Genomic DNA, 144,179 nt, shown 5'->3' with positions numbered 1-144,179 from the left:
GAAGCATATCAACATGACAGGTAGGCTATGTGTGCCTTCCCCACAGTGAAGCATATCAACATGACAGGTAGGCTATCTGTGCCTTCCCCACAGTGAAGCATATCAACATGACAGGTAGGCTATGTGTGGCCCTTCCCCACAGTGAAGCATATCAACATGACAGGTAGGCTATGTGTGGCCCTTCCCCACAGTGAAGCATATCAACATGACAGGTAGGCTATGTGTGGCCCTTGCCCACAGTGAAGCATATCAACATGACAGGTAGGCTATGTGTGGCCCTTCCCCACAGTGAAGCATATCAACATGACAGGTAGGCTATGTGTGGCCCTTCCCCACAGTGAAGCATATCAACATGACAGGTATTCTATCTGTGCCTTCCCCACAGTGAAGCATATCAACATGATAGGTAGGCTATCTGTGCCTTCCCCACAGTGAGGTATATTTACATGACAGGTAGACTATGTGTGGCCCTTCCCCACAGTGAAGCATATCAACATGACAGGTAGGCTATCTGTGCCTTCCCCACAGTGAAGCATACCAACATGACAGGTAGGCTATCTGTGCCTTCCCCACAGTGAAGTATATCAACATGACAGGTAGGCTATCTCTGCCTTCCCCACAGTGAAGTATATCAACATGACAGGTGGGCTATGTGTGGCCCTTCCCCACAGTGAAGCATATCAACATGACAGGTAGGCTATATGTGCCTTCCCCACAGTGAAGCATATCAACATGACAGGTAGGCTATCTGTGCCTTCCCCACAGTGAAGTATATCAACATGACAGGTGGGCTATGTGTGGCCCTTCCCCACAGTGAAGCATATCAACATGACAGGTAGGCTATCTGTGCCTTCCCCACAGTGAAGCATATCAACATGACAGGTAAACTATGTTCCTTCCCCACAGTGAAGCATATCAACATGACACGTAGGCTATGTGTGGCCCTTCCCCACAGTGAAGCATATCAACATGACAGGTAGGCTATGTGTGGCCCTTCCCCACAGTGAAGCATATCAACATGACAGGTAGGCTATGTGTGGCCCTTCCCCACAGTGAAGCATATCAACATGACAGGTAGGCTATGTGTGGCCCTTCCCCACAGTGAAGCATATCAACATGACAGGTAGGCTATGTGTGGCCCTTCCCCACAGTGAAGCATATCAACATGACAGGTAGGCTATGTGTGCCTTCCCCACAGTGAAGCATATCAACATGACAGGTAGACTATCTGTGCCTTCCCCACAGTGAAGCATATCAACATGACAGGTAGGCTATGTGTGGCCCTTCCCCACAGTGAAGTATATCAACATGACAGGTAGGCTATCTGTGCCTTCCCCACAGTGAAGCATATCAACATGACAGGTAGGCTATCTGTGCCTTCCCCACAGTGAAGTATATCAACATGACAGGTAGGCTATCTGTGCCTTCCCCACAGTGAAGTATATCAACATGACAGGTGGGCTATGTGTGGCCCTTCCCCACAGTGAAGCATATCAACATGACAGGTAGGCTATATGTGCCTTCCCCACAGTGAAGCATATCAACATGACAGGTAGACTATCTGTGCCTTGCCCACAGTGAAGCATATCAACATGACAGGTAGGCTATCTGTGCCTTCCCCACAGTGAAGCATATCAACATGACAGGTAGACTATGTGCCTTCCCCACAGTGAAGCATATCAACATGACAGGTAGGCTATGTGTGGCCCTTCCCCACAGTGAAGTATATCAACATGACAGGTAGGCTATCTGTGCCTTCCCCACAGTGAAGTATATCAACATGACAGGTAGGCTATCTGTGCCTTCCCCACAGTGAAGTATATCAACATGACAGGTAGGCTATGTGTGGCCCTTCCCCACAGTGAAGGATATCAACATGACAGGTAGGCTATATGTGCTTTCCCCACAGTGAAGCATATCAACATGACAGGTAGACTATCTGTGCCTTGCCCACAGTGAAGCATATATACATGACAGGTAGGCTATCTGTGCCTTCCCCACAGTGAAGCATATCAACATGACAGGTAGTCTATCTGTGCCTTCCCCACAGTGAAGCATATCAACATGACAGGTAGGCTATGTGTGGCGCTTCCCCACAGTGAAGTATATCAACATGACAGGTAGGCTATCTGTGCCTTCCCCACAGTGAAGCATATCAACATGACAGGTAGGCTATCTGTGCCTTCCCCACAGTGAAGTATATCAACATGACAGGTAGGCTATCTGTGCCTTCCCCACAGTGAAGTATATCAACATGACAGGTAGGCTATGTGTGGCCCTTCCCCACAGTGAAGCATATCAACATGACAGATAGGCTATCTGTGCCTTCCCCACAGTGAAGCATATCAACATGACAGGTAGGCTATCTGTGCCTTCCCCACAGTGAAGCATATCAACATGACAGGTAGGCTATCTGTGCCTTCCCCACAGTGAAGCATATCAACATGACAGGTAGGCTATCTGTGCCTTCCCCACAGTGAAGCATATCAACATGACAGGTAGGCTATGTGCCTTCCCCACAGTGAAGCATATCAACATGACAGGTAGGCTATGTGTGGCCCTTCCCCCACAGTGAAGCATATCAACATGACAGGTAGGCTATGTGTGCCTTCCCCACAGTGAAGCATATCAACATGACAGGTAGGCTATCTGTGCCTTCCCCACAGTGAAGCATATCAACATGACAGGTAGGCTATGTGTGGCCCTTCCCCACAGTGAAGCATATCAACATGACAGGTAGGCTATGTGTGGCCCTTCCCCACAGTGAAGCATATCAACATGACAGGTAGGCTATGTGTGGCCCTTCCCCACAGTGAAGCATATCAACATGACAGGTAGGCTATGCGTGGCCCTTCCCCACAGTGAAGCATATCAACATGACAGGTAGGCTATGTGTGGCCCTTCCCCACAGTGAAGCATATCAACATGACAGGTAGGCTATGTGTGGCCCTTCCCCACAGTGAAGCATATCAACATGACAGGTAGCCTATCTGTGCCTTCCCCACAGTGAAGCATATCAACATGATAGGTAGGCTATCTGTGCCTTCCCCACAGTGAGGTATATTTACATGACAGGTAGACTATGTGTGGCCCTTCCCCACAGTGAAGCATATCAACATGACAGGTAGGCTATCTGTGCCTTCCCCACAGTGAAGCATACCAACATGACAGGTAGGCTATCTGTGCCTTCCCCACAGTGAAGTATATCAACATGACAGGTAGGCTATCTGTGCCTTCCCCACAGTGAAGTATATCAACATGACAGGTGGGCTATGTGTGGCCCTTCCCCACAGTGAAGCATATCAACATGACAGGTAGGCTATATGTGCCTTCCCCACAGTGAAGCATATCAACATGACAGGTAGACTATCTGTGCCTTGCCCACAGTGAAGCATATCAACATGACAGGTAGGCTATCTGTGCCTTCCCCACAGTGAAGCATATCAACATGACAGGTAGACTATGTTCCTTCCCCACAGTGAAGCATATCAACATGACACGTATGCTATGTGTGGCCCTTCCCCACAGTGAAGCATATCAACATGACAGGTAGGCTATGTGTGGCCCTTCCCCACAGTGAAGCATATCAACATGACAGGTAGGCTATGTGTGGCCCTTCCCCACAGTGAAGCATATCAACATGACAGGTAGGCTATGTGTGGCCCTTCCCCACAGTGAAGCATATCAACATGACAGGTAGGCTATGTGTGGCCCTTCCCCACAGTGAAGCATATCAACATGACAGGTAGGCTATGTGTGGCCCTTCCCCACAGTGAAGCATATCAACATGACAGGTAGGCTATGTGTGCCTTCCCCACAGTGAAGCATATCAACATGACAGGTAGACTATCTGTGCCTTCCCCACAGTGAAGCATATCAACATGACAGGTAGGCTATGTGTGGCCCTTCCCCACAGTGAAGCATATCAACATGACAGGTGGGCTATGTGTGGCCCTTCCCCACAGTGAAGCATATCAACATGACAGGTAGGCTATGTGTGGCCCTTCCCCACAGTGAAGCAAATCAACATGACAGGTAGGCTATGTGTGGCCCTTCCCCACAGTGAAGCATATCAACATGACAGGTAGGCTATGTGTGGCCCTTCCCCACAGTGAAGCATATCAACATGACAGGTAGGCTATGTGTGGCCCTTCCCCACAGTGAAGCATATCAACATGACAGGTAGGCTATGTGTGGCCCTTCCCCACAGTGAAGCATATCAACATGACAGGTAGGCTATGTGTGGCCCTTCCCCACAGTGAAGCATATCAACATGACAGGTAGCCTATCTGTGCCTTCCCCACAGTGAAGCATATCAACATGATAGGTAGGCTATCTGTGCCTTCCACACAGTGAGGTATATTTACATGACAGGTAGACTATGTGTGGCCCTTCCCCACAGTGAAGCATATCAACATGACAGGTAGGCTATCTGTGCCTTCCCCACAGTGAAGCATATCAACATGACAGGTAGGCTATCTGTGCCTTCCCCACAGTGAAGTATATCAACATGACAGGTAGGCTATCTGTGCCTTCCCCACAGTGAAGTATATCAACATGACAGGTGGGCTATGTGTGGCCCTTCCCCACAGTGAAGCATATCAACATGACAGGTAGGCTATATGTGCCTTCCCCACAGTGAAGCATATCAACATGACAGGTAGACTATCTGTGCCTTGCCCACAGTGAAGCATATCAACAAGACAGGTAGGCTATCTGTGCCTTCCCCACAGTGAAGCATATCAACATGACAGGTAGACTATGTGCCTTCCCCACAGTGAAGCATATCAACATGACAGGTAGGCTATGTGTGGCCCTTCCCCACAGTGAAGTATATCAACATGACAGGTAGGCTATCTGTGCCTTCCCCACAGTGAAGTATATCAACATGACAGGTAGGCTATCTGTGCCTTCCCCACAGTGAAGTATATCAACATGACACGTAGGCTATGTGTGGCCCTTCCCCACAGTGAAACATATCAACATGACAGATAGGCTATGTGTGGCCCTTCCCCACAGTGAAGCATATCAACATGACAGGTAGGCTATGTGTGGCCCTTCCCCACAGTGAAGCATATCAACATGACAGGTAGGCTATGTGTGGCCCTTCCCCACAGTGAAGCATATCAACATGACAGGTAGGCTATGTGTGGCCCTTCCCCACAGTGAAGCATATCAACATGACAGGTAGGCTATGTGTGGCCCTTCCCCACAGTGAAGCATATCAACATGACAGGTAGGCTATGTGTGCCTTCCCCACAGTGAAGCATATCAACATGACAGGTAGACTATCTGTGCCTTCCCAACAGTGAAGCATATCAACATGACAGGTAGGCTATGTGTGGCCCTTCCCCACAGTGAAGCATATCAACATGACAGGTGGGCTATGTGTGGCCCTTCCCCACAGTGAAGCATATCAACATGACAGGTAGGCTATGTGTGGCCCTTCCCCACAGTGAAGCATATCAACATGACAGGTAGGCTATGTGTTGCCCTTCCCCACAGTGAAGCATATCAACATGACAGGTAGGCTATGTGTGGCCCTTCCCCACAGTGAAGCATATCAACATGACAGGTAGGCTATGTGTGGCCCTTCCCCACAGTGAAGCATATCAACATGACAGGTAGGCTATGTGTGGCCCTTCCCCACAGTGAAGCATATCAACATGACAGGTAGGCTATGTGTGGCCCTTCCCCACAGTGAAGCATATCAACATGACAGGTAGCCTATCTGTGCCTTCCCCACAGTGAAGCATATCAACATGATAGGTAGGCTATCTGTGCCTTCCCCACAGTGAGGTATATTTACATGACAGGTAGACTATGTGTGGCCCTTCCCCACAGTGAAGCATATCAACATGACAGGTAGGCTATCTGTGCCTTCCCCACAGTGAAGCATATCAACATGACAGGTAGGCTATCTGTGCCTTCCCCACAGTGAAGTATATCAACATGACAGGTAGGCTATCTGTGCCTTCCCCACAGTGAAGTATATCAACATGACAGGTGGGCTATGTGTGGCCCTTCCCCACAGTGAAGCATATCAACATGACAGGTAGGCTATATGTGCCTTCCCCACAGTGAAGCATATCAACATGACAGGTAGACTATCTGTGCCTTGCCCACAGTGAAGCATATCAACATGACAGGTAGGCTATCTGTGCCTTCCCCACAGTGAAGCATATCAACATGACAGGTAGACTATGTGCCTTCCCCACAGTGAAGCATATCAACATGACAGGTAGGCTATGTGTGGCCCTTCCCCACAGTGAAGTATATCAACATGACAGGTAGGCTATCTGTGCCTTCCCCACAGTGAAGTATATCAACATGACAGGTAGGCTATCTGTGCCTTCCCCACAGTGAAGTATATCAACATGACAGGTAGGCTATGTGTGGCCCTTCCCCACAGTGAAGGATATCAACATGACAGGTAGGCTAAATGTGCTTTCCCCACAGTGAAGCATATCAACATGACAGGTAGACTATCTGTGCCTTGCCCACAGTGAAGCATATCAACATGACAGGTAGGCTATCTGTGCCTTCCCCACAGTGAAGCATATCAACATGACAGGTAGACTATCTGTGCCTTCCCCACAGTGAAGCATATCAACATGACAGGTAGGCTATGTGTGGCGCTTCCCCACAGTGAAGTATATCAACATGACAGGTAGGCTATGTGTGGCCCTTCCCCACAGTGAAGCATATCAACATGACAGGTAGGCTATCTGTGCCTTCCCCACAGTGAAGCATATCAACATGACAGGTAGGCTATCTGTGCCTTCCCCACAGTGAAGCATATCAACATGACAGGTAGGCTATCTGTGCCTTCCCCACAGTGAAGCATATCAACATGACAGGTAGGCTATGTGCCTTCCCCACAGTGAAGCATATCAACATGACAGGTAGGCTATGTGTGGCACTTCCCCACAGTGAAGCATATCAACATGACAGGTAGGCTATGTGTGCCTTCCCCACAGTGAAGCATATCAACATGACAGGTAGGCTATCTGTGCCTTCCCCACAGTGAAGCATATCAACATGACAGGTAGGCTATGTGTGGCCCTTCCCCACAGTGAAGCATATCAACATGACAGGTAGGCTATGTGTGGCCCTTCCCCACAGTGAAGCATATCAACATGACAGGTAGGCTATGTGTGGCCCTTGCCCACAGTGAAGCATATCAACATGACAGGTAGGCTATGTGTGGCCCTTCCCCACAGTGAAGCATATCAACATGACAGGTAGGCTATGTGTGGCCCTTCCCCACAGTGAAGCATATCAACATGACAGGTATTCTATCTGTGCCTTCCCCACAGTGAAGCATATCAACATGATAGGTAGGCTATGTGTGGCCTTTCCCCACAGTGAAGCATATCAACATGACAGGTAGGCTATATGTGCCTTCCCCACAGTGAAGCATATCAACATGACAGGTAGACTATCTGTGCCTTGCCCACAGTGAAGCATATCAACATGACAGGTAGGCTATCTGTGCCTTCCCCACAGTGAAGCATATCAACATGACAGGTAAACTATGTTCCTTCCCCACAGTGAAGCATATCAACATGACACGTAGGCTATGTGTGGCCCTTCCCCACAGTGAAGCATATCAACATGACAGGTAGGCTATGTGTGGCCCTTCCCCACAGTGAAGCATATCAACATGACAGGTAGGCTATGTGTGGCCCTTCCCCACAGTGAAGCATATCAACATGACAGGTAGGCTATGTGTGGCCCTTCCCCACAGTGAAGCATATCAACATGACAGGTAGGCTATGTGTGGCCCTTCCCCACAGTGAAGCATATCAACATGACAGGTAGGCTATGTGTGGCCCTTCCCCACAGTGAAGCATATCAACATGACAGGTAGGCTATGTGTGGCCCTTCCCCACAGTGAAGTATATCAACATGACAGGTAGGCTATCTGTGCCTTCCCCACAGTGAAGCATATCAACATGACAGGTAGGCTATCTGTGCCTTCCCCACAGTGAGGTATATCAACATGACAGGTAGGCTATCTGTGCCTTCCCCACAGTGAAGTATATCAACATGACAGGTAGGCTATGTGTGGCCCTTCCCCACAGTGAAGCATATCAACATGACAGGTAGACTATCTGTGCCTTCCCCACAGTGAAGCATATCAACATGACAGGTAGGCTATGTGCCTTCCCCACAGTGAAGCATATCAACATGACAGGTAGGCTATGTGTGGCCCTTCCCCACAGTGAAGCATATCAACATGACAGGTAGGCTATGTGTGCCTTCCCCACAGTGAAGCATATCAACATGACAGGTAGGCTATCTGTGCCTTCCCCACAGTGAAGAATATCAACATGACAGGTAGGCTATGTGTGGCCCTTCCCCACAGTGAAGCATATCAACATGACAGGTAGGCTATGTGTGGCCCTTCCCCACAGTGAAGTATATCAACATGACAGGTAGGCTATCTGTGCCTTCCCCACAGTGAAGCATATCAACATGACAGGTAGACTATCTGTGCCTTGCCCACAGTGAAGCATATCAACATGACAGGTAGGCTATCTGTGCCTTCCCCACAGTGAAGCATATCAACATGACAGGTAGACTATGTGCCTTCCCCACAGTGAAGCATATCAACATGACAGGTAGGCTATGTGTGGCCCTTCCCCACAGTGAAGTATATCAACATGACAGGTAGGCTATCTGTGCCTTCCCCACAGTGAAGTATATCAACATGACAGGTAGGCTATCTGTGCCTTCCCCACAGTGAAGTATATCAACATGACACGTAGGCTATGTGTGGCCCTTCCCCACAGTGAAGCATATCAACATGACAGGTAGGCTATGTGTGGCCCTTCCCCACAGTGAAGCATATCAACATGACAGGTAGGCTATGTGTGGCCCTTCCCCACAGTGAAGCATATCAACATGACAGGTAGGCTATGTGTGGCCCTTCCCCACAGTGAAGCATATCAACATGACAGGTAGGCTATGTGTGGCCCTTCCCCACAGTGAAGCATATCAACATGACAGGTAGGCTATGTGTGGCCCTTCCCCACAGTGAAGCATATCAACATGACAGGTAGGCTATGTGTGCCTTCCCCACAGTGAAGCATATCAACATGACAGGTAGACTATCTGTGCCTTCCCAACAGTGAAGCATATCAACATGACAGGTAGGCTATGTCTGGCCCTTCCCCACAGTGAAGCATATCAACATGACAGGTGGGCTATGTGTGGCCCTTCCCCACAGTGAAGCATATCAACATGACAGGTAGGCTATGTGTGGCCCTTCCCCACAGTGAAGCATATCAACATGACAGGTAGGCTATGTGTGGCCCTTCCCCACAGTGAAGCATATCAACATGACAGGTAGGCTATGTGTGGCCCTTCCCCACAGTGAAGCATATCAACATGACAGGTAGGCTATGTGTGGCCCTTCCCCACAGTGAAGCATATCAACATGACAGGTAGGCTATGTGTGGCCCTTCCCCACAGTGAAGCATATCAACATGACAGGTAGGCTATGTGTGGCCCTTCCCCACAGTGAAGCATATCAACATGACAGGTAGCCTATCTGTGCCTTCCCCACAGTGAAGCATATCAACATGATAGGTAGGCTATCTGTGCCTTCCCCACAGTGAGGTATATTTACATGACAGGTAGACTATGTGTGGCCCTTCCCCACAGTGAAGCATATCAACATGACAGGTAGGCTATCTGTGCCTTCCCCACAGTGAAGCATATCAACATGACAGGTAGGCTATCTGTGCCTTCCCCACAGTGAAGTATATCAACATGACAGGTAGGCTATCTGTGCCTTCCCCACAGTGAAGTATATCAACATGACAGGTGGGCTATGTGTGGCCCTTCCCCACAGTGAAGCATATCAACATGACAGGTAGGCTATATGTGCCTTCCCCACAGTGAAGCATATCAACATGACAGGTAGGCTATCTGTGCCTTCCCCACAGTGAAGCATATCAACATGACAGGTAGGCTATCTGTGCCTTCCCCACAGTGAAGCATATCAACATGACAGGTAGGCTATGTGCCTTCCCCACAGTGAAGCATATCAACATGACAGGTAGGCTATGTGTGGCCCTTCCCCCACAGTGAAGCATATCAACATGACAGGTAGGCTATGTGTGCCTTCCCCACAGTGAAGCATATCAACATGACAGGTAGGCTATCTGTGCCTTCCCCACAGTGAAGCATATCAACATGACAGGTAGGCTATGTGTGGCCCTTCCCCACAGTGAAGCATATCAACATGACAGGTAGGCTATGTGTGGCCCTTCCCCACAGTGAAGCATATCAACATGACAGGTAGGCTATGTGTGGCCCTTCCCCACAGTGAAGCATATCAACATGACAGGTAGGCTATGCGTGGCCCTTCCCCACAGTGAAGCATATCAACATGACAGGTAGGCTATGTGTGGCCCTTCCCCACAGTGAAGCATATCAACATGACAGGTAGGCTATGTGTGGCCCTTCCCCACAGTGAAGCATATCAACATGACAGGTAGCCTATCTGTGCCTTCCCCACAGTGAAGCATATCAACATGATAGGTAGGCTATCTGTGCCTTCCCCACAGTGAGGTATATTTACATGACAGGTAGACTATGTGTGGCCCTTCCCCACAGTGAAGCATATCAACATGACAGGTAGGCTATCTGTGCCTTCCCCACAGTGAAGCATACCAACATGACAGGTAGGCTATCTGTGCCTTCCCCACAGTGAAGTATATCAACATGACAGGTAGGCTATCTGTGCCTTCCCCACAGTGAAGTATATCAACATGACAGGTGGGCTATGTGTGGCCCTTCCCCACAGTGAAGCATATCAACATGACAGGTAGGCTATATGTGCCTTCCCCACAGTGAAGCATATCAACATGACAGGTAGACTATCTGTGCCTTGCCCACAGTGAAGCATATCAACATGACAGGTAGGCTATCTGTGCCTTCCCCACAGTGAAGCATATCAACATGACAGGTAGACTATGTTCCTTCCCCACAGTGAAGCATATCAACATGACACGTAGGCTATGTGTGGCCCTTCCCCACAGTGAAGCATATCAACATGACAGGTAGGCTATGTGTGGCCCTTCCCCACAGTGAAGCATATCAACATGACAGGTAGGCTATGTGTGGCCCTTCCCCACAGTGAAGCATATCAACATGACAGGTAGGCTATGTGTGGCCCTTCCCCACAGTGAAGCATATCAACATGACAGGTAGGCTATGTGTGGCCCTTCCCCACAGTGAAGCATATCAACATGACAGGTATGCTATGTGTGGCCCTTCCCCACAGTGAAGCATATCAACATGACAGGTAGGCTATGTGTGCCTTCCCCACAGTGAAGCATATCAACATGACAGGTAGACTATCTGTGCCTTCCCCACAGTGAAGCATATCAACATGACAGGTAGGCTATGTGTGGCCCTTCCCCACAGTGAAGCATATCAACATGACAGGTGGGCTATGTGTGGCCCTTCCCCACAGTGAAGCATATCAACATGACAGGTAGGCTATGTGTGGCCCTTCCCCACAGTGAAGCATATCAACATGACAGGTAGGCTATGTGTGGCCCTTCCCCACAGTGAAGCATATCAACATGACAGGTAGGCTATGTGTGGCCCTTCCCCACAGTGAAGCATATCAACATGACAGGTAGGCTATGTGTGGCCCTTCCCCACAGTGAAGCATATCAACATGACAGGTAGGCTATGTGTGGCCCTTCCCCACAGTGAAGCATATCAACATGACAGGTAGGCTATGTGTGGCCCTTCCCCACAGTGAAGCATATCAACATGACAGGTAGCCTATCTGTGCCTTCCCCACAGTGAAGCATATCAACATGATAGGTAGGCTATCTGTGCCTTCCACACAGTGAGGTATATTTACATGACAGGTAGACTATGTGTGGCCCTTCCCCACAGTGAAGCATATCAACATGACAGGTAGGCTATCTGTGCCTTCCCCACAGTGAAGCATATCAACATGACAGGTAGGCTATCTGTGCCTTCCCCACAGTGAAGTATATCAACATGACAGGTAGGCTATCTGTGCCTTCCCCACAGTGAAGTATATCAACATGACAGGTGGGCTATGTGTGGCCCTTCCCCACAGTGAAGCATATCAACATGACAGGTAGGCTATATGTGCCTTCCCCACAGTGAAGCATATCAACATGACAGGTAGACTATCTGTGCCTTGCCCACAGTGAAGCATATCAACATGACAGGTAGGCTATCTGTGCCTTCCCCACAGTGAAGCATATCAACATGACAGGTAGACTATGTGCCTTCCCCACAGTGAAGCATATCAACATGACAGGTAGGCTATGTGTGGCCCTTCCCCACAGTGAAGTATATCAACATGACAGGTAGGCTATCTGTGCCTTCCCCACAGTGAAGTATATCAACATGACAGGTAGGCTATCTGTGCCTTCCCCACAGTGAAGTATATCAACATGACACATAGGCTATGTGTGGCCCTTCCCCACAGTGAAGCATATCAACATGACAGGTAGGCTATGTGTGGCCCTTCCCCACAGTGAAGCATATCAACATGACAGGTAGGCTATGTGTGGCCCTTCCCCACAGTGAAGCATATCAACATGACAGGTAGGCTATGTGTGGCCCTTCCCCACAGTGAAGCATATCAACATGACAGGTAGGCTATGTGTGGCCCTTCCCCACAGTGAAGCATATCAACATGACAGGTAGGCTATGTGTGCCTTCCCCACAGTGAAGCATATCAACATGACAGGTAGACTATCTGTGCCTTCCCAACAGTGAAGCATATCAACATGACAGGTAGGCTATGTGTGGCCCTTCCCCACAGTGAAGCATATCAACATGACAGGTGGGCTATGTGTGGCCCTTCCCCACAGTGAAGCATATCAACATGACAGGTAGGCTATGTGTGGCCCTTCCCCACAGTGAAGCATATCAACATGACAGGTAGGCTATGTGTGGCCCTTCCCCACAGTGAAGCATATCAACATGACAGGTAGGCTATGTGTGGCCCTTCCCCACAGTGAAGCATATCAACATGACAGGTAGGCTATGTGTGGCCCTTCCCCACAGTGAAGCATATCAACATGACAGGTAGGCTATGTGTGGCCCTTCCCCACAGTGAAGCATATCAACATGACAGGTAGGCTATGTGTGGCCCTTCCCCACAGTGAAGCATATCAACATGACAGGTAGCCTATCTGTGCCTTCCCCACAGTGAAGCATATCAACATGATAGGTAGGCTATCTGTGCCTTCCCCACAGTGAGGTATATTTACATGACAGGTAGACTATGTGTGGCCCTTCCCCACAGTGAAGCATATCAACATGACAGGTAGGCTATCTGTGCCTTCCCCACAGTGAAGCATATCAACATGACAGGTAGGCTATCTGTGCCTTCCCCACAGTGAAGTATATCAACATGACAGGTAGGCTATCTGTGCCTTCCCCACAGTGAAGTATATCAACATGACAGGTGGGCTATGTGTGGCCCTTCCCCACAGTGAAGCATATCAACATGACAGGTAGGCTATATGTGCCTTCCCCACAGTGAAGCATATCAACATGACAGGTAGACTATCTGTGCCTTGCCCACAGTGAAGCATATCAACATGACAGGTAGGCTATCTGTGCCTTCCCCACAGTGAAGCATATCAACATGACAGGTAGACTATGTGCCTTCCCCACAGTGAAGCATATCAACATGACAGGTAGGCTATGTGTGGCCCTTCCCCACAGTGAAGTATATCAACATGACAGGTAGGCTATCTGTGCCTTCCCCACAGTGAAGTATATCAACATGACAGGTAGGCTATCTGTGCCTTCCCCACAGTGAAGTATATCAACATGACAGGTAGGCTATGTGTGGCCCTTCCCCACAGTGAAGGATATCAACATGACAGGTAGGCTAAATGTGCTTTCCCCACAGTGAAGCATATCAACATGACAGGTAGACTATCTGTGCCTTGCCCACAGTGAAGCATATCAACATGACAGGTAGGCTATCTGTGCCTTCCCCACAGTGAAGCATATCAACATGACAGGTAGACTATCTGTGCCTTCCCCACAGTGAAGCATATCAACATGACAGGTAGGCTATGTGTGGCGCTTCCCCACAGTGAAGTATATCAACATGACAGGTAGGCTATGTGTGGCCCTTCCCCACAGTGAAGCATATCAACATGACAGGTAGGCTATCTGTGCCTTCCCCACAGTGAAGCATATCAACATGACAGGTAGGCTATCTGTGCCTTCCCCACAGTGAAGCATATCAACATGACAGGTAGGCTATCTGTGCCTTCCCCACAGTGAAGCATATCAACATGACAGGTAGGCTATGTGCCTTCCCCACAGTGAAGCATATCAACATGACAGGTAGGCTATGTGTGGCCCTTCCCCACAGTGAAGCATATCAACATGACAGGTAGGCTATGTGTGCCTTCCCCACAGTGAAGCATATCAACATGACAGGTAGGCTATCTGTGCCTTCCCCACAGTGAAGCATATCAACATGACAGGTAGGCTATGTGTGGCCCTTCCCCACAGTGAAGCATATCAACATGACAGGTAGGCTATGTGTGGCCCTTCCCCACAGTGAAGCATATCAACATGACAGGTAGGCTATGTGTGGCCCTTGCCCACAGTGAAGCATATCAACATGACAGGTAGGCTATGTGTGGCCCTTCCCCACAGTGAAGCATATCAACATGACAGGTAGGCTATGTGTGGCCCTTCCCCACAGTGAAGCATATCAACATGACAGGTATTCTATCTGTGCCTTCCCCACAGTGAAGCATATCAACATGATAGGTAGGCTATGTGTGGCCTTTCCCCACAGTGAAGCATATCAACATGACAGGTAGGCTATATGTGCCTTCCCCACAGTGAAGCATATCAACATGACAGGTAGACTATCTGTGCCTTGCCCACAGTGAAGCATATCAACATGACAGGTAGGCTATCTGTGCCTTCCCCACAGTGAAGCATATCAACATGACAGGTAAACTATGTTCCTTCCCCACAGTGAAGCATATCAACATGACACGTAGGCTATGTGTGGCCCTTCCCCACAGTGAAGCATATCAACATGACAGGTAGGCTATGTGTGGCCCTTCCCCACAGTGAAGCATATCAACATGACAGGTAGGCTATGTGTGGCCCTTCCCCACAGTGAAGCATATCAACATGACAGGTAGGCTATGTGTGGCCCTTCCCCACAGTGAAGCATATCAACATGACAGGTAGGCTATGTGTGGCCCTTCCCCACAGTGAAGCATATCAACATGACAGGTAGGCTATGTGTGGCCCTTCCCCACAGTGAAGCATATCAACATGACAGGTAGGCTATGTGTGGCCCTTCCCCACAGTGAAGTATATCAACATGACAGGTAGGCTATCTGTGCCTTCCCCACAGTGAAGCATATCAACATGACAGGTAGGCTATCTGTGCCTTCCCCACTGTGAAGTATATCAACATGACAGGTAGGCTATCTGTGCCTTCCCCACAGTGAAGTATATCAACATGACAGGTAGGCTATGTGTGGCCCTTCCCCACAGTGAAGCATATCAACATGACAGGTAGACTATCTGTGCCTTCCCCACAGTGAAGCATATCAACATGACAGGTAGGCTATGTGCCTTCCCCACAGTGAAGCATATCAACATGACAGGTAGGCTATGTGTGGCCCTTCCCCACAGTGAAGCATATCAACATGACAGGTAGGCTATGTGTGCCTTCCCCACAGTGAAGCATATCAACATGACAGGTAGGCTATCTGTGCCTTCCCCACAGTGAAGAATATCAACATGACAGGTAGGCTATGTGTGGCCCTTCCCCACAGTGAAGCATATCAACATGACAGGTAGGCTATGTGTGGCCCTTCCCCACAGTGAAGTATATCAACATGACAGGTAGGCTATCTGTGCCTTCCCCACAGTGAAGCATATCAACATGACAGGTAGACTATCTGTGCCTTGCCCACAGTGAAGCATATCAACATGACAGGTAGGCTATCTGTGCCTTCCCCACAGTGAAGCATATCAACATGACAGGTAGACTATGTGCCTTCCCCACAGTGAAGCATATCAACATGACAGGTAGGCTATGTGTGGCCCTTCCCCACAGTGAAGTATATCAACATGACAGGTAGGCTATCTGTGCCTTCCCCACAGTGAAGTATATCAACATGACAGGTAGGCTATCTGTGCCTTCCCCACAGTGAAGTATATCAACATGACACGTAGGCTATGTGTGGCCCTTCCTCACAGTGAAGCATATCAACATGACAGGTAGGCTATGTGTGGCCCTTCCCCACAGTGAAGCATATCAACATGACAGGTAGGCTATGTGTGGCCCTTCCCCACAGTGAAGCATATCAACATGACAGGTAGGCTATGTGTGGCCCTTCCCCACAGTGAAGCATATCAACATGACAGGTAGGCTATGTGTGGCCCTTCCCCACAGTGAAGCATATCAACATGACAGGTAGGCTATGTGTGGCCCTTCCCCACAGTGAAGCATATCAACATGACAGGTAGGCTATGTGTGCCTTCCCAACAGTGAAGCATATCAACATGACAGGTAGACTATCTGTGCCTTCCCAACAGTGAAGCATATCAACATGACAGGTAGGCTATGTCTGGCCCTTCCCCACAGTGAAGCATATCAACATGACAGGTGGGCTATGTGTGGCCCTTCCCCACAGTGAAGCATATCAACATGACAGGTAGGCTATGTGTGGCCCTTCCCCACAGTGAAGCATATCAACATGACAGGTAGGCTATGTGTGGCCCTTCCCCACAGTGAAGCATATCAACATGACAGGTAGGCTATGTGTGGCCCTTCCCCACAGTGAAGCATATCAACATGACAGGTAGGCTATGTGTGGCCCTTCCCCACAGTGAAGCATATCAACATGACAGGTAGGCTATGTGTGGCCCTTCCCCACAGTGAAGCATATCAACATGACAGGTAGGCTATGTGTGGCCCTTCCCCACAGTGAAGCATATCAACATGACAGGTAGCCTATCTGTGCCTTCCCCACAGTGAAGCATATCAACATGATAGGTAGGCTATCTGTGCCTTCCCCACAGTGAGGTATATTTACATGACAGGTAGACTATGTGTGGCCCTTCCCCACAGTGAAGCATATCAACATGACAGGTAGGCTATCTGTGCCTTCCCCACAGTGAAGCATATCAACATGACAGGTAGGCTATCTGTGCCTTCCCCACAGTGAAGTATATCAACATGACAGGTAGGCTATCTGTGCCTTCCCCACAGTGAAGTATATCAACATGACAGGTGGGCTATGTGTGGCCCTTCCCCACAGTGAAGCATATCAACATGACAGGTAGGCTATATGTGCCTTCCCCACAGTGAAGCATATCAACATGACAGGTAGACTATCTGTGCCTTGCCCACAGTGAAGCATATCAACATGACAGGTAGGCTATCTGTGCCTTCCCCACAGTGAAGCATATCAACATGACAGGTAGACTATGTGCCTTCCCCACAGTGAAGCATATCAACATGACAGGTAGGCTATGTGTGGCCCTTCCCCACAGTGAAGTATATCAACATGACAGGTAGGCTATCTGTGCCTTCCCCACAGTGAAGTATATCAACATGACAGGTAGGCTATCTGTGCCTTCCCCACAGTGAAGTATATCAACATGACAGGTAGGCTATGTGTGGCCCTTCCCCACAGTGAAGGATATCAACATGACAGGTAGGCTAAATGTGCTTTCCCCACAGTGAAGCATATCAACATGAATCAAATCAAATCAAATTTTATTAGTCACATACACATGGTTAGCAGATGTTAATGCGAGTGTAGCGAAATGCTTGTGCTTCTAGTTCCGACAATGCAGTAATAACCAACAGTAATCTAACCTAACAATTCCACACTACTACCTTACACACACACACAAGTGTAAAGGGATAAAGAATATGTACATAAAGATATATGAATGAGTGGTGGTACAGAACGGCATGGCAGATGCAGTAGATGGTATAGAGTACGGTATATACATATGAGATGAGTACTGTAGGGTATGTAAACATAAAGTGGCATAGTTTAAAGTGGCTAGTGGTACATGTATTGCATAAAGATGGCAAGATGCAGTAGATGATATAGAGTACAGTATATATACATATGAGATGGGTAATGTAGGGTATGTAAACATTGTATTAAGTGGCATTGCTTAAAGTGGCTAGTGGTACATTTTTACATAATTTCCATCAATTCCCATTTTTAAAGTGGCTGGAGTTGAGTCAGTATGTTGGCAGCGGCCGCTAAATGTTAGTGGTGGCTGTTTAACAGTCTGATGGCCTTGAGATAGAAGCTGTTTTTCAGTCTCTCGGTCCCTGCTTTGATGCACCTGTACTGACCTCGCCTTCTGGATGATAGCGGGGTGAACAGGCAGTGGCTTGGGTGGTTGTTGTCCTTGATGATCTTTATGGCCTTCCTGTGACATCGGGTGGTGTAGGTGTCCTGGAGGGCAGGTAGTTTGCCCCTGGTGATGCGTTCTGCAGACCTCACTACCCTCTGGAGAGCCTTACGGTTGTGGGCGGAGCAGTTGCCGTACCAGGCGGTGATACAGCCCGACAGGATGCTCTCGATTGTGCATCTGTAGAAGTTTGTGAGTGCTTTTGGTGACAAGCCGAATTTCTTCAGCCTCCTGAGGTTGAAGAGGCGCTGCTGCGCCTTCTTCACAACGCTGTCTGTGTGGGTGGACCAGCTCAGTTTGTCCGTGATGTGTACACCGAGGAACTTAAAACTTTCCACCTTCTCCACTACTGACCCGTCGATGTGGATAGGGGGGTGCTCCCTCTGCTGTTTCCTGAAGTCCACAATCATCTCCTTTGTTTTGTTGACGTTGAGTATGAGGTTATTTTCCTGACACCACACTCCGAGGGCCCTCACCTCCTCCCTGTAGGCCGTCTCGTCGTTGTTGGTGATCAAGCCTACCACTGTAGTGTCATCCGCAAACTTGATGATTGAGTTGGAGGCGTGCATGGCCACGCAGTCGTGGGTGAACAGGGAGTACAGGAGAGGGCTCAGAACGCACCCTTGTGGGGCCCCAGTGTTGAGGATCAGCGGGGTGGAGATGTTGTTACCTACCCTCACCACCTGGGGGCGGCCCGTCAGGAAGTCCAGGACCCAGTTGCACAGGGCGGGGTCGAGACCCAGGGTCTCGAGCTTGATGACGAGTTTGGAGGGTACTATGGTGTTAAATGCTGAGCTGTAATCGATGAACAGCATTCTCACATGGGTATTCCTCTTGTCCAGATGGGTTAGGGCAGTGTGCAGTGTGGTTGCGATTGCGTCGTCTGTGGACCTATTGGGTCGGTAAGCAAATTGGAGTGGGTCTAGGGTGTCCGGTAGGGTGGAGGTGATATGGTCCTTGACTAGTCTCTCAAAGCACTTCATGATGACGGAAGTGAGTGCTACGGGGCGGTAGTCGTTTAGCTCAGTTACCTTAGCTTTCTTGGGAACAGGAACAATGGTGGCCCTCTTGAAGCATGTGGGAACAGCAGACTGGGATAAGGATTGATTGAATATGTCCGTAAACACACCAGCCAGCTGGTCTGCGCATGCTCTGAGGACGCGGCTGGGAATGCCGTCTGGGCCTGCAGCCTTGCGAGGGTTAACACGTTTAAATGTTTTACTCACCTCGGCTGCAGTGAAGGAGAGCCCGCAGGTTTTGGTAGGGGGCCGTGTCAGTGGCACTGTATTGTCCTCAAAGCGGGCAAAAAAGTTGTTTAGCCTGTCTGGGAGCAAGACATCCTGGTCCTCGACGGGGCTGGTTTTCTTTTTGTAATCCGTGATTGACTGTAGACCCTGCCACATACCTCTTGTGTCTGAGCTGTTGAATTTCGACTCGATTTTGTCTCTGTACTGAGACTTAGCCTGTTTGATTGCCTTGCGGAGAGAATAGCTACACTGTTTGTATTCGGTCATGCTTCCGGTCACCTTGCCCTGGTTAAAAGCAGTGGTTCGCGCTTTCAGTTTCACGCGAATGCTGCCGTCAATCCACGGTTTCTGGTTTGGGAATGTTTTTATCGTTGCTGTGGGTACGACATCGTCAATGCACTTCCTAATGAACTCGCTCACCGAATCAGCATATTCGTCAATATTGTTGTTGGACGCGATGCGGAACATATTCCAATCCGCGTGATCGAAGCAGTCTTGAAGCGTGGATTCAGATTGGTCGGACCAGCGTTGAACAGACCTGAGCGCGGGAGCTTGTTGTTTGAGTTTTTGTTTGTAGGCTGGAATCAACAAAATGGAGTCGTGGTCAGCTTTTCCGAAAGGGGGGCGGGGGAGGGCCTTATAAGCGTCGCGGAAATTAGTATAACAATGGTCTAGTGTTTTTCCAGCCCTGGTAGCACAATCGATATGCTGATAGAATTTAGGGAGTTTTGTTTTTAGATTAGCCTTGTTAAAATCCCCAGCTACGATGAATGCAGCCTCAGGGTGTGTGGTTTCCAGTTTACAAAGAGTCAGATAAAGTTCGTTCAGGGCCATCGATGTGTCTGCTTGGGGGGGAATGTATACGGCTGTGATTATGATTGACGAGAATTCCCTTGGTAGATAATGCGGTCGACATTTGATTGTGAGGAGTTCTAGATCAGGTGAACAGAACGACTTGAGTTCTTGTGTGTTGTTATGATGATCACACCACTTCTCGTTAATCATAAGGCATACCCCCCCGCCCCTCTTCTTACCGGAAAGATGTTTGTTTCTGTCGGCGCGATGCATGAAGAAACCAGCTGGCTGCACCGACTCCGTTAGCGTCCCTTGAGTTAGCCATGTTTCCGTGAAGCAGAGCACGTTGCAATCCCTGATGTCTCTCTGGAATGCTACCCGTGCTCGGATTTCATCAACCTTATTGTCAAGAGACTGGACATTGGCGAGTAGTATGCTAGGGAGTGGAGCGCGATGTGCCCGTCTCCGAAGCCTGACCACGAGACCGCCACGTTTTCCCCTTTTTCGGCGTCGCACAGGGTCGCCGGCTGGGATCAGATCCATTGTATTGTGTGGAAGGCAAAACACTGGATCCGTTTCGGGAAAGTCATATTCCTGGTAGGAACGATGATGAGTTGACGTTAATCGTATATTCAGTAGTTCCTCCCGACTGTATGTAATGAAACCTAAGATTACCCGGGGTACCGATGTAAGAAATAACACGTAAAAAAACAAAATACTGCATATTTTCCAAGGAACACGAAGCGAGGCAGCCATCTCTTTTCGGCGCCGGAAGAACAATAGGTAGACTATCTGTGCCTTGCCCACAGTGAAGCATATCAACATGACAGGTAGGCTATCTGTGCCTTCCCCACAGTGAAGCATATCAACATGACAGGTAGACTATCTGTGCCTTCCCCACAGTGAAGCATATCAACATGACAGGTAGGCTATGTGTGGCGCTTCCCCACAGTGAAGTATATCAACATGACAGGTAGGCTATGTGTGGCCCTTCCCCACAGTGAAGCATATCAACATGACAGGTAGGCTATCTGTGCCTTCCCCACAGTGAAGCATATCAACATGACAGGTAGGCTATCTGTGCCTTCCCCACAGTGAAGCATATCAACATGACAGGTAGGCTATCTGTGCCTTCCCCACAGTGAAGCATATCAACATGACAGGTAGGCTATGTGCCTTCCCCACAGTGAAGCATATCAACATGACAGGTAGGCTATGTGTGGCCCTTCCCCACAGTGAAGCATATCAACATGACAGGTAGGCTATGTGTGCCTTCCCCACAGTGAAGCATATCAACATGACAGGTAGGCTATCTGTGCCTTCCCCACAGTGAAGCATATCAACATGACAGGTAGGCTATGTGTGGCCCTTCCCCACAGTGAAGCATATCAACATGACAGGTAGGCTATGTGTGGCCCTTCCCCACAGTGAAGCATATCAACATGACAGGTAGGCTATGTGTGGCCCTTGCCCACAGTGAAGCATATCAACATGACAGGTAGGCTATGTGTGGCCCTTCCCCACAGTGAAGCATATCAACATGACAGGTAGGCTATGTGTGGCCCTTCCCCACAGTGAAGCATATCACCATGACAGGTATTCTATCTGTGCCTTCCCCACAGTGAAGCATATCAACATGATAGGTAGGCTATGTGTGGCCTTTCCCCACAGTGAAGCATATCAACATGACAGGTAGGCTATATGTGCCTTCCCCACAGTGAAGCATATCAACATGACAGGTAGACTATCTGTGCCTTGCCCACAGTGAAGCATATCAACATGACAGGTAGGCTATCTGTGCCTTCCCCACAGTGAAGCATATCAACATGACAGGTAAACTATGTTCCTTCCCCACAGTGAAGCATATCAACATGACACGTAGGCTATGTGTGGCCCTTCCCCACAGTGAAGCATATCAACATGACAGGTAGGCTATGTGTGGCCCTTGCCCACAGTGAAGCATATCAACATGACAGGTAGGCTATGTGTGGCCCTTCCCCACAGTGAAGCATATCAACATGACAGGTAGGCTATGTGTGGCCCTTCCCCACAGTGAAGCATATCAACATGACAGGTAGGCTATGTGTGGCCCTTCCCCACAGTGAAGCATATCAACATGACAGGTAGGCTATGTGTGGCCCTTCCCCACAGTGAAGCATATCAACATGACAGGTAGGCTATGTGTGGCCCTTCCCCACAGTGAAGTATATCAACATGACAGGTAGGCTATCTGTGCCTTCCCCACAGTGAAGCATATCAACATGACAGGTAGGCTATCTGTGCCTTCCCCACAGTGAAGTATATCAACATGACAGGTAGGCTATCTGTGCCTTCCCCACAGTGAAGTATATCAACATGACAGGTAGGCTATGTGTGGCCCTTCCCCACAGTGAAGCATATCAACATGACAGGTAGACTATCTGTGCCTTCCCCACAGTGAAGTATAGAAACATGACAGGTAGGCTATGTGCCTTCCCCACAGTGAAGCATATCAACATGACAGGTAGGCTATGTGTGGCCCTTCCCCACAGTGAAGCATATCAACATGACAGGTAGGCTATGTGTGCCTTCCCCACAGTGAAGCATATCAACATGACAGGTAGGCTATCTGTGCCTTCCCCACAGTGAAGAATATCAACATGACAGGTAGGCTATGTGTGGCCCTTCCCCACAGTGAAGCATATCAACATGACAGGTAGGCTATGTGTGGCCCTTCCCCACAGTGAAGTATATCAACATGACAGGTAGGCTATCTGTGCCTTCCCCACAGTGAAGCATATCAACATGACAGGTAGGCTATGTGTGGCCCTTCCCCACAGTGAAGCATATCAACATGACAGGTAGGCTATGTGTGGCCCTTCCCCACAGTGAAGCATATCAACATGACAGGTAGGCTATGTGTGGCCCTTCCCCACAGTGAAGCATATCAACATGACAGGTAGGCTGTGTGTGGCCCTTCCCCACAGTGAAGCATATCAACATGACAGGTAGGCTATGTGTGGCCCTTCCCCACAGTGAAGCATATCAACATGACAGGTAGGATATGTGTGGCCCTTCCCCACAGTGAAGCATATCAACATGACAGGTAGGCTATGTGTGGCCCTTCCCCACAGTGAAGCATATCAACATGACAGGTAGGCTATGTGTGGCCCTTCCCCACAGTGAAGCATATCAACATGACAGGTAGGCTATGTGTGGCCCTTCCCCACAGTGAAGTATATCAACATGACAGGTAGGCTATATGTGGCCCTTCCCCACAGTGAAGCATATCAACATGACAGGTGGGCTATGTGTGGCCCTTCCCCACAGTGAAGCATATCAACATGACAGGTAGGCTATCTGTGCCTTCCCCACAGTGAAGCATATCAACATGACAGGTAGGCTATGTGTGGCCCTTCCCCACAGTGAAGCATATCAACATGACAGGTAGGCTTTGTGTGGCCCTTCCCCACAGTGAAGCATATCAACATGACAGGTAGGCTATGTGTGGCCCTTCCCCACAGTGAAGCATATCAACATGACAGGTAGGCTATGTGTGGCCCTTCCCCACAGTGAAGTATTTCAACATGACAGGTAGGCTATATGTGGCCCTTCCCCACAGTGAAGTATATCAACATGACAGGTAGGCTATGTGTGGCCCTTCCCCACAGTGAAGCATATCAACATGACAGGTAGGCTATGTGTGGCCCTTCCCCAGAGTGAAGTATATCAACATGACAGGTAGGCTATGTGTGGCCCTTCCCCACAGTGAAGCATATCAACATGACAGGTAGGCTATGTGTGGCCCTTCCCCACAGTGAAGCATATCAACATGACAGGTAGGCTATGTGTGGCCCTTCCCCACAGTGAAGCATATCAACATGACAGGTAGGCTATGTGTGGCCCTTCCCCACAGTGAAGTATATCAACATGACAGGTAGGCTATGTGTGGCCCTTCCCCACAGTGAAGTATATCAACATGACAGGTAGGCTATGTGTGGCCCTTCCCCACAGTGAAGTATATCAACATGACAGGTAGACTATGTGTGGCCCTTCCCCACAGTGAAGCATATCAACATGACAGGTAGACTATGTGTGGCCCTTCCCCACAGTGAAGCATATCAACATGACAGGTAGGCTATGTGTGGCCCTTCCCCACAGTGAAGTATATCAACATGACAGGTAGGCTATGTGTGGCCCTTCCCCACAGTGAAGTATATGAAATGCTGTGCCGTTGTACAGAATTTAAATTCTAACTTGCAGGGATGAATGTTGGAGACGCAAGCCAAATGAGATGACAAGCCAAATCTGTGCAGAGTGACAGTCGGCCAAATATAACCTTTGTGTGCTCTAGAATGTTTTAATTTCAGGCCAGACTTTTCTCAGTTTAAAAAAATAATGTGTATCATGTTAAATATTAGCCACCACTGTCAGTAATACCCACCCACACACTTTTTTAACTGTCACTTGTCTCCAAGGGCAAGTGCTGAGGCACATTCTATTAGAAATTAGAATGTCCCTATTCATGTGGCCGGTGTAGAGGTCTTTTTTCTCCATGTATATTAAACCCCACCCTCCACTGTGGCCTTTATTTATTATAATAGTGCTACTGCAAGTGACTACAATTCCCATCCCACTGGGCAAAAACTGGTTGTATCAACGTTGTTTACACATAATTTCAGCCAAAACAATCTATATGATGATGTTGAATCAATGTGGAAAACTGATTGGACTGAAAAAGTCATCAACGTAAGGGTATTTCATATTTTTTTCACACGACTTTGAACCTAAATCCAATGAAATGGTGACATTTGTTGTTGATTTCACATTGAATTCATGTTAGTTGACAACTCTCCAATTGTAATTCAAAACTAGATGTTGAACTGACGTCTGTGACCAGTGGGATGATGTGCTCTCATATATTAGAAGCATTTGTCTGCAACTCATTCCCACAGCATTGTGTTAGATCTGGGTTTATGTGCCACGGACTGCCACCAACCATTGCCCTCGTTGGCATTCTTTTGTCTAGATTGATATTGAAGGTAAACAGAGGGAGGTGCCTAGGTTGCATATCAATGAGGAGTAAGGGGGTTGGTGCCCATAGAGGACCCAGTTATATAAACACTCATCTCCATGCCAATCCACCCATCCTGCTAACATTTGATTGAGCCACCAACTCCTGGTTTGGAGTCCAGGTTCACTGGATTTTACTGAATGTGAAGTCAAGTAAAACCTCAACAGTGTTTTATGTTCTCTCTGGATCTGTTTATTTTGAACCAGCATGATCAAATAGTGACAACAATGGCTTGAGGAGGTCTCTACCAATGTCATCCCCATATTCCCCCTCTGGATTGGATCAACAACAGTGCTAACTAAAGCACACATAATCTTAGTAGACACAGTAGTAATTGCCATATCATATACAATATTTAGGGGTTGACATTAGCAATGCATACAATTTTTATTGTAATCAACCAGATCACTCAGAAATAAACTGCGTTGATGCAACAGGCACAAGGACACCTAATGTTTCGTAGCTGTAAATGCGTGTGTATAATTTTGCTTGTTGGGGGGTCATTTTGTTACTTGGGGGAAAAAACACCCCCGACCCCATTGGCCTTTCATATTTTGCCAAAATTGCCTGCGCATGTCCTCAGACAAGCTAAGCATTAAGTATAGCAGAGTTGTGATTTACTGGAGACAGTCACAGCCATAGATCCTCCCCTAGAAAAACTGAAGAAAGAAACCTCACAGATTCCATGCGGTGGCTTACCCACTAAATCATCAGGGTTCTGGTGGCAAACTGATCCAAACCAGTCTTATTTCCCAACACATTTGAGGGACTTCTGTACATTAGACTCAAGTATATTTTGACGCAACACACAGAGTCAACCAAGAGGACAAGGAAAGACAATAAAAAATAACAAGGAGGTCATAATGGTGCTTAGTCCAGTACCAAGCCTGTCATTATGAAGTTCCTTCATCTCCCTCTGGACGTTTCGCTCCCAGTTCCAACACAGCGACATTTAAATAGCTTTACTCCTAACAGGAAGGCTTTGGCAAAGTCTCGTTCAGATCTGCTATATTTAGATGTCAGTGTTTATAAATTGCATCCCTTCACAAATGTGTTGACTCAAGCTCGGCTTTACCGGAGGCAGGCAGGCAGAAGGTCTAGCAGCCCTTTCTCTCTGGTCTCATTCAGGCAGTCAGAGGTTGCTGTGGCAGTAGTCAGCCAGCCATGGGGGGACAGCAGTCAGCCAGCCAGGGGTGGACTGCAGTCAGCCAGCCACAGGGTGGACAGCAGACAGCCAGCCGGGGGTGGACAGCAGGCTTGCAGCAGGCTGCATTCTCCCGGTCACAGAGGGCCAGCGTGCCCTAAATTCTTGCACTTAACCGTCCCTTCTCTTTAGAGTTACTGTATTCTGGAGAATTTGGCCACAAGAAAGATGGTGAGGACGATAGTAGGCTATGTAGTCAATAGAACACTGGAGCCATTGTCTCCCCTTTAGAAAGATTTGGACTGTGTCCTCTTTCCCATTGTGATTCCCCAATTACTCCTAATGATACTGGCAGAATGGTAAAAGTTGCGGTTCTTACATCTATCGAAGATTTATGCTATTGGAATCTTTCCCTTGGCCATCATTACCCCTAAATATGTTTTCTGGGTAGCTTGAGGAACACTGCCATGTTGCTGTGTACTTTGTGCTCGTAGATGACATCTGAAACAGGCTGAGGGGCGTTGCGGGTCCAATGAGCCCAGGGATCATTTAGCACGTCTTTAGCAGGGCCGGTGACTGAAGAGCTGCGAGACTGACTCCCAGTAGCATATGGCTTTGTAGTTAGGCAAGGAATCACCCCCTCCTGGGCCGAACAGCTGTCACGCCACAAACAGCCAATTACATGTACATTTAAAAGCCAGTGAACTGAACAGATCCAACAATCACTGCTAGGTTTCCCACCCTCAACCTCAGGATGCCCCTATGTCTATCTCCTCCTGGGTTATTTCCATGGAAACTTCTGCCCTGGCCAGCCGGCCCCACACTCAGGAACATCGGGTTGTGAATGGACTAGCTAATTCCACCCAGATGGCACCTGGAATGGAGATGCCATGCACTTCCTCTGATCTGGTGTCAATCACATGCTTGAAGCTCGTTGTTAAGAGGGAGCTGCAGGGGTCACCACGGGCCAGGGTCCTCTCTTCCATGACCTGAGCTGTGGAAGATCAGCATAAGGTGAGTCACTCAGGTGTTTTCTCCCTCCCATGGATTCCTTATGATAAATCATGGGGAAGTGGCGGCCGCTATTCCATAGAGCAGACCCTTTGATCCTGTCTCCATGGTAATAAAGAGCTTTGAAGCTGCTTTAGCACTGTCCATGTTTCACAATAGACTCCAAGCTGAGATTGCTTTCCTGAATGGAGGTGTTGTTGCCTTGATCTTAAATCTTAAAGGGACGTGGCCTCCTTGGCTACTGCTAGGTGAGAGTCAGGCCGTGGCCTCCTTGGCTACTGCTAGGTGAGAGTCAGGACGTGGCCTCCTTGGCTACTGCTAGGTGAGAGTCAGGCCGTGGCCTCCTTGGCTACTGTTAGGTGAGAGTCAGGATGTGGCCTCCTTGGCTACTGTTAGGTGAGAGTCAGGCCGTGGCCTCCTTGGCTACTGTTAGGTGAGAGTCAGGACATCACCTCCTTGGCTACTGCTAGGTGAGAGTCAGGACATCACCTCCTTGGCTACTGTTAGGTGAGAGTCAGGATGTGGCCTCCTTGGCTACTGTTAGGTGAGAGTCAGGACGTGGCCTCCTTGGTTACTGTTAGGTGAGAGTCAGGACGTGGCCTCCTTGGCTACTGTTAGGTGAGAGTCAGGATGTGGCCTCCTTGGCTACTGTTAGGTGAGAGTCAGGACATCACCTCCCTGGCTACTGTTAGGTGAGAGTCAGGATGTGGCCTCCTTGGCTACTGCTAGGTGTGAGTCAGGACATCACCTCCTTGGCTACTGCTAGGTGAGAGTCAGGACGTGGCCTCCTTGGCTACGGTTAGGTGAGAGTCAGGATGTGGCCTCCCTGGCTACTGTTAGGTGAGAGTCAGGACATCACCTCCCTGGCTACTGTTAGGTGAGAGTCAGGACATCACCTCCCTGGCTACTGTTAGGTGAGAGTCAGGACATTACCTCCCTGGCTACTGTTAGGTGAGAGTCAGGATGTGGCCTCCTTGGCTACTGTTAGGTGAGAGTCAGGATGTGGCCTCCTTGGCTACTGCTAGGTGAGAGTCAGGACATCACCTCCTTGGCTACTGTTAGGTGAGAGTCAGGATGTGGCCTCCTTGGCTACTGCTAGGTGAGAGTCAGGATGTGGCCTCCTTGGCTACTGCTAGGTGAGAGTCAGGACATCACCTCCTTGGCTACTGTTAGGTGAGAGTCAGGATGTGGCCTCCTTGGCTACTGCTAGGTGAGAGTCAGGATGTGGCCTCCTTGGTTACTTTTAGGTGAGAGTCAGTGGAAGTGCTTGGAGTCGGCCGTGGTGTCCTCCTGTCCTCCTATAGTCATGCTAATGAGAACTTCCAATTCTGATCCAGATGTATCTTTCCACAGGAAACCAAGCAACATAGGTCTACCTATATAGTACGCAACACATACCATGGTATGCTGCTAATACTACCACGTCAAAAGCAGGCCTACTCATTTAGTCAGTTTCTCATTTAGTCAGTTTCTCATTTAGTCAGTTTCTCATTTAGTCAGTTTCTCATTTTAGTCAGTTTCTCATTCCATCCTAAACTACCAGAGCATCCTGAGGACAGAGGACATCCTGTAGATGAGCTGGGTAATTGAGCAGTAAACAGGAATCGTTCCTAATAGTCAGGTACATGCCATCAGCCTGTCTCTTTGATAAGAAGACGTGCTTCCCCTTGGCAGGGTCTTGTCAAACAGCATCCTGCCAAGGAATTCAACAAGCTCTCACAGTCTCACTTCAGAATTAGACGTTTCTCAAACGTCAAATTTCTAAGTTGTTCCAAACGTCAAATTTCTAAGTGTTTACGGTTACGTGTAGGCATTAACTCCAAATTCTTGGTTAAGCATTAACTCCGAATGGTTAAAGTAAGGGTCAAGGTTTGTGATAGGCTTAATACAAAAATATCAAAAACCTTTTGAACCAGAGGCAGGTAGCCTAGTGGTAAGAACAAGTTCTTATTTACAATGACTGCCTACCCCGGCCAAACCCTAACCCAGACGATGCTGGGCCAATTGTGCGTCGTCCTATAGGAGACTTACGCCCATCCACCATCCCTGTCCACAACACCCTAGCAAAACCAAAACCTACTTGAAAGTAACAGCGCTCACTGTTGCCCCTAGCGGCCGGTTTCCATGTAATCTCCCGACATGGATGGACGTCGAATACTGACTTGTATGAAGGAACTTGCTAATATACTGTACCCTCTAGAGGGAAAGGGAGGGAGCCCAATACCTACTTCTAGAGGGAGGAGCCTACTTAAAAAACAAATGTTTAGTCATTTGGGTAGACACTCTTATCCAGAGAGACTTACAGGAGCAATTACGGTAAAGAGCCTTGTTGAAGGGAATGGGATTCAAACAAGCGACCTTTCAGTTACTGAACCAATGTTCTTAACCACTAGGCTACCTGCCACCCTTTTAGAGGGAACCGCTGGTTCTTTAGGGGACAGTAAACATGCTCTAATGCAGCAGACTGGAAGATACGCGAGGCAGTGTGTGTGTGTGTGTGGGGGGGGGGGGGGGGGGGTTCTCTCTGCCTGTCTGTGTGTGTGTGTGGGAGGGGGGGTATGTCTGTCTTTCTGTGTGTGTGTGTGCATGCGTGCGTGTGTGCATGTGTGTGTGTGTGTGTGTGTGGTGGGGGGGGGGGTTCTCTCTGTCTGTCTGTGTGTGTGTGTGCGATATGGGTGGGGTTCTGTCTGTCTGTCTGTGTGTGTGTGTGTGTGCGTGCATGTGTGTGTGTGTGTGTGTGTGTGTGTGTGTGTGTGTGTGTGTGTGTGTGTGTGTGTGTGTGTGTGTGTGTGTGTGTGTGTGTGTGTGTGTGTGTGTGTGTGTGTGTGTGTGTGTGTGTGTGTGTGTGTGTGTGGGTGTGTGTCTGTGTGTGTGTGTATGTGTGTGTGTGCGTGCGTGCGTGTGAGTGAGTGAGTGAGTGAGTTGGGGGTCAATGGGGAGGAACTCCTGAGCTAGCTGCTGCATCGTTAACCCCGGTGGAGGAGCATCCCCTGCTGCCAGGCAGGTGTGAATAACCCCCATTTTCACCTTGGACCATTCCCAAGTTCCAAAGGCCTGCTGGGCTACCACTTCACAGATTCCTGCTGGGCTGCCACTTCACATAGGCCTGCTGGGAAAGATCCAGGCAGAAACAACACAGACAGAGAGACCCCAACCAGAGGGACACCTGGAAGAAGCGACACCAGAGGAACACCAGGAGGTAGCGACACCAGAGGGACACCAGGGACACAAGGTTATGCATACAATGACTTAGACCTCCATAGTTTTTTAAGGCATTGGTTTTTATCTTATAACCTGTGCTTTGCTAAGTAGGGAAGACCATGATTTTGACCCAGATTATTGATGAAGTGGTTTAGTAGAGGGCTCTCCAAGAACAGGGCTGTCGGAAGCACATCTGTCGGTTTATAAGGAATCCTTTATTTATCTAGATGACTACTGCATAGTGTATATCACAGCATATGTGACTCACCACCTGAATTTGGTCTTTTGTAGCAATATTTGAAATTGTGTTTTTTACATAGGATAAAAGTAGAGAGGAACAATATGAAAGTATTTCTGCTTTGAAAGTTGTTAAACTTGTAAACTCACTTTTGAGAAAATGGCCTTTGAAGGTTTTGATATCTAGTGAAGAGCTCTTCTTTGTCTACACCCATTCAGCATCGTACACACCCTCTTAACCTTTAGCCCCACCCATCTCGTTTCGCTCTTGGAACATTCAGAGAGCACACTTGATGCTATGGCCAATGATTTGTTTACCTCTGGATAACATGAAAACAGCCTAACCAGCTCGGCTGGCAAGAATTTCATTAGGCTTTTTTGGCAACGTTTACTGACACCGACCATATTCAACGGGTGTTGTACACTTTAACTTAAGACATGTAGCTAGCTAGGTAAACAATGAACCTAGCTAGGTAAAACAACGATGAACATAGTGCCAAATCATGTCATTACTACCCTGCATGACTCTGCTGGGAGCTAACCAACCAGGTTCAATGTTAGCTAGCTAACATTAGGGTCTAACTAGCAATGCAAACAGCTCTGGGATACAAATAATAACATCAGCTAGGGAGCCAGCCAGCAAACGTTAGCTAGCTAGCTAACAGTACACTTTAGCTTAACATGTATTTATTTTTATATTTTTATTTCACCTTTATTTAACCAGGTAGGCTAGTTGAGAACAAGTTCTCATTTACAACTGCGACCTGGCCAAGATAAAGCAAAGCAGTGCGACAAAAACAAGAGTTACACATAAACAAACGTACAGTCAATAACACAACAGAAAAATATATGTACAGTGTGTGCAAATGTAGAAGATTAGGGAGGCAAGGCAATAAATAGGCCATGGAGGCGAAATAATTACAATTTAGCATAAACACTGGAGTGATAGATGTGCAGATGATGATGTGCAAGTAGAGCAAGAAGATAAAAAAACAATATGGGGATGAGGTAGTTGGGTGGGCTATTTACAAATTGGCTGTGTACAGGTACAGAGATCGGTAAGCTGCTCTGACAGCTGATGCTTAAAGTTAGAGAGGGAGATATAAGTCTCCAGCTTCAGTAATATTTACAATTTGTTCCAGTCATTGGCAGCAGATAACTGGAAGGAAGGGTGGCCAAAGGAAGTGTTGGCTTTGGGGATGACCAGTGGAATATACCTGCTGGAGCAAGTGCTATGGGTGGGTGTTGCTATGGTGGCAAGAATTTCATTAGGCTTTTTTGGCAACGTTTCCTGACACCGGCCATATTCAACGGGTGTTGTACACTTTAGCTTAAGACATGTAGCTAGCTAGGTAAACAATGAACCTAGCTAGGTAAACAACAATGAACATAGTGCCAAATCATGTTGTTACTACCCTGCATGAATCTGCTGGGAGCTAACCAACCAGGTTCAATATTAACTAGCTAACATTAGACTCTAACTAGCAAAGCAAACGGCTCTGGGATACGAATAATAACGTCAACTATGGAGCCAGCCAGCTAACTTTAGCTAGATAGCTAACAGTACACTTTAGCTTGAAATGAAACCACTTTCTGTCAAAATGTACAGATGGCATACAAGTTTGTTATTAAAGCACATGAAAGTGTACATGTTCCAGAAGGCATTTCTGCCAGAAAGAAAAGCATTTTGATGTAAATAAAAAAAAATGTTTAAATGGCTCTCCTGTGAAGTCGTGACTTAGATGCCCTCAATCTCACACAAATCATTAAGGAACCCACCAGGTACAACCCTAAATCTGTAAACATGGGCACCTTCATAGACATTATCCTGACCAACTTGCCCTCCAAATACACCTCCGCTGTTTTCAATCAGGATCTCAGCGATCACTGCCTCATTGCCTGCATCCGCTATGGGTCCGCCGTCAAACGACCACCCCTCATCACTGTCAAACGCTCCTTAAAACACTTCTGCAAGCAGGCCTTTCTAATCAACCTGGCCCGGGTATCCTGGAAGGATATTGACCTCATCCCGTCAGTCGAGGATGCCTGGTCATTCTTTAAAAATAATTTCCTCACCATCTTAGATAAGCATGCCCCGTTCAAAAAATGCAGAACTAAGAACAGATATAGCCCTTGGTTCACTCCAGACCTGACTGCCCTTGACCAGCACAAAAACATCCTGTGGCAGACTGCAATAGCATCGAATAGTCCACGCGATATGCAACTGTTCAGGGAAGTCAGGAACCAATACACACAGTCAGGATAGTAAAGGCTAGCTTTTTCAAGCAGAAATTTGCATCCTTAAGCTCTAACTCCAAAAGGTTTTGGGACACTGTAAAGTCCATGGAGAACAAGAGCACCTCCTCCGAGCTGCCCACTGCACTGAGGCTAGGTAATACGGTCACCACCGATAAATCCATGGTAATCGAAAATTTCAATAAGCATTTCTCAATGGCTGGCCATGCCTTCCTCCTGGCTACTCCAACCCCGGCCAACAGCTCCGCCCCCCTCCCCCGCAGCTACTCGCCCAAGCCTCCCCAGCTTCTCCTTCACCCAAATCCAGATAGCAGATGTTCTGAAAGAGTTGCAAAACCTGGACCTGTACAAATCAGCTGGGCTAGACAATCTGGACCCTCTCTTTCTAAAACTATCCGCCGCCATTGTTGCAACCCCTATTACCAGCCTGTTCAACCTCTCTTTCGTATCGTCCGAGATCCCTAAAGATTGGAAAGCTGCCGCGGTCATCCCCCTCTTCAAAGGGGGTGACACCCTAGACCCAAACTGTTACAGACCTACAGTGTATCCATCCTGCCCTGCCTATCTAAAGTCTTTGAAAGCCAAGTTAATAAACAGATCACTGACCATTTTGAATCCCACCGTACCTTCTCCGCTGTGCAATCCGGTTTCCGAGCCGGTCACGGGTGCACCTCAGCCACGCTCAAGGTACTAAACGATATCATAACCGCCATCGATAAAAGACAGTACTGTGCAGCTGTCTTCATCGACCTGGCCAAGGCTTTCGACTCTGTCAATCACCGTATTCTTATCGGCAGACTCAATAGCCTTGGTTTTTCTGATGACTGCCTCTCTTGGTTCACCAACTACTTTGCAGACAGAGTTTAGTGTGTCAAATCGGAGGGCATGTTGTCCGGACCTCTGGCATTCTCTATGGGGGTACCACAGGGTTCAATTCTCGGGCCGACTCTTTTCTCTTTATATATCAATGATGTCGCTCTTGCTGCGGGCGATTCCCTGATCCACCTCTACGCAGATGACACCATTCTGTATACTTCTGGCCCTTCCTTGGACACTGTGCTAACTAACCTCCAAACGAGCTTCAATGCCATACAACACTCCTTCCGAGGCCTCCAACTGCTCTTAAACGCTAGTAAAACCAAATGCATGCTTTTCAACCGGTCGCTGCCCGCACCTGCCCGCCCGACTAGCATCACCACCCTGGACGGTTCCGACCTAGAATATGTGGACAACTATAAATACCTAGGTGTCTGGTTAGACTGTAACTCTCCTTCCAGACTCATGTTAAACCTCTCCAATCCAAAATCAAATCTAGAATTGGCTTTCTATTTCGCAACAAAGCCTCCTTCACGCCACCAAACTTACCCTAGTAAAACTGACTATCCTACTGATCCTCGACTTCGGCGATGTCATCTACAAAATAGCTTACAATACTCTACTCAGCAAACTGGATGCAGTCTATCACAGTGCCATCCGTTTTGTTACCAAATCACCTTATACCACCCACCACTGCGACCTGTATGCTCTAGTCGGCTGGCCCTCACTACATTCTCGTCGCCAGACCCACTGGCTCCAGGTCATCTATAAGTCTATGGTAGGTAAAGCTCCGCCTTATCTCAGTTCACTGGTCACAATAACAACACCCACCCGTAGCACACGTTCCAGCAGGTATATCTCACTGATCATCCCCAAAGCCAACACCTCATTTGGCCGCCTTTCCTTCCAATTCTCTGCTGCCAGTGACTGGAACGAATTGCAAAAAACTTTTATTTCCCTCACCAACTTTAAACATCAGCTATCTGAGCAGCTAACCGATCACTGCAGCTGTACATAGTCCATCTGTAAATAGCCCACCCAATCTACCTACCTCATCCCCATACTGTTTTAATTTATTTTTCTGCTCTTTTGCACACCAGTATCTCTGCTTGCACATCATCATCTGCTCATTTATCACTCCAGTGTTAATCTGCTAAATTGTAATTATTCGCTCCTATGGCCTATTTATTGCCTTCCTCCTCATGCCTTTTGCACACACTGTATATAGACTAACTTTTTTTCTACTGTGTCATTGACTTGTTTATTGTGTTATTGGCTTGTTTATTGTTTATTCCATGTGTAACTCTGTGTTGTTGTCTGTGTCACACTGCTTTGCTTAATCTTGGCCAGGTCGCAGTTGTAAATGAGAACTTGTTCTCAACTAGCCTACCTGGTTAAATAAAGGTGAAATAAATAAAAATTTAAACACTGGGGCCCCTCAGGGGTGTGTACTTATTCCCATCCTGTATTCCCTGTTCACCCACGACTGCGTGGGCAAACACGACTCCAACACCATCATTAAGTTTGCTGATGATACAACATTGGTAGGCCTTATCACCGACAACATTGAGACAGCCTATAGGGAGGAGGTCAGAGACCTGGCAGTGTGGTGCCAGGACAACAACCTCTCCCTCAATGTGAGCAAGACAAAGGAGCTGATCGTGGACTACAGGAAAAGGAGGACCGAACAGAACCCCATTAACATCGATGGGGCTGTAGTGGAGCGGGTCGAGAGTTTCAAGTTCCTTGGTGTCCACATCACCAACAAACTATCATGGTCCAAACACACCAAGACAGTCGTGAAGGCACGACAACACCTTTTCCCCCTCAGGAGACTGAAAATATTTGGCATGGGTCCTCAGATCCTCAAAACGTTCTTCAGCTCACCATCAAGAGCATCCTGACCGGTTGCATCACCGCCTGGTACGGCAGCTGCTCGGCATCTGACCGTAAAGCGCTACAGAGGGTAGTGCGTACGGCCCAGTACATCACTGGGGCCAACCTTCCTGCCATCCAGGACCTAAACACTAGGCGGGGTCAGAGGAAAGCCCCAAAAATTGTCAAAGACTCAAGTCACCGAAGTCAACAGCTGTTCTCTCTGCTACCGCATGGCAGTTGATACCGGAGCGCCAAGTCTAGTACCAAAAGGCTCCTTAACAGCTTCTACCCCCAAGCCATAAGACTGCTGAACAATTAATCAAAGGCCACCTGGACTATTTACATTCCCCCCCCCCCCCATTTATTTTTACACTGCTGCTACTCACTGTTTATTATCTATGCATAGTCACTTTACCCCTACCTACATGTACATATTACCTTGACTAACCTGTTTTCCCGCACATTGACTCGGTACCGGTACCCCCTGTATATAGCCTCGTTATTGTTATTTTATTGTGTTATTTTTTATAATTTTTTACTTTAGTTTATTTGGTAAATATTTTCTTAACTCTTTTTTGAACTGCATTGTTGGTTAAGGGCTTGTAAGTAAGCATTTCATGGTAACCTGTTATATTCGGCGCATGTGACAAATACTGTTTGATTTGATTTGATTTGTTGAGCTACAAGGTCTTGGTGTAGTGCGTTCCTCAAAATACCGAAAAGAAAATGTATTGTGTCTCATCTGAAATATGTGATGATAATTCTCATTAGTCAAGTGACATACATGCTGGGATATTTAATGTGCTGCCATTATCTACTAAATGTATCAAGTCATACTTATCTGCCATTATCTACTAAATGTATCAAGTCAAAATGATCTGCCATTATCTACTAAATGTATCAAGTCATACTTATCTGCCATTATCTACTAAATGTATCAAGTCAAAATGATCTGCCATTATCTACTAAATGTATCAAGTCATACTTATCTGCCATTATCTACTAAATGTATCAAGTCATTTTGCTGCCATTATCTACTGAATGTATCAATTAATTTTTCTGCCATTATCTACTAAATGTATTCAGTCATTTTTTGCCATTATCTACTAAATGTATCAAGTCAATTTGCTGCCATTATCTACTAAATGTATCAAGTCATTTTGCTGCCATTATCTACTGAATGTATCAAGTAATTTTGCTGCCAATATCTACCAAATGTATCAAGTCATTTTTGCTGCCATTATCTACTAAATGTATCTGGTCAAACTTATCTGCCATTATTGACTAAGTGTATCAAGTCAAATATATCTACCATTATCTGCTAAACATATCAAGTCATTTTTTCTGCCATTATCTACTAAATGTACCAAGTAATTTTGCTACCATTATCTACTAAATGTATCAAGTCATTTTTGTTGCCATTATCTACTAAATGTATTAAGTCATTTTGCTGCAATCAGCAGATTTTGCCTGTCCTCTCTGAGCATTGTCTTTATTTCTTGAGTGCATAATTTGGTTGTTAGTGACCCAGCATTCTGCCACAAAATACAACATTCTAACTTAATAAAGTGTACATCTGTTTCTTTAGTTTTTCTGTAATGCATTAACTATTTACAATTCTTTAGATTTGTTCCATGAAAATAAATTCTGATTTAAATATATCTCTTTCCCACAAGCTGTTGTCTCCGTCTATGTTTTGAACCCCTCCCCTTCCCTTTGGAGCTGTCTGTGGGAAAAGCCATCCAGATAGCAGGGTAGAGAAACCATTGAAATGGGTAATTCAATTTCAGTGTATTGCAATGAGGAGAGAGAGAGGGAGACAGGGAGGAAGAGGGAGACAGAGAGAGGGAGGGTGACTGGGAAGAGGGTGAGAGAAAGACAGAGAGAATATCTTGTCTGGCTACTGCATTTTGAATGAATAAAATAACTGGTGGATCACTTAAATCATGGAGTTGAACCAATGCGCCACCTATTGGGGATGTTGTGTAACACATTTATTTTTTCACGTTTGTATGATACATTTGCCACTGCTTGGTATAGAGAGGTTTTTACATAATTGTTATTGGATGAAGTGACACTACCACAATGTAAAGCACTTTGACATTGTAGAAATAACATCCCTACATGAATGCAGTCATTTAGTGTTATCACTGTATGATAGTAGGCCCCTCAGTGAACATCCAAACCAGGTAACAACAAGCAGTAAGATTCAGTTGGAGCACCCCTGATACATCTCAATATGGATATGCAAAACTGGTATATTATGACCCCTTTTGACTGCAGTAGTCTGAAGAATGATGGAATCTAAAAAACTCACAAAGATGTTTGATTTTAGCGAACAGGAATGAATAAGTCAGCAGGAAAGAGAATGGCTGTTGCATTCGGGTTCTACTACTGCAGTAGCTGAGAGAAGGTAGCTGGACCATGTTGCAGCAGGGCTCTACTACTGCAGTAGCTGAGAGAAGGTAGCTGGACCATGTTGCAGCAGGGCTCTACTACTGCAGTAGCTGAGAGAAGGTAGCTGGACCTTGTTGCATTCGGGCTCTACTACTGCAGTAGCTGAGAGAAGGTAGCTGGACCATGTTGCAGCAGGGCTCTACTACTGCAGTAGTTGAGAGAAGGTAGCTGGACCATGTTGCATCCGGGCTCTACTACTGCAGTAGCTGAGAGAAGGTAGCTGGACCATGTTGCATCCGGGCTCTACTACTGCAGTAGCTGAGAGAAGGTAGCTGGACCATGTAGCAGCAGGGCTCTACTACTGCAGTAGCTGAGAGAAGGTACCTGGACCATGTTGCAGCAGGGCTCTACTACTGCAGTAGCTGAGAGAAGGTAGCTGGACCATGTTGCAGCAGGGCTCTACTACTGCAGTAGCTGAGAGAAGGTAGCTGGACCATGTTGCAGCAGGGCTCTTCTACTGCAGTAGCTGAGAGAAGGTAGCTGGGCCATGTTGCAGCAGGGTTCTACTACTGCAGTAGCTGAGAGAAGGTAGCTGGACCATGTTGCAGCAGGGCTCTACTACTGCAGTAGCTGAGAGAATGTAGCTGGACCATGTTGCAGCAGGGCTCTACTACTGCAGTAGCTGAGAGAAGGTAGATGGACCATGTTGCAGCAGGGCTCTACTACTGCAGTAGCTGAGAGAAGGTAGCTGGACCTTGTTGCAGCAGGGCTCTACTACTGCAGTAGCTGAGAGAAGGTAGCTGGACCATGTTGCAGCAGGGCTCTACTAATGCAGTAGCTGAGAGAAGGTAGCTGGACCTTGTTGCAGCAGGGCTCTACTACTGCAGTAGCTGAGAGAAGGTAGCTGGACCTTGTTGCAGCAGGGCTCTACTACTGCAGTAGCTGAGAGAAGGTAGATGGACCATGTTGCAGCAGGGTTCTACTACTGCAGTAGCTGAGAGAAGGTAGCTGGAACATGTTGCATTTGGGCTCTACTACTGCGGTAGCTGAGAGAAGGTAGATGGACCATGTTGCAGCAGGGTTCTACTACTGCAGTAGCTGAGAGAAGGTAGCTGGACCATGTTGCAGCAGGGCTCTACTACTGCAGTAGCTGAGAGAAAGTAGCTGGACCATGTTGCAGCAGGGCTCTACTACTGCAGTAGCTGAGAGAAGGTAGCTGGACCATGTTGCAGCAGGGCTCTACTACTGCAGTAGCTGAGAGAAGGTAGCTGGACCATGTTGCAGCAGGGCTCTACTACTGCAGTAGCTGAGAGAAGGTAGCTGGACCATGTTGCAGCATGGCTCTACTACTGCAGTAGCTGAGAGAAGGTAGATGGACCATGTTGCATTCGGGCTCTACTACTGCAGTAGCTGAGAGAAGGTAGATGGACCATGTTGCAGCAGGGCTCTACTACTGCAGTAGCTGAGAGAAGGTAGCTGGACCTTGTTGCAGCAGGGCTCTACTACTGCAGTAGCTGAGAGAAGGTAGCTGGACCTTGTTGCAGCAGGGCTCTACTACTGCAGTAGCTGAGAGAAGGTAGATGGACCATGTTGCAGCAGGGCTCTACTACTACAGTAGCTGAGAGAAGGTAGCTGAGCCATGTTGCAGCAGGGCTTTACTACTGCAGTAGCTGAGAGAAGGTAGCTGGACCATGTTGCAGCAGGGCTCTACTACTGCAGTAGCTGAGAGAAGGTAGCTGGAACATGTTGCATTTGGGCTCTACTACTGCGGTAGCTGAGAGAAGGTAGATGGACCATGTTGCAGCAGGGTTCTACTACTGCAGTAGCTGAGAGAAGGTAGCTGGACCATGTTGCAGCAGGGCTCTACTACTGCAGTAGCTGAGAGAAAGTAGCTGGACCATGTTGCAGCAGGGCTCTACTACTGCAGTAGCTGAGAGAAGGTAGCTGGACCATGTTGCAGCAGGGCTCTACTACTGCAGTAGCTGAGAGAAGGTAGCTGGACCATGTTGCAGCAGGGCTCTACTACTGCAGTAGCTGAGAGAAGGTAGCTGGACCATGTTGCAGCATGGCTCTACTACTGCAGTAGCTGAGAGAAGGTAGATGGACCATGTTGCATTCGGGCTCTACTACTGCAGTAGCTGAGAGAAGGTAGATGGACCATGTTGCAGCAGGGCTCTACTACTGCAGTAGCTGAGAGAAGGTAGCTGGACCTTGTTGCAGCAGGGCTCTACTACTGCAGTAGCTGAGAGAAGGTAGCTGGACCTTGTTGCAGCAGGGCTCTACTACTGCAGTAGCTGAGAGAAGGTAGATGGACCATGTTGCAGCAGGGCTCTACTACTGCAGTAGCTGAGAGAAGGTAGCTGAGCCATGTTGCAGCAGGGCTTTACTACTGCAGTAGCTGAGAGAAGGTAGCTGGACCATGTTGCAGCAGGGCTCTACTACTGCAGTAGCTGAGAGAAGGTGGCTGGACCATGTTGCATTCGGGCTCTACTACTGCAGTAGCTGAGAGAAGGTAGCTGGACCATGTGGCAGCAGGGCTCTACTACTGCAGTAGCTGAGAGAAGGTAGCTGGACCATGTTGCAGCAGGGCTCTACTACTGCAGTAGCTGAGAGAAGGTAGCTGGACCATGTTGCAGCAGGGCTCTACTACTGCAGTAGCTGAAAGAAGGTAGCTGGACCATGTTGCAGCAGGGCTCTACTACTGCAGTAGCTGAGAGAAGGTAGCTGGACCATGTTGCATTCGGGCTCTACTACTGCAGTAGCTGAGAGAAGGTAGCTGGACCATGTGGCATCCGGGCTCTACTACTGCAGTAGCTGAGAGAAGGTAGCTGGACCATGTTGCATCCGGGCTCTACTACTGCAATAGCTGAGAGAAGGTAGCTGGACCATGTTGCAGCAGGGCTCTGCTACTGCAATAGCTGAGAGAAGGTAGCTGGACCTTGTTGCAGCAGGGTTCTACTACTGCAGTAGCTGAGAGAAGGTAGCTGGACCATGTTGCATCCGAGCTCTACTACTGCAGTAGCTGAGAGAAGGTAGCTGGACCATGTTGCATTTGGGTTCTACTACTGCAGTAGCTGAGAGAAGGTAGCTGGACCATGTTGCAGCAGGGCTCTACTACTGCAGTAGCTGAGAGAAGGTAGCTGGACCATGTTGCAGCAGGGCTCTACTACTGCAGTAGCTGAGAGAAGGTAGATGGACCATGTTGCATTTGGGTTCTACTACTGCAGTAGCTGAGAGAAGGTAGCTGGACCATGTTGCAGCAGGGCTCTACTACTGCAGTAGCTGAGAGAAGGTAGCTGGACCATGTTGCAGCAGGGCTCTACTACTGCAGTAGCTGAGAGAAGGTAGATGAACCATGTTGCAGCAGGGCTCTACTACTGCAGTAGCTGAGAGAAGGTAGATGGACCATGTTGCAGCAGGGCTCTACTACTGCAGTAGCTGAGAGAAGGTAGCTGGACCATGTTGCAGCAGGGCTCTACTACTGCAGTAGCTGAGAGAAGGTAGATGGACCATGTTGCAGCAGGGCTCTACTACTGCAGTAGCTGAGAGAAGGTAGCTGGACCATGTTGCATCCGAGCTCTACTACTGCAGTAGCTGAGAGAAGGTAGCTGGACCTTGTTGCAGCAGGGCTCTACTACTGCAGTAGCTGAGAGAAGGTAGCTGGACCTTGTTGCAGCAGGGCTCTACTACTGCAGTAGCTGAGAGAAGGTAGCTGGGCCATGTTGCAGCAGGGCTCTACTACTGCAGTAGCTGAGAGAAGGTAGCTGGACCATGTTGCAGCAGGGCTCTACTACTGCATTAGCTGAGAGAAGGTAGCTGGACCATGTTGCAGCAGGGCTCTACTATTGCAGTAGCTGAGAGAAGGTAGCTGGACCATGTTGCAGCAGGGCTCTACTACTGCAGTAGCTGAGAGAAGGTAGCTGGACCATGTTGCAGCAGGGCTCTACTAATGCAGTAGCTGAGAGAAGGTAGCTGGACCTTGTTGCAGCAGGGCTCTACTACTGCAGTAGCTGAGAGAAGGTAGCTGGACCATGTTGCAGCAGGGCTCTACTACTGCAGTAGCTGAGAGAAGGTAGCTGGACCATGTTGCAGCAGGGCTCTACTACTGCAGTAGCTGAGAGAAGGTAGCTGGACCATGTTGCATCCGAGCTCTACTACTGCAATAGCTGAGAGAAGGTAGCTGGACCTTGTTGCAGCAGGGTTCTACTACTGCAGTAGCTGAGAGAAGGTAGCTGGACCATGTTGCAGCAGGGCTCTACTACTGCAGTAGCTGAGAGAAGGTAGCTGGACCTTGTCAAAGGTTACTCTCTTTTGTCACTGAGTGTAGAAGAGCCCTGATAACAGCCAGCAGGTTGGTGAGAGGTGCCGTTAGAGCAGACAGGGCTGAGCTCCAGCCTCACGCCACCAGGGTGTTAGCCCCCCCCATCCTCTCCCCCTCTGCCTCCACTGCCATCTCCTGTGCCTCTTTAATGAGTGTCAAAAACAGGGATGATCAATATAAAGTGGCCTTGTACAGATACAGTGTGAGAAGTGGGGGGAGCAATGGTGTGTGTGTGTGCAAGTGCATGTAAGTGTGTGTTTGTGTGTGTGGAGTACTGAGACGGTATGCAGATCAAAAGAGGTCCTGCTGTGAACCTGTAGTATGGACCACAATGTCCTTTACCATCATCCCACAACAACCATGGGCTTCCTGAAGCTGTGGAGGAATACCACAAATAACTGTCTCCAATCAGTCTGCCTCGGCGTGGAGTGTATGTGAGCCTACAGGTCAACCTGAACCATTGTAACCAAAGTCTATACTTCTAAACAATCATGTTGAGGGAGTGGTGCCTAGAATGGTGTCTGGGAAGTAACAGATATGTGAGGTTTGTTAAAAAAGCTGAGTAAAATATTTCAAATCAAATCAAATGTTATTGGTCACGTAAACATATATAGCAGATGATATTGCAGGTGTAGTGAAATGCGTGTGTTCCTAGCTCCAACAGTGCAGTAATACCTAACAATTCACAACAATACACACAAATCTAAAAGTAAAAGAATGCAATTAAGAAACATATAAATATTAGGACGAGCAATGTCGGAGTGGCATTAACCAAAATACAGTAGAATATAGTATATACATACAGTGCATTTGGAAAGTATTCAGACCCCTTGACTTTTTCCGCCTTTTGTTACCTTACAGCCTTACTCTAAAATTGATTAAATCGTTTTTTCCCTCATCAATCTACACACAATACCCCATAACAACAAAGCAAAAACAGGTTTTTAGAAATGTTTGCAAATGTATTAAAAATAAAAAACTGAAACATGACATTTAAATCAGTATTCAGACCCTTTACTCAGTACTTTATTGAAGCACCTTTGGCAGCGATTACAGCCTCGAGTCTTCTTGGGTATGACACTACAAGCTTGGCACACCTGTATTTGGACAGTTTCTCCCATTCTTCTCTGCAGATCCTCTCAAGCTCTGTCAGGTTTGATGAGGAGCGTTGCTGCACAGCTATTTTCAGGTCTCTCCAGAGATGTTCAATCGGGTTCAAGTCTGGGCTCTGGCTGGGCCACTAAAGGACATTCAGAGACTTGTCCCGAAGCCACTCCTGCATTGTCTTGGCTGTGTGCTTAGGGTCGTTGTCCTGTTGGAAGGTGAACTTTCGCCCCAGTCTGAGCTACTGAGTGCTCTGGAGCAGGTTTTCATTAAGGATCTCTCTGTACTTTTCTCCATTCATCTTTGCCTCGATGCTGACTAGTCTCCCAGTCCCTGCCCCTGAAAAACATCCCCACAGCATGATTCTGCCACCACCATGCTTCTCCAGATGTGACACTTGGCATTCAAGCCAAAGTTTGCTCCGTTCATCTTTGACCAATTCCACTCAATTGTCATGCTTGAGTAAAAGTAAAGATACCTTAATAGAAAATGATTCAAGTATAAGTAAAAGTCACCCAGTAAAATACTACTTGAGTAAAAGTCTAAAAGTATTTGGTTTTAAATATACTTAAGTATCAAAGTAAATGGAATTGCTAAAATGTACTTAAGTATCAAAAGTAAAAGTAAAAGTATAAACCGTTTCAAATTCCTTATATTTTTATTGACAGATAGCCAGGGTCATGCTCCAACACTCAGACATAATTTACAAACAAAGCATTTGTGTTTAATGAGTCCACCAGATTAGAGAGATTAGGGATGACCAGGGATGTTCTCTTGATAATTGTGTGAAGTGGACCATTTTCCTCTCAAAATGTAACGAGTACTTTTGGTTGTCAGGGAAAATGTACATTATTTTCTTTTGGAATGTAGTGAAGTAAAAGTAAAAGTTGGCAAAAATATAAATAGTAAAGTACAGATACCCCAAAAACTACTTAAGTAGTACTTAAAAGTATTTTTACTTAAGTACTTTACACCACTAGTCTGATGGCCTTGAGATAGAAGCTGTTTTTCATTCTCTCGGGGCAAGTGGGATAAGTTGAGCAAAAGGGGCAAGTTGAGCCACCCTTGTTTCTAGGAAACCATACACTAAATTAATAATTTGACCAAATATTTAGGAAGAGGTCATCATTTCATGGAGTCTGATATTAAGGAAGAACCCACATGGAAAAAGTGGTAAGCAAGTTAGGTTCATCAAGTCAAATGAATGTGTTGTGTTTGAGGTTTTATGTAGATCATTTTAAGATTGTTTCTAAACATCATTTGAGGTCTCTATAGGCTTCAATATGAGGTCCTAAACCTCGCATGAACGTGGACCCTTGTAGCTGTGGAGGCTAATATAGTCAAAATGTTTGTGTTGGGGTAAGTTGAGCATCAATAGCCATGGGTTTGAGCCAATGGTTGAGCCAATGGCAAGTTGAGCAAATTGAGGTGTTTAATGTATTTATTTCTATTGACTGATTTCCTTATATGAACTGTAACTGAGTAAAATCTTTGAAATTGTTTATATTTTTGTTCAGTAGATATCTTTGTTAGAACGAATACTATATTTCCCTTGATGGAGTGATGCTGAATGCATAAACTTACCCCACTCCCCCCTACACCAAATGTCATGAAAAGAGAAAATGAATCAGATTGTCCCCACTTTTTCATGTGAATTTAACATTCCCAGGGACTCAGTCCTTAAAGGAAAATTCCACTCAAAAACTATATTTAGGTATTTGTTTCAGTAGTCCACTGTTGATAAAGTCCAAAAATCATTTCAACATCAGCAATCAAGTTTTCAAGATACAGAAAGTGTCAGTCTTTAAAGCATATCTTGAAAACTTGATTGATGACATTCAAAACATTTTAAACAGTTCTTAACTTGATATGACAGTTCTAATCTAGATATGTGTTGGTGTAGACTAGAGAGGTATTTAGGGAACACTGGAGAGCCTCTACATATGACAAGTAAGGTAAAGGATATCCTGGAGAGAGGGTTTGGCCCGTGTCCTGCGCCTGTCACAAATAACAATAAAAAGTATGAATAACTCATAAGAAGGAGACCCCTGATGTGCTAGTTGTTAGATTAAAGGCTAAACAACATTAGTAGCTCAGCATGTGTGTGTGTGTGTGTGTGTGTGTGTGTGTGTGTGTGTGTGTGTGTGTGTGTGTGTGTGTGTGTGTGTGTGTGTGTGTGTGTGTGTGTGTGTGTGTGTGTGTGTGTGTGTGTGTGTGTGTGTGTGTGTGTGTGTGTGTGAGAGAGAGAGAGAGAGAGAGAGAGAGAGAGAGAGAGAGAGAGAGAGAGAGAGAGAGAGAGAGAGAGAGAGAGAGAGAGAGAGAGAGAGAGAGAGAGAGAAGAGAGAAGAGAGAGACAACAAGAGAGAGACAACAAGAGAGAGGGGGAAAAGAGAGCAAATAGTCCCTTGTCCATTCAAAGACAAAAACTTGGGCGGGCGTTTCAAGTACTGATTGAATAAATGAGCCTAGTGACAGTGTGAAAAGAGACTATGAATGGAGCAGGGAAAGGTGGATGGCAGTTATTATATTTCCCTCTGGAGACTGGTGTTCCCAGGGGATGTAATTGATTTAGATGGATCAACAGTGGGGTTCCCACAGCCTGCGTCTGTTTGTTCTCCAACAGCAGACCCCATTGAGCAGACTGACCCTCTCCACGAACAAGAGGGGAGAGAAAAACAAAAACAACTACAAAACCCGGGTGGAAGAGAGCAAAAGGACTGTTCACACTGGCCCATAAATCGGTCCCTTTCCTCTCCAACATTTGATTGTTTTCCTGCCCCTCCCAATACGCCCTTATTTTTAGGACTTTGATAGACTTTATTCTCAGGCTTCTATTTGATGCTGTTTTTATTGAGTTTTTACGTGAAATCGCAGTAATGGCCTGTTACATTCTGAATTTGTCGCTGAAGCTTTGATTAAGAAAGAAATAAGAGAATCTCAGACCACTTCATTTCAATGCAACATCAAGCCGGGCCAACTCCCCTTTGATATAACAGCACCACTATAGATGTTCTAAGTTAACTGAAATATGCTAAAGATGTACTGTAAAAGCTATCTACCTATGGTTCAGCTACAGTAGTAGCTTATGTTAACATTCAGCTAACTAGTAGCTAATGATCTATGACGATGCAGAAATAATTTTGTTAAGTTCGCTTCTTAGCTCTTTATAAATGGCACGGTATGGTAACATTACTGTACTTTTATATATGAGGGGTAGTAATCGTTCCTTTTTAATCAGCTAACGTTATTTGATTGTTAGCCAGCTAGCAGTGCTATATGTGCTATTGTCTTGTAATTTAGCTAATGAGTTTTACAGATGAGAAAATAAACCCTTTTTTTGTCTGCACATGCTTGTGAATGGTTGCAATATGGTTAAGATGGGAAGTTGCTCACATAGTTGATTAATAGTTAGTTAAAGCATGCTTACTGGCTACTGTCACAGTAACTGTGATGTTTACGGTAAATATTGCTGCTTAGCAACGTGGCGTTACCAATCCACATCCAAATGTAAGGCAATAATGTCATGTAAATTGTAGAAATCTCTTCGCGACACCTCTCCTCCAACTCTCTTCCAACTCTCATCAGTCTGAATAGGCCCTTGACTATCAGCAGAGGAACAGAAGGGGGAAAACATCTGACCTGCTACTTTTCACAGCAATCTTCTCCAAAACAATGCCGACTCTGCCGGTTAAACAAGAGGTGAAAAAAGCAAACTTATTAAATAAAGTTTCTCCATACTCTGCCAAGAAAGAGTCCACATTAGCTTAGTACACTCTTAGAAAAAAAGGGGTTATCTAGAACCTTTTTTTATTTATTTTTTATTTCACCTTTATCTAACCAGGTAGGCCAGTTGAGAACAAGTTCACATTTACAACTGCGACCAGGCCAAGATAAAGCAAAGCAGTGTGACACAAACAACAACACAGAGTTACACATGGGATAAACAAACGTACAGTCAATAACACAATAGAAAAATCTGTATACAGTGTGTGCAAATGAAGTAAGGAGGTAAGGCAATAAATAGGCCATAGTGGCGAAGTAATTACAATTTAACAATTAACACAATTAACACTGATAGCTGATAACTGATAACACTGATAGATGTGCAGATGAGGATGTGCAAGTAGAAATACTGGTGTGCAAAAGAGCAGAAAAAAGGGTTCTTCGGCTGTTCTCGTAGGATAACCTTTTGAAGAACCCTTATTGGTTCCAGGAAGAACCCTTTCCATGTAGAATTTTACCTTTATTTAACTAGGCAAGTCAGTTAAGAACAAACTATTATTTTCAATGACAGCCTAGGAACAGTGGGTTCCTAGCTGCCTTGTTCAGGGGTAGAATGACAGATTTGTACCTTGTCAGCTCAGGGAATTGAACTTGCAACCTTTTGGTTACTAGCCCAACGCTCTAACCACTAGGCTACCCTGCCGCCCCAAAGCTTTAGAAAGAGGGTTCTACATGGAATCTAAAAGGGTTATACCTGGAACCGAAAAGGAGTATCCTGAGGACAGCCGAAGAACCCTTTTGGAACACTTTTTTCTAGGACTGTATTAACCCATACACGACACGTGGTCCACAAAGGGTGTACACACCAATTGAGCATCTTATGCAAGGTGGCTGTCATTTGGTGCATGTGATGCCAAACGAATAGATCAGTGGAGATGCTATCTGAGCCCCAAGCCACCATCTGCAGTGGAATTCCTTGCATGAGCTCAGTCTGATAGTAGGACACTCAGGTCTGTCACTTTTTAATCCCCTCCATCATCATCCTCGTATGCCACGTTGTCCCAAAAAAGAAACCATTGCCATGAATGTGGACAGGACAAATGGTTCCTGGTTCTGGTCCCCCAAAACAAGGTGGGTTCTTCTAACATGTGTGTGTGTGTGTGTGTGTGCGTGTGTGTGTGTGTGTGTGTGTGTGTGTGTGTGTGTGTGTGTGTGTGTGTGTGTGTGTGTGTGTGTGTGTGTGTGTGTGTGTGTGTGTGTGTGTGTGTGTGTGTGTGTGTGTGTGTGTGTCACGCCCTGACCTTAGAGATCCTTTTAATTCTCTATTTGGTTAGGTCAGTGTGTGACTAGGGTGGGCAATCTATGTTTTCTATTTCTTTGTTGGCCGGGTATGGTTCCCAATCAGAGGCAGCTGTCTATCGTTGTCTCTGATTGGGGATCATACTTAGGCAGCCTTTTTTCCACCTTAGTTTGTGGGATCTTGTTTTTGTACTGCTTTCCAGCCCTACAGAACTGTGCGTTTCGTTTTGTATTTGTTTTTTTCGGTGTCATCAATAAAAGAAAGATGTACACGTACCACGCTGCACCTTGGTCCAATCCTTCCATCGACGAGCGTAACTGTGTGTGTTTGTGCGCGCGCGCACGTGTGTGTGTGTGTGTGTGTGTGTGTGTGTGTGTGTGTGTGTGTGTGTGTGTGTGTGTGTGTGTGTGTGTGTGTGTGTGTGTGTGTGTGTGCTGGCTCGCGACAATGTATTGAATGTTGATCAAATCTTTTTTTTTTTTTTTACAGATAAGGAAAATGTTATGACTTTAATATCTTGAAAACAATCATGTTTAAAGCAAATTCATAAAGGTTTGATTGTCCTAAACTGAAAAAGCCTGTAATAAAAGCACTTCTCCATTGCCATGCCCTTTGACAACCCGCTGGGCCACCCAACCATAACAATATGTATGGATTTACTCCCACACTTCAAACCAGACAAGAATACCTTGTGGCATGGTCAAGGACATGGACAGCTTTTTATGGTTCATTTATTTTCCCCAAGTACGGCTTTATGGTGTCTAAGAGCTTATGCATCCAAATTAGTCTATCTGCCCTCTTTCTCACACTGGCCACAGGCAGCTGGCTAGTGGACAAACTGAGGGTGAATCGAGGGTGCTCTAGCTTTTAATCTTTGTTTTATAGCTATTTCAGCCCAGGCAACGCTTATTTAGGCTTCAATAAGGAGATGATGGGACACTAGGACTCTTGTATCAGTTTGAGGGAGCATTCAAAAGCACATGACCAACATCAATCACTGATGAATTGTAGGCCTGCTACAACAATGAACGATTGTCACTGGTGCTGTGAAATTCTGTATGTATCATTATCTTATACAATCCATGTTATTTCCCTCATCAACAGGATCTTTGAGTCTACAACAAGAACGCCATATTGCCAGAGGGACATCCATCATTGTGTGGAAAGGTGCCTTTTATTTTAGTATGGCACTTAAAATTCTGCCTGATTCTTCTGGTTCAGTGCTTCACGTGCAGACAGTCGCTTTTTCTAGGCGACTGCTGAGGTCATACTGTCCTGGGAAATTTAAGTTATCCATTTAAATCAACAAATGATCGCGACCTCTTCTGAGTATATGAATGTGCCCAGTGGCAGATGGCAGTGTTCCATAACCCATAGACTTAGAGCACTAACCCCCAAGGGGGATCATGCATCCCTGGGTCATCAGTTGGTCACACCAAGGAAGAGGGAGAGAGTGAGAGATAAAGGAAGGGGAGGGTGGAAGAATGAGATAGAGGTGACTCTTGTTCGCTCTTAATCCCCCAAATTGAGCAAATACATTTTAGAGTTCTGCATATGCAAACAGAGGGGTTTAAGACTCTCTCCAACCCTGATTAGGCCTCTATCTTATCAGGGATAAGGATGCCCATGAATAATTACGGACAGCCATGTAGACTTATTTTACCCGCTTGTCTTTTTGACAGCTGCCAGCAGTATTTTCTATTTCAATTTGACCAGGCAAGTCAAACCCAAATTAACAAGACAGCTAAGTCTATTCTATCCCAAATAAACTAGACAGCTAAGTCTATCCTATCCCAAATAAACTAGACAGCTAAGTCTATCCTATCCCAAATAAACTAGACAGCTAAGTCTATCCTATCCCAAATAAACTAGACAGCTAAGTCTATCCTATCCCAAATAAATAAGACAGCTTAATCAAGGCAACCGATAGTGGTGCATCAATATCATAATTTGAAACAGACTGCAACACTCCAGTTATGGCTTCTTTTCCCATGGAGGAGGCACACTGTTGTCTGACACTCATAACATGTAGGAGCCAGTTGTCACGACTTCCGCCAAAGTCGGTCCCTCTCCTTGTTCGGGCGGCGTTCGGCGGTCAACGTCACCGGCCTTCTAGCCATCGCAGATCCACTTTTCATTTTCCATTTGTTTTGTCTTTGTCTTACACACCTGGTTTCAATTCCCCAATTACTTGTTCATTATTTTACCCTCTGTTCCCCCATGTTTGTTTGTGAGTAAATGTTTGTATGTAATACGGTCCGTTATGTGGGCTCGCTTTATTGTATTGTATTTGTCTATTTTGAGTAAATGACATTTATTTACTCATATCTGCTGTCCTGCGCCTGACTCCTCTACACAAGCTACACACAGACCACATTACACCAGTGGTGTAGTGGAGGGTAAATGCAAGTAAACACATTTTACCCAAACTTTTTTTTGCAAGACAGTTTACCCACCTTTTGAGGGAAAATGCTTTGAATGTACAGGGAGCATTACTTAATTCACTGCGACCGGCGATCAGAGTTTACTCAGCTATTCCTTGACCACTACATCCCTGGTATGAGCCGTGTGTGTGTGTGTGTGTTGAGACACAGCAGCTGCTTTCTCAATTAAAACTAGAGATCTCTGTGAGTCAGCAGTTGAAGGAGGAATTTGTCCATCCCCCATCTCTGAGAGAGAGAAAGTAACGAATCAACAAAAGAACAGTGCTAACTAGAATGCTATTTGGCCCTAAACAGAGAGTACACAGTGGCAGAATACCTGACCACTGTGACTGACCCGAACTTAAAGAAAGCTTTGACTATCTACAGACTCAGTGAGCATAGCCTTGCTATTGAGGAAGTCCGCCGTAGGTAGACCTGGCTCTCAAGAGAAGACTGAGGTGAATGAGGTGGAATCTGAGCTGCACTTCCTAACCTCTTGCCAAATGTATGATCATATTAGAGACATATTTCCCTCAGATTACAAAGACCCACAAAGAATTAGAAAACAAACCCAATTGAAATAAACTCCCATATCAATTGGGTGAAATTTTTATTTATTTATTTTTATTTCACCTTTATTTAACCAGGTAGGCAAATTGAGAACACGTTCTCATTTACAATTGCGACCTGGCCAAGATAAAGCAAAGCAGTTCGACACATACAACAACACATAGTTACACATGGAGTAAAACAAACATACAGTCAATAATACAGTGAAAAAAAAATAAGTCTATATACAATGTGAGCAAGTGAGGTGAGATAAGGGAGGTGAAGGCAAACAAAATATATATATAAATAAATAAAAATATAAAAAAGGCCAAGGTGGCGAAGTAAATACAATATAGCAAGTTAAAAAAAACACTGGAATGGTTGGTTTGCAGTGGAAGAAAGTGTAAAGTAGAGATAGAAATAATGGGGTGCAAAGGAGCAAAATAAATAAATAAATACAGTAGGTAAAGAGGTAGTTGTTTGGGCTAAATTATAGATGGGCTATGTACAGGTGCAGTAATCTATGAGCTGCTCTGACAGCTGGTGCTTAAAGCTAGTGAGGGAGATAAGTGTCTCCAGTTTCAGAGATTTTTGTAGTTCGTTCCAGTCATTGGCAGCAGAGAACTGGAAGGAGAGGCGGCCAAAGGAAGAATTGGTTTTGGGGGTGACCAGAGAGATATACCTGCTGGAGCGCGTGCTACAGGTAGGTGCTGCTATGGTGACCAGCGAGCTGAGATAAGGGGGGACTTTACCTAGCAGGGTCTTGTAGATGACCTGGAGCCAGTGGGTTTGGCGACGAGTATGAAGCGAGGGCCAGCCAACAAGAGTGTACAGGTCGCAGTGGTGGGTAGTATATGGGGCTTTGGTGACAAAACGGATGGCACTGTGATAGACTGCATCCAATTTATCGAGTAGGGTTTTGGAGGCTATTTTGTAAATGACACCACCGAAGTCGAGGATTGGTAGGATGGTCAGTTTTACAAGGGTATGTTTGGCAGCATGAGTGAAGGATGCTTTGTTGCGGAATAGGAAGCCAATTCTAGATTTAACTTTGGATTGGAGATGTTTGATGTGAGTTTGGAAGGAGAGTTTACAGTCTAACCAGACACCTAGGTATTTGTAGTTGTCCACATATTCTAAGTCAGAGCCGTCCAGAGTAGTGATGTTGGACAGGCGGGCAGGTGCAGGCAGCGATCGGTTGAAGAGCATGCATTTAGTTTTACTTGTATTTAAGAGCAATTGGAGGCCACGGAAGGAGAGTTGTATGGCATTGAAGCTCGCCTGGAGGGTTGTTAACACAGTGTCAAAAGAAGGGCCAGAGGTATACAGAATAGTGTCATCTGCGTAGAGGTGGATCAGAGAATCACCAGCAGCAAGAGCGACATCATTGATGTATACAGAGAAGAGAGTCCAAGAATTGAACCCTGTGGCACCCCCATAGAGACTGCCAGAGGCCCGGACAACAGACCCTCCGATTTGACACACTGAACTCGATCAGAGAAGTAGTTGGTGAACCAGGCGAGGCAATCATTAGAGAAACCAAGGCTGTCGAGTCTGCCGATGAGGATGTGGTGATTGACAGAGTCAAAAGCCTTGGCCAGGTCAATGAATACGGCTGCACAGTATTGTTTCCTATCGATGGCGGTTAAGATATCGTTTATGACCTTGAGCGTGGCTGAGGTGCACCCATGACCAGCTCTGAAACCAGATTGCATAGCGGAGAAGGTATGGTGGGATTCGAAATGGTCGGTAATCTGTTTGTTGACTTGGCTTTCGAAGACCTTAGAAAGGCAGGGTAGGATAGATATAGGTCTGTAGCTGTTAGGGTCAAGAGTGTCCCCCCCTTTGAAGAGGGGGATAACCGCAGCTGCTTTCCAATCTTTGGGAATCTCAGACGACACGAAAGAGAGGTTGAAAAGGCTAGTAATAGGGGTGGCAACAATTTCAGCAGATAGTTTTAGAAAGAAAGGGTCCAGATTATCTAGCCCGGCTGATTTGTAAGGGTCCAGATTTTGCAGCTCTTTCAGAACATCAGCTGACTGTATTTGGGAGAAAGAAAAATGGGGAAGGCTTGGGCGAGTAGCAGAGGGGAGGGCAGTGCTGTTGACCGGGGTAGGGGTAGCCAGGTGGAAAGCATGGCCAGCCGTAGAAAAATGCTTATTGAAATTCTCAATTATAGTGGATTTGTCGGTGGTGACAGTGTTTCCTATCTTCAGTGCAGTTGGAAGCTGGGAGGAGGTGTTCTTATTCTCCATGGACTTTACAGTGTCCCAGAACTTTTTTGAATTTGTGTTGCAGGAAGCAAATTTCTGCTTGAAAAAGCTAGCCTTGGCTTTTCTAACTGCCTGTGTATATTGGTTTCTAGCTTCCCTGAAAAGTTGCATATCCCGGGGGCTGTTCGATGCTAATGCAGAACGCCATAGGATGTTTTTCTGTTGGTTAAGGGCAGTCAGGTCAGGAGAGAACCAAGGGCTATATCTGTTCCTGGTTCTAAATTTCTTGAATGGGGCATGCTTATTCAAGATGGTGAGGAAGGCATTTAAAAAAAATATCCAGGCATCCTCTACTGACGGGATGAGATCAATATCCTTCCAGGATACCTCGGCCAGGTCGATTAGAAAGGCCTGCTCGCTGAAGTGTTTCAGGGAGCGTTTGACAGTGATGAGTGGAGGTCGTTTGACCGCTGACCCATTACGGATGCAGGCAATGAGGCAGTGATCGCCGAGATCTTGGTTGAAAACAGCAGAGGTGTATTTGGAGGGCAAGTTGGTTAGGTATCACAGTGTGCCATCACAGCAACAAGATTTGTGACCTTTTGCCTCAAGAAAAGGGCAACCAGTGGAGAACAAACACCATTGTAAATACAACCCATATTTATGTTTATTTATTTTCCCTTTTGTATTTTAACTATTTGCACATAATATTATATTTAATTATAATGTCTTTATTCTTTTGGAACTTGTGTGAGTGTAATGTTTAACGTTCATTTTTATTGTTTAATTCACTTTTGGTTATTATCTACTTCACTTGCTTTGGCAATGTCAACATATATTTCCCATGCCAATAAAACCCTTAAATTAAAATTGAGAGAGAGAGAAAGAGAGAGACCACAGATTCCAATTGTCTATACTTAAACTCTTTAATATCATTCTGTTCTGGCATCTTCCCCAATATTTGGAACAAAGGTCTGATCATCCCAATCCACAAAAGTGGAGACAAATTTGACCCCAGTACCTACCTGGGGATATGCATCAACAGCAACCTTGGGAAATCCTCTGCATTATCATTAACAGCAGACTCGTACATTTCTTCAGTGAAAACAATGTACTGAGCAAATCTCAAATTGGCTTTTTACCAAATTACTGTACGACAGAACACGTATTCACCTTGCACAACCTAATTGACAAACAAACAAACCAAAAAAAGGCAAAGACTTCTCATGCTTTGTTGATTTCAAAAAAGCTTTCGACTCAATTTGACATGAGGGTCTGCTATACACATTGATGGAAAGTGGTGTTGGGGGAAAAACATATGACATAATAAAATCCATGTTCACAAACAAGTGTGCAGTAAAAATTGGCAAAAAACACACACATTTCTTTACACAGGGCCGGGGGTGAGACAGTGATGCAGCTTAAGCCCCACCCTCTTCAACATATATATCAACGAATTGGCGAGGGCACTAGAAGTCTCCAGCACCCGGCATCAACCTACTAGAATCTGAAGTCAAATGTTTACTGTTTGCTGATGATCTGGTGCTTCTGTCCCCAACCAAGGAGGGCCTACAGCAGTACCTAGATCTTCTGCACAGATTCTGTCAGTCCTGGGACTTGATAGTAAATCTCAGTAAGACAAAAATAATGGTGTTCCAAAAAAGTCAATTTGCCAGTACCATAAATAGAAATTCCATCTAGACACCATTGCCATAGAGCACACAAAAAACGATACATACCTCGGCCTAAACATCAGCGCCATAGTTTACTTCCACAAAGCTGTGAACGATCTGAGATTCAAGGCAAGATGAGCCTTCTATGCCATCAAAAGGAACATAAAATTCAACATACCAATTAGGATCTGGCTAAAAAATACTTGAATCAGTTATAGAACCCACTGCCCTTTGTGGTTGTGAGTTCTGGAGTCCGCTCACCAACCAATAATTCACAAAATGGGACAAACACCAAATTAAGACTCTGCATGCAGAATTCTGCAAAAATATCCTCCGTGTACAACGTAAAACACCAAATAACGCATGCAGAGCAGAATTAGGCCGATACCTGCTAATGATCAAAATCCAGAAAAGAGCCGTTCAATTCTACAACCACCAAAAAGGAAGCGATTCCCAAACCTTCCATAACAAAGCCATCACCTACAGAGAAATTAACCTGGAGAAGAGTCCCCTAAGCAAGCTGGTTCTGGGGCCCTGTTCACAAACACAAACAGACCCCACAGAGCCCCAGGAGAGCAACACAATTAGACCCAACCAAATCATTAGAAAACACAAAGATAATTACTTGAGACAATGGAAAGAATTTACAACAAAAAAACTGAGCAAACTAGAATGCTATTTGGCCCTAAACAGAGAGAACACAGTGGCAGAATACCTGACCACTATGACTGACCCAAACTTAAGGAAATATTTGACTATGTACAGACTCAGTGAGCATAGCCTTGCTATTGAAAAAGGTCACCTAAGGCAGACCTGGCTCTCAAGAGAAGACAGGCTATGTGCACACTGCCCACAAAATGAGGTGGAAACTGAGCTGCACTTCCTAACCTCCTGCCAAATGTATGACCATATTAGAGACACATATTTCTATCAGATTACACAGACCCACAAAGATATAGAAAACAAATCAAATTTAATAAACTCCCATATCTATTGGGTGAAATATCAGTGTGCAATCACAGCAGCAAGATTTGTGAGATGTTGCCCCAAGAAAAGGCAACCAGTGAAGAACAAACACCATTGTAAATACAACCTATATTTATGTTTATTTACTTTCCCTTTTGTACTTTAACTGTTTATCATTACAACACTGTATATAGACATAATATTACATTTGAAATGGCTATTCTTTTGGAACTTTTGTGAGTGAAATGTTTTATTGTTTATTTCCCTTTTGTTTAACTATTTCACTTGCTTTGGCAATTTAAACATATGTTTCCCATGCCAATAAAGCCTGTTAAGTTGAAATTGAGAGAGAAAGAGAGGTTCTCACAGAATCACACCCCTCCATCTGGACAGGCCCCTTTCCAAATGTTAATCACAGCAGGGACCCTCATTTTTTAACCTACATCAGGAACAACTCTCTTTAGAACACTTTGGGGGTAAACAACTGCTGTTTTTTTGCGGGGGGGGGGGGGGGGGGGGAAGAAAGATTCACTTTCTAGGATGTCAATCATCAACTGTTGTCAATCGTCAACAACAATGTCCACATCAAGTTACACTGTGTCAAAACTTTAGACAATTAGTATACGTTACATGACCATTTATAAGACTATATACGTACTTTTATAAAACTAACCACACATGCATTCCACGTTTAAAACTTTGTGTTGTTCTTGCCTAGAGATAAAACAATGGTCTTTAAACACCTATGCTAAACTTTGACCCATGATAAAGCACACTGGGACCAGATCAACTCAGCCTTTTCTGTGTAAATCTGTGAGTTATATGTGCCACCTGCTACAGTATATCGATCAATGATAAGGTACAGGCATAAGCCTACAGAGACCCATCAGCTTTATTTTACCATAAGATTCAACCTGTTCAGTATAGTCAGATTGGATTGACTCTGACAAACGTATATTATTTGAAGAGCCTGTAGCCTGTCAGAATCAGAATATTAGTATGTGTTATTCAGACATATCTCACTCCAACATGATGAAAGGCTTTGAGGTGTTATTGGCCACCAGCAGGCGTTTGGCATTCTGGCAAAAACAACCTGAGCACTGGTGTGTGTCTCCCCCCTTGTGTTTAATGATGAACTAGGCAACCCTTTCAGGCTCCACTAATTCTGTTCCCGTTCCCAGGACAGAACAATCTACACCAAGAGAAGGGGAATCTCAAATGTTGCAATGGTATTACAGAATTACAAGAAAACGGGAGTTAGAATAGTTAGACTAAACAATAGGAGCAATACCAACAGCACAGGACAAGATATTGGCACTAAAAATCTAATTTGTTTTTTCCCATCTACTGTTATGTATGCTTGGGTACAGTGAAGAAGTGGGTATACTCTAATTTTGTAAAACATTTCCCAAATGGCCCGCCCAGGGAAGGAAAGGCACCCTGTGGGAAAAATAATTTGAGAACAGTGACAAACACTCTGAATGACCTAAAATGATAAATCCCATATTGGTCTTTCACAGTCAGGCCAACCCAAACTGTACTGTGGAAGTAGGCTAACAGTAGGCCTACTATTGAAACAGATAAATGAGGGTTTCAACTGAGTAAAAAAATGGCCACTGGATTGAGGCAAATAATCATAATATCATTATGCTAGATAGGAATAGGCTACTTTGTAGCTAGTTAACATTTAATTGAGAGGTTTATTGGGAAAGCCTTTCTATCTACCATTAGATGGTTAGGCCTATCATTAGCATTGCTATAGTTTTCCTGTTCCTCAATTGTTTGAAACCTAAACATTTGACTTGAGGCATGTCTTACCTTGCTTCAAAGTAGCCTATAGCCAAAATTCCACCATAGAAACTTGGAGGCAATTATATTATAATGACTTCCTTATATGCATTCTGTTCTATTGGTTTTCTTTCAACTTTCTTTCATTGTCTAGCAGCCAAAGCCATTATCCTACTCATATTAGCAACCCATGATAGTTATTGCATCTTTAGATCTCCCCTCTTTCTACATTTCTAATGGATATTTCCAAACCTGTCCATGAAACCTCTCGCATGTATGGTGCACATTTTAGAACATGTTTCCCTCAAGTTGCATTACCGCCACGAGCACATTGCTGCCCCTTAAATGTGAATAAATAATAGTTCATCAACATTTTAAGCTAAACATTCAAAGGCATCTTAAGGCTAGGTTCATCATTAAAACCTTTATAGGAGCATTGTTAATCTCCGAGCTGTTTCCCAAAACCATCCTTATTAAAGTTGCGCTTGAAAAGGATCAAATCTAACACCCGCTTCAGACCACTGATAGAACAGCAAAGTGCTTTGTTAGATTTGACCACTGATAACTTCAGAACAAAGTTGACTACAGATACAACATTCCCAATGTCTTTACAATTGATACAAACAAGCCACATATAAAAAAAAGCTTCAAATGAAAATCGAGAAGACTGCATTAAAATATAAACAGTACCCTAGGCTATATAGCCTATTTCAATCATATTGAAATACATGTCATGATCAATCAATTGACTTACACTTTGCTACTTGTAGGCTCTATCTGAAACTTGTCTCAATATATTTCATGATGTGTAGCCTAACGTGCACAATGATGTGCCAAATTAGTGATTTTGTGCATTTTCATTGGATAAGCTTCATAATAGGCAGCCTCAGTATTTGCAGTCATAGGTGGTAATATCTCTCTAGGTCTTGTCAGTATTGTGAAATAATTATAATGTTAAGGTAAGATTTGAATGGAGAACGTTGATCAGAGAGCCTTTATTTTGATCCTATCAGTAGCCCTATCGACACATGCTCCAACTAGCACTTAGCGAACATTCTTTTTGTGTGGTGTTTTGGGAAATGCATGTTAGGCCTACATATTCAGCGGTTGTAGGAAAGATACATCGTTAACACTCATAAGTGTTCCATGCCATCGAGAAACCGGGCCCTGATCTGTTCCATCAGCCTTATTAAGTCATATGGCGTATAGCCTACTTCCGCTACACTACTTTGATATGCATCGTGGAGATAAAGAAGTTAGCAGGCCTATACACAATGGCCATTGAAAAATACGTGGGTATACAACGTATACTTGCGTAAACCCTCCACTACACCACTGATTGCGTATTTAGCCTCTCTTTCATGTCTACTGATTAAATAACTTGTTAAAATGTTAAAAGGAAAAGAAACGAGGAAAGGAAATAGCAGTGGTGGAAAAAGTACCCAATTGTCACACTTGAGTAAAAGTAAAGATACCTTCATAGAAAATGACTCATGTAAAAGTGGAAGTCTAAAAGTATTTGGTTTTAAATATACTTAAGTATCAAAAGTACATGTAATTGCTAAAATATACTTAAGTATCAAAAGTAAAAGTACAAGTATAAATATTTTCAAATTCTTTATATTAAGCAAAGCAGATGGCCACATTTTCTAGTTTTTATTTATTTACTGATAGCCAGGGACACACTCCAAAACTCATACATCATTTACAGATGAAGCATGTGTTTAGTGAGTCCACCAGATCAGAGGCAGTAGGAATGACCAGGGATGTTCTCTTGATAAGTGTGAATTAGTCATAAAATGTAACGAGTACTTTTGGGTGTCAGGGAAAATGTATAGAGTAAAATGACAATCATTTTGTTTAGAAATTTATTGAAGTAAAAGTAAAAGTAGTCAAAAATATAAATGACAAAGTAAAGTGCAGATACCCCAAAAACCTACTTTAAAGTATTTTTACGTAAGTACATTACACCACTGGGAAATAGGGATCTACTCCCACGTTTGTTGGCCAAACTAGAATCGGTAGCTTTGGCGACACCACATGGACATCTTTGTTCATTGCAGCTAAAGTTTTGGCGCACTTTCCGAACGGACCCTTTCTGAACGCCCCTGCTCACAAATAGGCATGCGTATTTCTCATTCATCACAGCGTTTCCGCTTCCTTTAAGTCTCCCGTTCTTTTTGAGAGGTATGTTTATAGCTAGCTAGCTATGTTGTTAACGTTTGCAGTTACACGTGCTGGTATTTTTCCGTACAATGTTCTAATTGTGACTCACTTTTAGGCCAGAACTGTTTTGATAGCAACTATAATCTTCCGGTTGATGGTGTTTGAAGTTTCCCATTTGGCTTCTCTTTAAAGGAAATGACTCGTTTGCGAGTAAGAACTGTAGCTAGCTATGCTCGTTTGTTAGCCTAGCTAACGTTAGCTATCAATAATAGTAAGGAAGCCCTTTGCGACAATTGCAATGTTTATACTCCACTGCATGATATAAGGAATTGTAAGATGAAGTTGGAGCATCTGTGTAATTTAATTGATCACCTTGTTTTTATCCTGCTAACGTTAAATCGGATTTTCCAACACCAACCAGATTGAAACCCACTGTTTGTTGGTAGCTACATCATGGGAGCTTACTTATCGCAACCCAACACAGTGAAGTCCTCGTCCAATGGTGGAAACCAAAAGATGAGCTTCGGCTTTGCAGCCATGCAGGGCTGGCGTGTCTCTATGGAGGTAAGATTATCTAAAAACATTGCTTATTGGATTCAGCAGTAATTCTTTGCCAATGTTGTCTAGTTACCACCTAGCAAGAATGCGAATGACATGGTTTGGTTTAGACGACAATAAAAAGCTTTATCTAACTGGCCTTAAGGATAGGTAGTCCTTGTATAACTTTATAAAGTGTGGCATCATAGGTAACTAACTATATGATTCCAACCATTAATGTGTCATACTGTTAACTTAGTTGAGGCTTACATATGAAAGTCAACGTTGTTGTGCAGGAAGACTTTGTTTGTAGCTAACGTTAGCTGGGTAGCTAAATTGTTAGCCAGCTACAAAGCTAACTAGCTAGCTATGTAGCTAACTTTCTTGTATGTACTGATTTGGAGATTCCACGCTTTAAAGCCACGTCGTTTAGATGTGCATACAATTAAGACTGTGCCAGCAAATGCATCCCATTACATTTTCACATTCAAATGGCACTTGTCTGATTAGTGATTTATAAAATCTGGTGGAAGGCTCATTTGTCTATTTATTTTACCAGGTAAGTTGACTGACACATTCTCATTTACAGCAACTACTTGGGGAATAGTTACTGGAGAAAGGTAGGGGGATGATTGAGTCAATTGGAAGCTGCTGATGATTAGGTACAGTGGTGGAAAAAAGTATCCAACTGTCAAACTTCAGTAAAAGTAAAGATACATTAATAGAAAATAACAAAAGTAAGTCACCCAGTAAAATGCTACTTAAGTAAAAGTGTTTGGTTTAAAATATACTTAAGTATCAAAAGTAAGTGTAAATAATTTCAAATTGCTTATGTTAAGCAAACCAGATGGCACCATTTTCTTTTTTATTTACAGAAAGGGGCTGAAAGCCAGGGGCACACTCCGTCATCATTTACAACCAAAGAACTTGTGTTTAGTGAGTCTGCCAGATCAGAGGCAGTAGGGATAACCAGGGATGTTAGGTTCATAAGTGTGTACATTTGACTGTTAAGCATTCAAAATGTAACAAGTACTTTTGGGTGTCAGAGAATTTATGGAGTAGAAAGTTCATTTTCTTTAGGAATGTAGTAAAGTAACGCCAAACTAATTCAGTACTTTAAAGTATTTTTACTTAAGTACTTTACACCACTGATTCGGTATGATGAGGATCAGATAAGGAATTTGGCATTCCATGAGAGTAAAATGTTTTTGTTTCTTGTAACAGGATGCTCACAACTGCATTTTAGAACTGGATGATGAAACGGCCATGTTTTCTGTGTATGATGGACATGGAGGTACTGTGTATTCTTACTATCCCTGAGAAACGTTTTTGAGCATACCATGAACTTGTTTTTGTTAATACCGGAGACTATTAAGCTAGTTACTTTAATTTAAGTAATCAAGACTTAAAATGCTTTTGCCTTCACAGGTGAGGAAGTTGCATTGTACTGTTCTAAGTACCTACCTGATATCATTAAAGAACAAAAGGCTTACAAAGATGGCAAACTGCAAAAGGTGAGTGGAATAATGCATTTGGGCTAGGGAAAGGAATCCTTTTGACATGGGCAGTTTAAAAATTACAATTTAACTAGGCAAATCAGTTAAGAACATATTCTTATTTACAATGACGGCCTACTGGGGAACAGTGGGTTAACTGCCTTGTTCAGGGGCAGGAGGACAGATTTTTACCTTGTCAGCTTGGGGATTCGAACCAGTAACCTTTCAGTTACTGGCCCAAAGGTCTAACCACTAGGCTACCTTCTGTTGGATATGTAAGAATTAAGCGGGCCTACCAATAAATAATGCATTTTGTGCACCCTTAAAGCTACAATGTAACTTTTTGGGCGACATGACCAAAATATTTTTGCTTTAGTTTGTTTAGTAAATATTTTCTTAACTCTTCTTGACCTGCATTGTTCGTTAAAGGCTTGTAAGTAAGCATTTCACGGTTCGGCGCGTGTAACAAATAAAATTATATTTGAAATATGCGTAGAAATGTGTTTTATAGATATGTCAGTCATTGAAAGCAAGTCGAAGAGGTGTATGTTCTATGTGCTCTATTTCTATGCTTCCCGTAAAGTTTTGTTATTGTGTCTTTTGTCCATCAGCTGTAAATATACTAGATTTTTGGTTATGGAAAATATATTTCACAGCGGTTTAGATGGTACTATGATTTTGTTTTATACAATGATAGATGGTACAATGAGTCGCAACTAGGAAATGGTGGAGCGATTTCTGCAATATTGCATCTTTAAACGATATTAGAAGTGAGTACCTACCAACTTTGGTTGTAGATCTTGTGCTCTTTGTCAAACTCCTCCATAGGAGCATACGTTGTCTTACTGGGTGGATGCATGTCGATGTGTTTCAGGCTTTGGAGGATGCATTTCTGGCAATTGATAGCAGGGTGACCACAGAGGAAGTGATCAAAGAGCTTGTTCAGATAGCTGGCCGCCCACAAGAGGAAGCACCAAATGAAAAAGTTGCTGAAGAAGATGATTGTGAGTAGACTCCAGCAACTTCCCAAGATCTAGTAAAATGATTGGTCACATACGTGTTTAACGGGTGTAGCAAAATGCTTCATATGTAGTTAAAGACATTCCTGTGGCTGGAATCGTAAACCATAATTAAAAACAAATAATTTGTAATTCAAACCCTTGTGTTCCTTTCCCTCTGTTAGTGGACAATGAGGAGGCAGAACTTTTGCATGAGGAGGCCACCTTGACCATTGAAGAGCTGCTCGTTCGCTACGGACAGAACCGCAATGCACTCAAACACAAGAAGCTCTGTCCGGAGGGCAACAAAGAGTCTGGGGAAGGTGAACCACATTCCTATGGGGAGAAGGGCATCAATGGAGAAGTGGAGGGTGAGATGGACAGCAATGGGAAGGCCAAGGCTGGTGGTGGTGCAGGATTCTCAAAGCTGCGGGCCTGCAGGAGAGCAGGAGGGGACAGCTCTTCAGGAGCAGCAGGGTCCTGTGAAGGAGAGAAGGACACCGGGCCTTCCTGCTCTTCCTCAGCGGCTCCAGCTCCGGGAGACACCAGCTCCAAGTTCTTTGAGGACAGTGACGAGTCTGGGGAAGAGGAAGATGAGGGAAGTGAAGAGGAGGTGAGGTGGAAGAACAAGCCTTCAGGAATTACTGTAACTCTGGCCAACCCTCTACCTGAAGAGCTACTGGGTTTGTAGGCTTTTGCCAACAGTTCTTACTCACCTGGTTAAGATAATCATGGTCCTGGTGAGCAGCTATTGTCTGAGATTCTGGTTGGAGAAAATGTCTGCAGAAGGACTGCTCTCCAGGAGGAGGGTTGGCCACCTCTGCTGGATCAGATTTCCCCCACTGGATTTGAACAATTAAACAGTCTAAGCTTTTTATAATTTTTTGAAAGAATCGTATGTGGGTTAATGATGTAATTATGCTTCTACAGGATGGCAGTGAAGAAGGTGAAAGCAGTGATGAGGAAGACACTGAAGAGGGAGAGGATGAGGAGGAAGAGATGTGCTACCCCGGAATGGATGGAAAAGAAGAGGTAGAATACACAGCTTAATTTAGATCCTGCCATAACCCTAAAGGAAACCTAAACCTGAATGGAAAGCCTGAGTAGCCCTGGTTGTTGTAATGGTGCTATTCATGTCTATCTGGAGTAGTGGTCACTTTTTGTCTCAGTAAATGCAACATTTTATCCTACCTTTGTGTTTTGACCTGGATTAAACTGAAGGCGGCTATTCTCCGATAAGAGCTCTGTGTCTCTACCCCTCCTAGCCTGGCTCAGACAGTGGCACTACAGCGGTGGTGGCTCTGATCAGAGGGAAACAGCTGATTGTGGCAAACGCCGGGGACTCCCGCTGTGTGGTGTCTGAGAAGGGCAAGGCCATAGACATGTCCTACGACCACAAGCCAGAGGATGAGCTGGAGCTGGCCAGGATAAAGAATGCCGGGGGAAAGGTCACCATGGACGGCCGCGTCAACGGAGGACTCAACCTCTCCAGGGCCATCGGTAAATGGATCCTCCTCCTGTATATCCTAGCCCTGGCATTGGTGTTTCGATTTGAAGTATCAGGCATAGTTTCCAGTAAAGAATGGCCTTGCTGTTGAAGAACGGGCATCAGACTGAAAGGACATAACTGAATGGCCTTTGTTGTGTTTTCAGGCGATCACTTTTACAAACGAAACAAGGCCCTTGGCCCAGAGGAGCAGATGATCTCCTCAATGCCTGACGTCAAAGTGCTCACCCTCAACCCGGAGCATGACTTCATGGTCATTGCATGCGACGGAATCTGGTAGAGCTTGTTTGATTCTAGCATTTTATAGTACTGTTTTCTCTTAAATTAGGCCGTACTTCAATAATCAATTAGTGAAATGGAACCACCTCTGAATTCCTCCCTTAATGAGTGTCATCCACAGGAACGTCATGAGCAGTCAGGATGTTGTGGACTTTGTCAGTCAGAAAATAAAGCCTGATGTCAGTGGCGTTGCCAGGCCTTTGTCCTCCATAGTTGAAGAGGTAAGAGATATGGCTTTTTTATTTATTTTTTTACTCGATCCATCAGTCCCCTGTACGCATAACACTTTTCTTTCTTTAACAATGAACTATGAACTTTTTATTTGGTCTCCGTAGCTACTTGACCATTGCCTTGCACCTGATACGTCTGGAGATGGTACAGGCTGTGACAACATGACCTGCATCATCATCACGTTCGGCGCTCACCCTGGCAACAGCATGGCCGACATCACCAATAAGAGAAAGCCTGAAGAGATTATCCCAGAGAAGAACGGGAATGACAGCAAGAAGTCAAAAAGCGAATAGAACTGCCAACAAGTAGAATAGCTCCAGTCCTTTTCACAAACCAGGACTTTTTCTCTGGAAACTTTTAAAGACAGTGGTCTCTGGAATAGGATGAGTTTTAGTTAATGTCCCAAGATACAAGAATAAATGGAAAACAGAAACATTTTCTTGGTGTGTAATTGATTTTGCTTATCTGCCCCATTGGAAACGTGACTCCTAGTGTACTGTTTGTCACCACACCCTTTATGTATATACTTGTTAATTGAATAAATGCATTTTCTTTAATTATGGATCAATGTGACATTTGGTGCATACTTCTGACACCATTGTAATTACAAATACATTTTAAATGTGATGAGGGACATCTTGTCTACTTACTTTACCAGGACAATCCCTGTTTGAATTGGGCACATGTCCCCTGACAGAACACTGAGAAACTACTCAACAGTTAAATAGATTTAAACATAAAATTTATGTAACATTTTATACTAGCTGTATTTTAATGAATACATTTTACATTCCTTGCACTCACTGATTCCCAGAACATAGCCAACCTGCTGAGTTAAGGCCACTTGCTATTTAAATGTCTCTCATACCTTGGTTTGCACATCCTACCTTGGTTTCTCTAACTATGCCTTGAATTTTGCATTACTCGATTATGGTCCAGGTTTAGCAAATGCTTTTGTTAGTGAATAAACTATTCAAGGGACAGAGGCTCATCACTTAATCTGTTTGTATGCTGGACTAAAAGGTCCACTCAGTTAAAGGGATACTAAAATATATTTTAGTACATTTATTACTTTCAGAGAACATTGTGAGTTGCACATGAAAAATCACATGAATATTTTTTTCCCCTCCCTAAATCAATAAAGTTGACAAACCTGTAATTTTGTTTCTAATTAATCAGTGATGGATATGGCAAGGTTGCACAATCATGTAGCAAAGCACTAAAGCATCATGCCAATAGTTTCATACCTAACAAATGAATGGTTTGGAACTAGCCTGTTTGTGCGATCATTCTACGCCATCAAGGAGTGGAATGAAAGCACAAACGGACTGGTACACAGGCCAGTTGGCACTACTGTTCCCAAAATACTAGTGAGATTGTTCAAGTAAAATAAACTAAAATTTTGATGTTGGTATCCAAAAGTAAATGGAATTTCCATACCATTCAATCTTCATCTTAGATTTTCAAGATATGCAACAGATAAAATCCGATACAAAGATGTCATACATTAACCAGATACCCTTTACCATTATCTACTCCTAAATCTTCTCATCTGGCTATGGTGAAGTTAATGGTATAAACAAATGGAATGTTCCTTAAACACGTTGGGCCTAGGTGTTTTCTTCTACCACATCGGTGTTCTGATGAACATCCCCAACCAGCTGTTGTGAGAATCAGCCATCTGAAACAATATCCTATATAAAACACAATCTGAATGTAACATAGCCAGTAGACTGTTTGTGGTACTCCTCTTAGTGCTCGATTCAAGTCAAACCCTCATCCTGTATGCAGTAACAGAAAATCATTTTTTTTAAATCGGAAAATCACGCTGCCCGTGTTTGTCATCAGCAATGATTACCTGCATTCTTTTATGAATACATCTCAACTGTTGGTTCATCAACTATTTCCTATCAAAAAAAGAAATAATAATTGAGCCGACATGGATTTACATGTATGATAATACTGTAATTCAATTGGTTTCCTGCAGATGTGACGCTTAGCATTCAGGCCAAAGAGTTCAATCTGGGTTTCTTCAGACCAGAGAATCTTGTTTTTCATGATCAGAGTCCTTTTGGCAAACCTCAAGCTGTTTGTTGTGCCTTTTACTGAGGAGTGGCTTCCGTCTGACCACTCAACTATAAAGGCCTGATTGGTGGAGTGCTGCAGAGAAGGTTGTCCTTCTGGAAGGTTCTCCCATCTCCACAGATGAACTCTACACCTCTATCAGAGTGATCATCAGGTTCTTGGTTACCTCCCTGACCAAGGCCCTTCTCTCCCGATTGCTCAGTTTGGCCGGAGGCCAGCTCTAGGAAGAGTCTTGGTGGTTCCAAACTTGTTTAATTTAAGAATGATGGACGCCACTGTGTTCTTGGGGACCTTCAATGCTGCAGAAATGTTTTGGTACCCTTCCCCAGATCTGAGCCTCGACACAATCCTGTCTCAGAGCTCTACAGACAATTCCTTCAACCTCATGGCTTGGTTTTTGCTCTGACATGCACTGTCAACTGTGGGACCTTATATAGACAGGCGTGTGCCTTTCCAAATCATGTCCAATCAATTGAATTTACCACAGGTGGACTCCAATCAAGTTGTAGAAACATCTCAAGGATGATCAGGATGCACCTGAGCTCAATTTCGAGTCTCATAGCAAAGGGTCTGAATACTTATGTAAATAAGGTATTTCTGTTTTTTATTTGTAATACATTTTCAAAAATGTCAAAAAATCTGTTTTCACTTTGTCATTATGGGGCATTGTGTGTTGATTGATGAGGATTTATTATTATTATTTATATATTTTTTGTGTAATTTTTACCCCCTTTTTCTCCCCAATTTCGTGATAATAATCTTGTCTCATCGCTGAAACTCCCCAACACGCTCGGGAGAGGTGAAGGTTGAGTCATGCGTCCTCCGAAACATGACCCGACAAACTGCGCTTCTTAACACCCGCTCGCTTAACCCGGAAGCCAGCTGCACCAATGTGTCAGAGAAAACACAGTTCAGCCTGCAGGCGCCCATCCCGCCACATGTAGTCGCTAGAGCACGATGAGCCATGTAAAGCCCCCCTGGCCAAACCCTTCCCTAACCCAGATGATGCTGGGCCAATTGTGCGCCACCCTATGGGACTCCCGGTCACGGCTGGTAATGACACTGCCTGGGCTGTAGTGACAGCTCGAACCCCAGGCTGTAGTGACGGCGCAACACTGCGATGCAGTGCCTTAGTCCGCTGCGCCACTCGGAAGGCCAATTTTTTCATTTATTTAATACATTTTAGAATAAGGCTGTAACAAAATGGAAAAATAAGTGAAGGGGTCTGAATACTTTCCGAATGCACTGTGTGTGTGTGTGTGTGTGTGTGTGTGTGTGTGTGTGTGTGTGTGTGTGTGTGTGTGTGTGTGTGTGTGTGTGTGTGTGTGTGTGTGTGTGTGTGTGTGTGTGTGTGTGTGTGTGTGTGTGTGTGTGTGTGTGTGTCCGTCCGTGCGTGCGTGCGTGCGTGCGTGCTATCCTTAACGAGGCATGTGGTACACAACATTCCGAGCTAGCATGACTGGCTAATATCTTGGCTAGCAGGCTAGAAGCAGCATGACTCACATGGAAAAGGAATAACTTTATAAACCTTATGAATATGGTAAATACTTTTCTGCCTTAGAAACACCCAACTAAAACCCCATGACATGTTGGAGAGTACTTACAATTATATGCCCACACTAAACACAGGTCAAATAAAATAAACATGAGGAATAGTCCAGTGAGTCCATTCTTATTTGACCTCGATCTCACTCTGACGGCAGGAGCTGGGTTGAGTGAGGTGTGATGGGGAATGGCGAACTATGGCCAATACAAGTGGTGTGACTTGCAGGTACACTAATAAGATATAAGGGGTGTTGGGCAATTACAACAAACTAATGGTTCAGAGGTGCTGAAACTGCTCAATAAGAGCTGGCCTTTTTAACTCGCTCTCCCGTTTGTGTCTGGATGGCACAATGAGCCAGAAGGGGCAGGCTCAGGTCATCTAGGAGATACAGAGCGACGCACCGGGGAGCCCATTGATCATGCTGTTGTCACTCAAAGCCGGAGGGGTGGGGGTAAACCTCACTGCCGCCTCACGCGTCTTTCTCATGGACCCAGTAAGTGTGTGTGCCATGCAGTAACAGACATACACACTCTGAGATGTGTGTAACATGCAGTAACAGACACTCTGAGATGTGTGTGTGTGTGTGTGTGTGTGTGTGTGTGTGCGTGCGTGCGTGCGTGCGTGCGTGCGTGTGTGTGTGTGTGTGTGTGCGTGCGTGTGTGCGTGCGTGCGTACCAGGCTTGGAACCCAGCAGCAGAGGACCAGTGTGTGGACCCCTGTCACCGCCTCAGCCAGAAGAAAGATGTTGTCATCACTAAGGTCAGAGGTTACAGGGCTGGGGGTTGTCTGTAATGTAGTCACTAAAGTGCATAATTTTGGTGGGTAGTCTATACTGAAGGACAGAGCAGCAGGAATAAAGTTTCTGTGACAAACCAAATATACATTGGTCTTGTTTCTTTAAATATTATGTCTTAAAATCCCCACAGAGGGAAATTCAGGGATCAAACCTCTGTCACATCCTCCTCTAGGCCAGTGTCTCCAGTCTTCCAGTATTCCTAACAGCACACATTTTTGTTGTTATCCCTGACAAACTCACCTGATTCAACTGGGGTGGCAGGTAGCCTAGTGGTTAGAGTGTTGGACTAGTAACCGAAAGGTTGCAAGATTGAATCCCCGAGCTGACAAGGTAAAAATCTGTCACTCTGCCCCCGAACAAGGCAGTCATTGAAAATAAGAATTTGTTCTTAACTGACTTGCCTAGTTAAATAAAGGTAACTAAAAAAACTCAAGGTCTTGATGATTATTTGACAAGTTGAATCAGGTGTGCTTGTCCGGAACAACAACAACGTGTGCTGTTGGGAAACATTCCTATAGAGAATGGGCGAGGCATGGTTTTACTGTACAATTTACTGACTTGCTTTACTTTACACCAGATGAAAATATTATGAGGCTAAATGAATGTTATTCCTAACAAAACCAAGATCTGAAATAATCTTGATACCAGTGTTTGCTTCCCCTTTTTGGCCAACTGCCATGTAATGCTAAACCAGCAGAAACTCACACTGGCATGTAGGCTAGAGGGTATTTAATGACAACACTTATTGACAATTACTGCATCCCAAACAGTACCTAATTCCCTATATAGTGCATTACTTTTGACCAGTGCCCATAGGAGACGTACACATATTTGTTTGTAATTGATCAATTTCACATGGCTGTTAGCCTATAACCAGAGAATATTCTCCACTGTAGTTCTAAAGGGAAGTAACGGTCAGATTGGTCACAGACTCCTAGGAAACCAGATGATGTTTCATGAGGGACTGAATAGAACTATATATTGAGTCACTCCCATTTTTCATAGCTCTCTGTGTGTGTGTTCCTGTCCCCCAGTCTCCATTCTCTCAGTGTTGTTCCTATACACAGTCAGTAGAACAGGAAATGATACAGAGGCAGTCAGGCAAGTTGAAACCTGTGCACGCACACACACACAGCCCCGTGCGTAGACAACTAGGCTTTATAACCGGCACTACAGGAGCTCAAAACATTCTTGAACAAGTGAACTGTAATGTGATGGAAAATAGATGCTGAAAGAGAAAGATTTACCAGGTGTAATATGATGGGAATTAATGCAAATGGTAGATTTATTAAACTCACTCTAACGTCTGGGATCCACTGAACATTCAGAGAGTAGAGGACAGAGTTGGTACAAGTCTTCTGGCTGTATGCCCACCTCCAGGTATGAATACCTACTGTATTGTCAAGCCTTGAATTACATTGGTTTTATTGTAAAAGTTTGATGTACTGTTAGTGTGCATTATTATTGTAACATGAGATTCCCTTTGAACAACACTTCTGCTAGACCCCCTTAGTGTGGATTACATCATGCTTAACTTCTGCTAGTCCCCTTTAGTGTGGATTAAATCATGTTTAATGTATTCTAGTCCCCCTTAGTGGGGATGAAATCATGTTTAACTTCTGCTAGTCCCCCTTTAATGTGGATTAAATCATGTTTATCTTCTGCTAGGCCCCCTTAGTGGGGATTAAATCATGTTTAACTCATGCTAGGCCCCTTTAGTGGGGATTAAATCATGTTTAACTCATGCTAGACCCCCTTAGTGGGGATTAAATCATGCTTAACTTCTGCTAGGCCTCCTTAGTGGGGATTAAATCATGTTTATCTTCTGTTTTACATGCACTATTTTTTATTTTACCTTTATTTTTAACTAGGCAAGTCAGTTAAGAACAAATTCTTATTTTCAATGACGGCTTAGGAACAGTGGGTTAACTGCCTTGTTCAGGGGCAGAACGACAGATTTTAACCTTGCCAGCTCGGGTATTCGATCTTGCAACCTTTCGGATACTAGTCCAACGCTCTAACCACTAGGCTACCTGTCACCCCTCTCTGACTCCTTATAACTTAGGGTTGGATTGTTACTGTAGGCTATATCAAGTTCAAAACTTTCAAAAAGTTACCCTTTCTTAAAGAAAATATTTAAAATTGACTCTTACTAGAACAATTGAACTAAGTATTATGTCAGTTGACAACAAAAAAACAACTGTCATGTTGACATAGATCAGATGGTACACTCACTTTGAATGGGTTAGTATGGAGAGGGAATAGACTTGGACTTCTGACCAGTTATTGGTCCTGGTTGTCAATAATGTCACTACTGAAATTAGAAGAAGGAATTGAGTCCTTTGTTTTCGGAAGTTCTCCCCGTGTTTCTGGAGCCCTTATATGGCAAACTGAGATTGTAGCTTGACAATGGAGTGAGCTGTGCATCGTCAACCCAGGTTGGTGCTGGGCTACAGGCTTCCTGTTCTGTGGGCTCTGTGTTGTGAGTCTATAGAGCTCTTTAAGTTTTGGGTTAGGACATTCTGAACTGTAATGACTGCTGGCAGCAACTTCCTGTAGCAGTATTTTTATGCACAGCGATGGGAGACAACCTTTAGTGATGTCTGCCTGCCTATTGTTCAGGTTAAAATCATGAAACAGAAACAGCCATACTGGTCACTGCATTCTTTATGATGATAATCTGTAAGGCAGAAGTGGATCATGTTGATTGAGGACAACTATGACGTTAGTAACTGAGTACTCCCACCTCAGAGATCCTATTAAAATACATGTATATAATTCAATGACTCCGATAATGTTGAGGTTTCCAAATGTCTACTACTGTATGGCCGGAGTCCTGTCTCAGTTTACTGGATCTGAATATGTTTTTTATGTGTGTATGTCCCAAATGCCCAGCCTATTCTCTATGTGCTCTGGTTAAAAAGTAGTGCACTATAAAGGGAATAGGGTGCCGTTTGAGAAGCACGAAGGCAGATACGCCCATTTTAAATGTACTGTTTTGAATGTTTACAGCTCCAAGATGAACTCTTTTGAAAAGTGACTATCTGCATTTCAACACAGAGGCTCCAGCCAGCAGAGCGGCTAACTAGGCCTAACTACAGTAACTGTAGGCCTAACTACAGTAACATGGCGATGGTGCAGGTGGAGTTTGAGTATGAGTACACAGCCAAGGACGGGGCTCTGGTCTCCATCAAGCCCAACGAGAGGTAATTGAATTGAAAATCTTTATTATCCAGAAAATATTTCACAAAATGGAAATTAGTCTTTAGTTAAAAAAGTAAAATTACAAAGGAACAGATCAGACAACATGATATAGATGATAGAACTTAACAATACATGCACAGTACACGCGTCATTGCACAGCCCAAACACATTCTTCACATTGCCTCTCTGGGCCTCTAATGTTCACAGGTACATCCTGGTCTCCAGGACCAATGACTACTGGTGGCATGTCCAGAAGGACCAGAGGACCAAACCCTTCTATATCCCTGCCAAGTATGTGAGGGAGCTCTCTCTGAAGACCCAGGGCCCACTGGACCTCACTATTTCTGGGACTCAGAGTCGCACATTCTTGCAGTCAACGACTGACAGAGAGCCACTGGACATGTCTAACAAAGGTCAAAGGTCAGACGCTGTGACGAAGGTCCGCATGTCCACGGATCACTCTGCGAGAGCCACCACTCACAGGATGTCCACGTTCGGGGTATCACAAGACATTGATGAAATCAAGCATTATGAGCACATGAAGACCATGGTGGGACTGCAGACCTCCAATAACGAGACTAGAGATATCCCGCCACATGATCTGAAGAGGCGAAGTTTAGCTCCAGGTTTCTCATTCACCTCAGCCTCAGATGCTCAAGGTCTTGGTGATATGCTACAGCACTGTTCCCTAAAGCTCCATGTCTCACCTGAGCCCACAAGCGAACTTCCCCAGTTGCAGTCAAGCCCTCCTACACTTATCAAGGATCAAGATAAACAGCAGATCTCAGATGGCCGGATAACGAAAACACTGCCAGGGGATCCTAGTGGGCTATCTCATTTATCTCAGGACTCAGATATCTATGAGACTATATCAGATACCCAGCACTCAGAGTTGACAGACTTTGTGGGAACAGAACTGGCTGGATCTTTGGGTTCAACTGAAACACCAGCAGAACAACAGCAGAGCCTGGATCGAACTTCTGGTCCGATTGACGTTACAGCCCCTTCCCCTACAGCTCAGGTAAGATTAAGTTTCACTGTAGACATTCATAAAATCCTACATAAATGTATAATATGCAAGTATTTTATTTGACTTTATAATGATTTACATGAAGCCATTTGTAAAGGATGTGAGTTGGATGGGAACGTCAGAGAAAATAACCGGTATTACTAACTTCTGACATCAGAGGGTGCTGTTCAGTCATGGTAGAACTGGCATCCCGACAAGCATTCGAGGTCTGATGGATAAGCACAGAAGTAATCAAGCCTTGCAATGCTCTGTCAATACTTTTTTTCTCAGCTTTTTGAAGAAATTATTACTGAGGTTGGGAATCACTATGTTCACTATTTGGTTTGTTCATTGTCGCTACCCTGTTGTGTTTATCTTAAGAAAAGGAGAGATTTTATAAAAAAATTCACAGAGGAATTATTGTTATACTCTGGGAAATACTCAATGGTTGCATCCCCAATGGCACCCTATTCCTTATATATCAGGGGTACTCAACTCTTACCAGTGGTCCAGAGCCTGCTGGTGTTCTGTTCTACCTGATAACTAATTGCATGCACCTGGTGTCCCAGGTCTAAATCAGTCACTGATTAGAGGGGAACAATGAAAAAACGTAGTGGAACTGGCTTCGAGGTCCAGAGTTGAGTTTGAGGGCCCTATACAGTGCACTACTTTTAACCAGGGCCTCTGGTCAAAAGTAGTGCCCTTTATAAGGAATAGGGTGCCATTTGGGATGCACAAATGAATCACAAACACAGATGAGAACTAGGCATATGACTTATTCTGTCAAATTTCCCAAAAGTTAATATGGTCAACAGGACTCAGCTAATGAATCACAAACTATATCACATTCAGGGAAATAGTTATACCATCTTGGATTCAAAAACATGACTCAAAAGATGCTTTCAGTAAGTGAGCCTTGTGATCTGCATTAAAGATACATGGTGAGTTTATGGATAACAGAATGCAGTGAGTTTGATTGAAGGTTGTGCTGTTGTCTTGTACAGACATGTACAAGTTATCCATGAAAGGGTAAAATTCCTGCTAATGTTTGGAAAGATTCCTAACATAGCATATACTAGCTATAGTAGACTCCATGTGTTATTCTGTGGCAGCTCATATACACAAGCCCTTTTGCTTTTGTGTGCCAGTCCAATGGGGTAAGGGGTGCCACTCCCCCTAGAATGCAACTGTAGGGTCAGGACGGTCCGGTCCAGCTGATTCAAGTGCTCTATCTGGTCCGTTCGGTACAACTGTCTGGAATACGACACGCAGGACACAATCACTGTTAGGTGTATGGACCTATGCAATTTGATTGTAACATTTGAGATTTCCCAAAAGTGGAATCCTCTTTCTACCTTTTCTTTCCTCTTCTTTTTACTTTCGTGAATGTGGGTGGGGGTTAGGGGAGTTGGTGGGGCAACCACAGAACAGGTTAGAAACCGGTTAGTTCGGCTGGTTCGAATACATACCTACTGTAACCAGAAAAGAAAGAGTTAATCAGAAACTTAGGCTACCAACAAACCACTCCCAAACGACTGGCTGTAGCTTCCAGCTGCTACCTGTTGCCAGAGCACCAGTGACGTTGACGAGAACTATACCGCCGTAAAAAATATTAACATTTTGCAAACGCAAATTACATTGACTACAGTTGGTTGGTTTGACAGGCGTCACCGTGAAGCAACATCGTTTTTTGGAGAAACCTGAAACATTCCGCGAGTCTGCTTTCCATCGTTGGTTCACCTGTTCCGAGGTAAAGTGACGTAGGCCGCTCCTAGTATCAGGATGTAGTCAAGCATGAAACGAACATTTTATATCCTTCTCAATGCTGAGAATTAATTTGTTACATTGTTGCGCTTGCAGGTGGCAATGTGTAAACATTTACATTTCTGACTAAACTAGTGTGCAAAGTTTGAAAGTAGTCTGTAAAGTAGGCCTACATTGTTGTTACATTTGCTATAACAGAACTTGAACTAGTTTGCTTACTTGAAACTCTGTTGTTGTTTTTGTCGCACTGCTTTTCTTTATTTTGGCCTGGTTGCAGTTGTAAATGAGAACTTGTTCTCAACTAGCCTACCTGGTTAAATAAAGGTTAAATAAAAAAATCTGATAATTGAATGACCTTGTGGTACCCCTGCTATGCAGCAACAAGGGCAGCATTCCAAATTGCACCCTATTTAGTGCCCCATAGGGATTTGGTCCCTATGGTCAAAAGTAGTGCACTATATAGTTCTGTCCTTTCTGGCATGGGATCCATCCACAGTTCATGTGTTAGTGCCAGCTATTTGCACATTCTGTACATTTCTTCCCAGCAATGTCATTATTTTTATGCATCCAAATCAACATATGCAAAAAAAAAAACATTTGTAACTTTTAAGTTGTGTACAGTACAGTGGCTGCATTCTAAATTCTGATGAAGAGGCTTTAATCAAACAGAATGTACAGAGAGCCTTCAACCTGTATTCACTGTGTTCTCGAGCTGTAATGATGTGCCATGTGCTACAGATTCCTGAAATAAGTAGAATTTTTGGTGCAGCTAGATATCAGTCCTGAAGGCTTTTTCAGGAGTGAATGACAAGGGGTTTTACATTTTGACTCTGTTTTTTCACTTTAAAATGTATGCTAACAAAAACCATTGATTTCAAAGTTTATCAAACCATACAACTCTATGCACAAGGACTACTTTCCACTGAAAAATGTACAAAATTAAATTTAGTGGAAGAACTGTGCAGATTCAAACTTTGGTAAAGAAATTACAGTAAAATCATGCAATCATGTTTTCCAAATAACTGTTAAACATCATGGCAACATGAGTTCGAAAAAGTCTCTTTTGGTTATTGAACTACAGTAAGTGAAGTGGATTTACAGTCGAAGTTTACATACACTTAGGTTGGAGTCATTCAAACTTGTTTTTCAACCACTCCACAAATTTCTTGTTAACAAACTATAGTTTTGGCAAGTCGATTAGGACATCTACTTTGTGCATGACAAGTAATTTTTCCAACAATTGTTTACAGAAAGATTATTTCACTTATAACTCACTGTATCACAATTCCAGTGGGTCAGAAGTTTACATACACTAAGTTGACTGTGCCTTTAAACAGCTTGGAAAATTCCAGAAAATTATATCATGGATTTAGAAGCTTCTGATAGGCTAATTTACATAATTTGAGTCAATTGAAGGTATACCTGTGGATGTATTTCAAGGCCTACCTTCAAACTTAGTGCCTCTTTGCTTGACATCATGGGAAAATCAAAAGAAATCAGCCAAGACCTCAGAATGTTTTTTTTGTAGACCTCCACAAGTCTGGTTCATCCTTGGGAGCAATTTCCAAACGCCTGAAGGTACCACATTAATCTGTACAAACAATAGTACGCAAGTATAAACACCATGGGACCACGCAGCTGTCATACTGCTCTGGAAGGAGATGCGTTCTGTCTCCTAGAGATGAACGTACTTGGTGCGAAAAGTGCAAATCAATCCCAGAACAACAGCAAAGGACCTTGTGAAGATGCTGGAGGAAACAGGTACAAAAGTATCTATATCCACAGTAAAACAAGTCCTATATCAACATAACCTGAAAGGCCGCTCAGCAAGGAAGAAGCCACTGCTCCAAAACCGGCATAAAAAAGCCAGACTACGGTTTGCAACTGCACATGGGGACAAAGACCGTACTTTTTGGAGAAATGCCCTCTCGGTTGATGTATCAAAAATAGAACTGTTTGGCCATAATGACCATCGTTATGTTTGGAGGAAAAAGGGGGAGGCTTGCAAGCCGAAGAACACCATCCCAACCGTGAAGCACGGGGGTGGCAGCATCATGTTGTGGGAGTGCTTTGCTGCAGGAGGGACTGGTGCACTTCACAAAATAGATGGCATCATGAGGAAATAAATCATGTGGATATATTGAAGCAACACCTCAAGACATCAGTCAGGAAGTTAAATCTTGGTCGCAAATGGGTCTTCCAAATGGACATTGACCACAAGCATACTTCCAAAGTTGTGGCAAAATGGCTTTAGGACAACAATGTCAAGGTATTGGAGTGGCCATCTCAAAGCCCTGACCTCAGTCCTATAGAACATTTGTGGGCGGAACTGAAAAAGCATGTGCATGCAAGGAGGCCAACAAACCTGACTCAGTTACACCAGCTCTGTCAGGAGGAATGGGCCAAAATTCACCCAACTTATTGTGGGAAGCTTGTGGAAGGCTACCCAAAACGTTTGACCCAAGTTAAACAACTTAAAGGCAATGCTACCAAATACTAATTGAGTGTATGTAAACTTCTGACCCACTGGGAATGCGATTAAAGAAATAAAAGCTGAAATAAATCGTTCTCTACTATTATTCTGACATTTCACGTACTTAAAATAAAGTGGTGATCTGAACTGACCTAAAACAGGGAATTTCTACTCGGATTAAATGTCAGGAATTGTGAAAAACTGAGTTTAAATGTATTTGGCTAAGGTGTATGTAAACTTCCGACTTCAACTGTACATCCGATAATGGAATTACGGTAACAGAATTGCATCATGGGTCCCTAATCTGTACTACACAAAAATGCATAATTATGGATATGAATGTCCAAACTTGTGAAACATGAGGAGAATGACATCACAGCAGAGTAGATTACAGTACAATGTACTCTACCTTTCTTTACTGTACTGTGCTATTAGACTTTGCAGTACTGTGTTCTACTCAATGTATTGTGCTCTACTCACGGTGTTCTACTCACTGTGCTCTACTCTACTGAGCTCTGCTCTACTCACTGTACTGTGCTCTACTCACTGTGCTCTATTCATTGTGCTTTACTGTGCTCTACTCACTGTACAGTACACTACTGTGCTTTACATACTGCTCTACTCACTGTGTTCTATTCACGGTACTCTGCTGTGCTCTAGTCACTGGGCTGACGTTGCTTTCAGAGGCAATTTTTTTTCTTGGGAAATGGTGCCTTCTATGCCTTCATTTCCCAAAATTATAGACTCTTAGCTTTCATATGACACCAATTTGATATGCTCCTATTCGATGGAAATGCCCATCACCTTTACATATCTTGTAACTGTAGCCTTCACTTACGCTGTGCAATAAGGGCTCTGGTCGTCCCTATGTAGGGACTAGGGTGCCATTTGGACCTTGATTTCAATCCCTTTCTGACAGCACCCCTTTTTGATTTTAACAAAACCTTCGATACGTGTTTGCCCATGGTAGAAGTGGTCAGAAAGTTACTTTTTAGACCTGAATGCCAAAACATTCAGGAGATAGAGGTGCTCAAAGTTGACACATTTTGCATACCCTAGCCTATCATAAAACATCCATATCTTCATCACTGGAAAATATCAACGGTTGAGTTTGATATCATTTGAAAGCTTACAAAAAGTTTTGTCAAACTACTCTGATTTCTTGAAAAAAAGTATACAATAAATAAACATCTACAGTACCAGTCAAAAGTCTGGACACTTACTCACTCAAGGGTTTTTCTTAATTTTTTCTACTATTTTCTACATTATAAAATAATAGTGGAGACATCAAAAACTATGAAATATCACATATGGAATCATGTAGTAACCAAAAAAGTGAGATTCTTCAAAGTAGTCACCCTTTGCCTTGATGACAGCTTTGCATACTCTTGGCATTCTCTCAACCAGCTTCACCTGGAATGCTTTTCCAACAGTCTTGCAGGAGTGTGTTGGGTTTGAAAAACAAATGGTAGTCCCACTAAGCGCAAACCAGATAGGATGGCGTATTGCTGCAGAATGCTGTGGTAGCCATGCTGGTTAAGTATGCCTTGAATTTTAAATAAATCACTGGTACTGTAACCAGAAAAGCACCATCACACCTCCTCCTCCATGCTTCACGGTGGGAACCACACATGCAGAGATCATCCGTTCACCTAATCTGTATCTCACAAAGACATGGCAGTTGGAACCAAAAATCTCAAATTTGGACTCATCTGACTAAAGGACAGATTTCCACCAGTCTATTGTCCATTGCTTGTGATTTATGGCCCAAGCAAGTCTGTTCTTTAGTATTGGTTTCTTTGCAGCAATTTGACCATGAAGGCCTGATTCACACTGTTACTTGAACTCTGTGAAGAATTTATTTGGGCTGCAAATGTTGAGGCTGGCAACTCAAATGAACTTATCCTCTGCAGCAGAGGTAACTCTGGCTCTTCCTTTCCTGTGGCGGTCCTCATGAGAGCCAGTTTCATCACAGCACTTGATGGTTTTTGCGACTGCACTTGAAGAAACTTTAAAAGTTCTTGAAATGTTCCGGATTGACTGACCTTCATGTCTTAAAGTAATGATGGACTGTCATTTCTCTTTGCTTATTTGAGCTGTTCTTGCCATAATATGGACTTGGTCTTTTACCAAATAGGGCTATCTTCTGTATACCACCCCTACCTTGTCACAACACAACTGATTGGCTCAAAGGCATTAATTCACTTTTAACAGGGCACACCTGTTAATTGAAATGCATTCCAGGTGGCTCATGAAGCTGGTTGAGAGAATGCCAAGAGTATGCAAAGCTGTCATCAAGGTAAAGGGTGGCTACTTTCAAGAATTTGCTTAAGTTTTTTTTGGTTACTACATGATTCCTTAGGTGTTTTTTCATAGTTACAATGTAGAAAATACAAAACTAAAAACCCTGGAATGAGTAGGTATGTCCTAACTTTTGACTGGTATTTTGTGTCATTGTATAACATTTAACATGAATTAGGGTACGGTATGCAAAATATGTCAGCTTTGGAATGAACCAGGTTCAAAAAAAGCTTTTTCTGTTTCTAATTAAATTTACTGGCAAAAAGAATGCATGCATTTGATCAGAGTTCAAAGTTTTGATTGAATATTGACCTCTGCCTGCCAAAATCAAATGCCAGGAAACTGCTCCAACAGATTGTGTGTGTGACCTATCTATCTGATCCTGCTCTCTGACAGAAAAGAACACTGAACACTGTCTGTTTTGTTCTCCTCCTAAACAGCACACTGGCCCAAATGACTCCCTATTCCCTATATGGTGCATCTTATTAGTCTGGTCCAAATGGTTCCCTACTCCCTATATGGTAAACTTAATACTTTTGACCAGAGCCCTATGGGCCATTCCCTATGGGCCCTGTTCAAAAGTGGTGCACTATATAGATAATAGAGAGTAATTTGGGACACATACTAGGTTTGGCTTCTCACTGGGCACAGACGTCAATTCAATGTCTATTCCTCTTTGATTCAAACAACATTGATTCAACCAGTGTGTGCCCAGTGGGTTCTTACTGAAATCACTGGGAGGTTATTTGAGAGTAAGGATGGGTGAATACATTTAGATGAATCCAACATTTAGGGTAACACCGGATGTCATGATCCCAAGACCAAAAATAGTGATGGTTAGACTATCGAGTGGAGTGGACTACCCTAGTTAAATGAACTCAATTGACATGAAAATGAATGTAGGAATGGTTTTCTTACATGATCAAATGAACCATAAATTCCTTAACTATTATTATAAACAAAATATGAATGTAAAAAACAGTTGTGATCTTGTTGATATCATCATGTTCATGCATACTTCACCAGATCACTATGTTATTTGCATTAGTACTGGTAAATTGTAACTGCCAAGGACCGAAAGGCTCCTTAGCAGCTTCTACCGCCAAGCCATAAGACTGCTGAACAGTTCATCAAATGGCCACCGGACTATTTGCACTGTCCCCCCCATCCCCCCTCCTTTTGTTTTGTACACTGCTGCTCGCTGTTTATTATCTATGCATAGTCACTTCATCCCTACCTACATGTACGGATTGCCTCGGCTGGCCTGTGCCCCCACACATTATCTCCGTGCCTGTACCCCCTGTATATAGCCTCGTTATTTTATTGTGTTACTTTTTATAATTTTTTACTTTAGTTAATTTGGTAAATATTTTTTTGACTCTTTCTTGAACTGCATTGTTAGTTAAGGGCTTATAAGTAAGCATTTCACGGTAAGGTCTACACTTGTTGTATTCTGCCCATGTGACAAATAAAGTTTGATTTTATTTAGTAAACGTACACACACCATTTGAGAGAGAAATGGAAATTCAGCATTTTTCTCTGTGCTTGTTGTGCAAATCTCCTCTAGAGGCTCCCAATGACCGTTCCTCAGCTGTAATGAGACTATTTCATGGCTGTGTTTACACAGGCAGCCCAATTCTGATCTTTTTTTCACTAATTCAGATCAGCTCTGAAAAATATCTGATGTTATTGGTCAAAAGTCCAATTAATGGGGAAAAATGATCAGATTTGGCCTGCCTGTCTAAACGCAGCCTTCGGCCACGTTCCTCTGCCTAGGTGCTGCTGATGCCTGCCAGATCTTACAATACCTGGGTAGGTATTTTATTTTTTTAGCTAACCACATATGTTATAGCAATCTGTCAGTCGATGACATGGCACGCAACCATTGGTTGATGCATGCAATCTTTGGTTGATGCATGCAACATCTGAGCAGGGGAACGGAACCATTGTCTAAAGAGGGTATTCCCAAACTGGGGTACGGTACGTGTAATGCCGTCGGGGGTACCCCAAATAAAAATGTGATTCACATTTAAAAAATAAATCATAATATGAAGTTTTTGAACATTTTTTTCTTCACATTTTCAGAGTATCCTGCCTTGGCATATCGCGCTGTTAAGACACTGATGCCCTTTGCAACCACGTACCTACAGTATGTGAGAGTGGACTCTCAGCCCTCACTAGCATGAAAACTAAATACAGGCACAGACTGTGTGTGGAAAATGATTTAAGACTAAGACTCTCTCCAATACAACCCAACATTGCAGAGTTACGTGCATCCTTCAAGCACACCCTTCTCATTAACGTGTGGTGAGTTATTTAAATAAGGTTTTATATGTAAGATGGTTAAAGAAAGAGAAAAATTATTTATTATTATTATATTATTATTTGTGCCCTGGTCCTATAAGAGCTCTTTGTCACTTCCCACGTGTCGGGATGTGACAAAAACTCACACTCATTCTTATGTTTAATAAATGTATAGTGTGCGTGTGGCAGTCTTACAATGATGGCAAAAAACATTTGAAAGTGTGCTGACCCTGGTACTGGAGGGGGTACGCAGCTGGAGTTTGAATGTTTGAAGGGGTAGGGGACTATAAAAAGTTTGGGAACCACTGGTCTAAAGTATCTTGTCTCCTTAGTCATAGAATCATATTAGATCCGGAATGTCTTTAATTTTATCTTGATGCATGGTTCTTTTTTATGTACTCTGTTTGTAATGATAGGGTTAACTGCTTGGGACTTCGCTATCAAAGCTCTTGAGATCTACATATCTGTAAATAGTTAAAATGCCTAAGTGGCTTTATTGCCCATACAGAAAAACCATATTAGTTCACATGTGAAATGTGTTTTCGGAACACTTCACATGTGATCAAGTTTTCACATGTAGTGTCATTTTATCACGTGTTGCTTTAATGTTATCACATTAACTTCACATAAGTTCACATGAAAACATGGATTTTTGGAACACTTCACATGTGAAATGTATGTTTTTTCCATAAGGGTGTGTACAGTACCGTAGGCATTCTTGGACAGCAGTTGTTACCCAACACCTAAGTCAGTTTTAGTGTCTTATGTTTCAGACACTGCAGTATGTTCAGAGATTACCATATCTTCTCTTTTTCCTCTATCCATACATGTATACTGTAGAATGTATACATCTCTGTGTTCCATCTATGTTCTAGAATTTCTATGTTCTCGAAACTCTATGTTCTCCTGCTTCATATGCGAGACATGTCAATAAAGCGTCAATCAGCCTGGCCTGAGGTAAAGTGAAGTGAGGAGATGGGTAGGGAAGTGATAAGGCTGCTGTGCTGTATGTAGGTTGTAAATGGAGCCATAACTGCCGTCTCTGGGGTAATCCAGGATTCTGGGCCATGAGGAGTGATGTAACGGGTAGGAATCAGACTCCATTAATAGGCCGACTGTGTTTTTGTGGCCTGATTTTGAGCCCCAATTTGCTCCTCCATTGTTTTATTGGATGATTGCTAAAGCAGTGAAGTAATCAGGCAGATTGCTGGTTTGTAGCATTGCTCAAGGCTATACGAGAAAGTTCTGATTATTCTCCTTTAGGGCAATTAGAGGCTATACAAAATATGGCTATCATCTCCTTCTTCAGGAGCTAGTTTAACATCACAACGATGTTTCCTCTTCAACCATCTCCTTCTTCAGGAGCTAGTTCAACATCACAACGATGTTTCCTTTTCAACCATCTCCTTCTTCAGGAGCTAGTTTAACATCACAACGATGTTTCCTCTTCAACCATCTCCTTCTTCAGGAGCTAGTTCAACATCACAACGATGTTTCCTTTTCAACCATCTCCTTCTTCAGGAGCTAGTTTAACATCACAACGATGTTTCCTCTTCAACCATCTCCTTCTTCAGGAGCTAGTTCAACATCACAACGATGTTTCCTTTTCAACCATCTCCTTCTTCAGGAGCTAGTTTAACATCACAACGATGTTTCCTCTTCAACCATCTCCTTCTTCAGGAGCTAGTTTAACATCACAACAATGTTTCCTCTTCAACCATCTCCTTCTTCAGGAGCTAGTTTAACATCACAACGATGTTTCCTCTTCAACCATCTCCTTCTTCAGGAGCTAGTTCAACATCACAACGATGTTTCCTTTTCAACCATCTCCTTCTTCAGGAGCTAGTTTAACATCACAACGATGTTTCCTCTTCAACCATCTCCTTCTTCAGGAGCTAGTTCAACATCACAACGATGTTTCCTCTTCAACCATCTCCTTCTTCAAGAGCTAGTTCAACATCACAACAATGTTTCCTCTTCAACCATCTCCTTCTTCAGGAGCTAGTTCAACATCACAACGATGTTTCCTCTTCAACCATCTCCTTCTTCAGGAGCTAGTTTAACATCACAACGATGTTTCCTCTTCAACCATCTCCTTCTTCAGGAGCTAGTTCAACATCACAACGATGTTTCCTCTTCAACCATCTCCTTCTTCAGGAGCTAGTTCAACATCACAACGATGTTTCCTCTTCAACCATCTCCTTCTTCAGGAGCTAGTTCAACATCACAACGATGTTTCCTTTTCAACCATCTCCTTCTTCAGGAGCTAGTTTAACATCACAACGATGTTTCCTCTTCAACCATCTCCTTCTTCAGGAGCTAGTTCAACATCACAACGATGTTTCCTCTTCAACCATCTCCTTCTTCAGGAGCTAGTTTAACATCACAACGATGTTTCCTCTTCAACCATCTCCTTCTTCAGGAGCTAGTTCAACATCACAACGATGTTTCCTTTTCAACCATCTCCTTCTTCAGGAGCTAGTTTAACATCACAGCAATGTTTCCTCTTCAACCATCTCCTTCTTCAGGAGATAGTTCAACATCACAACAATGTTTCCTCTTCAACCATCTCCTTCTTCAGGAGCTAGTTTAACATCACAACGATGTTTCCTCTTCAACCATCTCCTTCTTCAAGAGCTAGTTCAACATCACAACGATGTTTCCTCTTCAACCATCTCCTTCTTCAGGAGCTAGTTTAACATCACAACGATGTTTCCTCTTCAACCATCTTCTTCTTCAGGAGCTAGTTTAACATCACAACGATGTTTCCTCTTCAACCATCTCCTTCTTCAGGAGCTAGTTTAACATCACAACGATGTTTCCTCTTCAACCATCTCCTTCTTCAGGAGCTAGTTCAACATCACAACGATGTTTCCTTTTCAACCATCTCCTTCTTCAGGAGCTAGTTTAACATCACAACGATGTTTCCTCTTCAACCATCTCCTTCTTCAGGAGCTAGTTCAACATCACAACGATGTTTCCTTTTCAACCATCTCCTTCTTCAGGAGCTAGTTCAACATCACAACGATGTTTCCTCTTCAACCATCTCCTTCTTCAGGAGCTAGTTCAACATCACAACGATGTTTCCTCTTCAACCATCTCCTTCTTCAGGAGCTAGTTCAACATCACAACGATGTTTCCTTTTCAACCATCTCCTTCTTCAGGAGCTAGTTTAACATCACAACGATGTTTCCTCTTCAACCATCTCCTTCTTCAGGAGCTAGTTCAACATCACAACGATGTTTCCTCTTCAACCATCTCCTTCTTCAGGAGATAGTTCAACATCACAACAATGTTTCCTCTTCAACCATCTCCTTCTTCAGGAGCTAGTTTAACATCACAACGATGTTTCCTCTTCAACCATCTCCTTCTTCAAGAGCTAGTTCAACATCACAACGATGTTTCCTCTTCAACCATCTCCTTCTTCAGGAGCTAGTTTAACATCACAACGATGTTTCCTCTTCAACCATCTTCTTCTTCAGGAGCTAGTTTAACATCACAACGATGTTTCCTCTTCAACCATCTCCTTCTTCAGGAGCTAGTTTAACATCACAACGATGTTTCCTCTTCAACCATCTCCTTCTTCAGGAGCTAGTTCAACATCACAACGATGTTTCCTTTTCAACCATCTCCTTCTTCAGGAGCTAGTTTAACATCACAACGATGTTTCCTCTTCAACCATCTCCTTCTTCAGGAGCTAGTTCAACATCACAACGATGTTTCCTTTTCAACCATCTCCTTCTTCAGGAGCTAGTTCAACATCACAACGATGTTTCCTCTTCAACCATCTCCTTCTTCAGGAGCTAGTTCAACATCACAACGATGTTTCCTCTTCAACCATCTCCTTCTTCAGGAGCTAGTTCAACATCACAACGATGTTTCCTTTTCAACCATCTCCTTCTTCAGGAGCTAGTTTAACATCACAACGATGTTTCCTCTTCAACCATCTCCTTCTTCAGGAGCTAGTTCAACATCACAACGATGTTTCCTCTTCAACCATCTCCTTCTTCAGGAGCTAGTTTAACATCACAACGATGTTTCCTCTTCAACCATCTCCTTCTTCAGGAGCTAGTTCAACATCACAACGATGTTTCCTCTTCAACCATCTCCTTCTTCAGGAGCTAGTTCAACATCACAACGATGTTTCCTTTTCAACCATCTCCTTCTTCAGGAGCTAGTTCAACATCACAACGATGTTTCCTCTTCAACCATCTCCTTCTTCAGGAGCTAGTTCAACATCACAACGATGTTTCCTCTTCAACCATCTCCTTCTTCAGGAGCTAGTTCAACATCACAACAATGTTTCCTCTTCAACCATCTCCTTCTTCAGGAGCTAGTTTAACATCCCAGCAATGTTTCCTCTTCAACCATCTCCTTCTTCAGGAGATAGTTCAACATCACAACAATGTTTCCTCTTCAACCATCTCCTTCTTCAGGAGCTAGTTTAACATCACAACGATGTTTCCTCTTCAACCATCTCCTTCTTCAGGAGCTAGTTCAACATCACAACGATGTTTCCTCTTCAACCATCTCCTTCTTCAGGAGCTAGTTCAACATCACAACGATGTTTCCTCTTCAACCATCTCCTTCTTCAGGAGCTAGTTCAACATCACAACGATGTTTCCTTTTCAACCATCTCCTTCTTCAGGAGCTAGTTTAACATCCTAACGATGTTTCCTCTTCAACCATCTCCTTCTTCAGGAGCTAGTTCAACATCACAACGATGTTTCCTCTTCAACCATCTCCTTCTTCAGGAGCTAGTTTAACATCACAACGATGTTTCCTCTTCAACCATCTCCTTCTTCAGGAGCTAGTTCAACATCACAACGATGTTTCCTCTTCAACCATCTCCTTCTTCAGGAGCTAGTTCAACATCACAACGATGTTTCCTTTTCAACCATCTCCTTCTTCAGGAGCTAGTTCAACATCACAACGATGTTTCCTCTTCAACCATCTCCTTCTTCAGGAGCTAGTTTAACATCACAACGATGTTTCCTCTTCAACCATCTCCTTCTTCAGGAGCTAGTTCAACATCACAACGATGTTTCCTCTTCAACCATCTCCTTCTTCAGGAGCTAGTTCAACATCACAACGATGTTTCCTCTTCAACCATCTCCTTCTTCAGGAGCTAGTTCAACATCAGAACGATGTTTCCTCTTCAACCATCTCCTTCTTCAGGAGCTAGTTCAACATCACAACAATGTTTCCTCTTCAACCATCTCCTTCTTCAGGAGCTAGTTTAACATCACAGCAATGTTTCCTCTTCAACCATCTCCTTCTTCAGGAGATAGTTCAACATCACAACAATGTTTCCTCTTCAACCATCTCCTTCTTCAGGAGCTAGTTTAACATCACAACGATGTTTCCTCTTCAACCATCTCCTTCTTCAGGAGCTAGTTCAACATCACAACGATGTTTCCTTTTCAACCATCTCCTTCTTCAGGAGCTAGTTTAACATCACAGCAATGTTTCCTCTTCAACCATCTCCTTCTTCAGGAGATAGTTCAACATCACAACAATGTTTCCTCTTCAACCATCTCCTTCTTCAGGAGCTAGTTTAACATCACAACGATGTTTCCTCTTCAACCATCTCCTTCTTCAAGAGCTAGTTCAACATCACAACAATGTTTCCTCTTCAACCATCTCCTTCTTCAGGAGCTAGTTTAACATCACAACGATGTTTCCTCTTCAACCATCTTCTTCTTCAGGAGCTAGTTTAACATCACAACGATGTTTCCTCTTCAACCATCTTCTTCTTCAGGAGCTAGTTTAACATCACAACGATGTTTCCTCTTCAACCATCTCCTTCTTCAGGAGCTAGTTTAACATCACAACGATGTTTCCTCTTCAACCATCTCCTTCTTCAGGAGCTAGTTCAACATCACAACGATGTTTCCTTTTCAACCATCTCCTTCTTCAGGAGCTAGTTTAACATCACAACGATGTTTCCTCTTCAACCATCTCCTTCTTCAGGAGCTAGTTCAACATCACAACGATGTTTCCTTTTCAACCATCTCCTTCTTCAGGAGCTAGTTCAACATCACAACGATGTTTCCTCTTCAACCATCTCCTTCTTCAGGAGCTAGTTTAACATCACAACGATGTTTCCTCTTCAACCATCTCCTTCTTCAGGAGCTAGTTCAACATCACAACGATGTTTCCTCTTCAACCATCTCCTTCTTCAGGAGCTAGTTCAACATCACAACGATGTTTTCTCTTCAACCATCTCCTTCTTCAGGAGCTAGTTTAACATCACAACGATGTTTCCTCTTCAACCATCTCCTTCTTCAGGAGCTAGTTCAACATCACAACGATGTTTCCTTTTCAACCATCTCCTTCTTCAGGAGCTAGTTCAACATCACAACGATGTTTCCTTTTCAACCATCTCCTTCTTCAGGAGCTAGTTCAACATCACAACGATGTTTCCTCTTCAACCATCTCCTTCTTCAGGAGCTAGTTCAACATCACAACGATGTTTCCTCTTCAACCATCTCCTTCTTCAGGAGCTAGTTTAACATCACAACGATGTTTCCTCTTCAACCATCTCCTTCTTCAGGAGCTAGTTCAACATCACAACGATGTTTCCTCTTCAACCATCTCCTTCTTCAGGAGCTAGTTCAACATCACAACGATGTTTACTCTTCAACCATCTCCTTCTTCAGGAGCTAGTTCAACATCACAACAATGTTTCCTCTTCAACCATCTCCTTCTTCAGGAGCTAGTTTAACATCACAACGATGTTTCCTTTTCAACCATCTCCTTCTTCAGGAGCTAGTTCAACATCACAACAATGTTTCCTCTTCAACCATCTCCTTCTTCAGGAGCTAGTTCAACATCACAACGATGTTTCCTTTTCAACCATCTCCTTCTTCAGGACCTAGTTCAACATCACAACGATGTTTCCTCTTCAACCATCTCCTTCTTCAGGAGCTAGTTTAACATCACAACGATGTTTCCTCTTCAACCATCTCCTTCTTCAGGAGCTAGTTCAACATCACAACGATGTTTCCTCTTCAACCATCTCCTTCTTCAGGAGCTAGTTTAACATCACAACGATGTTTCCTTTTCAACCATCTCCTTCTTCAGGAGCTAGTTCAACATCACAACGATGTTTCCTCTTCAACCATCTCCTTCTTCAGGAGCTAGTTTAACATCACAACGATGTTTCCTTTTCAACCATCTCCTTCTTCAGGAGCTAGTTTAACATCACAACGATGTTTCCTCTTCAACCATCTCCTTCTTCAGGAGCTAGTTCAACATCACAACAATGTTTCCTCTTCAACCATCTCCTTCTTCAGGAGCTAGTTTAACATCACAATGATGTTTCCTCTTCAACCATCTCCTTCTTCAGGAGCTAGTTCAACATCACAACAATGTTTCCTCTTCAACCATCTCCTTCTTCAGGAGCTAGTTCAACGTCACATCGATGTTTCCTCTTCAACCATCTCCTTCTTCAGGAGCTAGTTTAACATCACATCGATGTTTCCTTTTCAACCATCTCCTTCTTCAGGAGCTAGTTTAACATCACAACGATGTTTCCTTTTCAACCATCTCCTTCAGGAGCTAGTTCAACATCACAACGATGTTTCCTCTTCAACCATCTCCTTCTTCAGGAGCTAGTTCAACATCACAACAATGTTTCCTTTTCAACCATCTCCTACTTCAGGAGCTAGTTTAACATCACAACGATGTTTCCTTTTCAACCATCTCCTTCTTCAGGAGCTAGTTCAACATCACAACGATGTTTCCTTTTCAACCATCTCCTTCTTCAGGAGCTAGTTTAACATCACAACGATGTTTCCTTTTCAACCATCTCCTTCTTCAGGAGCTAGTTCAACATCACAACGATGTTTCCTCTTCAACCATCTCCTTCTTCAGGAGCTAGTTCAACATCACAACGATGTTTCCTCTTCAACCATCTCCTTCTTCAGGAGCTAGTTCAACATCACAACGATGTTTCCTCTTCAACCATCTCCTTCTTCAGGAGCTAGTTTAACATCACAACGATGTTTCCTCTTCAACCATCTCCTTCTTCAGGAGCTAGTTTAACATCACAACGATGTTTCCTCTTCAACCATCTCCTTCTTCAGGAGCTAGTTTAACATCACAACGATGTTTCCTCTTCAACCATCTCCTTCTTCAGGAGCTAGTTCAACATCACAACGATGTTTCCTTTTCAACCATCTCCTTCTTCAGGAGCTAGTTTAACATCACAACGATGTTTCCTCTTCAACCATCTCCTTCTTCAGGAGCTAGTTCAACATCACAACGATGTTTCCTTTTCAACCATCTCCTTCTTCAGGAGCTAGTTCAACATCACAACGATGTTTCCTCTTCAACCATCTCCTTCTTCAGGAGCTAGTTCAACATCACAACGATGTTTCCTCTTCAACCATCTCCTTCTTCAGGAGCTAGTTTAACATCACAACGATGTTTCCTCTTCAACCATCTCCTTCTTCAGGAGCTAGTTCAACATCACAACGATGTTTCCTCTTCAACCATCTCCTTCTTCAGGAGCTAGTTTAACATCACAACGATGTTTCCTCTTCAACCATCTCCTTCTTCAGGAGCTAGTTCAACATCACAACGATGTTTCCTTTTCAACCATCTCCTTCTTCAGGAGCTAGTTTAACATCACAACGATGTTTCCTCTTCAACCATCTCCTTCTTCAGGAGCTAGTTCAACATCACAACGATGTTTCCTTTTCAACCATCTCCTTCTTCAGGAGCTAGTTCAACATCACAACGATGTTTCCTCTTCAACCATCTCCTTCTTCAGGAGCTAGTTCAACATCACAACGATGTTTCCTCTTCAACCATCTCCTTCTTCAGGAGCTAGTTTAACATCACAACGATGTTTCCTCTTCAACCATCTCCTTCTTCAGGAGCTAGTTCAACATCACAACGATGTTTCCTCTTCAACCATCTCCTTCTTCAGGAGCTAGTTCAACATCACAACGATGTTTACTCTTCAACCATGTCCTTCTTCAGGAGCTAGTTCAACATCACAAAAATGTTTCCTCTTCAACCATCTCCTTCTTCAGGAGCTAGTTTAACATCACAACGATGTTTCCTTTTCAACCATCTCCTTCTTCAGGAGCTAGTTCAACATCACAACAATGTTTCCTCTTCAACCATCTCCTTCTTCAGGAGCTAATTCAACATCACAGCGATGTTTCCTTTTCAACCATCTCCTTCTTCAGGAGCTAGTTCAACATCACAACGATGTTTCCTCTTCAACCATCTCCTTCTTCAGGAGCTAGTTTAACATCACAACGATGTTTCCTCTTCAACCATCTCCTTCTTCAGGAGCTAGTTCAACATCACAACGATGTTTCCTCTTCAACCATCTCCTTCTTCAGGAGCTAGTTTAACATCACAACGATGTTTCCTTTTCAACCATCTCCTTCTTCAGGAGCTAGTTTAACATCACAATGATGTTTCCTCTTCAACCATCTCCTTCTTCAGGAGCTAGTTCAACATCACAACGATGTTTCCTCTTCAACCATCTCCTTCTTCAGGAGCTAGTTCAACATCACATCGATGTTTCCTCTTCAACCATCTCCTTCTTCAGGAGCTAGTTTAACAGCACATTGATGTTTCCTTTTCAACCATCTCCTTCTTCAGGAGCTAGTTTAACATCACAACGATGTTTCCTCTTCAACCATCTCCTTCTTCAGGAGCTAGTTCAACATCACAACGATGTTTCCTCTTCAACCATCTCCTTCTTCAGGAGCTAGTTTAACATCACAACGATGTTTCCTCTTCAACCATCTCCTTCTTCAGGAGCTAGTTCAACATCACAACGATGTTTCCTTTTCAACCATCTCCTACTTCAGGAGCTAGTTTAACATCACAACGATGTTTCCTCTTCAACCATCTCCTTCTTCAGGAGCTAGTTCAACATCACAACTATGTTTCCTTTTCAACCATCTCCTTCTTCAGGAGCTAGTTCAACATCACAACGATGTTTCCTTTTCAACCATCTCCTTCTTCAGGAGCTAGTTCAACATCACAACGATGTTTCCTTTTCAACCATCTCCTTCTTCAGGAGCTAGTTCAACATCACAACAATGTTTCCTCTTCAACCATCTCCTTCTTCAGGAGCTAGTTCAACATCACAACGATGTTTCCTCTTCAACCATCTCCTTCTTCAGGAGCTAGTTCAACATCACAACGATGTTTCCTCTTCAACCATCTCCTTCTTCAGGAGCTAGTTTAACATCACAACGATGTTTCCTTTTCAACCATCTCCTTCTTCAGGAGCTAGTTTAACATCACAACGATGTTTCCTCTTCAACCATCTCCTTCTTCAGGAGCTAGTTCAACATCACAACGATGTTTCCTCTTCAACCATCTCCTTCTTCAGGAGCAAGTTTAACACCACAACGATGTTTCCTCTTCAACCATCTCCTTCTACAGGAGCTAGTTTAACACCACAACGATGTTTCCTCTTCAACCATCTCCTTCTTCAGGAGCTAGTTCAACATCACAACGATGTTTCCTCTTCAACCATCTCCTTCTTCAGGAGCTAGTTCAACATCACAACGATGTTTCCTCTTCAACCATCTCCTTCTTCAGGAGCTAGTTTAACATCACAACAATGTTTCCTTTTCAACCATCTCCTTCTTCAGGAGCTAGTTTAACATCACAACGATGTTTCCTCTTCAACCATCTCCTTCTTCAGGATCTAGTTCAACATCACAACGATGTTTCCTTTTCAACCATCTCCTTCAGGAGCTAGTTCAACATCACAACGATGTTTCCTCTTCAACCATCTCCTTCTTCAGGAGCTAGTTCAACATCACAACGATGTTTCCTCTTCAACCATCTCCTTCTTCAGGAGCTAGTTCAACATCACAACGATGTTTCCTTTTCAACCATCTCCTTCTTCAGGAGCTAGTTTAACATCACAACGATGTTTCCTCTTCAACCATCTCCTTCTTCAGGAGCTAGTTTAACATCACAACGATGTTTCGTCTTCAACCATCTCCTTCTTCAGGAGCTAGTTCAACATCACAACGATGTTTCCTCTTCAACCATCTCCTTCTTCAGGAGCTAGTTCAACATCACAACGATGTTTCCTCTTCAACCATCTCCTTCTTCAGGAGCTAGTTCAACATCACAACGATGTTTCCTCTTCAACCATCTCCTTCTTCAGGAGCTAGTTCAACATCACAACGATGTTTCCTCTTCAACCATCTCCTTCTTCAGGAGCTAGTTTAACATCACAACGATGTTTCCTTTTCAACCATCTCCTTCTTCAGGAGCTAGTTCAACATCACAACGATGTTTCCTCTTCAACCATCTCCTTCTTCAGGAGCTAGTTCAACATCACAACGATGTTTCCTCTTCAACCATCTCCTTCTTCAGGAGCTAGTTTAACATCACAACGATGTTTCGTCTTCAACCATCTCCTTCTTCAGGAGCTAGTTCAACATCACAACGATGTTTCCTCTTCAACCATCTCCTTCTTCAGGAGCTAGTTCAACATCACAACGATGTTTCCTCTTCAACCATCTCCTTCTTCAGGAGCTAGTTCAACATCACAACGATGTTTCCTCTTCAACCATCTCCTTCTTCAGGAGCTAGTTCAACATCACAACGATGTTTCCTCTTCAACCATCTCCTTCTTCAGGAGCTAGTTTAACATCACAACGATGTTTCCTTTTCAACCATCTCCTTCTTCAGGAGCTAGTTCAACATCACAACGATGTTTCCTCTTCAACCATCTCCTTCTTTAGGAGCTAGTTCAACATCACAACGATGTTTCCTCTTCAACCATCTCCTTCTTCAGGAGCTAGTTTAACATCACAACGATGTTTCCTCTTCAACCATCTCCTTCTTCAGGAGCTAGTTCAACATCACAACGATGTTTCCTCTTCAACCATCTCCTTCTTCAGGAGCTAGTTTAACACCACAACGATGTTTCCTCTTCAACCATCTCCTTCTTCAGGAGCTAGTTTAACACCACAACGATGTTTCCTCTTCAACCATCTCCTTCTTCAGGAGCTAGTTTAACATCACAACGATGTTTCCTCTTCAACCATCTCCTTCTTCAGGAGCTAGTTCAACATCACAACGATGTTTCCTTTTCAACCATCTCCTTCTTCAGGAGCTAGTTTAACATCACAACGATGTGTCCTCTTCAACCATCTCCTTCTTCAGGAGCTAGTTCAACATCACAACGATGTTTCCTCTTCAACCATCTCCTTCTTCAGGAGCTAGTTTAACACCACAACGATGTTTCCTCTTCAACCATCTCCTTCTTCAGGAGCTAGTTTAACACCACAACGATGTTTCCTCTTCAACCATCTCCTTCTCCAGGAGCTAGTTTAACACCACAACGATGTTTCCTCTTCAACCATCTCCTTCTTCAGGAGCTAGTTTAACATCACAACGATGTTTCCTCTTCAACCATCTCCTTCTTCAGGAGCTAGTTCAACATCACAACGATGTTTCCTCTTCAACCATCTCCTTCTTCAGGAGCTAGTTCAACATCACAACGATGTTTCCTCTTCAACCATCTCCTTCTTCAGGAGCTAGTTTAACATCACAACAATGTTTCCTTTTCAACCATCTCCTTCTTCAGGAGCTAGTTTAACATCACAACGATGTTTCCTCTTCAACCATCTCCTTCTTCAGGATCTAGTTCAACATCACAACGATGTTTCCTTTTCAACCATCTCCTTCAGGAGCTAGTTCAACATCACAACGATGTTTCCTCTTCAACCATCTCCTTCTTCAGGAGCTAGTTCAACATCACAACGATGTTTCCTCTTCAACCATCTCCTTCTTCAGGAGCTAGTTCAACATCACAACGATGTTTCCTTTTCAACCATCTCCTTCTTCAGGAGCTAGTTTAACATCACAACGATGTTTCCTCTTCAACCATCTCCTTCTTCAGGAGCTAGTTTAACATCACAACGATGTTTCCTCTTCAACCATCTCCTTCTTCAGGAGCTAGTTCAACATCACAACGATGTTTCCTCTTCAACCATCTCCTTCTTCAGGAGCTAGTTCAACATCACAACGATGTTTCCTCTTCAACCAGCTCCTTCTTCAGGAGCTAGTTCAACATCACAACGATGTTTCCTCTTCAACCATCTCCTTCTTCAGGAGCTAGTTCAACATCACAACGATGTTTCCTCTTCAACCATCTCCTTCTTCAGGAGCTAGTTCAACATCACAACGATGTTTCCTCTTCAACCATCTCCTTCTTCAGGAGCTAGTTTAACATCACAACGATGTTTCCTTTTCAACCATCTCCTTCTTCAGGAGCTAGTTTAACATCACAACGATGTTTCCTCTTCAACCATCTCCTTCTTCAGGAGCTAGTTCAACATCACAACGATGTTTCCTCTTCAACCATCTCCTTCTTCAGGAGCTAGTTCAACATCACAACGATGTTTCCTCTTCAACCATCTCCTTCTTCAGGAGCTAGTTTAACACCACAACGATGTTTCCTCTTCAACCATCTCCTTCTTCAGGAGCTAGTTTAACACCACAACGATGTTTCCTCTTCAACCATCTCCTTCTTCAGGAGCTAGTTTAACATCACAACGATGTTTCCTCTTCAACCATCTCCTTCTTCAGGAGCTAGTTTAACATCACACAACGATGTTTCCTCTTCAACCATCTCCTTCTTCAGGAGCTAGTTCAACATCACAACGATGTTTCCTCTTCAACCATCTCCTTCTTCAGGAGCTAGTTTAACATCACAACGATGTTTCCTTTTCAACCATCTCCTTCTTCAGGAGCTAGTTTAACATCACAACGATGTTTCCTCTTCAACCATCTCCTTCTTCAGGAGCTAGTTCAACATCACAACGATGTTTCCTTTTCAACCATCTCCTTCTTCAGGAGCTAGTTTAACATCACAACGATGTTTCCTCTTCAACCATCTCCTTCTTCAGGAGCTAGTTTAACATCACAACGATGTTTCCTCTTCAACCATCTCCTTCTTCAGGAGCTAGTTTAACATCACAACGATGTTTCCTTTTCAACCATCTCCTTCTTCAGGAGCTAGTTCAACATCACAACGATGTTTCCTCTTCAACCATCTCCTTCTTCAGGAGCTAGTTCAACATCACAACGATGTTTCCTCTTCAACCATCTCCTTCTTCAGGAGCTAGTTTAACATCACAACGATGTTTCCTTTTCAACCATCTCCTTCTTCAGGAGCTAGTTTAACATCACAACGATGTTTCCTCTTCAACCATCTCCTTCTTCAGGAGCTAGTTCAACATCACAACGATGTTTCCTCTTCAACCATCTCCTTCTTCAGGAGCTAGTTCAACATCACAACGATGTTTCCTCTTCAACCATCTCCTTCTTCAGGAGCTAGTTTAACCTTTCACGAGCCTCTACCCCGGGTCCGGGATCACCCCCCACCCCCCCCACACACTGATTAGCATAGCTAGCATAGCTTCACAAGTAGATAGTAGCATCTAAATATCATTAAATCACAAGTCCAAGACACCAGATGAAAGATACAGATCTTGTGAATAAAGCCACCATTTCAGATTTTTAAAATGTTTTACAGGGAAGACAAAATATGTAAATCTATTAGCTAAACACGTTAGCAAAATACACCACTTTTCTAACTCCATCAGTTTCTTACTCCTTCAGGTGCTATCACCAATTCGGCTAAACTAAGATATTGATAGCCACTAACCAAGAAAAAAACTCATCAGATGACAGTCTGATAACATATTTATAGTATAGGATAGGTGTTGTTAGAAAAAAGTGCATATTTCAGGTAGAAATCACAGTTTACAATTGCACCGACCATCACAAATCGACTAGAATTACTAGATAGAGCAACGTGTATGACCAATTTACTCATCATAAAACATTTCATAAAAATAGACAAAGCATAGCAATGGAAAGACCCAGTTCTTGTGATTTCAGACCATATTTCAGATTTTCTAAGCGTTTTTCAGAGAAAACACAATAAATCGATAAGTTAGCATACCACATGTGCAAACGTTACCAGAGCATCGATTCCAGCCAAAGAGCGCTATAACGTAATCACCGCCAAAATATATTAATTTTTTCACTAACCTTCTCAGAATTCTTCCGATGACACTCCTGTAACATCATTTTACAACATACATATACAGTTTGTTCGAAAAGGTGCATATTTAGCCATACAAAACCGTGGTTATACAATGGAAATAGTCACAACTCAAGCCTCAAAATGAGGAACGTCAGCTTTCAGAGTGATCTAGTTTAATCGAAAGCTAATCATATACTTGACTAAAAAATACAGGGTTGACAGGAATCGAAAGACAAATTAGTTCTTAATGCAACCGCTGATTTACATTTTTAAAATTATCCTTACTTTTCAATACAGGGTTCGCCAAGTGAAGCTATACCAAACAAAATGGCGAAATATGCGTTTAAAATATTTCGACAGAACAACGATTTATCATATTAAATATTGCTTACTTTGAGCTGTTCTTCCATCAGATTCTTGGGCAATGTATCCTTTCTATGTTATAAACGTCTTTTGGTCGATAGATGTCCTCTGTCCTTCGAAATGTCCACCACCAACGACCGACACCCCGAAACGTTTCCAAAGCTAAAAAGTGCACGACAAAGAAATTCCTCAAAATCGCACTAAACGGATATAAATTGCTATAAAACGGTTCAAATTAACTACATTATGATGTTTTTAACAACTATAACGACTGAAAACATGACCGGAGAAATATAACTAGTTAAACAACGATTTGGAATGAGGCAGGTCCGATGTCCATCTTGCTTGTGGCGCGCGGAGAAGAGAGAGAGGTCCTCCCACGTTTTGTGGTTTTATATGGGCTGGGATTGTGCAGTAGACTCCATTCAAAACGTGATGACGTACAGACACCCAGAGGAAGACGTAGGCAGTGTCGGTTTCTTCATAGCATTCACTGTCGCCTTAAAAACAGACTCCAGATCAGGGGTAAAAATTTCTGAAATCTGACCCCTGTCATGAAAAGTGCTGTAGATATTGTTCTGTACCACTCAGAGACAAAATTCCAACTTCTATAGAAACTAGAAAGTGTTTTCTATCCAATAATAAGAATAATATGCATATTGTACGATCAAGAATTTAGCACGAGGCAGTTTAATTTGGAGACCCAAATATGCTAATGCGGAACAGTACCCCCTATAGTCCCAAGAAGTTAACACCACAACGATGTTTCCTCTTCAACCATCTCCTTCTTCAGGAGCTAGTTTAACACCACAACGATGTTTCCTCTTCAACCATCTCCTTCTTCAGGAGCTAGTTTAACATCACAACGATGTTTCCTCTTCAACCATCTCCTTCTTCAGGAGCTAGTTCAACATCACAACGATGTTTCCTTTTCAACCATCTCCTTCTTCAGGAGCTAGTTTAACATCACAACGATGTGTCCTCTTCAACCATCTCCTTCTTCAGGAGCTAGTTCAACATCACAACGATGTTTCCTCTTCAACCATCTCCTTCTTCAGGAGCTAGTTTAACACCACAACGATGTTTCCTCTTCAACCATCTCCTTCTTCAGGAGCTAGTTTAACACCACAACGATGTTTCCTCTTCAACCATCTCCTTCTTCAGGAGCTAGTTTAACACCACAACGATGTTTCCTCTTCAACCATCTCCTTCTTCAGGAGCTAGTTTAACATCACAACGATGTTTCCTCTTCAACCATCTCCTTCTTTAGGAGCTAGTTTAACATCACAACAATGTTTCCTCTTCAACCATCTCCTTCTTCAGGAGCTAGTTCAACATCACAACGATGTTTCCTTTTCCGCAGTACTTCGCTGTCCCTCTTTTAGTCAACGTTATTCATTATAAGGGATGATATTTTAATTTGAAACACTATTTTGAAATACTATTGGTTGGGGTGTTATTATGATACTGTTGGGTGTTATTATGATACTATTGTTTGGGGTGTTGGGAGTTATTGTGATACTATTGGTTGGGGTGGTATTATGATACTATTGATTGTGGTCCCTTATGGGAAAAATCACATGATTTCACATGTAAAACCATGTGCTTTTTTGAAACGCGTGACATTTCACAAGAAGATTCACATGTGAAACCATGTGCTTTTGGAACACTTAATGTGTGATGTTATTTCACACGACGTTTCACATGAGGATTTTCACATGTGATCACATAACCTTTCACATGTGTGAGTCGTTATGATGCACACACAGTGCTTTTAACAGTGTTTTCAACTTACATATTTGACACACATGACTACATTGTGTATGTTTATTTATACAGTAATTATTATTCAACATGTCATTACCTGGGATTTGAACGCACAACCTCTTGGTTCACGGCATTCCTATCTTCATGCTATGCCACCATGTCTGTATCAATGACTGACTGATTTCACCTGTATTCCTACACTTTGGACTTAAAAATTTGAAAATGATTATATTTATCATAGGGATTCAGGAGTATCATTAAAACAGAATAATATGACCCACCAACTATACAGAAATTCTTCAATTGCTGAAATAAGTCAATTAAATCAATGAATAGTCAGAATGACTGATAACTAAAATAACAGTGCAGATGGCACTTTTTTGCTAAGTGCAAAGACGTAGTATAGGTAATGAATGTGTCTGGGAATGCTACAGACTTTGTGGTGCAGCAGAAAGTTCAGTGTACCTCAAATTCAGAGGTTGTGAGTTCAAATCCCAGGTGGGGTCATATTTTAGCTGAACAGCAATAACACATGAAATAGCACATGCGGAAACGTGATCACATGACATTTCAAAAACACACCTTTTCACATGTGAAGTGTTCCAAAAACACGTGTTCACATGTGAAATGTTACATGTGAAGTGTTGAAAAAAAAAGTTTTCACATATGAAATGCCATATGTGGGGTGGCAGGTAGCCTAGTTGTTAGAGTGTTGGACCAGTAACCGAAAGGTTGCAAGATTGAATCCCCGAGCTGACAAGGTAAAAATCTGTCGTTCTGCCCCTAAACAAGGCAGTTAACCCACTGTTCCTAGGCCATCATCGAAAATAAGAATTTGTTCTTAACTGACTTGCCTAGTTAAATAAAGGTAAAATAAAATAAATATGTGAAGTGTTTCAAAAGCACGATATTTCACATGTCATATATGAAGTTTTCCAAAAACACATGATTTCACATGTGAAGTGTTCCAAAATGAAGAGAAATAGCTAATAGTGTAATTTATACAGCTGAACTGTGTTTTTACAGGAAATATACTGTTGCACAATGAACTGTATTCTGGAAATACAAAAGAAATTCTAATTCTAAATATTTTCAAAGCTGAAAAATTAGGAATTGGAGTTTGGTTCACTTTCTGATTTGACTGAGAGTAAAATGGAATTGACCTCAACATTGGTTAGCACACTTGGAATGCAACCACTCCTACGTTTTGAACTCACAATCTTTTGGATGCCAGCAACCTGAATTTCCTGCTTCACCACCAGGTATGTGGCCATGTCAGAGATCGACCACATTTATTGTCAAGAATACATTTCTGTACTTTGCTAAAAGTTTTCCAGAATCAACTCAATGATTGTGTGATTATCTGACAACACCAACGAACAAGTAGCAGTGCTCAGGGAAACTTGACATCAAGGCCTAAATTCAATCAGATCAATCAAACAAGTGATTGCAGAAACCTGCATTTTTTATTTAACCTTTATCTAACCAGGCAAGTCAGTTATGAACAAATTCTTATTTACAGTGACGGCCTACCCCGGCCAAACCCGGACGACGCTGGGACAATTGTGCACCGCCCTATGGGACCCCTAATCACAGCTGGTTGGGATACAGTCTGGAATCGAACCAGCGTCTGTAGTGACGCCTTTAGCACTGAGATACAGTGCCTTAGGCTCCTAAGTGGCGCAGCGGTCTATCTGGTGTTTTGGCGATGTCGGAGGTGTAACTGCTGTCGTGTCTCTGACTTCTTTAATGAGATGACATGCCAGTTTCAAATCGATTACATAATGTTTAATTGATTACTTGATTGAATTCAACCATGCAACAATTAAAACAGTATCCTGGGCCACCACGGAAGCGTTCATTTATATAGAGCAGCTATCTCGCGAATCCACTCTTAAAGATCTGAAGATCTTTTATATCAATAGCATTCAATCAGTCATTAATAATTCTTTACCTGATATCAGTCTCATCTGAACATCGTAAAATTCTTAGTTATCTGCACAAACCCAGCCTTTACTTATGAATCATCCATACACAAATTGTCTCAATTATTTATTTACTAACCAATTAAACAATTACAGAATATACAATACATTATACAGTAAATACTGTAAATACTGTCCCTAGTGGACTAAACAAAAACTGTTCGGGGCGGCAGGTAGCCTAGTGGTTAGAACTTTGGGCCAGTAACCGAAAGGTTGCTGGATCGAATCCCCGAGCTGACAAGGTAAAAATCTGTCATTCTGCCCCTGAACAAGGCAGTTAACCCACTGTTCCTAGGCTGTCATTGTAAATAAGAATTTGTTCTTAATTGACGTGACTAGTTAAATAAAGGTTAAATAAAACATTTAAATAACACAATAGATTCAGAGAGAGGAGAAGGGTTTTTTGGAAGTAAGACTAAGGAACATGGGTCTCTTTCAGACCTGGGAAGCTATTCTCACATAAATACATATGCCACTAACGATCGCTCATTCGGAAAAGCAAAAGCAATATTTACGTGAAGCTGGCTTCGATAGTTGAGCTGGTAATGTGAGGCTCTGGTCTGCCCAGTTGATGTCGCCCTCATCCTTGGTGGAATCTTCCAGGTCGTCGTGTGAGAAGTTCACGTGGTCTGAGAGGTTCAGCTCACTCTGGAGATGCTTCCTCGTCGGTCAGTGTTCTCCTACTAGATTTGCGCATATGTTCAGCTGCAGTCTGATATATGCTAGTTTAGTATGCATCTCTTCTCTAGGTGATCAATAGTTCAGAGTTCATACCATTTCACGTGTGGAGCAAGCTCTCACAGTTTTTGGCCTGTAGGGTTGAAATTATAATTAGCCCTTTTTAAACCCTCGCGGTATTTGGAACTGAGGTGACTTTTTGTCACAGAGGCTTTTATTCAAGAGTGGAAAGGGGGTTGGTTCATCATTTCCAACCAATGTCTATTCAATTGGGCGTGGCTACTGACTTAGTTCAACTTTACATGGAAGGCCAATTCTCTAATTTTAAAGGTTAACATCACTTTACATCATTTCGCAAATAGTTTAAGCTTTACTCAGTCATTTTATACAAGAATTAGATGCAAGCCTGATAACTGAGGAACCTGTATAAACAGAGTTAGGGTAATCAAATGTATTTATATAGCCCTTCTTACATCAGCTGATATATCAAAGTGCTGTACAAAAACCCAGCCTATAACCCCAAACAGCAAGCAGAAGCACGGTGGCTAGGAAATCTCCCTAGAAAGGCCAAAACCTAGGAAGAAACCTATGTGCTCAAAAGTTGTCACGTGTTCTAATACAGTATGTTGAAGTTTTGGATCGCCATGTCACATTTATTTCACATTCATTTAACATGAGATCGTGTTCTCAGATGTGCTCACATGTTGTTGGTTTAGTTTTATGTTATCACATTGCTTCACATGAGATCACGTGTTCACATGTGAAATTCATGTGGTTTCTCCGTAAGGTGTGGTATGATGATACTATTGGTTGGGGTTTCTAGTTTTAATGTCACATGCACAAGTACAGGGAAATGCCTTTCTTGCAAGCTCCAACCCCAACAATTCAGTAATCAATAACAATGTAATACTAAAAATAAGGAGGTAGAACAAAAACACACGAGAAATAAAAAATAAGAAGAACATGAGAAAGTAAGTCAGCATACAGGGTCAGTTCCAATACCATATTTACAATGTGCAGGGATACTGGAGTGATAGAGGGAGATATATATCGGGGTAAGCATACTAGATACAGGGTCAGGGGTGTTATTATGATACTATTGTTTGGTGTGTTATTATGACACTTGGTTGGTGTGTTATTATGATACTATTGGTTGGTGTGTTATTATGATACTATTGGTTGGTGTGTTATTATGATGCTATTGGTTGGTGTGTTATTATGATGCTATTGGTTGGTGTGTTATTATGATGCTATTGGTTGGTGTGTTATTATGATACTATTAGGTTGGTGTGTTATTATGATGCTATTGCTTGGTGTGTTATTATGATACTATTGGTTGGTGTGTTATTATAACACTTGGTTGGTGTGTTATTATGACACTTGGTTGGTGTGTTATTATGATACTATTGGTTGGTGTGTTATTATGATGCTATTGGTTGGTGTGTTATTATGATACTATTGGTTGGTGTGTTATTATAACACTTGGTTGGTGTGTTATTATGACACTTGGTTGGTGTGTTATTATGATACTATTGGTTGGTGTGTTATTATGATACTATTGGTTGGTGTGTTATTATGATACTATTGGTTGGTGTGTTATTATGATGCTATTGGTTGGTGTGTTATTATGATGCTATTGGTTGGTGTGTTATTATGATGCTATTGGTTGGTGTGTTATTATGATACTATTGGTTGGTGTGTTATTATGATGCTATTGGTTGGTGTGTTATTATGATGCTATTGGTTGGTGTGTTATTATGATGCTATTGGTTGGTGTGTTATTATGATACTATTGGTTGGTGTGTTATTATGAGACTTGGTTGGTGTGTTATTATGACACTTGGTTGGTGTGTTATTATGTTACTATTGGTTGGTGTGTTATTATGTTACTATTGGTTGGTGTGTTATTATGATACTATTGGTTGGTGTGTTATTATGATACTATTGGTTGGTGTGTTATTATGTTACTATTGGTTGGTGTGTTATTATGATACTATTGGTTGGGGTGGTATTGTGATACTATTGGTTGGTGTGTTATTATGATGCTATTGGTTGGTGTGTTATTATGATACTGTTGGTTGGGGTGTTATTATCATACTGTTGGTTGGTGTGTTATTATCATACTGTTGGTTGGTGTGTTATTATGATACTGTTGGTTGGTGTGTTATTATCATACTGTTGGTTGGTGTGTTATTATCATACTGTTGGTTGGTGTGTTATTATCATACTGTTGGTTGGTGTGTTATTATCATACTGTTGGTTGGTGTGTTATTATGATACTATTGGTTGGTGTGTTATTATGATACTATTGGTTGGTGTGTTATTATGATGCTATTGGTTGGTGCGTTATTATGATACTGTTGGTTGGGGTGTTATTATGATACTGTTGGTTGGTGTGTTATTATCATACTGTTGGTTGGTGTGTTATTATCATACTGTTGGTTGGTGTGTTATTATCATACTGTTGGTTGGTGTGTTATTAACATACTGTTGGTTGGTGTGTTATTATCATACTGTTGGTTGGTGTGTTATTATGACACTTGGTTGGTGTGTTATCATGATACTATTGGTTGGTGTGTTATTATGACACTTGGTTGGTGTGTTATTATGATACTATTGGTTGGTGTGTTATTATGATACTATTGGTTGGTGTGTTATTATCATACTGTTGGTTGGTGTGTTATTATCATACTGTTGGTTGGTGTGTTATTATGATACTATTGGTTGGTGTGTTATTATCATACTGTTGGTTGGTGTGTTATTATGATACTATTGGTTGGTGTGTTATTATGATACTATTGGTTGGTGTGTTATTATGATACTATTGGTTGGTGTGTTATTATCATACTGTTGGTTGGTGTGTTATTATCATACTGTTGGTTGGTGTGTTATTATCATACTGTTGGTTGGTGTGTTATTATGATACTATTGGTTGGTGTGTTATTATCATACTGTTGGTTGGTGTGTTATTATCATACTGTTGGTTGGGGTGTTATGATACTATTGGTTGGTGTGTTATTATGATACTATTGGTTGGTGTGTTATTATGATACTATTGGTTGGTGTGTTATTATGTTATTATTGGTTGGTGTGTTATTATCATACTGTTGGTTGGTGTGTTATTATCATACTGTTGGTTGGGGTGTTATGATACTATTGGTTGGTGTGTTATTATGATACTATTGGTTGGTGTGTTATTATGATACTATCGGTTGGTGTGTTATTATGATACTATTGGTTGGTGTGTTATTATGACACTATTGGTTGGTTTGTTATCATGATACTATTGGTTGGTGTGTTATCATGATACTATTGGTTGGTGTGTTATTATGACACTATTGGTTGGTGTGGTATTATGACACTATTGGTTGGTGTGTTATCATGATACTATTGGTTGGTGTGTTATTATGACACTATTGGTTGGTGTGTTAATATGACACTATTGGTTGGTGTGTTATTATGATGCTATTGGTTGGTGTGTTATTATGACACTATTGGTTGGTGTGTTATTATGATACTATTGGTTGGTGTGTTATCATGACACTATTGGTTGGTGTGTTATTATGATACTATTGGTTGGTGTGTTATCATGATACTATTGGTTGGTGTGTTATCATGATACTATTGGTTGGTGTGTTATCATGATACTATTGGTTGGTGTGTTATCATGATACTATTGGTTGGTGTGTTTTTATGATACTATTGGTTGGGGTGTTATTATGATACTATTGGTTGGTGTGTTATTATGATGCTATTGGTTGGTGTGTTATTATGATACTATTGGTTGGTGTGTTATTATAACACTTGGTTGGTGTGTTATTATGACACTTGGTTGGTGTGTTATTATGATACTATTGGTTGGTGTGTTATTATGATACTATTGGTTGGTGTGTTATTATGATACTATTGGTTGGTGTGTTATTATGATGCTATTGGTTGGTGTGTTATTATGATGCTATTGGTTGGTGTGTTATTATGATACTATTGGTTGTTGTGTTATTATGATGCTATTGGTTGGTGTGTTATTATGATGCTATTGGTTGGTGTGTTATTATGATGCTATTGGTTGGTGTGTTATTATGATACTATTGGTTGGTGTGTTATTATGACACTTGGTTGGTGTGTTATTATGACACTTGGTTGGTGTGTTATTATGATGCTATTGGTTGGTGTGTTATTATGTTACTATTGGTTGGTGTGTTATTATGATACTATTGGTTGGTGTGTTATTATGATACTATTGGTTGGTGTGTTATTATGTTACTATTGGTTGGTGTGTTATTATGATACTATTGGTTGGGGTGGTATTATGATACTATTGGTTGGTGTGTTATTATGATACTATTGGTTGGTGTGTTATTATGATGCTATTGGTTGGTGTGTTATTATGATACTGTTGGTTGGGGTGTTATTATCATACTGTTGGTTGGTGTGTTATTATCATACTGTTGGTTGGTGTGTTATTATGATACTGTTGGTTGGTGTGTTATTATCATACTGTTGGTTGGTGTGTTATTATCATACTGTTGGTTGGTGTGTTATTATCATACTGTTGGTTGGTGTGTTATTATCATACTGTTGGTTGGTGTGTTATTATGATACTATTGGTTGGTGTGTTATTATGATACTATTGGTTGGTGTGTTATTATGATGCTATTGGTTGGTGCGTTATTATGATACTGTTGGTTGGGGTGTTATTATGATACTGTTGGTTGGTGTGTTATTATCATACTGTTGGTTGGTGTGTTATTATCATACTGTTGGTTGGTGTGTTATTATCATACTGTTGGTTGGTGTGTTATTAACATACTGTTGGTTGGTGTGTTATTATCATACTGTTGGTTGGTGTGTTATTATGACACTTGGTTGGTGTGTTATCATGATACTATTGGTTGGTGTGTTATTATGACACTTGGTTGGTGTGTTATTATGATACTATTGGTTGGTGTGTTATTATGATACTATTGGTTGGTGTGTTATTATCATACTGTTGGTTGGTGTGTTATTATCATACTGTTGGTTGGTGTGTTATTATGATACTATTGGTTGGTGTGTTATTATCATACTGTTGGTTGGTGTGTTATTATGATACTATTGGTTGGTGTGTTATTATGATACTATTGGTTGGTGTGTTATTATGATACTATTGGTTGGTGTGTTATTATCATACTGTTGGTTGGTGTGTTATTATCATACTGTTGGTTGGTGTGTTATTATCATACTGTTGGTTGGTGTGTTATTATGATACTATTGGTTGGTGTGTTATTATCATACTGTTGGTTGGTGTGTTATTATCATACTGTTGGTTGGGGTGTTATGATACTATTGGTTGGTGTGTTATTATGATACTATTGGTTGGTGTGTTATTATGATACTATTGGTTGGTGTGTTATTATGTTATTATTGGTTGGTGTGTTATTATCATACTGTTGGTTGGTGTGTTATTATCATACTGTTGGTTGGGGTGTTATGATACTATTGGTTGGTGTGTTATTATGATACTATTGGTTGGTGTGTTATTATGATACTATCGGTTGGTGTGTTATTATGATACTATTGGTTGGTGTGTTATTATGACACTATTGGTTGGTTTGTTATCATGATACTATTGGTTGGTGTGTTATCATGATACTATTGGTTGGTGTGTTATTATGACACTATTGGTTGGTGTGGTATTATGACACTATTGGTTGGTGTGTTATCATGATACTATTGGTTGGTGTGTTATTATGACACTATTGGTTGGTGTGTTAATATGACACTATTGGTTGGTGTGTTATTATGATGCTATTGGTTGGTGTGTTATTATGACACTATTGGTTGGTGTGTTATTATGATACTATTGGTTGGTGTGTTATCATGACACTATTGGTTGGTGTGTTATTATGATACTATTGGTTGGTGTGTTATCATGATACTATTGGTTGGTGTGTTATCATGATACTATTGGTTGGTGTGTTATCATGATACTATTGGTTGGTGTGTTATCATGATACTATTGGTTGGTGTGTTTTTATGATACTATTGGTTGGGGTGTTATTATGATACTATTGGTTGGTGTGTTATTATGATGCTATTGGTTGGTGTGTTATTATGATACTATTGGTTGGTGTGTTATTATAACACTTGGTTGGTGTGTTATTATGACACTTGGTTGGTGTGTTATTATGATACTATTGGTTGGTGTGTTATTATGATACTATTGGTTGGTGTGTTATTATGATACTATTGGTTGGTGTGTTATTATGATGCTATTGGTTGGTGTGTTATTATGATGCTATTGGTTGGTGTGTTATTATGATACTATTGGTTGTTGTGTTATTATGATGCTATTGGTTGGTGTGTTATTATGATGCTATTGGTTGGTGTGTTATTATGATGCTATTGGTTGGTGTGTTATTATGATACTATTGGTTGGTGTGTTATTATGACACTTGGTTGGTGTGTTATTATGACACTTGGTTGGTGTGTTATTATGATGCTATTGGTTGGTGTGTTATTATGTTACTATTGGTTGGTGTGTTATTATGATACTATTGGTTGGTGTGTTATTATGATACTATTGGTTGGTGTGTTATTATGTTACTATTGGTTGGTGTGTTATTATGATACTATTGGTTGGGGTGGTATTATGATACTATTGGTTGGTGTGTTATTATGATGCTATTGGTTGGTGTGTTATTATGATACTGTTGGTTGGGGTGTTATTATGATACTGTTGGTTGGTGTGTTATTATCATACTGTTGGTTGGTGTGTTATTATGATACTGTTGGTTGGTGTGTTATTATCATACTGTTGGTTGGTGTGTTATTATCATACTGTTGGTTGGTGTGTTATTATCATACTGTTGGTTGGTGTGTTATTATCATACTGTTGGTTGGTGTGTTATTATGATACTATTGGTTGGTGTGTTATTATGATACTATTGGTTGGTGTGTTATTATGATGCTATTGGTTGGTGTGTTATTATGATACTGTTGGTTGGGGTGTTATTATGATACTGTTGGTTGGTGTGTTATTATCATACTGTTGGTTGGTGTGTTATTATCATACTGTTGGTTGGTGTGTTATTATCATACTGTTGGTTGGTGTGTTATTAACATACTGTTGGTTGGTGTGTTATTATCATACTGTTGGTTGGTGTGTTATTATGACACTTGGTTGGTGTGTTATCATGATACTATTGGTTGGTGTGTTATTATGATGCTATTGGTTGGTGTGTTATTATGATGCTATTGGTTGGTGTGTTATTATGATACTATTGGTTGGTGTGTTATTATGACACTTGGTTGGTGTGTTATTATGACACTTGGTTGGTGTGTTATTATGATGCTATTGGTTGGTGTGTTATTATGTTACTATTGGTTGGTGTGTTATTATGATACTATTGGTTGGTGTGTTATTATGATACTATTGGTTGGTGTGTTATTATGTTACTATTGGTTGGTGTGTTATTATGATACTATTGGTTGGGGTGGTATTATGATACTATTGGTTGGTGTGTTATTATGATGCTATTGGTTGGTGTGTTATTATGATACTGTTGGTTGGGGTGTTATTATGATACTGTTGGTTGGTGTGTTATTATCATACTGTTGGTTGGTGTGTTATTATGATACTGTTGGTTGGTGTGTTATTATCATACTGTTGGTTGGTGTGTTATTATCATACTGTTGGTTGGTGTGTTATTATCATACTGTTGGTTGGTGTGTTATTATCATACTGTTGGTTGGTGTGTTATTATCATACTATTGGTTGGTGTGTTATTATGATACTATTGGTTGGTGTGTTATTATTATGCTATTGGTTGGTGTGTTATTATGATACTGTTGGTTGGGGTGTTATTATGATACTGTTGGTTGGTGTGTTATTATCATACTGTTGGTTGGTGTGTTATTATCATACTGTTGGTTGGTGTGTTATTATCATACTGTTGGTTGGTGTGTTATTAACATACTGTTGGTTGGTGTGTTATTATCATACTGTTGGTTGGTGTGTTATTATGACACTTGGTTGGTGTGTTATCATGATACTATTGGTTGGTGTGTTATTATGACACTTGGTTGGTGTGTTATTATGATACTATTGGTTGGTGTGTTATTATGATACTATTGGTTGGTGTGTTATTATCATACTGTTGGTTGGTGTGTTATTATCATACTGTTGGTTGGTGTGTTATTATGATACTATTGGTTGGTGTGTTATTATCATACTGTTGGTTGGTGTGTTATTATGATACTATTGGTTGGTGTGTTATTATCATACTATTGGTTGGTGTGTTATTATGATACTATTGGTTGGTGTGTTATTATCATACTGTTGGTTGGTGTGTTATTATCATACTGTTGGTTGGTGTGTTATTATCATACTGTTGGTTTGTGTGTTATTATGATACTATTGGTTGGTGTGTTATTATCATACTGTTGGTTGGTGTGTTATTATCATACTGTTGGTTGGGGTGTTATGATACTATTGGTTGGTGTGTTATTTTGATACTATTGGTTGGTGTGTTATTATGATACTATTGGTTGGTGTGTTATTATGTTATTATTGGTTGGTGTGTTATTATCATACTGTTGGTTGGTGTGTTATTATCATACTGTTGGTTGGGGTGTTATGATACTATTGGTTGGTGTGTTATTATGATACTATTGGTTGGTGTGTTATTATGATACTATCGGTTGGTGTGTTATTATGATACTATTGGTTGGTGTGTTATTATGACACTATTGGTTGGTGTGTTATCATGATACTATTGGTTGGTGTGTTATCATGATACTATTGGTTGGTGTGTTATTATGACACTATTGGTTGGTGTGGTATTATGACACTATTGGTTGGTGTGTTATCATGATACTATTGGTTGGTGTGTTATTATGACACTATTGGTTGGTGTGTTATTATGACACTATTGGTTGGTGTGTTATTATGACACTATTGGTTGGTGTGTTATTATGATACTGTTGGTTGGTGTGTTATCATGACACTATTGGTTGGTGTGTTATTATGATACTATTGGTTGGTGTGTTATCATGATACTATTGGTTGGTGTGTTATCATGATACTATTGGTTGGTGTGTTATCATGATACTATTGGTTGGTGTGTTATCATGATACTATTGGTTGGTGTGTTTTTATGATACTATTGGTTGGGGTGTTATTATGACACTATTGGTTGGGGTGGTTCATTTTGGCCAAAGGTATCAGACAGTCAGCGGATACAACAGTCTGATCCCGTCCCTTCACTACCGTTTCCTGTGTCAAGTCAAGCACTCACCAACTCTGCAGAACTTCAGATAATCTGGGTTCATCCTTGTGTACTTTTACAGAGATGTTTTCCCCTGAAATGTGTACATTTCACCTCTCTCCAGTGCACAATTGTGTTTTGCTGTGTACATTTCAGATTTGTTGTCATTGATTTTAAAACCATACTTTAGTAGTATTGTTATAGTTACTTTCAGGGTGATTACAGACGTGATGTTCAAAGAGAAGATGTAACCCAAACCAGAGTTGTAGCCGTGAACACATGAGCTGTGAGGACAGTGGACTAGATAAAGTTCCTTCTTTTTTCGGAAAGAAGATAAACCAAGGTTTTTTTTCACTATTATCTTAGCTTTCTCTCTCTCTCTGAACCTCCTCCCCCTGTCATTGTAACAGAAAAGGCTGTTATTTTTTTCAAGGAATCTCTAACTGTCATTGGTCACCAGCAGACACAGCTGGTCTGAGATGATGTGTAAGGGTGGGTGTGCCTGCCCGCCTGCCTCAGCTCGTGTCAGTTCAGTCCTGTGATAGCTAGTGTAGCTGTGCTCTATTCAGCTGTAGGATTATATGGCTCTACTCATTGGGATTACATAAACATGGTGGATCTTTATGCAAAGCCCCGGCATGGGTACCGGGTCCGGGGGAGCTTGGCTCTCCCAATACCAGCCCAGGTAGGTCCAGATCTAACTGTACACTATACTGTATATCTAGATGCAACAGTACAGCCTCAGTAAAACTATGGCTAAATTAGGCTGTCCAGAATAGAGAGCAGAGTGTGTTGGGTTTAATTAAGCTGTCCAGAATAGAGATCAGAGTGTGTTGGGTTTAATTAAGCTGTCCAGAATAGAGATCAGAGTGTGTTGAGTTTAATTAAGCTGTCCAGAATAGAGATCAGAGTGTGTTGAGTTTAATTAAGCTGTCCAGAATAGAGATCAGAGTGTGTTGAGTTTAATTAAGCTGTCCAGAATAGAGATCAGAGTGTGTTGGGTTTGTTCAGTATATACAACATTGACAGTATTTACGTCTACCTTGTTATCAACTTCCTACTTCCTGTTTAGTCTACTTAGTCTCACCCCACTGAGGATATATTGCTTCAGCTCAACTTTATTTTCCTGTGCTGCAGTGTAAGTCAACCCCAGAGAGCATGCTCAATAACACAAGCAATGCCTGCTTCAGCATGTTTAGCACATATCTCCGTTAAGCACTCTTGATGTAGACTTGAGGTTAGAGTTTTGCTAGTTGTTAGTTGACACATTTGCCAACACAAAACCATAGTTTCTCACATATAGGTATTGCATTTACTGTGGGCTGCTTATTGTGGGTGTTGGTGTAATGGGTAGATTGAGGGTTAAGCCTGTAGTTTATTTTTATTGGTGACACTGACATTTTACGCTACAAACATCTGGTTAGTGTGTGCTTATTGTGGGTAGATATCTCTTTCCAGTGGGCAGGGGAGGGGGCATTCCACAATCAGAGAGATCAATGATGCAGCTCTCATTTCCTCTCTCTTGTCTGTCTAGTCATGTGTATTGATTACCTTGTGGTGATAATGAGATCAATAATGATGTTATTGGGCTCCCGAGTGGTGCAGCGGTCTAAGGCACTGCATCACAGTGCAAGAGGTGTCACTACAGTCCCTGGTTCGAATCCAGGCTGTAGCACATCCATCCGTGATTGAGAGTCCCATAGGGCGGCGCACAATTGGCCAAGCGTTTGGCCGGGGTAGGCCGTCATTGTAAATAAGATTTTTTTCTTAACTGACTTGCCTAGTTAAATAAGGGTTCAATAAAAAAAATATTAAAACATTTAAAAAACTAGATGGTGTACCGAGTCCATATCTGATCACCACAAAACATGAAATGGTCAAATTTACCCATTACTATACATACCTGCCTTCCGACCATTGACCTAAATAGGTTTCCGACCTGTCACCATTCCTCAATCCAGTGGTTGGTTGAGCAGGGAGAATATTTAGCAAAAAAACAGTGCAAACTTGAATGCTATCTAAACAGAGAGTAGACAGTGGCAGAATACCTGACTGCTTTGACTATGTACAGACTCGGTGAGCATGGCTTTGCTATTGAGAATTGCCGCCGTAGACCTGGCTCTCAAGAGAAGACAGGTTATGTGCACACTGCCCACAAAATGAGGTGAAAACTGAGCTTCCTAACCTCCTGCCAGCTGTATGACCATATTAGAGACGCATACAGTGCATTCGGAAAGTATTCAGACCCCTTGACTTTTTCCACATTTTGTTACATTACAGCCTTATTCTAAAATGGATTCAATAGTTTTTTCCCTACACGCAATACCCCATAATGACAAAGCACTTAAAAAAAAAAATTACTTTATCACATTTACATATGTTTTCAGACACTTTCAGACACACTACTACAGCCCTGAGTCTTCTTGGGTATGACGCTACAAGCTTGGCACACCTGTATTTGGACAGTTTCTCCCATTCTTCTCTGCAGATCCTCTCAAGCTCTGTCAGGTTTGATGGGGAGCGTCGCTGCACAGCTATTTTCATGTCTCTCCAGAGATGTTCGATCGGGTTCAAGTCTGGGTTTTGGCTGGGTCACTCAAGGACATTCAGAGACTTGTCCCGAAGCCACTCCTGCGTTATCATGGCTGTGTGCTTAGGGCCGTTGTCCTGTTGGAAGGTGAACCTTCGCCCCAGTCTGAAGTCCTGAGTACTCTGGACAGGTTTTCATCAAGGATCTCTGTACTTTGCTCCGTTCATCCTTCCCTCAATCCTGTCTAGTCTCCCAGTTCCTGCCGCTGAAATACATCCCCACAGCATGATGCTGCCAGCACCATGCTTCACCGTAGGGATGGTGCCAGGTTTCCTCCAGACGTGACACTTGGCATTCAGGCCAAAGAGTTCAATCTTGGTTTCTCATGGTCAAAGTCCTTTAGGTGCCTTTTGGCAAACGGGCTGTCGTGTGCCTTTTAACTGTGGAGTGGCTTCTGTCTGACTACTACCATAAAGGCCTGATTGGTGGAGTGCTGCAGAGATGGTTGTGCTTCTGGAAGGTTCTACCATCTTCACAGGTGTGTGCCTTTCCGAATCATGTCCAATCAATTGAATTTACCACAGGTGGACTCCAATCAAGTTGTAGAAACATCTCAAGGATGATCAACGGAAACAGGATGCACCTGAGCTCAATTTCGAGGCTCATAGCAAAGGGTCTGAATACTTATGTAAATAAGGTATTTCTGTTTTACAAATTTAATACATTTGCAAAAATTTCAAAAAACTTGTTTTTGCTTTGTCATTATGGGGTATTGTGTGTAGATGGACGTGGAACAAAATTAATTTAATCCATTTTAGAATCAGGCTGTAACAAAATGTAGAAAAAGTCAAGGGGTCTCAATACTTTCCAAGTGCATGCACTGTATTTCTCTCAAATTACACAGATCCACAAAGGATTTGAAAACAAACCCCATTTTGATAAACTCCCATATCTATTAGGTGAAATATCACAGTGTGCACCACAGCAGCAAGATTTGTGATCTGTTGCAACAATGGCAACCAGTGGAGAACAAACAACATTGTAAATACAACCTATATTTATCTGTTAATTTATCTTCCCTTTCATACTTCAACTATTTGCACATTGTTACAACATTGTACATTGCCAATAACATAACATTTGAAATGTCTCTATTCTTTTAGTGTGTAATATTTACTGTTCATTTTGTTTATTTCCCTTGTTTCTTGTCTATTCCATTTGCTTTGGTAATGTTTGCCATGCCAATAAATCCCTTTGAATTTGAGGGAGGGAGGTGAGAGATGGAGAGGGAGAGCACTCTCACAATGCCATGATGAGGATATCAAAGGCAGCAGTGTTCCCAGGGGGACCTCCCAGGAGTCAAAAAAGTCAGGCAGAGACCTCTCATGGGATACAGGAGGTGAGTCTCTGGCCTCTAGAACAGATGAGACTCCAGGTGAGACTCTGGCTCGGTTGAGACTCTTGCCTCTGGAACAGATGAGACTCTGGCCTCTGGAACAGATGAGACTCCAGGGGAGACTCTGGCCTCTGGACCAGGTGAGACTCCAGGTGAGACTCTGGCCTCTGGAACAAGTGAGACTCCAGGTGAGACTATGGCCTCTGGAACAGGTGAGACTCCAGGTGAGACTCTGGCCTCTGGAACAGATGAGACTCCAGGTGAGACTCCAGATGAGACTCTGGCTTCTGGAACAGGTCAGACTCCAGGTCAGACTCCAGGTCAGACTCTGGCTTCTGGAACAGGTCAGACTCCAGGTGAGACTCTGGCCTCTGGAACAGATGAGACTCTGGCCTCTGGAACAGGTGACACTCCAGGTGAGACTCTGGCCTCTAGAATAGGTGAGTCTCTGGCCTCTGGAACAGATGAGACTCCAGGTGAGACTCTGGCCTCTGGAACAGGTGACACTCCAGGTGAGAGTCTGGCCTCTAGAATAGGTGAGCCTCTGGAACAGATGAGTCTCCAGGTGAGACTCTGGCCTCTAGAACAGATGACACTCTGGCCTTTGGAACATATGAGACTCTGGCCTCTAGAACAGATGAGACTCCAGGTGAGACTGGCCTCTGGAACAGATGAGACTCTGGCCTCTAGAACAGATGAGACTCCAGGTGAGACTCTGGCCTCTGGAACAGATGAGACTCTAGGTGAGGCTCTGGCCTCTGGAACAGGTGAGACTCCAGGTGAGGCTATGGCCTCTGGAACAGATGAGGCTCCAGGTGAGGCTCTAGTTCTTTGGAACAGGTGAGACTCCAGGTGAGACTGTGAGACTCTAGGTGAGACTCTAGGTGAGACTCTGGCCTCTGGAACAGGTGAGACTCCAGGTGAGACTCTGGCCTCTGGAACAGGTGAGACTCCAGGTGAGACTCTGGCCTCTGGAACAGGTGAGACTCCAGGTGAGACTCTGGCCTCTGGAACAGGTGAGACTCTAGGTGAGACTCTGGCAATGTAGTATCAGTGAGTGAGTGTGCCAATGTTTACTGGATAGATGGACACTCATTTACTTCTCTCATTTATTAAATTAAAACAACTTTATTTATCCCAAAGGAGCAATTACTTAAGGCAGCTGCAACAATGACAACAAGACTAACATTTAGGCTAACAAGATTAACTCGACAATCCTTACCATGTGTATTGGCTTTGACTAGGTCTATATTTACATACTCTGAATTGCGTTTTGTGCTTCATACGGTAGAATACTGGAACTTTCTATAGCTGTGGGTTCCAGATAAGAGGGAGAATAAAAGGTATTTGAAGTTATATTCAGTCAGCTGTTTGAGTCATGTAAGCATTCTTGACATAGTTTTTTTGACTGGCTTCAATTAGTAACCATTGTGTCAGTAACCATTGTGAAACTGTTGCATGAAACCTGAATATTGGCCTTGCATACAGGGTTGGGGAGTAACTGATTACATGTCATCTGATTACAAAAAAAATGAAACTACTGTAATCAGATTAGATACTTTTGAAAAACTACATGATTATTTATTGGATTACGGTTCAATTCAGAAAGGATGTTTGAGAAATACATTGACACCTTTCTGTTTTCTCAATGATATTCAAATCAGCATCAAACAAAGGCGCAAGTTAAAATGTATTCCACCTGAGAGAGTCGACCAGAAGTCAGAGACCTCTATGATGGCACACAAAATGCTTTTGATGGATATTTTTTGTCTTCTTCTAATGCCATTTAAGGGAAAAGTAATACGATTACCTTATTTAGTTTGGGTAATCCAAAAGTTACATATACTGATTTACAATTTTGGACAAGTAACTGTTAACTGTAACGGATTACTTTGGAAAATAACCTACCCAACTCTGCTTGCATATTTCTTTATGTGGACAGCTGTCATTAATCTTTCTTTTCACTGGAAGACCCAACCTAAATGGAAGACAATGTCACATATTTTATTTTATTTATTTATTTTACCGTTATTTTACCAGGTAAGTTGACTGAGAACACGTTCTCATTTGCAGCAACGACCTGGGGAATAGTTACAGGGGAGAGGAGGGGGATGAATGAGCCAATTGTAAACTGGGGATTATTAGGTGACCGTGATGGTTGAGGGCCAGATTGGGAATTTAGCCAGGACACCAGGGTTAACACCCCTACTCTTACGATAAGTGCCATGGGATCTTTAATGACCTCAGAGAGTCAGGACACCCGTTTAACGTCCCATCCGAAAGACGGCACCCTACACAGAGCAGTGTCCCCAATCACTGCCCTGGGGCATTGGGATCTTTGTTTAGACCAGAGGAAAGAGTGCCTCCTACTGGCCCTCCAACACCACTTCCAGCAGCACCTGGTCTCCCATCCAGGGACTGACCAGGACCAACCCTGCTTAGCTTCAGAAGCAAGCCAGCAGTGGTATGCAGGGTGGAATGCCTCGGCAGTATTGTGAAGCAGTACAGTTTCAGTTTGTTGAGTGGTGAACTTTGTACATCCTTGTTGCACATCCAGTTTTGGCAATGCAGAGTCAGTGTCTGTAGGTAACTGGGTAATCTATCAAATCACATTTTATTTGTCACATGTGCTGAATACAACAGGTGTAGACCTTACCGTGAAATGCTTACAAGCCCTTAACCAACAATGAAGGATTTTTTTAAATTAAAGAAAATATTTGCTAAAAAATAAATAAAGTAAGAATAAAAAGCAACACAATAAAATAAAAAGAACGAGGCTATATACAGGGTGTACCGAGTCAATGTGCGGGGGTACAGGTTAGTCGAGGTAATATGTACATGTAGGTAGGGTTGAAGTGACTACTCATAAATAATAAACAATCAGTAGCAGCAACGTATAAAATGGGAACAATGCAAATAGTCTGGGTAGTCATTTGATTAACTATTTAGCACTCTAATGGCTTGGGATTAGAAGCTGTCGGATGCCGAGCAGTTGCCATACCAAGCGGTGATGCAATCAGTCAGGATGCTCTCGATGGTGCAGCTGTATAACTTTTTGAGGATCTGACTACCCATGTCAAAAAAAATTTAGGCTCCTGAGGGGGAATAGGTGTAGTAATAGTGGGCGTCTGTAAATTTAGACACAAATGAGGCGTTGGTTTGTGGTCTGGAGCTTGATGCTCTCTCTTCAGCTTTAGAATTTACTTCCTGAGCTGACTGCTCCGGAAGACCGTCTCTGTTCTGCTCTGTCACCCTCTTACTGAGTGCTATAAGCCTCTTGTTCCTCCAGAAAAAAACAACTACTTTTATCTACACAGAACCAACTGACTGTCTGTAGAGGTGATAGACTAAAGTTAATGTTGGTTATGTTGTTCACAGGCTTGGCTCTCTGTTGCATGAAGCATTTTGACCGTGACTCAGTGTCACTTAGCCTCAACCTGGTCCCAGATCAGTTTGTGTTCCTGCTGTAAGTTTATTGTTAAGACAGTGCAAACACATCTGGCATCAGATAGTGTTCTACCTACTTGGTGTCACACTGTAGATCGAAACTTTTCCAGCTGACCTCTGGCCCCATATTATCTGCTCTTCCCATAGGTCAAGGAGAGTGTCCAGAACGCCGTGTACGTCAATGTAGCGGAGCTCTGCAGAAATATCTCTGAGTCCCCTCCCTCAGCCTTCAACCCTCCCTGCACTCCTCCATACCTGGACTCTAAGGGATGGGAGGTGCACACTGACCAGGAGAGTGGACGGGAGTACTACTACCACCCCGAATCGGGGCAGACCACCTGGGACAACCCCTACATAGACCTTGAGGCTCCCGCCGAGGTGTCTGTGTGTTCGCCCTCCTCTCAGTTCCCCTCCCTGTCCCCCACCTCCGCCTCCCCCCCTGCATGGACCTCTGACTGGAAGCAGTGTTTGGATGTGACTAGCGGCCGCCAGTACTTCTACAACCCAGTATCGGGGGAGACGTCTTGGGAGCCCCCAGAGCCACAGTGCCCCTACCCCCCTCTGATGGAGCCTCTGAGTGGGCTCCGGTCTCTGGAGGAAGGGCCGGTAAGGCCTGCTCCACTTAGACACCCAGTCTATTTTAGTTTCATCATGGGACGTCTACAAATAATACGCTCATCTTTTTAATGAAGTTTAAGTTCCTGCTAAGTCCTACAGTACATAGCAGACAGTTGGTTTTCATGATTATGTAATTATCCTCCTGCTAAGTCCTACACCTACCGTACATAGCAGACAGTTGATTTTCATAGATTATGTAATTATCCTCCTGCTAAGTCCTACACCTACCATACATAGCAGACAGTTGATTTTCATAGATTATGTAATTATCCTCCTGCTAAGTCCTACACCTACAATACATAGCAGACAGTTGTTTTTCATGATTATGTAATTATCCTCCTGCTAAGTCCTACACCTAGCGTACATAGCAGACAGTTGTTTTTCATGATTATGTAATTATCCTCCTGCTAAGTCCTACACCTACATTACATAGCAGACAGTTGGTTTTCATGATTATGTAATTATCCTCCTGCTAAGTCCTACACCTACCGTACATAGCAGAGAGTTGGTTTTCATGATTATGTAATTATCCTCAAACTAGTAGGCATTCTGTACATACATTGACCTCATTGTGAACTTTTTGCAAACTGCATTGTTGAGTTTTCACCATTCTAAAGAGGCTTGTGAAAGAAAAAGCTTTGAAAAGGTAAAAGGAAGCTAGAAGGTAAGTCATCCATTGTCCTGGTCTCCATCTGTTTTGAAGTAGAACACTGAATGTAACATTATCACAACGTGTGTGTCTGTCTGTGTACATGCGTATGGGTGTGTGCATGTGTCTGTTTACACACCTGCATGCGTGTGTGTGTGTGACATGATGTTTGTGCAATGCATAATGTGTGTGTGTGTGTGTGTCCAGCCTCCCCTGCCTGAGGAGGACTACCAAGCAGATGACTATCAAGCAGATGACTACCCAGCCGAGGTTGACCTACCAGAAGAGGAGTTGTTGGCTGTGTCCCCTGTGACCCCTCACTCCTTCCCTAAGGACTACACCCCCAGCCATGTGACCCGGGCAGTCATCCCCAGGGCCAGCCTGGACAGGAGCGCCCCAACGGGCTGGAACCTCAACATAGACCCTGATGGGACTTGGGTGTTCTCCAACAGACACTCACCTGATCAGGTACACAGACTCTTTATTTAGATGTTATTTATTCTGGTTAGTCTTTATTGACCCTTTATTTAGACTTTATTTATTCTGGTTAGTCTCATTGACCCTTTATGTAGACTTTATTTATTCTGGTTAGTCTCATTGACCCTTTATGTAGACTTTATTTATTCTGGTTAGTCTTATTGACCCTTTATTTAGACTTTATTTATTCTGGTTAGTCTTATTGACCCTTTATTTAGGCTTTATTTATTCTGGTTAGTCTTATTGACCCTTTATTTAGACTTGATTTATTCTGGTTAGTCTTATTGACCCTTTATTTAGACTTGATTTATTCTGGTTAGTCTTATTGGCCCTTTATTTAGACTTTATTTATTCTGGTTAGTCTTATTGACCCTTTATTTAGACTTGATTTATTCTGGTTAGTCTTATTGGCCCTTTATTTAGACTTTATTTATTCTGGTTAGTCTTATTGGCCCTTTATTTAGACTTTATTTATTCTGGTTAGTCTTATTGGCCCTTTATTTAGACTTTATTTATTCTGGTTAGTCTTATTGGCCCTTTATTGAGACTTTATTTATTCTGGTTAGTCTTATTGACCCTTTATTTAGACTTTATTTATTCTGGTTAGTCTTATTGGCCCTTTATTTAGACTTTATTTATTCTGGTTAGTCTTATTGACCCTTTATTTAGACTTTATTTATTCTGGTTAGTCTTATTGACCCTTTATTTAGACTTTATTTATTCATGTTAGTCTCATTTGAGATAAAAATGTACTTTTCAAGCGAGAGCTGTCCAGGAATGCAGTCTAGGGGTAAACCGTGCCACTCAGCTTGAAGGAATATCACGGCTAAATGCACCGTTATGCCATTAGACTAGAAGATATCGTAAGTGTATGCACTACGTACTATGCACTACGTACTATGCACTACGTTTTCTCCAGAAAGGTTCAATAAAGTCAATATTTAACCGGAAGTCTTTGTCATTGTGTGTGTGGTAACAGTGGATCAAATCGTTGGATGACAGAGGACTGACGTACTACTACCTTAGTGATGGCTCCAGATCCCAGTGGAACCTGCCTGAGGTAGAGATCAAGATTAGAAAACACCCATAGCGAGTATGAAATGGAAGATCTCATTCATGTGAACAGATTGATCTAAATTTGCCTATAGCAAAGAGAACATTCTGTTATTATTACTCCTCTTCATTCCCATTGGAACACAAGGCCACAGTGAGCTCCTCCCCTTCTTCATGTCCTCAGCAACATGTTGTGCATGGCTTAAAGAGAGGTTCATCTTGGCCAGCTCGTCCACATGGTTTAGATCAGTATTTTCCTCATGTAGATGTGAAAGGTTTCTCCACTGTGAACATGCATTTCTCCGTTATCATTTGACCAACCAAGGCCCCTGTAGTGTCAGGCCAGTCCAAGGTGGGGAACGGTGTTGAGCTGGACAGGGTCTCTTTAATGGTCATGAAGAACTGGAGACACACCATGGGTGCAACTTATGTCAGCTCAGCCCTGCAGGAGGTGGTGAGGACTAATAACACATACTGGAGCATTAACATAACTCACGTCCCCCTAACCAGAGCCCACCACAGTAGAGCTATGAGGTAGAGTAGGTGTGTCAGCTGGCTCTGACCACAGTGTTCAGTAAGGCAGAGTGAAGTGACTGAGCTCCTTATGAAACCCCTGACCCTCAGCTCTCATACTGAGCCACCCTGACACCGCTTCCTAAACGAGAGAGCTCCCAGCACCTGGGACATTTCAGTCATCCGTGTGTTCAGTGTACCACAACAGAGTAGACAGTGTACCACAACAGAGTAGACAGTGTACCACAACAGAGTAGACAGTGTACCACAACAGAGTAGACAGTGTACCACAACAGAGTAGACAGTGTACCACAACAGAGTAGACAGTGTACCACAACAGAGTAGACAGTGTACCACAACAGAGTAGACAGTGTACCACAACAGAGTAGACCGCGTACCACAACAGAGTAGACCGCGTACCACAACAGAGTAGACCGCGTACCACAACAGAGTAGACCGCGTACCACAACAGAGTAGACAGTGTACCACAACAGAGTAGACAGTGTACCACAACAGAGTAGACAGTGTACCACAACAGAGTAGACCGTGTACCACAACAGAGTAGACCGTGTACCACAACAGAGTAGACCGTGTACCACAACAGTGTAGACCGTGTACTCTGGAGTAAGATTAAGTGATTGCAGACGCTAGGAAGTTAGGAATTAAGTAAAAGTAAAGCATCCATTATTCTTCTCCTGTTGGGCAAAAGTTATTCCCGACTCACAGAAGAAATACCTCAGACTACGGCTCCAGTGCGGATAACTCTCCAGAGATGGGGCAGCACCATGTGAGTTCTCCTCCTCCTCACCTGTTCTCCTCTCCTGTCCTCCTCACCTGCCCTCCCCTGCTGATCCTCATCAGATTAGATCAGTCCTGTTCTAGCTAAAATTACAGTTCTGTGATGCCCCAGCTAGAGCACTGTTTTGTGTCTTTTCCTGAAGGCTAATTGGTTGAGACTCCAAAGAAGCCTCTCCAATCAGAGCCCAGAGTCTCAGCGGCACAATGTGTTTAAAAAAAAAAATCTAATTTGTTTTACGATTTTCTTCATTGTAGAATAATAGTGAAGACATTACAACTATGAAATAAAACATGGAATCATGTAGTAACCAAAAAGTGTTAAACAAATCAAAATATACTTCAAAGTAGCCACCCTTTGCCTTGATGAAAGCTTTGCACACTCTTGGCATTCTATCAAGCAGCTTCATGAGGTAGTCACCTGGAATGCATTTCAATGAACAGGTGTGCCTTGTTGAAGTTAATTTGTGGAATATCTTTCCTTCTTAATGCATAAGAATTTGTTCTTAACTGACTTGCCTAGTTAAATAAAGGATTATTTTTATATATATATACAGTGGGGAGAAAAAGTATTTGATACACTGCCGATTTTGCAGGTTTTCATACTTACAAAGCATGTAGAGGTCTGTAATTTTGATCATAGGTACACTTCAACTGTGAGAGACGGAATCTAAAACAAAAATCCAGAAAATCACATTGTATGATTTTTAAGTAATTAATTTGCCTTTTATTGCATGACATAAGTATTTGATACATCAGAAAAGCAGAACTTAATATTTGGTACAGAAACCTCTGTTTGCAATTACAGAGATCATACGTTTCCTGTAGTTCTTGACCAGGTTTGCACACACTGCAGCAGGGATTTTGGCCCACTCCTCCATACAGACCTTCTCCAGATCTTTCAGGTTTCGGGGCTGTCGCTGGGCAATACGGACTTTCAGCTCCCTCCAAAGATTTTCTATTGGGTTCAGGTCTGGAGACTGGCTAGGCCACTCCAGGACCTTGAGATGCTTCTTACGGAGCCACTCCTTAGTTGCCCTGGCTGTGTGTTTCGGGTCGTTGTCATGCTGGAAGACCCAGCCACGACCCATCTTCAATGCTCTTACTGAGGGAAGGAGGTTGTTGGCCAAGATCTCGCGATACATGGCCCCATCCATCCTGCCCTCAGTACGGTGCAGTCGTCCTGTCCCCTTTGCAGAAAAGCATCCCCAAAGAATGATGTTTCCACCTCCATGCTTCACGGTTGGGATGGTGTTCTTGGGGTTGTACTCATCCTTCTTCTTCCTCCAAACACGGCGAGTGGAGTTTAGACCAAAAAGCTCTATTTTTGTCTCATCAGACCACATGACCTTCTCCCATTCCTCCTCTGGATCATCCAGATGGTCATTGGCAAACTTCAGACGGGCCTGGACATGCGCTGGCTTGAGCAGGGGGACCTTGCGTGCGCTGCAGGATTTTAATCCATGACGGCGTAGTGTGTTACTAATGGTTTTCTTTGAGACTGTGGTCCCAGCTCTCTTCAGGTCCAGGTAGACCTGGTCAATGACCTGGACCTGGTCAATGACCTGAAGAGAGCTGGGACCACAGTTCTGGGCTGATCCCTCACCTTCCTCATGATCATTGATGCCCCACGAGGTGAGATCTTGCATGGAGCCCCAGACCGAGGGTGATTGACCGTCATCTTGAACTTCTTCAATTTTCTAATAATTGCGACAACAGTTGTTGCCTTCTCACCAAGCTGCTTGCCTATTGTCCTGTAGCCCATCCCAGCCTTGTGCAGGTCTACAATTTTATCCCTGATGTCCTTACACAGCTCTCTGGTCTTGGCCATTGTGGAGAGGTTGGAGTCTGTTTGATTGAGTGTGTGGACAGGTGTCTTTTATACAGGTAACGGGTTCAAACAGGTGCAGTTAATACAGGTAATGAGTGGAGAACAGGAGGGCTTCTTAAAGAAAAACTAACAGGTCTGTGAGAGCCGGAATTCTTACTGGTTGGTAGGTGATCAAATACTTATGTCATGCAATAAAATGCAAATTAATTACTTAAAAATCATACAATGTGATTTTCTGGATTTTTGTTTTAGATTCCGTCTCTCACAGTTGAAGTGTACCTATGATAGAAATTACAGACCTCTACATGCTTTGTAAGTAGGAAAACCTGCAAAATCGGCAGTGTATCAAATACTTGTTCCCCCCACTGTATATATATATATAATATATAATATATATATATTTTAAGCCAATGAGTTCTGTTGTGACAAGGTAGGGGTGGTATACAGAAGATAGCCCTATTTGGTAAATTTCAAGAACTTTGAAAGTTTCTTCAAGTGCAGTCGCAAAAACCATCAAGCGACATGATGAAACTGTCTCTCATGAGGACCACCACAGGAAAGGAAGACCCAAAGTTACCTCTGTTGCAGAGGATAAGTTCATTCGAGTTACCAGCTTCAGAAATTGCAGCCAAAATAAATGCTTCACAGAGGTCAAGTAACAGACACATCTCAACATCAACTGTTCAGAGTAGACTGCGTGAATCAGGCCTTCATGGTCAAATAGCTGCAGAGAAACCACTACTAAAGGAAACCAATAAGAAGAGACTTGCTTGGGCTAAGAAATACGAGCAATGGACATTGGACTAGTGGAAATCTGTCCTTTGGTTTTGGTTGGGACCAACCAATTTGAGATTTTTGGTCCCAACCACAGTGTCTGTGAGACGCAGAGTAGGTGAACGGATTATCTCTGCATGTGTGGTTCCCACTGTGAAACATGGAGGAGGAGGTAGGATGGTGTGGGGGTGCTTTGCTGGTGACACTGTCAGTGATTTATTTAGAATTAAAGACACACTTAACCATCATGGCTACCATCCCATCTGGTTTGGGCTTAGTGGGACTAGAATTTGTTTTTCAGCAAGACAATGACCCAACACACCTCCAGGCTGTGTAGGGTCTATATGACCAATAAGGAGAGTGATGGAGTGCTGCATCAGATGACCTGGCCTTCACAATCACCCAACCTCAACCCAATTGAGATGGTTTGGGATAAGCATTTCAGGTTAAGCTGGTTGAGAATGTGCAAAGCTGTCAGCAAGGCAATGGGTGGCTACTTTGAAGAATCTCAAATATAAAATCCATTTTTATTTGTTTAACACTTTAGGTTACTACATGATTCCATATGTGTTATTTCATGTGTTTGATGTACTCACTATTATTCTACAATGTAGAAAATAGTACAAATAAAGAAAAACCCTAGAATGAGTAGGTGTCCAAACTTTTGACTGTTACTGTAATACATGCATGCTATCTATTTTAGGGCTAATGGTGTGACGTACTAATGGTGTGACATACTAATGGCGTGTTGTACTTGTAGAGTAGTAGTTGCTTGGGACTATTCTGATATGGCATAGCTACCCCTGGGAGAGTGGAAAACAGATGTCACTTGGGAAATGTAATATTTCCTGGTATATTAATTGATTTCCCTTTCGAGGACAGCTGATATCACATCACCATTGGCAAACTGTCAGCCAAAACCACGAACTGCCACACCCACCCCCTCATCACACCTCACTACACCCTGAAAGAAAGCATGCACTAGTCGAAAATGTCTGTGCTTTCATCCCCTCCATGCTGTTCATTATAAAACATAGAGCTAGAGGTGTCTGTTCACGAGCTAAGACAAAGTAGCTTGTTGTGAGAGTTTAGCCAGAGTTGTCAAATCCGCCTTTTGCTTTTTTGTGCATTTCTATTAGTAGAGCTTAAGGTTAGTATCAAGGCACCAATAATGATGTCTCACTTGAACACTTGGCTTCACATCATTAAAGCATGTTATGTGTGGATCCTTTTTCAGGTGCAGAGTTTGGAAAAAGTTGGAATACTCAACAAAACTAAAGTGTCAGAGAACGGGAAAAGAGTAAGGTAATTCTGACCTCATCCAAAGTCTGGGCATAATTGCTGACATGAAAGACATGGAAACAAGTGCTGAAATAATCAGCCATCTACTTGAATGTATAGTCATCCATTATCCATTACATCCATTACATTACCAAATGACTTTCTACACTGCAACATTCCCTGAAGTACAGTACAGCTCACACTCAGTGACCTTCCTGTAGGAAAAACTGGGCCCAGTCATGGACGGTTCTTCACGGAGGGGTTCTGACCTTCCATAAAGAGCCCAAGTCTGCAGCCACGGGAGCCTCTGTGAGTGAGAGGTGTACATGTGTTACCTGCACAGAAAAATATCTCTAACATCTCCTTGGTTACACATTCCCTCACCTGACTGTGTGGGAACTCTACATTCCTGTTCTGTGACATTCAGTACATTTCTGAGGGAGTGAGGGAACTAACAGCTTTGAGACATTAGCACTGAGCTGAACACCTAGACATGGTATCAGAAACATCTACAGTAGAATGTTTCACTGTGTCTTATTAGAAGTAATGAAAGAAAATGCTGTGAACATCTTAGAATACAACATACAGGATGTTGAAGCCATGACAGAGTGACGGCTCAGCACAGACAAGCCCTGAAGGCTCAAGGAGGCATGACAGTCAAAGATTTGTCCAGCTTTCTGATTTCATGGAATGCAGTGCTGTCAGTTTTCATCAACTGGTCCTCCATGATGTCTTTCTCTCTTCACAGATCAAGACCAATCAGATCGTCCCAGAGGTCACGGTGGATCTACGAGGGGCAAAGATTGGCTGGGCTCCCAGGGATAAATCCAGCAAAAAGAATGTTGTAGAAGTGAGTTGACAGTTGGTTGCTATGGAATCATAATAGGAGTTGTACTAGATACAGCAAAGACAATCCTGACAGGATAGACTTAATTCAAGCATACCGATTCCCTGCCCATTGTGATAAGTGAATCTGGGAAGCAACATCATGTGAGAATACATTTGCCATTAATCCAAGACTGTTACCCTCTGTATACATCTGTAAAGCAAATGTTTAACGTCATAATAACCTCTCTATGTTGTCTTCAGTTGAAAGACAGAAATGGCGTTGAGTTTCTGCTACAGTATGACACTGAGAGTATCATCAACGACTGGCACAAAGTTCTAATGGACAGCATACGACAGCTGGTATGTTTCTTTAAGTAAATTAACTTGCACACTTTAACGTGCTACCAGGTGCATGGAGACAAATATGTACTGGATAAAAAGAAAAACTTCCTGATGAAGGTCAATTTAGGTCGGTTAACTTAATGGCTGCTGGTTCAAACATCATGCATGTTAGTCAATGACATTGCAGGACCAGGAACACCACCAATCTGAGGAGGAGGATGGGGACGTCAGTGATAAGTCCTACAGTATAGCCAGAGATCAGAGGTCACCAGGTACCATGGACAGGAGGAGGAGGTGTAAGTTCTCCTTGCTCCAAATACACTGTAGCAGACGTTTCATGTGCAATAGCCTCCGCCAGGTCAACTTGCTCATGTTTCGTGACTGTGTCCCCCCCCTCCTCTTCCTCCTCCTTCTCTTCCTTCACCTCCCCAGCTTCCAGACCGAGCACGGCCACCTCCTCTGGGGGAGAGACCGAACAGAAGAAGGTTCGTACCAAGCTGATGAAGTTCCTCCTGAAACGACCCACACTGCAGTTCGTCAAGGAGAAGGGTTACATCCGAGGTGGGCTCATAGGGTCTTCATTCCTACAAAGCAGCACATGCCTAACTGGCTCCAAATCAGGCTACATAACATTTACTGTCAGGATTTGTCACGACGATGTTACTAATCCAGAGAGAGATCATATGTTCATATCTTCTGTTGTGGTTGTGATGGGTCAGGGATGGGGTCAAGAGAATTGAATCATTGAAGGAATTGGAATGTCAATGTACTTCCTGAATTGACTGGAATTGAAATGGAATTGACCCCAACCCTGATACGGGTCAGCATCATATATATATACACTGTACACACTAACCTCCATCATCCTTTCCCTCAGACAATGTGTTTTGCTGTCATCTGGCTGCACTGTGTGCCCAGGAGAAAACTACAATCCCCAGCTTTGTGGAGAAATGTATTCGAGCAGTGGAAAAGAGAGGTAATGATTAGTAATCACACTGATGATGATTGTTAAATGCCAGCAACAACATTATAATAGCAGTGTATTATTCAGCACAGTGTATATGGTAATAAAAAAAAAGTTACCACAGTAGTTGATTGACCCATATGCTGATGTGTGTGTGACTTCACAGGTCTGGACATGGATGGACTCTACAGAGTCAGTGGGAACCTAGCTGTCATTCAGAAACTACGCTTCAAGGCAGATCATGGTAATGCCTTTACATTTACTGTGTGTGTGAGAGACTGTGTTCTGTGACTGTGTTCTGTGACATCCAGAGGGTCATTATACATTTTATGTTAGCCTCCATATTGTTTTATGGGTTCCACTGGTGTGGCTGAATATTGTTTTATGGGTTCCACTGGTGTCGCTGAATATTGTTTTATGGGTTCCACAGGTGTGGCTGAATATTGTTTTATGGGTTCCACTGGTGTGGCTGGATATTGTTGTAAATGGACAAATAAAACATATTAAAAAAGTAATTGTGTTCCACAGAGGAGCTGGACCTGGAGGATGGCCAGTGGGAAGACATCCACGTTATCACAGGGGCTCTGAAGCTGTTCTTCAGGGAGCTTCCTGAACCCCTTTTCCCCTTCAGTCACTTCAGCCGCTTCATCCAGGCCATCAGTAAGCAGCAGGCCGGACGCTGTGCTGTTGCCCCTTAATGGAACCTCAGTTTCCTCATTCAATGTCGTGTAGTCTGAAACTGTGTTAAGCATTAGGCCCACAATGCCACCTCAGGTTCCTCACAGACTGAAACTGTGTTAAGCATTAGGCCCACAATGCCACCTCAGGTTCCTCACAGACTGCGTGAATAGATTGAAACTGTGTTAAGCATTAGGCCCACAATGCCACCTCAGGTTCCTCACAGACTGCGTGAATAGACTGAAACTGTGTTAAGCATTAGGCCCACAATGCCACCTCAGTTTCCTCAGACTGAAACTGTATTAAGCATTATCCCCACAATGCCAACTCAGTTTCCTCACACAGTGTAGAATAGTCTGAAACTGTTAAGCATTATCCCCACAATGCCACCTCAGTTTCCTCAGACTGAAACTGTATTAAGCATTATCCCCACAATGCCAACTCAGTTTCCTCATACTGTAGAATAGTCTGAAACTGTGTTGAGCATTATCCCCACAATGCCACCTCAGTTTCCTCACACTGTAGAATAGTCTGAAACTGTGTTGAGCATTATCCCCACAATGCCACCTCAGTTTCCTCACACTGTAGAATAGTCTGAAACTGTGTTGAGCATTATCCCCACAATGCCACCTCAGTTTCAAATCAAATCAAAGTGCGCCGAATACAACAGATGTAGACCTTAGAGTGAAATGCTTACTTACAGGCTATAACCAATAGTGCAAAAAAGGTATTAGGTGAACAATAGGTATGTAAAGAAATAAAAACAACAGTAAAAATACATGGAAAAATAACAGTAGCGAGGCTATATACAGTAGCGAGGCTATAAAAGTAGCGAGGCTATATACAGACACCGGTTAGTCGGACACCGGTTTCCTCAGTGTAGAATAGTCTGAAACTGTGTTAAGCATTATACCCACAATGCCACCTCAGTTTCCTCACACAGTGTAGAATAGTCGGAAACTGTTAATTATTAGCCCCACAATGCCAACTCAGTTTCCTCACACAGTGTAGAATAGTCTGAAACTGTGTTAAGCATTAGACCCACAATGCCACCTCAGTTAACATTCTGAAACTGTTAAGCTATTACTTCACTATCAAGGAAGGACTAATCGTGTTTACCACCTCACTTCCCTTTTTAATAAGCATTGGAGATTGTAACACACTTGTGCCCTTGAATCTATACATTTGTAAAATGTGTATTGTTCTATCCTGTCTTGTTTACAGGAACTGTTGATTACCACCTCAAAGTGTCTTACATGCGAGAGCTTGTTGAGTCTCTCCCTCGGCCAAACCATGATACCATGGAACTCCTCTTCAGCCATTTACGCAAGTATGTCTTTCACATACTCACATTTAGCCTGTGTCTCAAATGGCACCATATTTGCTATAAACAGCACTATTTTTTTACCAGAGCCCTATTGTATTGATGATATTATGATAACTAATGATAACTGGTTGTATTCTGCTTCTCTCTCTTGTCTTCTTGCTCTCTCTCTCCCCTCCCTGTCTCTCTCTCCCCTCTCTCTTTCTCCCCCCTATCGTCCCTCTTTCTCACTCTCGCTCTCTTTCTTGCTCGTTCTCTCACTCGCTCTCTCTCGCTTTCGCTCTCTTCCCACCCTCTCTCTCTCTCCCCTTGCCCTTCTTAGAGTGATAGAGTATGGAGAGGAGAACCGTATGACTGTGCAGAACGTGGCTATCGTCTTTGGTCCCACGCTGCTCCGGCCAGAGATGGAGTCAGCCAATATCACCATGCACATGGTTTTCCAGAACCAGATAGTGGAGCTAATCCTCAACCAATACGAATACATCTTCCATTCCAGTTGAACCAATGGTAAGCATCTGTCAGTCAGAGGACGGGTCAAATTAAGCAATATTGCAGGAGGGGAAAAAACACTATCACTACTGCACAGAGGGTGCATCCAACTATCTTTCCTTCTTTCTAAAGTGTGCACTTGTTCACTACTCCTCACAAATTGGATTGGTGTAGCATGGACTAGAGGGAGTTTAAATATAGGCCTACCTGTCATTTCCTTTCAAATCCATGAAGGGAAGGGAACAAGCGCACACTACAGGAGAAGAGAGATTGGGAGGCAACCACGGAGAAGCTAGTTGAAGGGGATGTCAAATATTTGCACTGCATTTATTGTAATATCTTCATTGGATAATCATTAACCAATTCAGATTGTTCTCTGAATTTCTGCAACTCATTGCATTCCTCATTGTGAAATAGCCCACCTGCTCAAGGCATCACTTATGTGCAATCTAAAAAGACATGTGGGTTGCTATAGGACTACTTTGAAATCTTTCTTTCATGTAGAAATGTAACATCACAATAACATGATTTTATCTTAACACCCCAATCCCCAAGGCAACCTGGAAAGACACTGATACTTTGTTTTTACCACAGATCAGACAAACCATTTCAGATGGATTTTTAAAGATTACATTGAAATGTTTAAAGGTGGATCTGATGTTGCTGTATAGCTCAGAAGTCCTATGTTATGAATGTGTCTTATTCAGTCAATGTATATAACTAATTTAGACATTTATAAAATATATGCTGTGACACTGACTTCCCTTGTACAGCCTCTCTAGATTATGTACTGGATAATCAGATGACATCTTTTTTTAAATACATTTAGTTTTAACTTACAATGAGAATTTGTTTAATTAACACAGAATGATAATAATGTATGGCGGTACTATTTAAGGATGTTTGTTAGCCTTAATAGAGTCGAGAAAGACCAAACTGAAAAGACAGGTATGATAAGCATGACATTAGGTTTTTGTTCTGTACATAGAAATAAATATCATATTTATGCTGTAAATTACTGAAATTGCACAATGTGTTTCTTTAATAAAATAACAGTAAAATGTGTCAAGTAACATGACTCACTCCTTTCTCAATATGTCTTGTAATATAAACCAGTTTTTCATGACATAATGTAACTTATCCACTGATGTGTGATAGATGTGTGTGATATATAGCCCAACCGGCCGCCAGATTGCGCTATTTAAGCAATAAGCATGTGGGATATGACACAACGCGGAGTGCCTGGATACAGCCCTTAGCCATGGTGTATTGGCCATATCCTACAAACCCCTGAGGTGCCTTATTGCTATTATAAACTGGTTACCAATGTAATTAGAGCAGTAAAAATGTATGTTTTGTCATACCCGTGGTATACGGTCTGATATACCACGGTTGTCAGCCAATCATCATTCAGGGCTCCTACCACCCAGTTTATAATATTCCTTTTACGTCATTTGTCATTGGATGAGTTAAGGAATAATATCATCCGATGACAAACGACGGGAAGAGCACGCCTGTTTAAAACGGAAAAGCGTTGCGGTAGCTTTTGATAAAGAAGAACATCAAGACGAAGCGACTGCTTTGTAAGTGGGTTGCACTGTTGATCGTTACATTGTACGGAGATTGTGACAGCCGGTTAAATGCATCCCTTGAGAATGCAAGAACAAGATGTACGTCAGGAGAAGTGCAGTATTATCATAAGGAGACGTATACTTGGAATACGGAGGAGGAATGGCAGGAAAAAGAGAGGCAGAGGAGGTCTAAGAGAGAGAGGGAGGAAGAGGGTGAGCTTGAGTCGGTTAAAAATGCCGGAGAAAAGGGAGATGGTTTGTTAAAGAAGAATGGTAGAAAGTGTAAGCAGAATGAGCTGAAGACAGGAGGAGAAAAGGAAGTGAATGAGGTTGAAGTATTGGAGGTTGTAGGTGTGGTGAAGTTCTCGGAGCCTGATGCTTGCACCAAGGGTCAGGATAAAGATGAGTCTGTGACATTAGGAGTGACGTTTTTGGAAAATGTGGACCCTTGCCTTTTGTCAGATCCATTTGTGGTTTCAGGGTGGGTGAAAACAGAGTTGGGTGCTGTGGAATCGGTGAAGGTAACCAGAAGTGGTCTTGTGATAATTGTTTGTGTTTCTGATGGTCAAAGGGAGAAGGCGCTCCTCGTTAAACGAATGGGGGCAAGAAATGTGAATTGTTTTGCTCTCAAGAAAAAGGCACCATTGAAAGGAGTGATTTCTGGGGTAGCAGTAAATGTAAAAGTTGACCAACTGAAGGGGAAGATTCCCCGATGCTTGTTGTTTGGTGCGACACAGACAAGGTGGCATGAGTGGTGAAACAGAAGTCATTGTTCTTTTGACCTTTATTTAACCAGGTAGGCCAGTTGAGAACAAGTTCTCATTTACAACTGCGACTTGGCCAAGATAAAGCAAAGCAGTGCGACACAAACAACACAGTTACACATGGAATAAACAAACGTACAGTCAATAACACGATAGAAAAAGTCTATATACAGTGTGTGCAAATGAAGTAAGATTAGGGAGGTAAGGCAATAAATAGGCCATAGTGGTGAAATAATGACAATTTAGCAATTAAACATTGGAGTGATAGATGTGCAGAAGATGAATGTGCAAGTAGAGATACTGGGGTGCAAAGGAGCAAGAAAATTACGATATGGGGAGGAGGTAGTTGGGTGGGGTATTTACAGATGGACTATGTACAGGTGCAATGATCTGTAAGCTGCTCTGACAGCTGATGCTTAAAGTTAGTGAGGGAGATATGAGTCTCCAGCTTCAGTGATTTTTGCAATTCGTTCCAGTCATTGGCAGCAGAGAACTGGAAGGAAAGGTGGCCAAAGTAGGAGTTGGCTTTGGGGATGACCAGTGAAATTTACCTGCTGGAGCGCGTGCTACGGGTGGGTGCTACTGTTTTGATGTTGAGTCGTTGCTCGACAAAGTGATGTTAGGATGTATAATATATCCTGTATGAGCTTTTGTGCCAAATACATTATGTTGTTACAGGTGTCAAGCTTATGGGTACGTGGCAGCAGTGTGTAGGAAGGAGGTTCCTAGATGTGAGAGGTGCGCAGAAGGGCATGAGACAAAGGAATGTGTAGCATCGGGGAAAGTAGTGGTATGGGTTAATTGTAGGGGTGCCCATGGGGCTGGGGATCAGAAATGTTCCATGCAAGAGAGGCAGGTTGAGGTTTCCAGGGTTAGAGTATTTATGCTGCAGTAGTTTGTGTCGGGGGGCTAGGGTCAGTCTGCTATATCTGGAGTATTTCTCCTGTCTTATCTGGTGTCCTGTGTGAATTTTTTAAGTATGCTCTCTCTAATTCTCTCTTTCTTTCTTTCTCTCTCTCGGAGGACCTGAGCCCTAGACCATGCCTCAGGACTACCTGGCATGATGACTCTTTGCTGTCCCCAGTCCACCAGGCCGTGCTGCTGCTCCAGTTTCAACTGTTCTGCCTGCGGCTATGGAACCCTGACCTGTTCACCGGACGTGCTACCTGTCCCAGACCTGCTGTTTTCAACTCTCTAGAGACAGCAGGAGCAGTAGGGATACTCTCAATGATCGGCTATGAAAAGCCAACTGACATTTACTCCTGAGGTGCTGACTTGTTGCACCCTCGACAACCACTGTGATTATTATTATTTGACCATGCTGGTCATTTATGAACATTTGAACATCTTGGCCATGTTCTGTAATAATCTCCACCCGACACAGCCAGAAGAGGACTGGCCACCCCTCATAACCTGGTTCCTCTCTAGGTTTCTTCCTAGGTTTTGGCCTTTCTAGGGAGTTTTTCCTAGCCACCGTGCTTCTACACCTGCATTGCTTGCTGTTTGGGGTTTTAGGTTGGGTTTCTGTACAGCACTTTGATATATCAGCTGATGTAAGAAGGGCTATATAAATACATTTGATTTGATTTGATTTAGAGTAGTGCAGAAGTTGTCATATGCTGAGGCAGTGAAGAAAGTAGAGGAAGATGGGTCAAGGGGGAGGGATCCTGAGAGGAGTAGTGGAAGTAGATCTGTACCAGTACAGAGGAATAGCCAACAAGTGATTTCAGTGAGTTTGGGTTTATTAGCATTTATAGCAATGGTTATCAACTGTACTGTAGGGATGGAATTTAAGTCGCAGAAAATTGAGGTTCTGGTGGAAGCTGCAGTTAAGGTATTTGGGTTTGCGAGACTTGACATCAGAAGAGTTACAGAGTGTGTTAAGTGTTGGTGTCCCATCCTTTCAGGTTGTTGGCCTGAGGTAGGACCAAATATATTAATAGTGGAGTAGGGTGGTGTTATATTTTATTAATATGTTTTATTTTTATTTTGGTGTGGTGTTAGATGGTGTGTGGTGTTAGATGGTAGTGTATTTGTTTATAGATTTTTCAAGCAAAGTATAAGGAAGCTGTACTCCAATCTAGTAGGTGGCGGTAATGCAACATTTATTGGATGCCAACCGCCGTTATCACATTGAAGAAGAAGATTTATAGGTTGCACTTACTTCCGGGTGTCAGCTGTGCGAACATCTTTTGCAATGAATTTTGAGTGGCCTTGGCAGTATAATTTCCCTCCGTTTTTTACGTAAGTTAACACTTTTCACAACTAAACTGTGATTCCAGGTATAAAGAAGTATTGTGTGGATTGTGTTTGCGAATAAAATTGTTTACCTGCTTTAAAATAATGCTATCTGAAGCTAGCTAGGGAAGTTAGCTTTAGCCATCCAAGGCGAACATATTTTAGGTTCGATTCAAGGTTTCGATGCAATGAATGATTGCAGTGCTTTGCTCGATATGTAGCTAGCTAGATAGCCATGCTTCTTGATGTTATAACTACTTCGTTTATAAGTATAGTTAACGTTAGCTACCTATGATAAATTAGCTAGCTGGCTAGTAAAGCTTGTTAGCTAAGATGGTCAATTGTCTAGATGCATTGCATTCAATTTTCTAATTTGCAACAACAAATGTATGATGTGGTTGTTCCCAGCTAACGTTTATGATTGTTATTCACCTCTCCAACTTAATCAAACCTACTTAGCCGTTAGTGAGTGATTATCTGGGTACTTCAGTCTCTTAACTTAGCTACATGCCAATATAAGTTGATGCAATGGTTGCTTTTGATTGTTGACAGGTTACAGCCCAATGTTGACACCAGACAGAAACAACTTGCAGCATGGTGCTCCCTTGCTCTGTCCTACTGCCGCCATCACAAGCTCTACACTTTGGACATCATGGAAGTCCAAGAGTGCCCTGTGTTCAACCACAAGAATATTGATAGTATCCTTTTATTCATCGTGTTCTAAGTTTCACTTACTGACATATGTCATAGATCTAACCAACCTGAAAAAAACACAAGAGGCCATCTCTGGATCTACTGTCCTGTTATTTGTTGTTGGATAGTGACTTTGAGGCTATGGAAAGGTAATAACTTAGAAACTTTATAAGGATGTTCTTTGAAATTATACCCCCTGAATATTTCCCCTCATATCTGCTAGAAACCTTAACTGATCTTGCAGGAAAACTATCAACGGAGGCCATACTAATTGTTTTTGAGGAATTGAGGAAAAAAGGTAACAGGACTGCTTTCATTGAAAGATGTATTTGGATACTTATTATGACACTAAAAATAATTTAACTGGATATTGCTTGCAGGGAACCTGGAATGGTTAGACAAGAACAAGACACAGTGTCTAGTCATGTGGAGGAGGCCAGAGGAATGGGGCAAACTGATTTACCAGTGGGTGAGTAGGTCTGCTATGGGTCCTGGTCTAAAGGAATACACTATATAGGGAGTAGGGTTCTCCTCTGGACGTAGCCTAGATCTCCTTTTACATTGTTGGAAGAATACTGTAATGTAGTATCATTATAGAAGATGTGCTGTGGTCTAGTAGATTTCCTAGTAATAGTGTAAATCCTGGTGACCTCAGTATGCTATTATTGATACTTCTTTATGAAGTTTGTGTTTCCTCTCCCTATCATTTCAGGTCTCTAAAAACGGTATGGTCAATACGGTGTTTACACTCTACGAGCTCGCCAACGGTGACGACACAGAAAGCGAAGGTACAACAACAGAAATGTGCAATTCTGATGTACAGTGCATTCGGAAAGTATTCGACACCTTGACTTTTTCCACATTTTTCCCCCCCGTTACTGCCTAATTATTAAATAGTTTTCCCCCTCTTCAATCTACACACAATACCCCATAATGACAAAGCGAAAACAGGTTTTTAGAAATTTTTGCAATTCTATTAAAAATAAAAACTGAAATACCTTATTTACATAGGTATTCAGACCCTTTCCAGAAGGACAACCATCTCTGCAGCACTCCACCAATCAGGCCTTTATGGTAGAGTGGCCAGACTGAAGCCACTCCTCAGTAAAATGCACATAGCCCGCTTGGAGTTTGCCAAAAGGCACCTAAAGGACTCTGACCATGAGAAACAATATTCTCTGGTCTGATGAAACCAAGATTGAACTCTTTGGCCTGAATGCCAAGTGTCACGTCTGGAGGAAACCTGGCACCATCCCTACGGTGAAGCATGGTGGAGGCAGCATCATGCTGTGGTCATGTTTTTCAGCGGCAGGGACTGGGAGACTAGTCAGGATCTAGTGAAAGATGAATGGTGAGATCCTTGATGAAAACCTGCTCCAGAGTAGTCAGGACCTCAGACTTGGGTGAAGGTTCACCTTCCAACAGGACAACAACCCTAAGCACACAGCCAACTCAGGAGTGGCTTTGGAACAAGTCTTGCTCAATACGGAAGTGGTCAGATGACGCAGATGCTATCCTACAGGACTGTTTTGCTAGCACAGACTGGTATATGTTCCGGGTTTCATCCAATGTCGTTGAGGAGTATACCACCTGAGTCATTGGCTTCATCAATAAGTGCATCGACGACGTCGTCCCCACAGTGACCGTACGTACATATCCCAACCAGAAGTCATGGATAACAGGCAACATGCGCATCGAACTAAAGGCTAGAGCTGCCGCTTTCAAGGAGCGGGACACTAATCCGGACGCTTATAAGAAATCCCGCTATGCCCTCAGATGAACCATCAAACAAGCAAAGTGTCAAAACAGGATTAAGATTGAATCCTACTACACCGGCTCTGACACTCGTTGGATGTGGCAGGGCTTGAAAACTATTACGGACTACAAAGTGAAAACCAGAGGCGCGAGCTGCCAAGTGACGCGAGCTTACCAGACGAGCTAAATACCTTTTTATGCTCGCTTCAAGGCAAGCAACACTGAAGCATGCACGAGAGCACCAGCTGTTCTGGATGACTGTGTGATAACGCTCTCAGTAGCCGATGTGAGCAAAACATTTAAACAGGTCAACATTCACAAAGTCGCGGGGCCAGATGGATTACCAGGATGCCTATTCAAAGCATGCGTGGACTAACTGGCAAGTGTCTTCACTGACATTTTCAACCTGTCCCTGACCGAGTCTGTAATACCTACATGTTTCAAGCAGACCACCATGGTCCCTGTGCCCAAGGAAGCGAAGGTAACCCGCCTAAATGATTACTGCCCCATAGCACTCACGTCGGTAGCCATGAAGTGCTTTGAAAGTCCGGTCATGGCTCACATCAACAGCATCCTCCCGGGTACCCTAGACCCACTCCAATTCGCACACCGCCCTAACAGATCCACAGATGACGCAATCTCAATCGCACTTCACACTGCCCTTTCCCACCTGGACAAAAGGAACACCTATGTGAGAATGCTGTTCATTGACTACAGCTCAGCGTTCAACACCACAGTGCCCACGAAGCTCATCACTAAGCTAAGGACCCTGGGACTAAACACCTCCCTCTGCAACTGGATCCTGGACTTCCTGACGGGCCGCCCCCAGGTGGTAAGGGTAGGCAACAACACGTCTGCCACACTGATCCTCAACACTGGGGCCCCTCAGGGGAGTGTACTTAGTCCCCTTCTGTACTCCCTGTTCACCCACGACTGCGTGGGAAAACACGACTCCAACACCATCAAGTTTGCTGATGACACAACAGTGGTAGGACTGATCACCGACAACGATGAGACAGCCTATAGGGAGGAGGTCAACAACCTCTCCCTCAATGTAAGCAAGACAAAGGAGCTGATCGTGGACTACAGGAAATTGAGGGCCAAACTGGCCCCCATTAACATCGACAAGGCTGTAGTGGAGTGGGTCCCCAAACAGCAAGCAATGCAGATGTAGAAGCACGGTGGCTAGGAAAAACTCCCTAGAAAAGTAGGAACCTAGAGAGGAACCAGGCTCTGAGGGGTGGCCAGTCCTCTTCTGGCTGTGCCGGGTGGAGATTATAACAGTACATGTCCAAGATGTTCAAACGTTCATAGATGACCAGCAGGGTCTAATAATAATAAATGGCTTTTCATAGCCGAGCATTCAGATCCTGACTATAGAGTTAGAGACAGCAGGTGCGGTAGAGAGAGAGTCGAAAACAGCAGGTCTGGGACAAGGTAGCACGTCCGGTGAACTGGTCTGAATACTTATGTAAATGTGATATTTTGTGTTTTACTTTGTCATGTGTCATGCTTTGTCATGATGGGGTATTGTGTGTAGATTGATGAAAAAAAGCAATTTAATCTATTTTAGAATAAGGCTGTAACGTAACAATGTGGAAAAAGTCAAGAGGTGTGAATACTTTCCGAATGTACTGTATTTCCTGCTATTCATCCCTACCACAAAACATTTGTACTGTTTTATACATACCATCTGAGCTGTACAGCATAAGTAAATAGCTGTAACACATTTCCCCCAGAATTCCATGGGCTGGAGGAGTGGATGTTGATTCGCTCGCTGCAGGCCCTGCAGACGGACGGCAAGGCAGAGGTCATCACCATGGATGACGGGAAAGGGGTCAAGTTCTTCTGAAGTAGCATTGCATTGTGGGATTGATCAAGGGCTTAACTCAGATTGGGAACCTTTAATCCTTATAGACTGTGAGGGATTCTGCTAGTATGTTCCCAAATCTGTTTGTGTTGTCCTGCTAACTCATGTGGTCGTTGGTGTGACACAGGATGTGCTCAGGATGTGGCAAGACAGTGCAAACAGATCTGGGACCATGTTAATAGGGGTACTGCTGTTTAAAAGGCTATTATTTGCACCTCAGCACCCAATCCACTTGCTTGATGAGAATAATAGTAAATTTTTGGTTTAGGAAGTTGCCTTTTTTGGTTCCTCATAAGTTTAAAGCATTTTCTTATTGGAAAAGAACCAATCTAGATAGTAAATTTACATTTTAGTAATTTAGCAGACGCTATTATCCATTTGCAGGAGCAGTTTAGGAGATTACTTTAGTTTGACTACTGTGGTAGTCACCTGGGACTTTTGATGTGGGCAGGTGTTCTGACACGTGTCAAATAATTCAGAGGAGCCAGTCCTATACATGTTTAGGTATTCTTGGAGAGAGACTTTCCCCACAATCTATCTTCCCCTTACTGTTTTCTTCTGTTTTGTATTTAGAACTCATTTTTATTCTCACCTTCCTGGTTAATAACGAATATACTTGTGGTGGTGCGGCAGTGCTGGGGACTTCTGCCCGCCTGTTTTATTGCTGTTCCTCTTTACCAGAAATCCCAGGCAAGACACCCTAGAAACATTTGGGGAGTTTGAAAACCCCCGGAAGAGGAAACAGAATCTTGTTTTAGTTCAGCTTTTATAATGGTGCTGGATGTCTCATGTACAGACTGACTGCTGTAAACCCTTAGTACAGAACCTATGACACTCCTGTACACTGTCTCTGTTCTATTGAACCTCTTTTTTTTTTTACTAGTGGAATACTGTAAGAAAATAAATGGAATAGATATTGAGTCCTACTTGTAGTTATGATTGAGGACAATGTTGTACGTCAAGGTCTGATTTGAGCGCCAATCAATTTTGTATATATAAATGTCTATGGTGGCAACATACCAAATCTCTGCTCAGGGGAGCTTGGATGAATTTGTTGTATTATAGTGCCCCCTAGTGTCAAAAGATAAATACAGTTTCTGTATTACAGTTTTAATACAACTTTATGAATGGGCACCAGGCTTATATAGGGAAGAACATTATTTAGTTAAAGTAATACTAAAGGTTGTTTGAGAGCATCAAATCAGTGATGTTTTGTGGGACAATTCTGACTGACTGATCTACAAATGATAATGAGTGGTTATGCAGTGATTTGTAGATCAGTTAGTTGGAAGTCGTCTGCAATGTTGATCAAGCCCAGAGACTCTACATAAGCAAGAAAGATATAGCCTGCCTTACACAACCGTGTTGGTAGTAATTTCCCAGGAATCACTAGACAGACTGACTGGGATGTTACTGTGTTTACCTACAGTTCATTCGTAAAGTATTCAGACCCCTTTACCTTTTTCACATTTTGTTACGTTACAGCCTTATTCTAAAATTGATTAAATAAATGTTTTCCCTCATCAACATCCACACAATACCCCATAATGACAAAGTGAAAACAGATTTCTATAATTTTTTGCCAATGTATTACAAATAAAAAACAACTTATTTACATAAGTATTCAGACCCTTTGCAATGAGACTAGAAATTGAGCTCAGGTGCATCCTGTTTCCACTGATCATCCTGGAGATGTTTCTACAACTTGATTGGAGTCCACCTGTGGTAAATTTAATTAATTGGACATGATTTGGAAAGGCACACACCTGTCTATATAAGGTCCCACACTTGATAGTGCAGGTCAGAGCAAAAACCAAGCCATGAGGTCGAAGGAATTGACCGTAGAGCTCCGAGACAAGATTGTGTCGAGGCACAGATCAGGGGAAGTGTACCAAAGCATCTTTGCAGCATTGACAGTCCCCTAGAACACAGTGGCCTTCATCATTCTTAAATGGAAGAAGTTTGGAACCACCAAGACTCTTTCTAGAGCTGGCTGCCCGGTCAAACTGAGCAATCGGCGGAAAAGGTCCTTGGTCAGGGAGGTGGCCAAGAACCCGATGGTCACTCTGACAGAGCTCCAGAGTTCCTCTGTTGAGATGGGAGAACCTTCCAGAATGACAACCATCTCTGCAGCACTCCATCAATCAGGCCTTTGTGGTCAGATGGAAGCCACTCCTCAGTAAAAGGCACATGAAAGGCCACCTGTAGTTTGCCAAAAGGCACCTAACGACTCTCAGAATATGAGAAACAAGATTATCTGGTGTGATGAAGCCAAGATTGAACTCTTTGTCCTGAATGTCAACCGTCACATCTGGAGGAAACCTGGCACCATCCCTATGGTGAAGCATGGTGGTGGCAGCAACATGCTGTGGGGATGTTTTTCAGTGGCAGGGACTGGGACACTAGTCAGGATCAAGGGAAAGATGAACGGAGAGATCCTTGATGAAAATCTTCTCCAGAGCTCTCAGGACCTCAGACTGGGCCGAAGGTTCACCTTCTAACAGGACAATGACCCTAAGCACACAGCCAAGACAATGCAGGAGTGGCTTCAGGACAAGTCTCTGAATGTCCTTGAGTGGCCCAGCCAGAGCCTGGAATTGAACCCGATCGAACCTCTGGAGAGACCTACACAGATAGCTGTGTAGCGACGCTCCCCATCCAACCTGACAGAGCTTGAGAGGATCTGCAGAAAAGAATGGGAGAAACTCCACAAATACAAATGTGCCAAGCTTGTAGCGTCATACTAAAGAAGACTCGAGGCTGTAATCTCTGTCAAAGGTGCTTCAACAAAGTCTGAGTAAAGGGTCTGAATACTTATGTAAATGTGATGTTTTTGTTTAGTTTTAATATTTTAGCAAACATTTCTAAAAACCTGTTTTTGCCTCGTCATTGTGGGGTGCTGCGTGTAGATTTTAATCCATTTTAGAATAAGGCTGTAAAGTAACAA

At 43.1% G+C, this 144,179-nt stretch overlaps 3 protein-coding genes across 11 annotated transcripts; all 3 read left to right on the top strand.

The window, feature by feature from the left end:
• The first annotated feature begins 60,633 nt into the window (after positions 1–60,633).
• On the top strand, positions 60,634–66,927 carry LOC139571402 (protein phosphatase 1G-like). 4 transcript variants are annotated; one of them, XM_071394239.1, is made up of 11 exons: positions 60,634–60,741; positions 61,142–61,284; positions 62,482–62,551; positions 62,686–62,771; positions 63,628–63,757; positions 63,937–64,364; positions 64,682–64,783; positions 65,017–65,251; positions 65,405–65,534; positions 65,659–65,758; positions 65,873–66,927. In XM_071394239.1, exons 2-11 carry the CDS (start codon positions 61,174–61,176, stop codon positions 66,059–66,061), a joined length of 1,581 nt encoding a protein of 526 aa, XP_071250340.1. In that variant the 5' UTR covers positions 60,634–60,741; positions 61,142–61,173; the 3' UTR covers positions 66,062–66,927. The 4 variants fall into 4 exon arrangements, with proteins under 4 accessions (XP_071250340.1, XP_071250341.1, XP_071250343.1 ...); XM_071394240.1 differs by having other exon boundaries at positions 60,737–60,930; XM_071394242.1 differs by lacking the exon at positions 60,634–60,741 and adding an exon at positions 60,746–60,794.
• Positions 66,928–71,307: 4,380 nt separating this feature from the next.
• On the top strand, positions 71,308–133,406 carry LOC139571400 (rho GTPase-activating protein 27-like). 6 transcript variants are annotated; one of them, XM_071394232.1, is made up of 18 exons: positions 71,309–71,575; positions 73,256–73,401; positions 73,607–74,420; positions 119,873–120,331; positions 121,200–121,460; positions 122,449–122,529; positions 123,745–123,822; positions 127,673–127,740; positions 127,938–128,025; positions 128,465–128,566; positions 128,806–128,904; positions 129,074–129,182; positions 129,319–129,447; positions 129,764–129,862; positions 130,017–130,094; positions 130,379–130,510; positions 131,753–131,858; positions 132,175–133,406. In XM_071394232.1, the coding sequence occupies exons 2-18, from the start codon at positions 73,322–73,324 to the stop codon at positions 132,350–132,352; spliced, it is 2,961 nt and encodes a 986-aa protein (XP_071250333.1). In that variant the 5' UTR covers positions 71,309–71,575; positions 73,256–73,321; the 3' UTR covers positions 132,353–133,406. The 6 variants fall into 6 exon arrangements, with proteins under 6 accessions (XP_071250335.1, XP_071250333.1, XP_071250332.1 ...); XM_071394231.1 differs by having other exon boundaries at positions 73,208–73,401; XM_071394234.1 differs by lacking the exon at positions 122,449–122,529 and having other exon boundaries at positions 71,308–71,575; positions 73,208–73,401.
• A 3,358-nt stretch (positions 133,407–136,764) lies between these two features.
• LOC139571401 (vacuolar protein-sorting-associated protein 25-like) lies at positions 136,765–142,152 on the top strand. The gene is made up of 6 exons (XM_071394238.1): positions 136,765–136,920; positions 137,467–137,612; positions 137,852–137,905; positions 137,988–138,076; positions 138,320–138,395; positions 141,102–142,152. Exons 1-6 carry the CDS (start codon positions 136,874–136,876, stop codon positions 141,212–141,214), a joined length of 525 nt encoding a protein of 174 aa, XP_071250339.1. The 5' UTR covers positions 136,765–136,873; the 3' UTR covers positions 141,215–142,152.
• The last annotated feature ends 2,027 nt before the right edge of the window (positions 142,153–144,179 follow it).

This window comes from Salvelinus alpinus, chromosome 3, assembly GCF_045679555.1.
Source record: "Salvelinus alpinus chromosome 3, SLU_Salpinus.1, whole genome shotgun sequence".
In the NCBI taxonomy this organism is placed as follows: Eukaryota; Metazoa; Chordata; class Actinopteri; order Salmoniformes; family Salmonidae; genus Salvelinus; species Salvelinus alpinus.
The sequence above is the reverse complement of the archived record's forward strand: the minus strand, read 5'-3'. Positions and strand labels throughout refer to the sequence as shown.

Bases quoted from the DNA above. Each gene is read 5' to 3' on its own strand.
- LOC139571402 (XM_071394239.1), top strand. From the start codon at position 61,174: ATGGGAGCTTACTTATCGCAACCCAACACAGTGAAGTCCTCGTCCAAT. The intron at 62,772-63,627 runs GTGAGTGGAATA...GATGTGTTTCAG, and splicing joins AAGATGGCAAACTGCAAAAG to GCTTTGGAGGATGCATTTCT. The intron at 64,784-65,016 runs GTAGAATACACA...TACCCCTCCTAG, and splicing joins GAATGGATGGAAAAGAAGAG to CCTGGCTCAGACAGTGGCAC.
- LOC139571400 (XM_071394232.1), top strand. From the start codon at position 73,322: ATGGCGATGGTGCAGGTGGAGTTTGAGTATGAGTACACAGCCAAGGAC. The intron at 128,026-128,464 runs GTGAGTGAGAGG...CTCTCTTCACAG, and splicing joins CTGCAGCCACGGGAGCCTCT to ATCAAGACCAATCAGATCGT. The intron at 130,511-131,752 runs GTAAGCAGCAGG...TCTTGTTTACAG, and splicing joins CCGCTTCATCCAGGCCATCA to GAACTGTTGATTACCACCTC.
- LOC139571401 (XM_071394238.1), top strand. From the start codon at position 136,874: ATGAATTTTGAGTGGCCTTGGCAGTATAATTTCCCTCCGTTTTTTAC. The intron at 138,077-138,319 runs GTGAGTAGGTCT...CTATCATTTCAG, and splicing joins GCAAACTGATTTACCAGTGG to GTCTCTAAAAACGGTATGGT. The intron at 138,396-141,101 runs GTACAACAACAG...CATTTCCCCCAG, and splicing joins TGACGACACAGAAAGCGAAG to AATTCCATGGGCTGGAGGAG.